The following is a 114,084-nucleotide window of genomic DNA, read 5'->3' on the forward strand; positions in this document are numbered from 1 at the left end:
CTGCTTCCCCTAATTTACCAAATCTTTAGACACCAAAGGGATCAGCCTCACTGATGGGGCCAATCATGTGCTTGCTTCCAGAGACCCTGATGCTGCTGCTGTTGAGCAGTGAAGATGGAAACCGGGAGCAAGGACTCCTCTGAAGCAGCTGGAGTAAGTGGCTGGTTCAACACCAACGCCAAGGAAAACAGTACCTGGGACAAGCTGCTGTCACTAAGGTGGCTGTCTCACACACACACACGCCTGTGTTTATGTCTCTCACACATCTCAGCTTGACAAGCACAAAGCTGGCTACATGCTGCTGTTTTGTATCTTTGCGGTGGTGGTTTAGTCCCTTCAGCTGTGTCCAACTCTTTGTGACCCCTTGGACTGTAGCCCACCAGGCTCCTCTCTCCATGGGATTCTCCAGAGAAGAATACTGGAGCGGGTTGCCATTCCCTTCTCCAGGGCATCTTCCTGACCCAAGGATTAAACCTGCATCTGTTGCGTTTCATGCATTGCAGGCAGATTCTTTATCAAGTGAGCCTTATGTCTTTGCTTTCATTTAAAAGGGCTTTAAATGTTCACTTAGCTTTAGTTGGCCCAGAGTCTTGAATGGGGGAGGGGATGGCCACCCACTGGTTGTCCTGGTCTCCCGCTGGGACAGACATAAGCCAACCCCCTTCTTGTAGAAACTGATCCTTCACATTCAGTAACATATATTTCAATACAATGATTTCCTTTATTATTCCAGTATACACAGTTTAACAAATTGCTGATTTAGATATGTGCAAATCCAATCCCATATACTTTCATCAATAGGTTTTCCTTGAAGAACCTATTGATACTAATTATTCTTAAGATACTTTTAAAGAGAGAAAAGAAAATATGATTCTATGATTTCATAGTAAGAGGCAAATTAATCACAACCTATATGTGGCGTGTCTGTGAAGATGACGGCATACTCCAGATTCTCCTTTGCACTTAGTAGTCATCTGCATCACCCGCACAGATGGCCAGCAGAGCCTTCTCATAGTGCCCTGATGCGAAATCCTGAAAAGCAGCACGTATAAGGTATTTGAAACACAATGTCATAAAAAGAAGCATAATTCCTCTGAACTATACAGTGAGACACCATGGGCCATTAGCATCTCAAAAATTATTTTTCCATCCTGATGTAACATGTCCTGGGGACTCTTCCCAGTGGAGGTTCATGAAAAGTAATGACATGGTCATAGTCAATAGAATGGGGTTTATATAAAGCTGATGAAACCCTAATGGTTTTTATTTATTTATTTTTGGCTGTGCTTGGTCTTCATCATTGCATGTGGGACTGAATATGTTTTTATAAAGAAGAATGCTTAGCAGTAGAATTAATTCTTCTCCTCACCTTTAGATAAAGAGGTGTCCTAATGTTCTTACAAATTAGTGTAGAGTCTAGAGGGCACACTGGACAATATGTCTCAAATGGTTTAAAGATATTTATACTCATTAAGGCAGTCATTCTACTTCAAGAAGTCTATCCTAAGGAAATAATGATCAATTGTTGATGAGCCCAATTTGTGCTCCAAAACATATTGTGTACAATAATGAAAAAGTAAAAGATAATATATAATAATATAGGGAAGTTTATGCTCTTTACAACATATACAATGGGATCCATGATTTCAAGAAATATTTCTTTAAGTAGTAAAACTTTGATGTTTACATATAGTTTTAAAAAGAAAACACATACAACAAAACTTTACTGTTGGTTATCTGTGGTGAATAATTTGGTGTTGCTCCGTCACTCAGTCATGTCCAGCTCGTTGCAACCCTATGGACTGCAGCACGCCAGGCTTCCCTATCCTTCACCATCTCTCAAGAGTTTGTTCAAACTCATGTCCATTGAGTCTGTGATGCCATCCAACCATCTCATCCTCTGTCATCCCCTTCTCCTGCCCTCAATCTTTCCCAGCATCAGGGTCTTTTCCAGTGAATCAGCTCTTTGCATCAGGTGGCCAAAGTATTGGCACTTCAGTTTCAGCATCAGTCCTTCCAGTGAAAATTCAGGACTGATTTCCTTTAGGATGGACTGGTTTGGTTTCCTTGCAGTCCAAGGGCCCCTTAAGAGTCTTCTCCAGCACCACATTAGGGCAATTTAAATCCTTTTATCATCTTCTATAGTTTCTACATTATTTTCAAAAATGATAGTAATTAAAGTATTATAAAACTTATCTTTGTTAAAAGGCAACTCTCATGTTCGTGTTCTCTTACACAGCTGTTACTTATAATTCACTGCTGTAAATGCACAAAGTTGCATTAATTATTTGTGAATATTAGTAGATTTTGAGGTGGCCATGGTTAACTGCTGTATAGTAACTATAGTTACTAGTTGAGCTAGTTTACTCACCGAGAAAATGAGTTACGCGTTTCTCAGTGAGAAACGTTCATCTTCACTAAAGGTTTTGGGCTTTGAAGGTGGATGCGAGAAGAGTTTTATCAGAGACAAAGGAGGAAGATGTCTCTTAAGTACTCCAATAATCCTTCCTCTGAAACCATCTCGACTTCCTGAGGCCTGCAGGGCCTCCTGGGTTATATGGTCTCTTGGTCCTCTGATTGTCAGGTCTCTCCTGGGTCTTTCAGTGAACTAAAAAGCTATTTTAGGCAATGGAAATTTTCAAGAAACAATGTGGACAAGACAACAGGGCTTGTTTAGTGGCTAAGTCATGTCCGACTCTTTCCAGCCCCATGGACTGTTGCCTGCAAGGCTCCTCTGTTCATGGGATTTCCCAGGGATGAATACTGGAGTGGATTGCCATTCCCTTCTCCAGGGGAATCTTCCGATCTCCTGCTTGGCAGGTGGATTCTGTGCCACTGAGCTGCCTGGGAAGCCCAGAGGACCCAGCTGTGCTCAAAATATACCTTAAGATACATTACAGGCCCCTATGCTTGGGTGCCATCTTGGAGTTCTTTATACTGTTTTGAACCACAGGTCAAACATTTTCATTTTCCACTGTGTCCCCAAGTTACATAGATGGGCCTACATATGCTGACATTTTTGGCTGGGCTTTATCAGGATCCAGGGTAGAGTCTACATGAGTCAGAGTGAGGACCCCAGGCTGCGGACTTCGGAGTCATCGCGTCAGCACCCTCCAGGGCTCATGGGTGCGCGTGCGCAGAACGTTACGGCCGCAGCACATGCGGGGACCCGACAGGCTGCCCTCCCCTCTGGCGGCACACAGGCGGCTGATCTCAGAAGGCGCTCTTCAATTAACGTGCTCCCGCTGCAGAATGCAGTCTTCTGGTGCTGGTGCTAAGGCCTCATCACACGATCAGGGGATGAATAGCGCTCATGACCAGACCACTGACTTGCTTAAAACACATCAAAGAGGGGTAAGTGAGGAGAAGGGGTTTTCTCACCTAGTGATGCTCTGAGGCTGCCTGACCCACTAATGTAGACGACCCCTTGACTGAACTTTTAGATTCCACCCTGAAGTTATCTAAAGTTAGGCTCTCGTTTCAGTTTCAAGAAGGATGAAGTACAGGTGCAAGTAGATGACGATGAGGAGACTTACCTTGATGTCGTGGAAAAGGGACTTCCCATATCTCTCTCTGTACCGCTTCCTTACGGTCATCAGGTCGATTTCACTTCTGGCAGTTAGAATCCTAATCACGGTTTTATTATGGAAGCCGAAGTCCTAAGAGACACAGCCAAGTAGGGTGACCACCATGAGGAAGCAGCACCTTAAAGACAGTCCGTCTGAATAAACAGCCCTTTTCTGTGACCGTGTCCTGTATTCCTCAGACCGTGGTGCTGGCACCCAAGAGCACTGACTCAGACTCCGCCTCAGCAATGTGACCACCCCTGGCCGCGGTGCACACCCAGTGAAGCGGTCCATCTCCTCCGCTTTTCCAGTGCCTTGTCATCTCTGTTTCCAGGGTCACAGCCTTGAGGCTGGCCCTTTTCATTTCACCAGGTTCTGCAATAATCTTCCCTTTTATTTTTATTTATTTTTAAAATTAATTCTTATTGGAGTATAGGTGATTGACAAGGTTAGTTTCAGGTCTACAGCAAAGTGAATCAGTTATACCAAAACCTAAGTTGCCCAGCATATCTGACTCTGTGACCTCGTGGACTGTAGCCACCAGGCTCCCCCGTCCCTGGGATTCTCCAGGCAAGAACACTGGAGTGGGTTGCCATTTCCTTCTCCAATGTATGAAAGTGAAAAGTGAAAGTGAAGTCGCCCAGTCGTGTCTGACTCCTAGCGACCCCATGGACTGCAGCCCACCAGGCTCCTCCATCCATGGGATTTTCCAGGCAAGAGTAGTGGGGGTGGGGTGCCATTGCCTTCTCCGATTATATATATAGTAGTGTGTATATGTTGATCTCAAATTCCTGTATTGATCCCTTTCTCCTCTTACCTGTTGGTGAGCATGAGTCTGTTTTCTACCTCTGTGACTCTATACTTCTCCCTTTAAACCTGGCCAGCCTCCTCATCGTCTCCCAGATGCTGCATTTTAGGATGCAGATGTGATCATTTGCTCTCTCTATGTAAACATTCTTCCTGGGTTGGGAGGTGGTCCCAGCTCTGATTGATGAACCATTGGTATGTCTCTAAGATTATGTTTTTTAAATTAATTAATTTATTTTAATTGGAGGCTAATTACTTTAAAATATTGTATTGATTTTGCCATACATTGACATGAATCAGCCATGGGTGTACATGTGTTCCCCATCCTGAAGCCCCTCCCACCTCCCTCCCCATCCCATCTCTCAGGGTCATCCCAGTGCACCAGCCCTGAGCACCCTGTCTCATACATCGAACCTGGACTGGCGATCTGTTTCACATATGATAATATACATGTTTAAATGCTATTCTCTCAAATCATCCCACCCTCACCTTCTCCCACAGAGTCTAAAAGATTGTTCTTTACATCCGTGTCCCTTTTGCTATCTCGCATATAGGGTCATCATTACCATCTTTCTAAATTCCATATATATGCATCAGTATACTGTATTGGTGTTTTTCTTTCTGAAGTAAGTCCGAAAGAAAGACGATTATGTTTTTATTTTATCATCTGCTTATTGTGGTAAACTGTGAAAATAAGAATTCCAGGTATTTGAAATACTTGCTGATTTAACCTCCAGTATTGAAAAATGCACAAAAATTAATTTCTGTGTACTAGCTTCAGAAAGAATACCTCTGCACAAAGCAAGTTCAAATTGCCTGTTCAAATGGAGTGATGGTGACACCTAGTGGCCAGGAAGGATCAGCTAATTTTTGAGGTATGAATGTTTTATGTAGTGTGTCAACTCAACAACTCAGTTGTGTCCGACTCTTTGTGACCCCGTGGACTGTGGCCCACCAGGCTCCTCTCTCCATGGGATTCTCCAGGCAAGATACTGGAGTGGATTGCCATTCCCTTCTCCAGAGGATCTTTACGACCCAGGGATCAAACCCGGGTCTCCTTCATTGCAGGCAGATTCTTTATGTCTGAGCTACAGGGAGATCCAGTTTTATGGATAGGTTCCAGTATTCTTGGGTTTCCCTGGTGGCTCAGCTGGTAAAGAAGCCGCCTGCAATGCAGTAGACTTGGATTTGATCCCTTGGTTGGGAAGATCACTTGGAGAAGGGAACAGCTACCCACTCCAGTATTCTGGCCTGGAGAATTCCATGAACTGTATAGTCCATGGGGTCACAAAGAGTCAGACATGACTGAGCAACTTTCGTTTTCTTCAGTGATCTGTCTGCCAATTCAGGAACCATGGGTTTGATTGCTGGGTTAGGAAGATCCCCTGGAGGAGGGCATGGCAACCCACTCTAGTATTCTTGCTTGGACAATGCCACGGACAGAGGAGCCTGGGGGGACTGCAGTCCATGGGGTTGAAAACAGTCGGACACGACTGAGCAGGCAGGCACACACATGCACTACTAACAAGCTCTACCATAAGTTGAAGTGATGAAAATGAATGGTTAACCAAGTTTCTGTATTTAAGTTGTGTGATTAGAGTGTGTTGGAGAAAATCAGAGATGCTTTCCTTGGTGAGGGCTGGTGAAAACAGCTTTCCCCTGAACTTGACACTGGAGGGCCCTGACTTGACGTGGTCCTGTGCATGAGATCTCTGATTGCTGGAACACAGGCCTCTCCTCCATACCTGCGACGCTGAGTACACACCCCTTCCTTTTTGCACTGACACACCTCAGCAAAGCAGTTTTTATTATTAGGGGGCTCTCACTTGGGGCATAATCGGAATCAGTAATGTGATTATTTTCCCAGGGTCATTCACGAGCAAAGCTTTTCTCTTGTTGGAGAAAGAAGAGTCGAAGTCATCCAATGTACATGCTAAGCCCTTTAGTCGTATCTGACTCCTTGCAAATCTATGGACTGGAGCCCACCAGGCTTCTGTGTCCCTGGGATTTTCACAGCAAGAATACTGGAGTGGATCGCCCTGCCCTCCTCCAGGGGATCTTCCTGACCCAGGGACTGAATCTGCATCTCCTTTGGCTCCTGCATGGTAGGCGGATTCTTTACTGCTGAGTCAAAGGGTAAATCCAGTCACCCAATTGTTCAGTTGCCCATTTGTTTCTGACTCTGCAATCCCGCGGACTGTAGCACGCCAGGCCTCCCTGTCCGTCATTATCTCCTGGAACTTGCCCAGGTTCATGTCCATTGAGTCAGTGATGCCATCCAGCCATCTCATCCACTGATGCCCTCTTCTCCTTCTGCCATCAATCCTTCCCAGCATCAGCGTCTTTTCCAATGAGTCATCTGGTTTCCATCAGATTACCAAAATACTGGAGCTTCACCATCAGTCCTTCCAAAGATTATTTGGGTTGATTTCTCTTAAGATTGACGAGTTTGATCTCCTCGCTGTCCAAGGGACTCTCAAGACTCTTCTCCAGCACCTCAGTTTGAAGGCATCAATTGTTTGGCATTCTGCCTTCTTTATTATCCAGCTCTCACAACCATATGTGACCACTGGGAAGACCGTAGCCTTGACTATACAGACCTTCGTTGGCAAAGTAATGTCTCTGCTTTTCGAAACACTGTCTAGGTTTGTCATAGCTTTCCTGCCAAGAAGCAATCGTCTTCTGATTTCATGGCTGCAGTCACCATCGGCAGTGATTTTAGAGCCGAAGAAGAGGAAATCTGTCACTACTTCCACCTTTTCCCATGCAGTAATGGGGCCGGATGCCATGATCTAAGTTGTTTTTTAATACTTTGTCTTAAGCCGGCTCTTTCACGCTCTTCCTTCACCTTCATCAAGAGGCTGTTTAGCTCTGCTTCACTTTCTCCCATCAGAATGGTATCATCTGCATATCTGAGGTTGTTGATGTTTCTCCCACCTTTCTTGATTCCAGCTTGTAACTCATCCAGCCTGGCATTTCTCATGATGTGCTCAGCGTATAGGTTAAACAAACAGGGTGACAGCAGACAGTGCTTCCTTTCTCAAGTCACTCAATAGCCTTGCCCATTACACTTTTAGACAGATATTTAATCCAATCAGGTTTTCTTCTTGGAAATAGAATAACAAAGAAGCAGGGGACTGTGAGCGTCAATCTTCCTCCTATGTTCCGAGGATACAGAGGTTCTTGTACATAATAAAAAATACTGTACATAACTATAAGTAAATTATTCTTGATGATTAGCATGTTATCCACACGTTCTGGCTACCTCTAAGAAGCTGGTCTCTAAAAATCACTTGGAGGATAAAACACTCTATTAAAACTACTCTACTGCTGAATTTTTAAAGTGATTTTCATTGAGTTTTCAGGGCTGTGATGTGTGTAACGACTTGCATCAGACCTGGTCAGTTTCTCAGTGTCTCATGCATGTTGTGGATGCAGTATGCATTGTCTCAGGCATGGAAGCACTTGTTTCTTTGAACACGAATGCACCAAAGGATGTGCAACTGACTATCACCTGAAAGTAAAAACATTTGTACTTAATTACAAATACAGGTTTAGAGTTTATCGTTGTCTGGCTGTTGCCTTTTAAGTGGTTTAAAGAAACCGCCATGCTGGAAAGTCTGTAGCGCTGCGACACTTTCTGCTTGACTCCATGTGCTGTGTGATTGCCTGAGTGTGAGGTGGCCGGGGAGGTGGGGGTGGCAGAGGGGGAGTTTCTTTGGAAGCTGTGAAAGCATTTGGCCTTTCAGTTTCTTCAGATGCTAAAAAAATGCTGAAGCACACCTCCTGGGGGGAAAGGCGCTAAGAAATACTTCTTAGGCACCTCCATTTGATATAGAAAGCAAAGCATTATTTTTACTTGATGGGTCTCATTTGGGTGTGTAAAATATCTTTTCACTTGAGCATATCTACTTTGAAGGTAATATATTTGCATACGAACTCAAAAATGGGAATCAATACTTAAATGATTGAAGTAAAACTAGTCCTTTGAGAAAGTATACATGACTTCTGGAGAAATATTAAAAATATGTGGCTCATACTTACATGGATTGCACTATACAATCTGTAAGCAAAATAGGCTGGTTTGTCTCGAATACAGAGAACTAGGAAAAAACAGAGAGAAAAGAAGAAAGTTTGAGAGTAACAGTACAAATTATTTTTTTTTCAAAATTTGGGAAATGATCAGAATGCTTTTTTTTTCCCTGTTATAATCCTGGAAAACTGATATTTTGTAGTTCTCTGTGGGATCGCTCATTGTACACTATATTACAATGTCAACATTTCAAATAGTGGTAAAACCATAACCTCTTTGCAAGGGAAGGAAATTAGCATGTATGTGATGAATTTAAAGATGTGAGATCCCAATGACCTGAGACGTCAAGGTTTCCTACTATGAACACTGACAGCTCTTAGGAAGAGTATAGGTTCATGAAAGACAGCTTGCCATTGTATCAGGAGCTGATGTATTTTTTCTCTACAGAGAATGTAGAGAAATGTCTTGTCTCAATAATTAAATTCAAGGGAAACTAACTCAGTCACTTTATTTTTTTTTTTTTTTTGCCTCTTCAATGTTAACTTTATTTTATTTTATTTTATTTTAAATTTTAAAATCTTTAATTCTTACATGCATTCCCAAACATGAACCCCCCACCCACCGCCCGCCCCATAACATCTTTCTGGGTCATCCCCATGCACCAGCCCCAAGCATGCTGCATCCTGCGTCAGACATAGACTGGCGATTCAATTCACATGATAGTATACATGTTAGAATGTCATTCTCCCAAATCATCCCACCCTCTCCCTCTCCCTCTGAGTCTCAGTCACTTTAATTCAATTGAATACATCTTTATGTCAGTCAGAGCTACTCGACCCTTGATGTATCAAGTAAATTATTACTTACCAACTGCTACTAGCAGCTCTCGAAAGTATCCATCGTAACATTCGTTAATGGCATCTATTATGTCTTGCCCAGAAATACTTTGAAATTCCTGGAAAACTTTAACAAATTGATTCAAAGATTATAATGAATATTATAAATTTTAAATGTAGGCATTGATTTGACTGCTTATACACAGGAAGGCAAATAAAGTGTAGATATGTGCAAATAAGTGTTGGGTTGGAGTGGGCCACCTTTTAAATTATTACAGACTTCTGTGTGTTATGGATAGTAGAAAAAAACACAAAAAAAGTATTGTAAAAAAATGAGAGAAACAGGGACTTTCCTGGTGGTCCAGTGGCTAGGACTCCAGCTTCCTCTCCATGGGATGCGGGTTTGATCCCTGGTCAGGGAAGTAAGATCCCTCATGCCACGTGGTGCAGCCAAAAAAAAAAAAAAAAAACCCAGTTGAAAAACAAGAGAAATAGAAAGGTATCCAGCAGTTTGGGGAAAGCCAAAGAAAGCACCTTTAAAACCAATACGGCAGCTTTGCGTGAATCACAGTTTCAGTAACAATGACCTTGGTTCCGTCCAGACTTATTAACCTATGTTCAGCATATTCTGTTTGAGACAACACGTGACGCACTGAACAGGACACAGCTGATACATGTAAATTCTTCACCAGAACCAGAGATGGCTTTCAAAGGTTTAGTACTGAAAGGTTGTTGCTGTTCAGTCGCTAAGTCCCGCCCGACTCTTTGCAACCCCAGGAACTGCTATAATTCAGTTACTGGAAGAATAAAATTCTACAGAAACTTCCTTCCTTAGCAGTGTTAATGGATGAGGCATGTCTGTACAAACATAATCTAAACTAGGTGCCTTGAGAGAACTGGCTTTCCTCTATTTGTAACACCCCCTTCCCCTCAATTACCTACTTGCTTCTTATACATAATCGGAGAGGAGCTATAAAACAGGAGGACGTTACCCAGGCACAGCTGCTGGTAGCTCTTGTTACACAGCATCAATTGCAGAAGTGTCTTGTGCTCCCCCGTCCTCTGCTGGCAGGCCTCCCACAGCACCTGAAACGCCGCAGGGCCGCCCGCTAGCACCACAGCCCCGGGCTGCCAGACAAAGCCCCCACAGCTGCCCCAGGTCCTAGTTACCATCGCGTCCTGAGTGGCCGTGGCTGGGTCTGTGTATCCTTCCTCCCTGGTTCCCTGGGAAGCAAGCACAGGTTTCCCTTGTAAGTGTCCTTTGTTTTTAAATTGGAACATGGCTGGCTTTTCATACTGTTCATGTTCATGGGGTTCTTGCAGCAAGAATCCTGCAGTGGTTTGCCATTCCCTCCTCCAGGGGACCGCATTTTGTCAGAACTCTCCACTGTCATCCGTCCATGAAGCTCCGATACTTTGGCCACCTGATGTGAAGAGCCGACTCATTTGAAAAGACCCTGAGGCTGGGAGGGATTGGGGGCAGGAGGAGAAGCGTATGACAGAGGATGAGATGTTTCGATGGCATCACCGACCCAATGGACATGGGCTTGAGCAAACTCTGGGAGATGCTGAAGGACAGGGGACCCTAGTGTGCTACAGTTGGTGGTGCTGCAAACAGTTGGATGTGACATGGCAACTGAACAACAGCAACAGTTGTTTAAATGTTGTGTTAGTCTCTGCTGTATAGCAGAGTGAACCAGCCACGTGTATACAGATATCGCTCCCTCTTGAACATACGATAACGGGGTGACAAGCCTTTGAACCACCAAACACACTGGAGATTCCTAAGAAAGTGCTCTCACTAGTTAGAGTTACTCTACATGTCTTGGATACTTTATAAGATGCTGGTCTTTTAAAAAAATGTGGGCACTTTTCTCTTTTTCTTTGCAGCCGAGGTAATCCTTCGGAGTTGATGAGCTTTTCACTTTGCCAGCCCTCTGTGCAGTATCTTCTCCTCCCTCCAAACAGCGTCTGCTGCCTGGCCGGCTGGTAGAGACAGGATTTAATGTTGTCAGGAGGAAAACGCACAAAGAAAGCATGAGTTAATAATGGACCTCTGGCGCAGAACATCACACATAGGCAGCAGGAAAATAATCATGAAATCCAGATTTTGTGCAGTGAGAAGAGAGTATTTTGTACATTTGTTTCACCCCTGCCTCTTTATCATATAAGGAAAGAACAAACACGGCCAAGCTGACCTAAGAGGAGGGAAGGAGGGCTCACCAGTGCAAGGTCCTCTGGTCCCTGAGGGTCATGACGACACAGAGGAAAGAGAGGTGGGAGAGACATGTGATGACCCAGTTTATCTCATGCTTCCTTTGGGAGACCTGAAGGAAACGTGCTTTTTGAACTTTGTGGGAATACTGAGTACCCTGTCTTTTGCTCTTATTGTTTTTTGGACTCTGCAAATGAACTCAGTGACACAGGACAGGGCAGAGGGCCCTGAAGACATCTCTGTGCATTATCTCCATCCGGGAGTCCCGTGAATGATCCCAAGTGTCTCACCTGCTCTCAATGGAGAACCCTGACTGCTGGCTGAGAAGCACACGGGGGACCCTGACAGGTGCAGTGGCTTACGGCCACAGCAGGCAGACCCTTTGGCAGCCCCGGGCCATGAGGCAGACCACAGTGGCTGGAACCGTGTGGGGGGCACAGCTGGACATGAGGGGATTCTTCAGTGAGAGCAGAGGTGAGGCCAGACCATCATCAGAGGTTACCTGGCTTCTGACCAAACTGAAACAGAAGAAGGGCTATACATTAACCAACTGAGGCTCATCTTCCCAGTGGAATTTGCTCTGACTGAGCTGTGGCACCTCTTAACTGACCCACCATCCCCTCCCCTGCTGTATTCTTCATCAGCTAACATGCTGGGAAATGCACCGATTTATTAGCTTTCTCCTGTTTGAATCTCCCCACTAAAATGCAAGCTTCTTAAGACTGGGGTCTTTGCCTTTTTTGATAATTCCCAGTTGTCCTTGGCACACTGAAGGCTTTTGATGAATACTCATTGAATCAATACTACATGAAGGAAGGAAAGATAAACACCTTCGATGTCACAGAAGTTAAACATCAGTTGGTAGAGATGGGAAGATTTTCTGGATCACTGAAGTGTTTTCAGTGATTTCCAATCACACGATGTAGCTAAGTTGTGAGAAATATTTAAGAATTTTCTGCAGTTCTGTGCATCTGATATTTTTTTTGAGAGGTAAGAATTTTGGACATTTACCTTGAAATGGGGCCCATATGTGTACTTCTTTGTGCAATTAATTGCCAAAAGCACTTAAAGCAGATGGGTAGATTAAGAAAATGTCAATCAGCTAATGTGTGATGTAGCTTTTCCCACCAAGCAGATTTGGTCACATAAAAAGCCCAAGTTAAGACGGTAGCCTGTTAGGGGATGCAAATGCCAGAGAAATGGCATAAACAGGCATTTGGGTTAGGAACAGAATAAACTCGTGACAGGAAGAAATTAAGGGGGTTCAAGTCTAGCAAGCACAGTGGCTGCAGCTGGTCCCGGGGGCTGCAGGTAGTGGGTCTCCGGAGGCCCCAGGGCAGCAGCCTGTGGAGCGGCAGAGGGGACTCCCGGCAGAGGACCCTCTTCCTCTCTGTGGAGACACTTGTCATCTGTGTGTGATCATGCATGCGGATTAAATAACCTCTAAGTGACTAATTCTTCATTATTTGACAGATAATTAGATCTCCTGTAAGTCTGGTTTAATAGAAGCAGAGCAAAGGAAGTGCTGTGAATTTAAGTTCAGTGATTGGCATTCATTTCAAGAAGAGCATGTTCTGGTCGAGTGGTTTTCTTATTAGAAATCGCCCTGTTGGAAAATTGTTTGTAGATTAGGTAAAAGCACTTCTTTCCCAGAAAATATGACAATAATTTAAACACTGCACGTTTCATGAATACCTTCAAGCTTCCAATCCCCACTCTCTATTAATTCGCAAAAAACCCAAGTGTGTCTGAATGTCCATGGACGGTCTTTCCTTTGATTCTCAAAGTGAAGATGCAGAGGGAGGAGGCGGATGTGATTATAACTGTTGGAGAATTTTAGAACATGGGCACAGGGAGGGAACAGAGAGAAGAATAGTTTCATGACCATTAATTTACGGAGTATGTCTCTGGAATCTCAAGAAAGCAAAATGATAAACCCAAGGAAACACACTGACTTATAGCAGAGTTGAGAGGCAAAGATACATAGATAATACCTGCTTGTTTTACAAACAGTATCTGTCATCTCTCTATCTACTTTCTACCTCTCTACCTTCTATCATCTTGTATCTAAGGAGTCTAATATATCTGTTTACCTATCATCTATATTTCTATTTTCTACCTATCATCATCTATTTTATTGGGCTCCAAAATCACTGCAATGGAGACTGCAACCAAGAAATTGAAAGATGCTTCCTCCTTGGAAGAAAAGCTATGACAAACCTAGATAGCATGTTAAACAGGGGAGACGTGACTTCACTGCCAAAGTCCATAGAGTCATGTATGCATGTGAGAGTTGGCCCATAAGGAAGGCTGAGGGCTGAAGAACTGATGCTTTTGTTTTTGTTTTTAAATAAATTTATTTATTTTAATTGGAAGCAAAAGAACTGATGCTTTTGAACTGTGATGTTGGAGAAGACTCTTGAGAGTCCCTTGGACTGCAAGGAGATCAAACCAGTCAATCCTAAAGGAAATCGGTCCTGAATATTCATTGGAAGGACTGATGCTGAAGCTGGAACTCCAATACTTTGACCACCTGATGTGAAGAACTGGCTCATTGAAAAAGACCCTGATGCTGGGAAAGATTGAAGGTGGGAGGAGAAGGGGATGACAGAGGATGAGATGGTTGGATGGCATCACCTACTCAGTGGACATGAGTTTGAGTAAACTCTGGGAGTTGGTGATGGACAGAGAGGTCCATGGGGTCCCAAAGAGTCAGACACGACTGAGCGGCTGAACTGAACTGAACTGATTTCACTGGAAGAACTGATGCTGAAGCTGAAGCTCCAACACTTTGGTCACCTGATGTGAAGATCTGAATCACTGGAAAAGACCCTGATGCTGGGAAAGATTGAAGGCAGGAGGAATAAGGGGACGACAGAGGATGAGGTGGCTGGATGGCATCTCCAACTCAATGGACATGGGTTTGAGCGTGAGTCTATTTTCTATGTATCATTTATCATCGGTCATCATCTATCTAAGGAATCTACCTAATCTACCTATTTGTCTATCATCTATCTATGGAGAGAGCTTGAGGCAGAGAACAAGGATCCCAACTGGGGGGAGAGAAGGGTCATGGTCCTGTGACAGCCTCTCCGTCAGCTGGCTGTTTCAGTTATTATCTACTCGAAGTTTCACAAACCTGTAGGATGCAACTCCATTTCCTTTCTGTGAATATCTAGACAGATTCTCTGGCATGGGATATACCAGAGTTCGTGGTCAGCGGACATGCTGGACTTCATCAGTTCCCTAACTCACTTTTCGCATTTTTCCAGTGCTCTAAGTTTATGGATTCAAATCCTAAACTAGGAGTTCCAAAATGAGTCATGAGTATAGAAATCAGAAGCCAGTGGTCAAATTTAAAAATTTATGAGAAATTGTACATTTTACTAAGCATTACAGAGGACTCCTGATCTTGAAAAAGACTATTAGTAAAGGATATTTTACTATGGCTTTTATAAGTTTCTTATATCCAGTTTCAATTGTGAGTTAAGTAACTTCTGTAAAATCTGTGTTATAAGGTATGTTTTACATTTTAAGAGAAATATACTGTGAAACCTCTTAAATATATAGTATTTAAGTACACATTATTAATTTTCCTTGGCTTCTCATAAAATGTAGAACTCTCCTCATTTTTGATATTCTATGTTGAAAGGACAATTTCAATGCTCTGAAAAGCTATTTTAAGGTTAAACACACACACTTAAGTTCCAACTGTAGAAATTGAACTTCAGAGGTAATACTTTATCCTGTAAAGTCATAATCAAAATCCGGTGAAAGCCAGTGATAAAACAAATTGTGTGTTATTTCGAAATATGTGTGTCTGTACAGATAATATTATTGCATGTACACGTGCACTCTATAAAAAATAAAGCACCATTGTTTAATTTCAAGAGAAAGGAACTGCAGTTTTGCTAAGGGAAAATATTGTGCACTGATTTTTTCCCTTTGTGACTTATTTTCTCTCATGTTTAATTTTCAGAACTGTTTGTTTTTCCTGAAATATAGAGCATTTGCTTTATAAAAATCCTCATTCTTGGGTATCAGTTACTTTTAGGTGTTTTGTAGCTCAGCCTTTGAAGAATGGCAGAGATTCTGAGAGGCAGCGCACTTGATCAGTGGAATTTCACCAAATAGAAACAGAAGTGGAGAGGACTCAGACAAGGTGGAAGCAATGCCGTTTACCATTGTGCTTCCCTGTTTTCAGGCTGGGCTCTTACTCAGCAGACGTGAAGTGTTGGCCCAGCCACAGGGCCCGTCTGAGCTTCCAGGGAGGAGGTGCCGTCAGCACGCTTCCCTCAGCTGGCTCTGAGATGCGGACCAGCAGTTATCTTTGTTTTTTTTGCCTTAAATTTTTTGTTGTTGGTGTTTAGTTGATTTATAACGTTGTGTTAATTTCAGGTGTATAGCAAAGTGATTCAGTTATACATGTATACATATCAAAAAGGTACACGCACCCCAATGTTCCCTGCAGCACTAGTCACAATAGCAGGACATGGAAACACCTGAAGTGTCCGTCAACAGATGAATGGATACAGAAGACGTGGTGCATACGCATGGCGGAACACTACTCAGCCGTAACGATGATGGAATAATGCCATCTGCAGCAGCGCGGAGGGAACTGGAGATTGTCCTACTGAGTGAAGGTGAGTCAGAGAAGGACAGATATCGCATGATACCACTTATATGTGGAATCTTAAGAAATGGTACAAATAAACTTATTTACAAAGCAGGCGCCATGTTACTGTGGGATCAACTGTGGACGAGAGAGAAAAGAAGCCCGACTTGGAAGGAGAGTCTGGACTGAGATATAGCCCTAGTGGAATACAAAATAGTCCTTACGGAATGCATTTTTACCCTACTTATATTTTTCTTTAACAAATTGAAATACATTTCTGTTTGGATACTAAGAAAATAAAGATATGTTTGCCCTTAGATGCAACTTGTGGATTTATAGCAGCACTGTTTTCTTTATTCTGTTGGGGCAGTACTAATGCCAATATGAATTTCTGACTGGAAACTGTTGCTTTAATTTACATTATGGAGTGTCAGTCCTAGAAAGCCAAGAAATGATGATCCTTCTAAGTTGAGAGAATCTTGTAACTAATCTTACAACATTTATAAGTTAGAAAATATTCAATTGACGCTTTGCCAAATGAGATTACTTTTACTATTAATAATGATTATTAAACACTTTTTTCACATAAAAAGACTCAACTTCTGCCACAAATTTAAATAGGCTTATAGCTCAGTTGGTAAAGAATCCACCTGCACGCAGGATACCACAGTTCAATTCTGGTGGGATGATCTGCTGGAGAATGGATAGGCTACCCACTCCAGTATTCCTGGGCTTCCCTGTGGCTCAGCTGGTAAAGAATCTGCTATCTGGTAAAGAATCTGGTAAATCTCCTACAATTCAGGAGATCTGGGTTCGATCCCTGGGTTGGGAAGATCCCCTGGAGAAAGGAAAGGCTACCCACTCCAGTATTCTGGCCTGGAGCATTCCATGGACTGCACGTCAATGGGGTCACAGAGTCAGACACACAGAAGCTCACGCAGAAGCCTCCTGTTGGGCAATGTAAAGCCAAGCTCTGTGTTCTCTATTGATGTTATCATCCTAGAGAGTAGAATCTCTGAAGGTGAAAAGACAGCCTTCAGAATGGGAGAGAATAATAGCAAATGAAGCAACTGACAAACAACTAATCTCAAAAATATACAAGCAACTCCTGCAGCTCAATTCCAGAAAAATAAACAACCCAATCAAAAAATGGGCCAAAGAACTAAACAGACATTTCTCCAAAGAAGACATACGGATGGCTAGCAAACACATGAAAAGATGCTCAACATCACTCATTATCAGAGAAATGCAAATCAAAACCATAATGAGGTACCACTTCACACCAGTCAGAATGGCTGTGACCCAAAAGTCTACAAGCAATAAATGCTGGAGAGGGTGTGGAGAAAAGGGAACCCTCCTACACTGTTGGTGGGAATGCAAACTAGTACAGCCACTATGGAGAACAGTGTGGAGATTCCTTAAAAAACTGGAAATAGAACTGCCTTATGACCCAGCAATCCCACTGCTAGGCATACACACTGAGGAAGCCAGAATTGAAAGAGACACGTGTACCCCAATGTTCATCGCAGCACTGTTTACAATAGCCAGGACATGGAAGCAACCTAGATGTCCATCAGCAGATGAATGGATAAGAAAGCTGTGGTACATATACACAATGGAATATTACCCAGCTATTAAAAAGAACACATTTGAATCAGTTCTAATGAGGTGGATGAAACTGGAGCCTATTATACAGAGTGAAGTAAGCCAGAAAGAAAAACACCAGTACAGTATACTAATGCATATATATGGAATTTAGAAAGATGGTAACGATAACCCTGTATGTGAGACAGCAAAAGAGACACAGATGTACAGAACAGGCTTTTGGACTCTGTGGGAGAGGGAGAGGGTGGGATGATTTGGGAGAATGGCATTGAAACATGTAAAATATCATATATGAAACAAATCGCCAGTCCAGGTTCGATGCATGATACTGGATGCTTGGGGCTGGTGTACTGGGATGACCCAGAGGGATGGTACGGGGAGGGAGGAGGGAGAGGGGTTCAGTATGGGGAACACATGTATACCTGTGGCGGATTCATGTTGATGTATGGCAAAACCAATACAATATTGTAAAGTAATTAATCTCCAATTAAAATAAATTTATATTAAAAAAATAAAAATGACAGCAACTTGGGCACAAAAAAAGTTTAAAAAAATTCTTGGTGCTTGGCAGTGAATGAAATTCTCAGTTGGTGTTAAAATCAGGCTGATGTATTTATTAATTTTTTAACTGAATGATACCAAATACTGTGAAGTACAATATGAAGCTTTTAATCACAATAAACACACATTTGATTGGATATGTGAAGCTACCCTGGATGAGAAAGATAACAAAATTGCAGTTTAAGAAGGAAAATAAAGTAGGTATTTAGATTTGCACACTGCCGTTGGTATTTTAAAGGAAAAAAATAATTGTCAATAGTTGTTTTCTCATTTTAACTCTTTGCTATACATGGACTAGTTCTAGCCAGGGTAGATATAATTCTTAATTTTTACCTTTCTCATGCAAAGTACTACATAAAACTGCCCATTTTTTAAAAACAAAGTTTTGTAGAATCAAAAAAAAAATCTCCCAAACTACAGATTTGAACCTTCAATTTCAGAAAGAAAAATTAGTATATGGCTGTGGGTCTGTCTACTATGGAATTTCCTGGTGGCTCAGACAGCAAGGAATATGCCTCCAATGTGGGAGACACAGGTTTGATACTGGAGGAGGAAATGGCAGCCCACTCCAGTATTTTTGCCTGGAGAATCCCATGGACAGAGGAGTCTGGTAGTCTATGGTCCATGGGGTTGCAAAAGAGTTGGACATGACTGGGCAACTAACACTGTCACTGTTTTCCAGAATGGTGGGAGATTTTCTGTAGTTTTCCCTGAGCCGATGTCCTCTTGTTCTCTTTCACTCGCTAAGTTCTATAACCTGGGCTGGAACATCAGGAATTCCATCCACTACTCCCTGCTAGAAGATGGCTGGTCAGCAATCTGACTAATGACACAGAGGGACAGTGGCAACTTTGCTTGTCTAAATTCAAGCCTCTGGCTTCCTGCGCCATGTCATCAGACACTGAGGCTGTGTCTGAACAATTCGCTCAATACAAACTCAAGCAGAAGATGGAATTACAGACATAAAGAGCTGCTACGGAGCGCCCCCTGGTGGCTCAGATGGTAAAGACTCCCCCTGCAATGCAGGAGACACAGGTTTGATCCCTGGGTGGGAAAGATGCCCTGGAGAGGGAAATGAAAGTTCACTGCAGTATTCTTGCCTGGTTAATTCCATGGACAGAGGAGTCAGACATGACTGAATGATTAACACTTGTACTAAGGAGGGAAAACTAGTTTTTGTTTTCAATAAACCAGAACCTCTTAAATTAAAGTCATATGGGAGGCTCCTGAATCCCAGTTTCTTGTATTTCGTCTGGTGGTTCTGACTGTTCACCAGCTGGGTGGGTCCTGGGCTCCTGATGCCTTAGGCGGTGTGCACATTCTAATTGTAACTGTAATACTGTCAGCCTGTTGGTTCCCTCGTAATATACAATCAGCCACGCATTTATCTAAAACTGTGATCATTTTGCTTAGCGTAGACTGTTTTGAGGACAGAGATGGTGTCTCATTCATACTGGTTTGTCTCTATATTCAACCCAAGTTTCCATTGTAGTGCCTTGAATTTACTGGCATTCAGTAACTGTTATTACTGGAGTTTCCTGTCCTATTTTTCGAAAATGAAACATTTCAGTAGTGCAAAGTGGAGCAAATCTAGGAATCTCCTACCTGGACCAAGCTCACGAGCATGTCTCTGAAGTGTCCTGAGGTCTCTGAGTAGATGTCCTCCTGCAGGTCACGGCTGTATTCTGGGGGAGAGCACACCCACGTGGAAGGGTTAGTCACGACGGAACCGTGCCTCCCTGTGTTCGCAGAGGTCAGTGCTGCTCCCATAGGGTGACATTTCTCCGTCTTCTACCACCTTCTACTCACGTGAGGCCCATGAACACTCCACCCAACAAAACTGATCCCAACGATAACACAGGCCCAAGTCTACTTTCTTATAAAAATACTATCTCTAGTAAGCCAGAAAGAAAAACACCAATACAGTATACTAACACATATATATGGAATTTAGAAAGATGGCAATGACGACCCTGTATGCAAGACAGGAAAAAAGACACAGCTGTGTATAACGGACTTTTGGACTCAGAGGGAGAGGGAGAGGGTGGGATGATTTGGGAGAATGGCATTCTAACGTGTATACTATCATGTAAGAATTGAATCACCAGTCTATGTCTGACGCAGGATGCAGCATGCTTGGGGCTGGTGCATGGGGATGACCCACAGAGATGTTATGGGGAGGGAGGTGGGAGGGGGGTTCATGTTTGGGAACATATGTAAGAATTAAAGATTTTAAAATTAAAAAAATTTAAAAAAAGATAAAAAAAAAGAAAAGAAACAACCCCTAGGTCTAATGTAAAATTGTAAATGTGATACACTGTGATTATTACTAGAATAAAGGTTTCAACAATTAAAAAAAAATACTATCTCTATCCCCAAATTGAAAACCAACACTGAGAATCATTTCACATTCTGTAACCCTTAAAATTCAGGGCTCTGTCTTCTCTTTCCTTAGCCCATTGCCTGGTCCAGTGGTCCACCAAGTCTTTGTCCAGTCTTAATATTTTCAGTGAAGGGTCTTAATTCTCTCCCCCGGGAAAGTCTTGTTTTTGTTTGAGTGCGATGGAGCTGATTGTCTGGAACATTTTGTTCACACTCAATGTCACAATGATGCAATGGAACTTAAGGTCTTAAAGCTTTTTTGAATATGAAAGTCGTTAACCTTTCCGCTTTTAAAATGCATAAAAATCAGATTCTGAGGTGGATTCAGTGATTATGAGGTTTATGAAAAGTGAAGTTGTTGCCTATATTTGTAGAATTCACTGAGTGATAATTACATTTTGCTTTGTTCTGTCTTCATAACTGTCCCTCTTGGGTGAGAGACAAGGTCTCCCTGAGCCACCGTCCTGAGTGCTCGCTGTCCTAAACTAAAGTCCACCTTGTAGAAACTCATCGTTATTTTCCTGGAAACTTTGCTTCACTAAATTATCTTGGGATTGCTTTGTTTTTAGTGCCCTAATCACCAACTCTACTTAGACAATTCATTAGTCTTGCGTAAGCGATATCTCACGTGTGACTGTCTTAGATAATTCTTTAAAATATATAAACTGGAATATTTTGCCTGTTATTTGAAAAATATAAGTTTATAACATAAAACATAGGTACAAATGTATATTTCCTTACGCAAATAGTAGGCTTCTCGCATCTGGAAAATTTCTCCATTTGTTCTCGAAGCTAATATGTCAATGAGGCAGCTCTCATCAGTGCCTGCTCCCTGCAAGGACAGAGCAAGAGACAGCTGAGGCGCCTGCAGGGGAGCAGCCCTGCAGTGAACGCAGGCGGCCCTGGTGCTCCGAGAGGAGCGGAGGGTGGGCGTGTGCACGGGGTGAAGGAGGGCCTGCTTCCGTTTGGCTTCGGGACCTACTAGGTGCGTGGTTTTCAAGAAGATAGTATCATCTGAAATGAGTTCCCTTATAAAATAAAACAGCACGGGCACCTCTAAATCATGTGGGAAAAGACGTTTAAACAGCACTCATGACACTCATTTTCTTTGCTGCTAGAATGTCAATTCTTGGGCAAACTGGTACTTGATTCTGGGTGCCTAATTCCCCAAGAATGGTTTCAGAGACCTCACCCCATCTCTTCCCAGGTGTGGAGTTTTGTATCATTTGCCTGAATATTTGGACTGAGTACTCTCTGCAGCCTCTTCCAGTCATAGGATATTCCTCCCTGATGGTGATTTGAAAGACAACACATCTTTTTCAGAGAGCTTCAGAAATCCATACCATTTTATGAGACACTGAAAAAATATAACAGTTTCATCTAAACATTGACATAGGACTTTCTCCTTAGGTTTTCAGTTACATGATTTTGCAGGAGGCATGGACTGACATACGCAACACTTAAAAAGACATTAGTTGAAATTCATATTTTATATAAGGCCTGTGATGACCTACTGGTCTTCCCTGGTGGTTTAGCGGTAAAGAAACCACGTGCCAAGTAAGAGACACTGGTTTGATCCCTGGGTTGGGAGGATCCCTTGGAGAAGGAAATAGCAGCCCATTACAGTATTCTTGCCTGGGAAATCACATGGACAGAGGAGCCTGGAGTGCTACAGTCCATGGGGTCACAAAGAACCAGACCTGAGTTAGCGACTGAAACAAACAACAGTGCTGGTTTGTGCATACGATAGCCATGACCCAGGTCCCCTGATTTCTCCCTTTCCCTTTTCGTGTTGTCCCCAGATGGGGGAAATCAGGTCATTGGCAGGCATCCCCCTGGAGTGATTGCACCCTCTCTACAGGTGTCTCATTCAGCATTTGGAAAGATCTGGAAAGATGTGAAAAGTCGTCTGTTCCCCTTCCATAGCCAACAAACCTCTGACAAATCTGTAGTCAGTTTCTTTCATGACCGGCCTGTAAGAAAGAATTGTTCTGATCCTTTAGAAGCAAGATTTTGCTACATTTGAGCAGTAGTTTTGGTAAAGGACTGATTTAGGGTCACAAAAATATAGATGTCCTCTATGTTTTTTCTCTGCTTCAGCATTACTGACTCATTACTTTATGAGCCCAATTTATACAATAGTTTAAAGAGATTCACAAGAATGCTAGCATTTCCATGTAACATAGGAAGACAAACCAGCTGATGCTGCTGTTTAGTCACTAAATTGTGTCCTACTTTTTGTGACCCCATGGACTGTAGCCTGCCAGGCTCCTCTGCCCATGGGATTCTCCAGGCAAGAATACTGGAGTGGATTGCCATGCCCTCCTCAAGTTCTTCCTGATCCAGAAATCGAACATGTGCCTGCTTCATTGGCAGGTGAATTCTTTACCACTGAGCCATCAGGGAAGCTGAAAGCCATACTCGGGAAGAGAAAAATGCAGACAGCCCCCAAAGAACCTCATTTCCTCATTCCTCTTGGCAGCTCTGCACAGGGCCGGGTCATGGGTCTGAGTTTGTTCAAAAGAAGAGTCAAGTGATCCTGCTGCTGGGCTATGGAGGCCTCCTCCTTTCATGACGACCCCATCTCCCCAGGCGTTTCTCTTGTGTCTTCCTTGCTGACCTGCCTCCTCCCCTCCTTGACCACACGTGGCAGTATCACAGGGTGGCCCGCTCTACCTTCATGGCATGCCACAGCTCGTGGGCATCATACGAGGGTGGGGGGTACATGAGGCTGACCATGACGTCCTTGAAGTGATTGGAAAGCTTCTCCTTCAAGTCCCCGACCAGGTCCTGTGCAGGGAAAGCAAATACTTGGATTACACCACTTCCCAAGTTTGTGGGGAAAACGGGATAATTGCAGAACGTCTTCTAGCAGGATTCCCTTCTCCTTGCCCCTTCCCATAACAGCTAGTTTGGTTTGGGTTCACATGTGTGTAGGTAGGTTACACGAGATGATGGGCTTGAGGGTTTCAAAATGAGTGATGTCACCGAGGAAACCAGAATCGAAAGAGACACGTGTACCCCAATGTTCATTGCAGCACTGTTTATAACATCCAGGACATGGAAACAACCTAGATGTCCATCAGCAGATGAATGGATAAGAAAGCTGTGGTACATATACACAATGGAGTATTATTCAGCCATTAAAAAGAATACATTTGAATCAGTTCTAATGAGATGGATGAAACTGGAGTCTATTATACAGAGTGAAGTAAGCCAGAAAGAAAAACACCAATACAGTATACTAACACATATATATGGAATTTAGAAAGATGGCAATGATGACCCTGTATGCGAGACAGCAAAAGAGACACAGATGTATAGAACAGTCTTTTGGACTCTGTGGGAGAGGGAGAGGGTGGGATGATTTGGGAGAATGGCATTGAAACGTGTATAATATCATATATGAAATAAATCACCAGTCCAGGTTCGATGCACGATACAGGATGCTTGGGGCTGGTGCACTGGGATGACCCAGAAGGATGGTACAGGGAGGGAGGTGGGAGGGGGGTACAGGATGGGGAACACGTGTATACTCGTGGTGGATTCATGTTGATGTATGGCAAAACAAATACAATATTGTAAAGTAATTAGCCTCCAATTAAAATAAATAAATTTATATTTTAAAAAAAGAAAAAAACGAAAATGAGTGTGTGGTCATATCTTCATACCAGACATCATCTGTATGGATATTCTAGTTACACAAACACAGAACCATGATACTTCTTTAATCCCAACACAAGCCCTCTTCTGAGCTCATAAATAAAAGTTAAAATCTGAAAAGTTTAAAATAAATAAAAGTTGAAACTGAAAGCATTTCAGTAGGGAGTGTAATAGTTTTGTGTGGAATTAATGAAATATTAGTCCTTAAAGAAAATATGCGTTTTGTTTTATCATTGTAGCAGTGTCTTTCAGTAAAGAGTTTCTGGTTATACTGTTGCCAAAAAGCTTGTGTAAATGAGTTAAGTAAGCAGTCTGGGAACTTTCTTCAAATAGTCACCTGAAAAAGAAAAACAAGCATGCTAGGTTTTTGTCCTTGAAATACAGCTCTAAAGGCATGAAACTGATGGTTTTAATTTAGTTTTCATTTTACTCATCTAGAGTAGATGTTTAAAAATATAAAATATGTGCAATTTATGTTTTCTAGGGTTATAAAGATATCTGAAAGGTTCGTTAAATGTACCATTTCTTGTTAAAACGTACAGTATATATTCAGTTTTATGTTAAAATATGCAACAGTTTAGTTATGAGATGAATTGTAAGATAATTATAAGATAATTCAATAAGGCACAATAAACTTTGTTACAGTAAAAAACAAAAGTGTCATAATTTTCATTTTATTTGGTACAATCTGGCAGTATATTTCCTGTGTTTCTTTTTCAGCAAAGAAAAGCATCACCCACGAGGTGGTGACTGATGACACAGAGAATCTATTGAATTTTTGCTCAGGTCAAGGCAGTCTGTTGAATGTCTGGAGCTGTGGCTGGTCTTGGAGTATATATAAGACTTATAAGATCGCCAGCATTCCAGTCAATTCCTTGTCTTTTGGGGTCAACTGTTTCTAATTTCTGTAACAGTCCTGTGTGCTATCAGGACGCAGGCCAAAGCAATGATAAAGCCGTCGTGAGCACACGAGCTTGTGAAGACTTTGCTCTCCTGCCCACATGAGCTCAGCACATCGTTCTGAAGGAAAGGCAGCAGTGGACTCAGTGGGTTTTTATTTCTGCTTTTTCTCAGACAAGATGGTAGGAGCTGGAGAAAAACAACACACAGTCTCTGTTTTCAAGAGGATCCACATCCGCAAACATCCCAGACATAATGTAAGTGGAAATGTGAGCTGATGCTTTGGAAGGCTCTGATCGTCATTTTTCACATCGTAAGATCCTAAACACTAGTTCAAGAGGGTTCTAAAAATTCAGATAAGAGGTCAGAATGGCCTTACAGGTTTAGGGACATGAGACAGACGAGAAGTTGCTTTGGGATGGGCGTTCAGAAGTCGCTTCTGATAGTTAACTTTATTCACTTTTGCTGGGCCATTAACATTGTTCTAGATGTTTCTGTGAAGGTGTTTTTAGATGAGTAGCATTGAAATCAGTGGACTTCAAGTCAAGTGGATTGCCCTCCACTATGTGGGCGCGACTCCTTCAGTCTGCTGAAGACGTTCCCTCAAGAGTTCTGCCAGCAGCTGGTCCTTGACCTCAGGCTCCTACCCTCTCTGAGCCTCCAGTTGGCCCGGGTCTCGGCTGGCCTGCCCTGTGGATTTTGGCCTGTCTGCCTCCACAGTCATGTAGCTAATCTCTCACTTCTCCCTGCCTCTAGGTGCCTGTGGGCATCCTTCCAATAGCGAGGACCTTGCATCGTCAGAACAGCATGAGGGTGACACGCTTTCTTCAGCATGGCTCACGACTTGTCTCTTGGTGAGTTTACTTTCCCCACTGCAGCAAAATCAACTGCGAACTAATAATAAAGATGTATCTGGAGAATCCCAGATACTTTATTTAATGAACCTGAAAATGTAACCGGTCAAAATTTGTGACATGCAGCTGAGACAGTGATTGAACAGACATTTTAGCTTTAAATATTTATATTTGAAAAGAAACAGGAAGTCAATGACCTAATCTTCCACCTCAAGAAAACTAGAAAGAAAAGAATACATTCAATTCAGTATAACAAGGCAGGAAATGACAGGATGGAATGCAGACTGTGATGGATTAATGTAACTGTATTACACATGTATGAAATACATATTCATATATTTTAAATTTTAAAAAAGGGAGGAAATGAGAATAAGATCATAATTCAATGAAACAGATAATTAATAAATGCTAAAACTGTCAATGAAATCAAAACCTAATTTTCTGAATGTTAATAAAATTCTAATTAGACTGACAAGAAAAAAGAAAATGCAAAAATATTGGCAATGTAAGAGTAACATACTCAAATACTACAGATATTAATGGGAAAAAGAGAATATTACGAACACATTTATACCACTATATATATTTTTAGTTGAAATATAATTTATTTACAATGTTGTGTTAGTTTCAGGTGATTAAGCTATATGTTTATATATGTTTATATATGTTTATATATGTTTATATGTTCTTCTTTCATAATCTTTTAGGTTATTACAAAATGTTGACTAAATTTCCCTCTGCTATACAGTAGGTCCTTGTTGTTTATCTATTTTACATATAGTGATGTGTATGTGTTAATCCCATCCTGCTAATTTATCCCTCCCCCACATTTACTCTTGGCCGCCCCAAGCCTGTTCTCGGCGCGTGTGAGTCTGTTTCTGGTTTGTAGATAAGTTCATTTGTGTCCTCTTTCAGATTCTACACATAAGTGATGTCATACAGTGTCTGTCCTCTCTCTCGGACTTGTTTCACTAAGGATAATGCTCTCTGGGTCTCTGTGTTGCTGCCAGTGGCATGATTTCATTGTTGTTTATGGCTGAGCAATATTCCATATACATACCACACACACATTCCACATCGGCTTTACCCGTTCCTCCGTCCATGGGCATCTAGGGTGCTCCCATGTCCTGGCTATTGTGAACCGTGCTGCTGTGAACACTGGGGTGCATGTGTCTTTTTGCCGTCATCACAAAGCCTACAATAATACCTGCTGGAGAGGCTGCACTCAGCACCTGGAGGTCATTCCTGTCACCTGGCTGCTGCGTCCCTAGAGACCGCCTGTGGAGGTGTCACGACAGGCGAGCAGAGCCAGGCTCAGTTTGCTGGGGGAGGGTGGGCAAGATAGCCCTTCTGCACTCCTGCTGGGAATAGGAATTGGTGCAGCCTCTATGGAGAACAGCATGGAAGCTCCTCAGAAAACTAAACATACAACTACCATATGATCTTGAAAGCCAAGTCCTAGGCATATATCTGGATAAAAACATAAAGATACACCACTATATTTTAAAATTTAGTTGAAAAGTATAAATTTGTTGACAGCCACAAATTACCAAAATAGTCAAGAAGAATTTCAAACTCAATCTAAATTTCCTTATATAAACAAAAACAAACAAACAACAACAACAACAACAAAAACCCCAAAACTGGATTCACAAGTAATCCACCCTCTTTAATCTCTAGACCCAAGTGGAGTCACTTCATAAAATCTATAACACATTTTAATGTAGAAGTAAAATCACTTCTACACAATATTTTGTAGAAAGCAGAGGGTGAAAGAAGACTTCTCAATTTATGCAACTAATATTGTCCTAATACCCCAGTTAAAAAAAAAAATTAAATTCAGTGCCGTGCCTCGAAGGTTCAAAGGGGGCCAGATGGAAACGGTAGAATCAGCAACTCTTTGCGAGCCTTCCTCTGGCCCTCAGGGAAGCTGATTGTTTCTCTGCCGGCAGCTCCACCCTTGAGTTTATTACACTAGATGAATGGCCATATTACATGAATTTATGGCCCCCCAAGTCTGTCTCAGGCTTCCCAGCTGGCTCAGCGGTACAGAATCTTTCTAGCAATGCAGGAGAGGTGGGGTTGATCCCTGGGTCGAGAAAATGCCCCCGGAGAAGGAAAGACCCACTCCAGTCTTGCCTGGGAAAGCCCATGGACAGAGGCGCCTGGCGGGCTACAGTCCACGGGGTAAAAAGAATCGGAGACGACTGAGCGACTAAACAACAAGAAATGGCTTTATCACAAATGTCCCCAAATCTGGCCGAGTGCTGAGTGGTCAGATGTGCAGAGTTTATGGTGTACACCCTGTATAAACGAACCTGTAACAAGTTGGAGAATGAAGGAATGAACGTGGGAGGAGAAAGCCCTCAATTTACTGATTAAACGTAAAACATACAGGCAATGGCTTGGGCATGGAAAAATCTTTCATCTGATCTTCAGTCATTTCTGGGGCCCCTATTCCTTCCGAAAATTCGTAACAGCATCTTCCCCTTACTTTCCCTGTGATCGCAGTGGGCTCTAACCTGAACACCTGCGCGGGTTCCACAGCCCGGTGAGGCTCGGCGCGGCCGCTAGATGGCGCGGAGGAGCTGTGCGCCGGCGCGCGCGTGTACACATGTGCGTGTGTGCGCATGGCTGTAGCACACGGATTTGATCAGGGACCTCGAGGAAGCCAGAGCACTTCGGTGAAACAGGCTGCGGGTGGCGCCCGGGCGGGAGGTGGCCTAGGTTCAGTCACGGCGGAGCATCAGCTGCGCTGCGGGTGGCTCGCCTAGCTGCCCGGGCCGGTCTGCATAGCGAGGACAGCTCCCACCTCAGCGTGGACCTTACTAGACAGTGTTTGCTCAGGTGAAGTCCTTAGCATGTTTTCTGGCTGGTATGAGGCACTCAAAAGGTCTTTTTTCCCCAAAAAATATTAGGTAATTTGCTGTAGGTTTAAAATGGCGGGTACTAGCTGTGTTCTCTCTCCCCCCTTTTTTCTTTCTCTCCGCCCCGGAGAAGGCAATGGCACCCCACTCCAGCACTCTTGCCTGGAGAACCCCATGGACGCAGGAGCCTGGGAGGCTCCAGTCCGTGGGGTCGCTAAGAGTCGGACACGACTGAGCGACTTCACTTTCACTTTTCACTTTCATGCATAGGAGGAAATGGCAACCCACTCCAGTGTTCTTGCCTGGAGAATCCCAGGGACGGGGGAGCCTGGTGGGCTGCCGTCTGTGGGATCGCACAGTCGGACACGACTGAAGCGACTTAGCAGCAGCAGCAGCAGCCACCTCATTAGTTGTCTGTTCCCTTGTATTTCTCACAGCCTTTACAGTATCCAGTTGTCAGTGATGCCATGGCCTCTACCTTACGAATGCATCCCCAAACTGACGATTTTATGCCCAGTGACCCCTGCAGCCTCGCCTCTCGTGGTCATCGCTCCTGCGGTCAGTGCCCAGGCCTCAGCAAGCGCCCCCTGGTGCCCTCCCGTTTGCCCTGCCAGCACACCTGACAGGTGACCCTGGAACGTGCACATCAGCTAGTCACTTCTCTGCAGAAAGGCCCTTACCCACGCCAAACTCCAGGACGAATTACAACTCCTGTTGTGCGGCTTAGCTCAGAATATAGCAAACGTGCAGGTGTTTTATGTGACGGTCTCCAGGGCGCTCAATGGGCCTGTGGTGGTCACATCCCTGCCCTCACCTCCTGCTGCTGCTGTCCCTGCTCCCCACCGGCTCCACCCAGCCGGCTTCCTGCAGCTCCTGGGTCTTCAGGCCCCCTCAGCGCCCGGCTTCCCAGTCCTGTCACCCGTGTGTGCCTTTGCTGTCTGTGCCGTCGGCCTCCTTCATAGAGCCTGCTGTCCCCGTTTACAATATGCCCTGTTTATCGCCAGGCTTCATCTTTTCTCCAGGGCACTAGTTCATTCTAACATGGTATGCGTGCATCTGTGTGTTGCTTCAGTCGTGTCTGACTCTTTGCGACCTATGGACTGTAGCCCGCCAGGCTCCTCTGTCCTTGGAATTTCCCGAGCAAGAATTCTGGAGGGGGTTGCCCTTTCCTTCCCCAGGGGATCTTCCTGACCCAGGGATCGAACCTGGATCTCTGAAGTCTCCTGCATTGGCACGTGTGTTCTTTGCCACTAGTACAACCTGGGAAGCTCGCTGTAGTGGTGGCTCGTTTTTCAGGACATCAGAAGACAGTGCTTTCATTAGGGAAAATAGGTATCGAGTCACATGTTCAAGCAGCCAAACTTCTCAAGCTCAGAGCGGAGCCTTCAACTGTGTCATCTAGTCAGCGTCTTAAATGCTCTCTGGAGGGGCAGACCCAGCTTTGCAGATGCAGTCTTCTCAGGGTGCCTCTCCCAGCCTGACTGCTGCTCTTTCCTGTTTGCCAAAGACTCGCCCCAAAGGGACTCCGTGGGCTTCACGGCCTGGGCCTAAACTAAGCCGGTGGGAGGGCGCTGTTCAGGCGGATCTGTTGGCTCTGCAGGTGGGCGGCGCCGCAGTGGCTCCGACAGCGCCACTTAAGCTAAAAGTGACGTGGCGGTTCCCTTTCTTTCTCCCTTTCTCCTTTACCTAAATGTGTGCACTCAGGGCAAGAGAAAGGAGGATGGCCCGCACTCTGCTTGTTGGAATATGTTTTTAACTTCTATCGCTTTTCCTGCTGTTGTGAAAAGATACTTGCTATTGAAGCCATGTTGTAGACCTGTATGAAGTGTGACTGAGAAGTTGTCTTCATTCTGCCGACCCCAGTAGTCATCCTGTAAACACTCGGGAAATTGTATATTACATTATAAAAACGCTTGTGCAAGCTGCTTTGTCACTGTGCACTGGTAAGTAAATTTTTAAAAAACGTATTTACTTATATTGACATATAGTTGACTTACAATGTTGTATTAGTTTCAAGTATACAGCAGAGTGATTCGTTATAGGTTGCTACAAGATATTAAGTAGAGTTCCCTGTGCTATACAGTAAACCGTTGTTGTTTATCTATTTTATTTACAGTGGTGTCTATCTGTTAATCCCCAACTCCTAATTTATCCCCCCCAACACCTTTCCCCTTTGATACCATATGTTTGTTTTCTATGTCTGTGAGTCTGTTTCTGTATTCTATGGAGATTCATCTGTATTATTTTAAGGATTCTATGTTTAAGTTTATGTTTCAGTTATGTTAAGGATTCTATGTTTAAGTATATTCTATGTTTAAGATATTATACTGTATTTATCTTTCTCTGTTACTTCATTTGGTATGATAATATCTCTAAGTCCATCCATGTTGCTCCAAATGGCATTATTCCATTTTTTATGGCTGAGCAATATTCCGTTGTACGAATATACATATCACATCTTCTTTATCCATCCTTCTGTCATTGGACATTTAGGTTGTCTTATATATAAAAGTCATGTCTTGGCTACTATATGCTGCTATGGACACTGGGATGCATGTATCTTTTGAAATTAGAATTTCTCCAGATATATGCCCAGGAGTGGGGTTATTGGATCACAGGCTAACTGTTTTTAAGGAATCTCCATACTGCTCTCCACAGTGGCTGCACCAGTTTGTATCCTGGAGTATCACTTCAGGTGACCTTGCCCCCTCTAGGAACCACTGTCAGATTGCCCAGCCCTTCAGCTGGGGCAGTCCCTCCCAGCCCAGGGGCATGTTAGGTCCCAGCTTTCACTGCCCTGGGGAGAACTGCTTTGGGTAAGGGTCTGGAGTGCCGCGTTCCTCACACTGACCAGTGTGTCGGCGGTGTTCCAAGGCTTCTCTGTGTGTCTCGAGACTAGTATCAGCAGCTCGTCTCTAATGTAAAGTATCAAATAGTAAGAAGTATTTAGGGAATGTGCCCAGAACTGTACCTTATTCAGCAGCTAAGAGAGTAATTTCCTCTCATCTTTGTTATTCACGTTAATAAAAATCAATGGTTAACATACAGGAAATCTATCAGCTCCCCCACAGGAAGGGAAAACTAGCCTTGTCCAGGTGGAAGAAGTCATTCTGAACGTGAGCAGTGGGGGCGGTCAGGAAGCCATCCCCAAGGTCTGGCAGGGTGATTGGGGGGCAGCCAGAGGAAGAAATGAAGGAAAAGGGACATTGAGGCAGTTTGTCAGTGTTTTTTTTAACTGTTAAGTGTACCCTAATGTGATTTTTTTCCCCTCCTTTTTATTTACAGGCAGAGTGGACTTCAGTGAATGCAGTTCCTGTTCTATATCAGACCCTGGCTGGACCCGATCCCTGACTCCAGGAGGTGAGGGCTGAGGGGTGGGAGGGAAGGTCAGTCCGCACACCTGGCGAGGAGGGAGAGGTGGGGAGCCAGGCCTGTGCCCCGGCAGGAGAGGATGTGGTGTGGCAGTCTTGGAGGGGGGGGTTGTCTGGGGCTGCCTGAGTGTGCAGGTCCTGGGGGAGCGCACGGAGTCCTGGCCCGGCAGTTTGCAGACCTGCAGGGCCTCCTCTTGTTGCAGTGGGCAGAGCAAGAGGTGGCCAGCCCAGTGTGAGGGTCAGAGTGCAGATGCTGGGCACTTGGTGAGAGGGGTGGGAGGACGGGTTGAATTCGGTGCACAGATGGGTACTTTGCGGGGGAATCGACAATAATGCTCCTGTATTAAAGCGAGACAGTGGAGTTTCAGGTTTGGACTCCTCCTGCCTTCAGTTTAGGGATACCCAGGGTAAGGTCTTGGGGCAGCAGCTTGAGGGGGGGACCATTTCCACATCCATTGGGTACCATGTGGGAATGCCCAAATCGGGACCATGTGAACCAGGGACCCACGGCAGTACAAGTGACTAGGTAACTGACCTGATGGGGTCTCTCTGAGCCAAGGGGCCCCAGCAGGCTCCTCTGAGGGTCCTCAAGTTCCCTGGAGGCCTGGGGCCCTAGCACAGGGCATCTGACCACTCTGAGACCTTGGGTGTGTGGTAAGGCCTCTTCCCTGGAGGATCCGGTGTCTGAGAAGGTGCAGATGCCTCGTTTCTTAGTTTTTTCTTGGTCTGTTTTAGGGCCATTTTGTAGAGAGTGATAAAGTATTGCTTTTACCTAAGTTAACCTTATCTATGAAAAGCACAGATGTATGTAAACTTTTGGGATAAGAAGTTACTGAAAATGACCTCTCTTACAGCAGTATGCATATTACAGCAATATTGGGTGACTGATGCTGCAACTTGTATAGCTTTTATATTTTCTTTCAAAGGAAAACTACTCCGGGTATCATAGGAACATAAGAAAAGGAATAGTTTTACCTAGAAAAAAAAAAAACCCAACTGATTTCCTACTATGGCTTAATTCAGCTAATTTCATGAGCAGTGGTAGTTTTTAGATGTCATTCATTCTAAAGCAGAGAACACCTTTGTTTTGTGTACTGTCGTTGTTCAGAGCCTGAGGTTTGAAGATGGACTAATTCCTTAAGAACTAGTCTTACAGAGGAAGAGTTATGATGGTATTTCATCGATAATGGTCAGTTGACAAAAAGTAATTGCTATTCCAGGTCCTTTTGGACCGAAGAATTTTCATTTTTATTCTGTGGTTTAACTGCACAAAAAAAGGAGAGAAATCCTTAACGGCACCTGCATCGAAACCAGTGCATGATTATGTAAAGTATTCTGGATGGTTCTATTGCCTGAAACTATTTTTGAGCACCATTCTTTTCGAATGGTCTCTAACTGTAGATTTGGGAGGAAAAGCTAGTGGGGAAGCCACTTGGATAGAGATGCGGGTGAGGATCTTGGGAGAACTGGAGGGAAAGATCTTCTTTCTGGGCCTGGATCATTAGTCCCTGTGTGCCTTCCCTGGAGCTGAACACGGGGTGTTCCCAGGCAGTGCCTAATTGGACCAGCTGGTGGTGTTGGGCTGTGAGAGGTTCTACGCTACAAAGTGAATGATTTCTCAGAAAGGGCTGGTGGGGTCACACATCACGCACAGGCACTTCTGTTGTGTCTCTTTCCCACATTCTGTGCCACGTGTTTGAGGCAGAGGAACTGTCTCTAGTGTTCAATGAAGTCAGACACCTTTGTGATCAGAGACTGGAGAGCATACCAGACCCTGTTTGGAGGTGTCTCAGAAGTTCGCATGGAAACGAGAGGGGTTGGGGGGCTCACCCGGCTGAAGGCACCCAGGTAAGCCTCGGCAATCAGCAGCCTCTGGGTGTTGCAGCGCTGGGTCAGGATGTCAATCAGCAGGTCCTTGTCACAGCCTGGAAGAGAGTTGTATCGGCGAGTGAGTGAGTGCTGTAAGTGCCACGCTGCAGGTAGGGAGGGCCCACGGTGCAGCGGTCAGGCCAGTGGGCCAGCTCATCCCCTGGTGTTCTCAGTGGAGGGAGAAGGCCCAGCTTGAGTGGAAGTTTCAGGGTACCCCTGCCGTGGCCGAGGTGCCTTCTGTCTCCCCCTTTCCTGGTGCTACAGACTTTTGTTTTTTAAAAGATTCAATAAAAGAGGGGAGGAGACAATGTGGCCTTTCTCCCCTCCCCTCCTACCCCACCAGCAAAAGGCTTCCCTGTACTCCACACTGATCTGGTTTGAACAGACCCCATGTCCTTCTCACCACACGTCTCTGAATGACTTACAACAGATGTGCATTGAGAGGAAAGTCACTGCTCTGGTCCTGCCGGCAGCAGGTGAGTCCACCCGGGCCCTTGGCTTTTTTGGAGAAAGAATTTCCCACAAAAATGGGGTGAAGCAGGCACAGAGTTTATTGGCAGCACAGTTCGTGCAAAGCAAACAAAGAAGCAGTTCATGTAGAGCAGGAGCAAAGCAGAGACACAGACCTAGAGAAGAGAGCAGCAGAGTCCCTCATGAGGCGTGTGCCAGAGACGTAATTTAAATCACTCATCTGGGGCACTTTTTCTAGGGCTCTGTTCCGCTCTGGCCAGTTATCTTGCCTCTTTCCCCACATCTGACCTGTCCCAGGGCCCTCCCCATATATATGCTCATCTTTTAGCCAAGATGGATTGTAGCACAGAAGACTGTGGGAGGTTTGACAGCACTTATTATGATGTGAGAGCTGGACCATAAAGAAGGCTGAGTACTGAAGAATTGATGCTTTCAAACTGTGGTGCTGGAGAAGACTCTTAAGAGTCCCTTAAAAAAAAAAAAGAAAAAAGAAGAGTCCCTTGGACAGCATGGAGATCAAATTAGTCAATCTAAAGGAAATCAGCCTTGAATATTCATTGGAAAGGCTGATGCTGGAGCTGAAGCTCCAATACTTTGGCCACCTGATACAGAGTCAACTCATTGAAAAAGACCCTGATGCTGGGAAAGATTGAAGGCAGGAGGAGAAGGGGACAATAGAGGATGAAATGGTTGGGTGCATCACTGACTCAATGGACGTCAGTTTGAGCAAGCTCCAGGAGTTGGTGAAGGACAAGGAAGCCTGGTGTACTGTAGTCCATGGGGTTGCAGAGTCTAACGTGACTGAGCGACTAAACAACAACATTATGGGATGGTGCCCCTCCCTTTCTGACCCCTGAGGAGCCTTCTTGCACACTTGTGCCTGGTGGGGCGGGGTCTAGTCTCCCTGACCTCAAGAGTGACAGATGTGCTCACCCTCTCTCCTACTCCTGCAGAGCTCAGCTCCTGCCACTAACTCTGTCTTTGGAGTATCAGGGAAGACACAGCTCCAGTTTAACCCACCTGACAAACTTCAGCTGCTCTGCTCAGGGGCCCATCTGCCCCTTACTCAGTGCAGACCCTCCAGAGAAGGAAGAGCCTTGGGGGAGGGAGCTGTGAGAGGAAAGAATCAGGCCCCTGCTTGTAACAGAGGCTCTGCTCCTAGGCTCTGAGGCCCGCGCTTCCTCCTCGACCAACCCATCGACCTGGTAAAATGCCGGGATGTACAATCGCTGCAGGGAGATTTAGCTACAATTGTGGTCCGCCTGCCAGTGCAGGAGACATAAAAGATGCAGGTTCGATCCCCGGGTTAGAAAGATCTCCTGGAGAAGGAAATGGCAAACCACTCCATTTTTCTTGCCTGGAGAATCCCATGGACAGAGGAGCCTGGCGGGCTGTAGTTCATGGGGTCGCAAAGAGTCGGACACGACTGGGCAGATTAGCATGCACACACGCAGTCACAGTAGTGACCAGGAAGACCCCAGCCAGCCCTCAGCTTGACCAATATTTAGATAGACTTCTTCCTATCATCAGCCTTTGATCTTTGCTTTCCTTTTTTCTGAGAGCATTTACTTTGGAAAACTTGTGGTTGTAAATACTTTCTTTACTCCTTTGAGATGTAAATCTTCTCCCAACCACTTGCTAGAAGGCTAGAAATGCCTTCCTCAGGGCTTAGGACCCACCCTTTTGAGCTGTAGTTGCAAGTATAACAGTTGCTGTCCCCGGGCTCTGTGGCAGGCGGCACCCTCAGCACCACTGGGCAGACTTAGCTGTCCTCATTGCATGACTGGGCCCCCATCCTATGTCTTCTGAACCACTCCCTAGCTCAGCCCAGGGCTCAGACCTCGCAGGCCTTTGTCCCAGAGGAGCTGGGGCTGGTCTCTGCTTGGTAAGGGCATCCTGGCCTGTTGAGTTGTGTGTGGTATAATTTTTCTCTGACAAATTATGGAGATGAGTAGAAAAGCGAGTTGAAGTGCTGGGATGTTAAGCAGATTGTGTTTTGGGGATTTAATGCCATCCTGGAAATGCTGGGCTCATAGGAAGGTAGTGAGTCGGCTATGGAAACGTGCAGTGAGCAAGGGTGAGGTTTGGGTAAAGGTGGATGGCGGGTCTCTGAAGACCCAGTGTGGGGCGGGGTGTCTGTTCATGTGAGAGAGAGGGTCTGGCAGTGGCAGAGTGGAGGTAGAGGGGCAGAAAATCTTCTCCAAAGACTGGAATTTCAGATTTGTGACAGAAAGGTAGCCTGCAGTGAAGTGGCACCGAGCAGCAGGGTGCCCAGGCTCCCGGGTTACATCCTGGACCCAAGGTATGTGAGATGGTTCCAGAGGAGTCTGTTGACCGCGTGATCCAAAATGAATGTAGCTTTAATAATAAGTAGAAGGTTTTTTGGTGTTAACCATCTGGGGATGTCCATGTGTAGAGTTGTCTCTAGTGTTGTTGGAAGAGGGCGTTTGCTGTGACCAGTGTGTTTTCTTGACAAAACTCTGTGAGTTTTACTCCTAGGCCAAACTTGCCTGTTACTCCAAGTATCTCTTGTCTTCTTACTTTTGTATTCTAGTGCCCTATGGTGAAAAGGACATCATTCTTATTTATTTTTTGGTGTTAGTTCTAGAAGGTCTTGTAGGTCTTCATAGGCTTCAATCTCTTTGGCATTAGTGTTTGGGGCATAGACTTGTATATCTGTGATACTGAATTGTTTACCTTGGAAATGAACAGAGATCATTCTGTAGTTTTTGAGACTATACCCAAGTACTCCATTTTGGACTCATTTGATGACTGTGAGGGCTACTCCATTTCTTCTAAGGAATTCTTATCCACAGTAGTAAAACGATCGTTATCTGAATTAAATTCACGCATTCCAATCTGTTTTAGTTCATTAATTCCTAAAATATCAACGTTGGGCCTTATGAAGCATTACTATGAACAAAGCTAGTGGAGGTGATGGAATTCCAGCTGAGCTATTTCAAATCCTAAAAGATGATGCTGTCAAAGTGTTGCACTAATATGTCAGCGAATTTGGAAAACCCAGCAGTGGCCACAGAAGTGGAAAAGGTCAGTTTTCATTCCAATCCCAAAGAAAGGCAATGCCAAAGAATGCTCAAACTACTGCACAATTGTACTTATTTCATGTACTAACAAGGTTATGCTCAAAACCCTTCAAGCTAGGCTTCACATAATGACCCTAGAACTCCCAGATGTTCCAGCTGGATTTAGAAAAGGCAGAGGAACTAGAGATCAAATTGCCAACATCCATTGGATTGCAGAAAAGCAAGAGAATTCCAGAAACACATCTACTTCTGCTTCATTAACTATGCTAAAGCCTTTGCTTGTGTGGATCACAGCAAACTGTGGAAAATTCTTAGAGAGATGAGAATACCAGATCTCCTGACCTGCCTCCTGAGAAACCTGTGTGCACGTCAGGAGGCAACAGTTAGAACTGGACATGAAACAGCAGACTGGTACCAAATTGGGAAAGGAGTACGTCAAGGCTGTATATTGTCACCCTGCTTATTTAACTTCTATGCAGAGTTCAGTTCAGTTCAGTACTCAGTCCTGTCCAACTCTTTGTGACCCCATGGACTGCAGCATGCCAGGCTTCTCTGTTCATCACCAGCTCCCGGATCTTGCTCAAATGCATGTCTGTCAAGTCGGTAATGTCATACAACCATCTCATCCTCTCTTGTCCCTTTCTCCACCTGTCTTCAATCTTTCCCAGCATCAGGGTCTTTGCCAATAAGTCAGTTCTTCGGATCTGGTGGCCAAAGTATTGGAGCTTCAGCTTCAGCATCAGTCCTTCCAATGAATATTCAGAACTGATTTCCTTTAGACAGAGTACATCATGCAAAATGCTAGGCTGGATGAAGCACAAGCTGAAATAGAGACTGCTGGGAGAAGTATCATTAACTGCAGATATGCAGATGATACCACCCTTATGGTGGAAATGGAAGAGGAACTAAAGAGCTTCTTGATGAAGGTGAAAGAGGAGAGTGAAAAGGCTGGCTTAAAACTCAACATTCAAAAAACTAAGATCATGTCATCTGGTCCCATCACTTCATGGCAAATAGATGGGGAAACCGTGGAAACAGTGTCAGACTTTATTTTTCTGGGCTCCAAAATCACTGCAGATGGTGATTGCAGCCATGAAATTAAAAGACGCTTGCTCTTTTTATGACAAACCTAGACAGCATGTTAAAAAGCAGAGACATTACTTTGCCAACAGAGGTCCATCTAGTCAAAGCTATGGTTTTTCCAGTAGTCACATATGGATGTGAGAGTTGGACTATAAAGAAGGCTGAGCATTGAAGAATAGATGCTTTTGAATTGTGGTGTTGGAGAAGACTCTTGAGAGTCCCTTGGACTGCAAAGAGATCAATCCAGTCAATCCTAAAGGAAATCAATCCTGAATATTCATTGGAAGGACTGATGCTAAAGCGCTAATACTTTGGCCACCTGATGTGAAGAGCAGACTCATTGGAAAAGATCCTGATACTGGGAAAGATTGAGAGCAGGAGCAGAGAGGAACAACAGAGAATGAGATGGTTGGATGACATCACCGATTCGATGGCTATGAGTTTGAGCAAGATCCAGGAGATGGTAATGGACAGTGAACTGGTGTGCTGTAGTCCATAGGGTGGCAAAGAGTCAGGCACAACTAAGCAACTGAACAACAACAAGTAAGGTTTTTTCAGTTATATATGCATATTGATTCTGCTATCATCACACATAATTATTATAATGTGATTTTTGTTTTTATCCTGTTGGGATATCCACAATACACCTCTCTGAATTACTCTCCATTTTTCAGAGTTCATAGCAATTCTGGCTCATTTATTCTTCTAGAAGTTTTTAAAATTATTTTCATATGGATCTCAAAAAATGTTATTCAAATATCAATTAAAATAACTGTAAGCTTAGGAACCAACTTAGAGAAGTCACTAACATATCTGTTGAATTATTTCTGTGTTTTTCTTTTCTAAAAGACTAAGTAAACATTTGTATAGTTTTTGCAAATTACAAGAAACTTTATTTGGTTAAAATTATTCATATTTGTATTTCTATCAATATTTCAAGTTATATTATTTTTATTTTGGTCTTAACAGAATAATTCCTTAATGAAATAGATGATATTGAACTTTATGTGGACCTTGTGTCCAGAAAAATTATTGAACTCTCATGCTGCTGCTGGTGCTGCTAAGTCACTCAGTCTGGTCCGACTCTGTGTGACCCTATGGACAGCAGCCCACAAGGCTCCTCTGTCATGAGATTCTCTAGGCAAGAATACTGGAGTGGGTGCCATTTCCTTCTCCTGACCTCTCATACTTCTAATAATTTTTTACTGGATTACCTTGGATTTTGAAATTTGCTGATAATGTCTGCTGCAGAAACAAAGAATTTTGACTTATTCTTTAGACAGTATGTCATTTTCTCTCTCTTGTCCTATTGCATTAGGGCCAGGAATTTCTAAATAATTCTTACTTGATGGTTTAACAGAAAAGCATAGTGTAATGATCCTTACCAATTTTATGGGCTTGTATGATGTATGGTTGATTCTTGTTATTCATGATGTGTTTCTACAAAGTCAGCATGAACATGAATTAGTAAATGCTGAATGGTTGCTTCCGGGGAGACACAGCAAAACTCAGCCACGAGGTGTAAAGGGACACTTCCTCCACTTGTATAGTGTCTACACACACCCTACAGCTCACACCATATTATTGCTGAGTAAGGGCAGGGGCAGGTGGTGGAGGATCTAATTTAAGTAGCACCGAGGGTCCCACAGAGATTCGTTTTGTCTTGCGGGCAGTTTTGCCGTGATTTAGGCATGTAGGTCAAAGATAGTTCCCGTTGTCCAGGATCTGACAGGGATGGTCTGGAAGTTACATGTGCTAACTGAGACAAAATAAACACAGGTGCTCCGTGCTCTAAGCGTGCACGGGCTGGGGAAACAGCTGATCACAGCTGGGGCTTGGCAAGTGCACTGTTAGAGACCATTACCTGGGAGGCACTGCTTCTCCTTGGTGAACTGTTATACACTGTAAGACACATTTTATTAAAACAACTCCCTTTCATTTGCATCGGACCATATTTTTGCTTTCTGATTTTTCTAAGTATCAATAAAACACAGAGCCAAGCCAAAAATTGTCAAGTAGGATTACATCAAACTCAAAAGCTTCTGCAAAGGAAAAGACTACAGTTAACAGTACTGCATTGCATCGTTGAAAGCTGCTGAGAGAGTAATCAGTGAATGTTCTCAGCATAGTAACAAAAATGGGAATTATGTGATGAGAAGGATGTGTAAGCTAACCTTACTGGGTTAACCATTTAGCGACAGGCATGTCAAATCATCATGTGTACATACACCTTGATTACACTGTTGTATGTCAGTTATGTCTCAGCAAAGCTGGAAAGAACCCACAGTAGCCAAGGAGAACACTTGCATTTGTCATTTTTGGTTGAACTTTGCCAGGAGCATCAAGATGGCTTGACTTTCCAAGCATGTTGACCTGTGTCCTTGCTCTGTCACCCTGAAGCATGCCTGCGCTGTTACATGCAGAACCTCCTGGAATCCTTCAGCTAAAACACTGACAAGCAAAAAGCTGCAAGGGTCAAAGTGAATCTGAATTCTGACCCTAAAATTGCAATGGCAAGAAAACTGAAACTGTTGCAAAGAAAAAAACTTTTTTTCAACGAGTAGATTGCTCTGATCTATAGTTTTAAAGCAAAATATTCTCCAGAAGGAAGAATCCATCCATAACTTTCTGTTACCCTGCCTTTAGATTTTTCTAGTGATGATTGATATTTCAAAGGGCATGGAAGCAGTGCAGAGTCTTAAAGTGGACTGCAGAGCATATTCAAGGTCTTTATTATTTTCCTCTGGGGTCCTGCTAGTGGACACACACACACACACAGACACACAGACACCCAGACACACACATACACATAGCATCGCTCTCATAAAAGCAACCTTGTCTTCCAAGCTGACAGTTTGCTTTCTCCTGAAAGGCTTTGTATGTTTGGTGCAAACGTTCTGATGTCAGTGTTTATCTCCCTGCTCACCAGCCGTCTCCTTAGCACAGGCTGACGTCTCAGAGCTCTGTGTTGAATCTTAAAGATTAAATCTCTTTTCAAAAAAGACTCAACAACTTCCCCCTTCTCTCTACATTTCTTTCCTAAACTCTTGCTCGTTCACTGGACATGCACTTCTAAGGCGGGAGACCCAACCTCCCCACCCTGGGAGCTCACAGACTGGTCTGCAGTTGACAGAGGCGGACAGGCTGGGTGGGGGGGTGGGGGCAGGGCCGTGGAGAGGAGGCATCTGGCCTGATGAGTTTGGAGGACAAGGAAGGGCTATAAAGAGGAAGGCTCACTTGAGGGGGTTCTTGAAAGACAATAATTTGAATGTCGAGTGGATTGGAGAAGAAAACAGCCTTCCAGGTGGGGTGAGGGAACAGTGGGGTGGGGTGGGGGGTGCTGGGCCAGTTTGCAGGATGTAGAGGAGCTGCCTCCGGGAAACAGCAGAAAGAGGGCTGGTTTAGCCGAATATGGAGGTCGCAAAGGTAGCAGGCTAGAAAACGACATAGTGAGAAAGGGCGCTTATCCCAGATAAAGCTTTTGACTTAAGAATTTCATTGAGTAGTAGTGGTGAGACGCTTAAGAATTTGAGGGAAAGATATATTGATCAGATGTGCAATGGTGAGAAGCAATTCTGGTCATCTTTTCTATTTTTTATTCTATTTCTTTGCCCAGCTTTTTGTTCGAAGCTGTGTTTGCCTTCTGTAGGGCTTCCCTGGGGGCTCAGATGGTAAAGAATCTGCCTGCAGTGCAGGAGAGCCGGGTTCAGTCCCTGAGTTGGGAAGATCCCCTGGAGAAGGAAATGGCAGCCCACTCCAGTATTCTTGCCTGGAGGATCCATGGGCAGAGGAGTCTGGTGGGCTACCGTCCATGGGGCTGCAGAGTCAGATACGACTAAGAGAGCATGCACACACAGTCATAAAATAAGGTCAAACCACAGAAAAAATGACCCCAAAGGAGCTAGACATCCCCAGACTCACCGAATCCCTGGAGCGCGCCTCCCAGCAACTCAGCATCCAGCACGGGGTTGAAATTCGGAGCTGGGAAGATGGTACCCTGAACCTGATGGGGAGGGTCAAAGAGAGAGAAGAGTTGGGTAATTCTCACCACAGACTTCAGCGTGTTTTTCATATAAATAAAAAGTACATTATATATGTTTGAATTACTCTAAGACACACACATGGGTATTTTAAACAGATGTGTTACTTGTATGTCAGTTGCGGTGACTTTGTGTTCTTTTCAGTTGTGTTCTTTTCAATCCCCTGTTCTCTCCCGTATTGGGATCTAGAAATTGAGCAACTAGAACTGATAGTATAAAAGTGTAAGAATCAAATGTCTTCTTAGTAAACAGTAAGCATTTTCTTAGGAATTGGAGACTACTTAGAAACTGAAAAGAGAACTCTATTATGGGGCTTCATTCCATTTAAATGCTGCTGCTGCTGCTGCTAAATCGCTTCAGTCGTGTCCGACTCTGTGCGACCCTATAGACGGCAGCCCACCAGGCTCCCCCATCCCTGGGATTCTCCAGGCAAGAACACTGGAGTGGGTTGCCCTTTCCTTCTCCAATGCATGAAAGTGAAAAGGGAAAGTGAAGTCGCTCAGTCATATCCGACTCTTAGCGACCTCATGGACTGCAGCCTACCAGCTCCTCCGTCCATGGGATTTTCCAGGCAGGAGCACTGGAGTGGGGTACTGTTGCCTTCTCTGCCATTTAAATGAGTTACAGATTAATCCTTTGTCTGTTGCTTCATTTGCAAATATTTTCTCCCATTCTGACTGATGTCTTTCCCTCTTGTTTATGATTTCCTTTGCTGTGCAAAAGCTTTTAAGTTTACCTAGGTCCCATTTGTTTATTTTTGCTTTTCTTTTCATTGCTCTAGGAGGTGGGTCAAAAAAGATCTTGCTGTGGTTTATGTCAGAGCATGTTTGTCTTAGGTTTTTCTCTAATAGTTTTATAGTGTCTGGTCTTATATTTAGGTCTGAGCCAGAAAGAGAAAAATAAATATTGTATATTAACACATATATGTGGAATCTAGAAAAATGATACAGATGAACGTATTTGCAGAGCAGAAATAGAGACACAGATGTAGGGGATAGACTTGTGGGCGTGGGGATGAGGGGAAGGGGGACAAGCTGAGAGTAGCGTTGACATGTATAAATGGTTGTTTGTTGTTCCCCACTAAGTCGTGGCTGCCTCTTTGTGACCCCAGTGGACTGTAGCACGTCAGGCCTCCTTGTCCACCGTCTTCTGGAGTTTGCCCAAGTTCATGTCCTTTGAATCGGTGATGCCATCCAACCATCTCATTCTCTGCTGCTCTCTTCTCCTTTTGCTTTCAATCTTTCCCAGCATCAGAGTCTTTTCCAATGAGCTGGCTGTTCACATCAGGTGGCCAGAGGATTGGAGCTTCAGGTACCATGTGTAAAACAGATAGCCAGAGGGAAGCTGCTGTAGAGCACATGGAGCTCAGCTCAGTGATGATCTAGAGGGGAGGGATGGGGGGGCAAGGGAGGTCCCAGAGGGAGGGGTATATGTACACACGTGGCTGCTTCACTTCACTCTATAGAAGAAACTAATGCTACTCTGCAAAGCAACTGTATCCCAATAAAAAATGAACAGTGGGTTAGAAGTGGCAGTTACCACCACAGCTTAAAAACAAAATTCAGGGGCCCTTAAGTCATATTATAGAAAACTGAAATATTGAATCTAGAATTGAAATTCACAAAAACCTAGATGATGCAGGTAGAGTGGAGGGTTTTTGGCAGAAACGTGCAGGTGCAGAAGAAGACCTGAGCTTCTGAAGGCCCTCCTTTCACACTCTGTCGTGTGCCAACAGTAGAGTGACTCTGCGTCTCTTGCTTGAGCCTGAGCCAGTAGCGCTGGGCTGGGTAGGATCACACGCCGAGCAGGAACCGCCAGTTCAGGTGTGCTGAGAAGGGGAGCTCCCCCTGTTTGTTGTGAGTTTGCCCAGAAATGATGGGGAAAGAGCCTTCCCATGGTGACGGGTCTCTGGGTCCTTGAGCAGGCAGCTTCGCAGAGCAACTCTGCTGAACACACAACATTCTGGGGCCCCCAGTGAAAGAGCAGAAAATTAATTAATTGATGAGCCTGGTTTCTAGTCTTAAGAAACATGCATATACCACCGCCAAAAGATTAATGAAAAGATTTCGGGAGGAGTAAGAGCACTGTTCACCTGTGTTAAAACTAAGAATTAAATTCAATTTGTGTTCTACTTGACTGATATTATTAATAAGTTTTTATACTCAGAGGCACAAACGTGTCTGTGAAACATTCTTTCTAAATCCTATATGGACAGATGTGTGATTGAAAAATACGGACATAGTTTAGGACCTTAGGATGCCCACGCGTGTGTCTGCACGCCAATGTCCAGTTCACTTCTGATACAGTGAAAGTGAAAGTCACTCAGTTGTGTCCGACTCTTTGCGACCCCGTGTACTATACAGTCCATGGGATTCTCCAGGCCAAAATACTGGAGTGGGTAGCCTTTCCCTTCTCCAGGGGATCTTCCCAACTCAGGGATTGAACCCAGGTCACCTGCATTGCAGGTGGATTCTTTACCAACTGAACCACAAGGGAAGCCCAAGGATATTGGAGTGGGTAGCCTATCCCTTCTCCAGTGGGTCTTTACGACCTAGGAATTGAACTGGGGTCTCCTGCATTGCAGGCAGATTCTTTACCAGCTGAGCTATGAGGGATATCTCAAGCTTATTGGCGATGACCCAGAGCTTAGTTTTCTTGAGCCAACTCTCATTTCTATACACTGTTGCATAGGAGATGATATGAGTTTTATTTCCCTGTTCACTATCATCCCTGTGAGTGAGACTCTACTAAGAAAATAGACTTTGATTCTTCTTTCAGTCACTAAAGTGAGTTCAGAAAGCAGACTCTAAGGTAAACTCCTAGACTGAATTATCTTCACCTCAGCTGTTTTCTTTTGAATCTTATAATCCTAGAGCAATGTAAGATTTAAACTTTTGAAAGACAAGCCCTGCCTTTAAATGTGAAATTTATTCTCTGATCTTTGTCACTGTCTTTTACTAAGTCCCTTTCGTCTGCATAGCTTTTTCTCAGTTTTTTTGTTGGGAAAACTAAAGGCTCGTTGAGGCATGTTCATTGTAGGAGTTAGAAGGCTGTTGCACAGGTCTTGGGTGATGGTGCCATTCATTGCCAGGTGACCTCGGTCTTGCTGCAAGCTCTCAGACAAAGGACTGTCTTACTTATTTATTTTTTAATTCATGGGAGTATAATTGCTTTACAGTGTTTTGTTAGTTTTTGTTGTACAATGAAGTAAATCAGCTACATATATATACATACAGCCTCTTGAACCTCCCTCCCAGCCCCCATCCCACCCCTCCTGGCCGTCACAAAGCACTGAGCGGAGCTCTCTGTGCTTCACAGACATTTCCCACTGGCCGTCTGCTTTACACGTGGTAGTGTTACATGTGTCAGCCCCAGTCTCCCAGTTTGTCCCTGTCTTAAAAGTGTAAAAGAGGAAATGTATTTGGGAAACAGTGAGACATATTGTCACATATGTGTAAGTAGCCTAGGCCATCTCATCTCTGAAGGTACAAATGTCCATCACAAAGCAGAGCATTTCATTCCTGGCTGGACTAGGGTCCTCCAGAATTCCGACTGGAGTGAGTGCTATAAAATGAAACTATTCATATATTTTGCAAAAGAAACAAAAGGCACACACACATACAGAGCTCTAAAAGTAATACATAAGGAAAGTTGCTGTTCAGTCGCTAAGTTGTGTCTGACTCTTTGTGATCCCACGGACTGCAGCAAGCCAGGCTTCCCTGTCCTCCACTATCTCCTGGATTTTGCTCAAACTCATGTCCATTGAGTCAGTGATGCCATTCAACCATCTCAACCTTTGTCGCCCCCTTCTCCTCTTGAACTGTCTATAGTGATTTGTTAGACAAAATTTGTATGAGAAATAAAAATCCACAGTTTTTTCTTCATAGTTTTTTTAAATCCTCACACAGACTACTAATACAACATATTTTTACCATATAATGCAAAAATTCTTTCTTTCTGTTTGCACTTCTCATCTCTTGCCACTTAAAGTACTCTCCTTATCTATTCGTCTTAGAAAACACTAAAAATGTTTTAGAAGTAAATTCAACACTAAAAGTAAAAAAGAAATTGTGAATGGTCAGTAATTCAAACGACAGTTTTCTAGTGAGCTCTTGTCATTCATGCCCATTTAGATAGCATATTAAATCGTTATATTCATTTCATATCAATTATTGTGTTTCAGTTAAGCTGGAGTCAGCAACATTGTTTCATGTAAGGTACCTACTTAGGGTTCTTTGGAATGCTGGCCTTGTCATTTAATGGTCATATTTCCTTGTTTCATTGAGAAGTAACTGACATGTGGCATTGTGCACAACATGGTGTGATGTCTGTGTGTGCTGTGAAGTGCTCCCCTCAGTGCAGTTAGTTGGCACATCTGCCACCGTTGTTTAGTTGCTTCAGTCGTGTCTGACTTTGGGACCCCATGAACTGTAGCCTGCCAGGCTCCTCTGTCCATGGGGTTCTCCAGTCAAGAATACTGGAGTGGGTTGCCATGCCCTTCTCCAGGGGATCTTCCCAACCCAGGAATCGAACCGGCATCTCTAATATCTTCTGCATTGGCAGGCAGGTTCTTTGCCACTTGCACCACCTGGGAAGCCCAATAGAGATTGTAGGGGTGTCTAATTCTGAGTCCCCTGGCAGGTATAATGCGCACCTGAACTGAAGCAGATGGCGTGTTCTTGATGAATACAGATCACTTATCTGACCAAGTGTAATTTTACTTACTGATTTTTGAGGTCTATTTTAAGTTAACCCAATCACTGTAATTTAACCTTCTGAAAGAGAGAGAGACCGTTATGTTAGGTATTTTTCAGCATGTATGCCTCTTAAAGTGAAGTCCCTTTTTATATATGTGTTCCTAATTTGTTCACATCTTAGAGCAAATTGGAAATTTTGAAAAAGTGGACACTTTCCAATGTGACATAAAAAATAATGCATCTATGATAAAATTTTTTTTGCCTTGAAAATGGACAGATTTAGACATAGTGTCACTTAAAAATAAGTCCTAATGCCTGTCATTTCCACTTGAATTCTTACCACAAGGTAAGCAGAATATGATCTTCATTTCTACTCATTTGTGAGTTTAGATTTTGACAAAGGAATGAAACATACTCCCTTTTAAAAAGACAGAACAAACTGCCTCAGCAATTCACTATGCAGAAGGTTATGAGTAATTTGTAAATTTAAAATTGTTTCCAGAACCTACTCCCCTGAGTGAATAATGAATGGATTTCTTCAACTGACAGAAGAATTTCAGAATTATTATCTGGAACTGAATACAGACTGGAAGACTCACAGATGGCTCATGAAGTTGATAAAAACATCTTAAGCCAATAGGTGCATGGATCAGTGCGTATTTCATCTCTTCACAGCTGACCTAGGGGCCAAGATCCGTAAACCCACGTTGCTCCTTATTCAGCACCCACTCTTAAGTCCTTTCTCTCCTCTGCCTTTTGCGTCAACCGCACACTAACCACCTGGGAGCCTCAAGAGTTTCGGCTCTGAAATGTCAGCTGGCCTGATTGGCGCCTGCCAGTAGGTGGGTTTCAGTGAATGACTCAGCGTAGTTTCAGTGTCATAGGGATCCCTAGATCTCCAGGGAACTGAGCATTTTTGGAGCCCTGTGGGAAACCCTTCAGGAGTCCTGGGTCTTCATTCATGGGCATATTGTCACCTTTGGGGCACTGGTCCCTGGTCTCCACTGACTCAGTTCTGAACACCCTGCACCCACTCACCTGTCACTCCTGTCTGCAAGAACGTTCTGAACAATTTCAGTGGCTTGGAGGCAAACCACACCATGGGGTGATTAACCCGCTGTCTCCCACCTTGCAGGAGCGTGTCCTTCAGCCCCTCTGCTCCTGGCAACACCTTCCTCAGGTCCCCTTATCTCAGCCTCTGCTCCTGCTTCCTTGATGCTCCTCCCTCCCCCAGCATCCCCCCCCCCCCCCCCCCCCCCCCCCCCCCCGCCCACACACACCCAGCGAGCTGTCCCCGCAGCCAGAGAGGTCCCTTGCGGGTCAGACACACCGTCTATCCTTCTGCCTCAAGTGCCCCCGCCCAGAGCCGGGTTTCCCATGCTAGTTTTCTGCTCTGGTGCACAGTGGGGATGCTGTTCACGTGAGAGAAACATCCCGGGACACTGGGATTTACGCACACAACCTCTGGGGCTGGCCTGAGCACGCTGCAGGGCGTCAGCAGAGCATGTCCTCACACCCCGGGGGCAGAGCAGAAGTGTGAGGGGTAGAGCAAGAGCCTGAACCTCGGTGCATCAGTCAGTGTCCACGGCGACTCTGCCCGTGACTGAGAATAGACCAAAGTCCAGAGGTTTCAACCGCGTGAGCAGAGCTCTGCGCACCATTCCAGGCTGTCTGTGGCGGTTCCTGCCTGACTTCCTCTCTCCTGAACCTCTCAGCTCCCGCACACAACAGCCCCACGCTGCAGCCCTAGGGCACTGCTGTCACCCACCCGTGCCCACCTCCGTACCCACTCCCATCCCCAGACTCCTCCGTGACTCTGGGGAGCGTCCACTCAGGATTTGACTGATGGCTTCAAGCCACGAGTAAAGGAGTCCCTCCTGACGTTCCCTTCCCCCCAGGAGTGTCTGCGCCCTTCGAGTACAGCCGTGTGCCATCCCTTGCCAGTGGTTGGTACCCCATCAGGAAACGATCCTAATTCCCTCCTTCCTTCAAAATACCAAGAGAAAGCCACCCCTGCAGCGCTGTGCAGGACCCTGGCTACATCCCAGATACTCAGAGTGACGGAAGCACACACCCAAGCTGGGATCAGTGGGCCGGAGCACTGCGGCACAGAGGGAAATGTTCCTCTCAACTCTCCCGGAGTTCCCAGAGCACCAAGTCTCCGTAACTGGACTCCCTGCATTTCGCTGAGGATGGACCTGAACTTGACTGGTCGTGCAAGGCTAGAGACTGAACATTCTCATGAATAAAGGAAGAATATTTGGATTTCCAGGCGTCAGTTTAGGAAGAGACACAACAAGTCACGAGAATGGAGGTGACCCAGAATTACACTCTTTCCTCCCAGACTCTGGAGTCAGCCCAGATTGCGCCTGTACTGTGGCGCTTTCCCTGATTTTATTGTATATTGCCTGTGGCTGACTTTTGTTATTAAACATGGCCTTGCTTTTTTTGCATTTACCTTTTCCTCCAAATTTTCAGTTTCTGCAGGGCAGTGACACTTCCTGCTTTTCAGAGCATTTAGGGCAGCACCTTATTCAGGAAGTGGGCCCTGAGGATGTTTGTAAAATGCTAATTAGAAAAGGGTATGGACCCAAAGGCATCTGCATGCATCTCCCAGCTTCAGAATCCGCTCTTCACACAAGCGGGCTGTGCTCCGCCCCCCTTCACCCGGGCTTCCTGGGTGACTGGGGTGTCAAGTGTTTCACAGGTGAGGAGGCGCTGGGGCCCAGTGAGTCGTGTGTCAGGAAGCCCACACTCAGCTCCAAATTTACCTTCCTGGCTGGTGCTGTTTCCATTAGAGCTGGAGTTGATGTAAAATAAAATAACATGTACTGTTGAGGCCCCTTATTCATTTCTTTTTGCCAGGGAAAATGTCCCTATTTGCAAAGGTTTCTGTGGGTAAAACCAAAACTCTAAAAGCATAAATTCTTACTCTTAAGCCAGTTCTAATAGAACAAGAAAGGGGTGTGTGTGTGTGTGTGTGTCTGTGTGTGTGTGAAGGAGGGGTTGAGGAAATTAGAGAAAGACAGCCAAAAATAGATCCAGTGGCTGGGCCAGTGACGTGCATTTAAGAACAGAACGTCTAACAGTGACCTCACAAACCGCGTTAGTCACTCAGTCGTTGTCTGACTCTTTTGCGACCTGACTGTAGCCCACGAGGCTCCTCTGTCCATGGGGCTCTCCAGGCAAGAATACTGGAGCGGGTTGCCATGCCCTCCTCCAGGGGATCTTCCGAACCCAGGGATTGAACCTGGGTCTCCTGTGTCTCCTGCATTGGCAGGTGGATTCTTTTTTTTTTTTTTTAAGGATAATTGCTTTACAGAATTTTGTTGTTTTCTGTCAAACCTCAACATGAATCAGCCACAGGTATATATATATATATATATCCCCTCTCTTTTGAACCTCCCTCCCATCTCCCACCCCATCCTACCCCTCTAGTTTGCTACAGAACCCCTGTTTGAGTTTCCGTAGCCATGCAGCGAATTCCTGTTGGCTGTCTATTTTACATAGTTTCCTTGTTTGTATGTTACTCTTTCCATACATCTCACCCTCTCCTCTCCTCTCCCCAAGTCTATAAGTCTATTCTCTATGTCTGTTTCTCCATTGCTGCCCTGTAAATAAATTCTTCAGTACCATTTTTCTGTACTCCCTGTATGTGTGTTAGAATACGGTGTTTATCTTTCTCTTTCTGACTTGCTTCACCCTGTACAATAGGTTCTAGGTTCATCCACCTCATCAGAACTGACCACTGAACTCACCTGGGAAGCCCAAGGAAATATGCATCTAGCATGTAATAAAAATAAAGCTTCGTGATCTGATGACTACCATAGCTCCTGATATTAAGATGTGCTAAGTCATTTCAGTTGTGTCTGACTCTATGTGACACTATGAACTGTAACCCGCCAGACTCCTCTGTTCGTGGGATTCTCCAGGCGAGAATACTGGAGTGGGTCACCATGCTCTCCTCGAAGGGATCTTCCCTGATATTAAGATCAGTTCAGTTCAGTTCAGTCACTCAGTCGTGTCCGACTCTTTGCATCCCCATGAATCGCAGCACACCTGGCCTCCCTGTCCATCACCAACTCCCCGAGTTCACTCAGACTCACGTCCATCGAGTCAGTGATGCTATCCAGCCATCTCATCCTCTGTCATCCCCTTCTCCTCCTGCCCCCAATCCCTCCCAGCATGAGTCTTTTCCAATGAGTTAACTCTTCGCATGAGGTGGCCAAAGTACTAGAGTTTCAGCTTTAGCATCATTCCTTCCAAAGAAATCCCAGGGCTGATCTCCTTCAGAATAGGCTGAGTTATATTCTGAAATTGATGCAGAAGTGTTTATGACTATGAACCGATTACTAAATTAGTTTCTGTAAGATCTGTACAACTAGTAGATGGATGTTAGGAGTTTAAGAAAAGGATGGAAGAACCTGGATTCAACCACACGGTCTCTGATGATTGTGGTCCAAGAGTGTCTCCCTTCACAGGACTTTATATTTTGAGGAAACAGTTATGAAAGAAGATGTAACTGAAGATAACTTTATCTGAATAACAGGTATTGTGAACATTATCTTAATAGTATGTAATAGAACATTATAAAACTTACCCTCTTCAGAATGAATTGATGGCATCAAGTGACTGCTTTCTCTTGAAGCCTCAAAATATTCAATTCTTAATCCCAGGAATCTAAGATGCTCCCATGTTTGTAGGTGTGATTAAGTGAAAGGGTTTGAAGTGGAGAGTATCCTGGATTATCTGGGGGCCCTGAATATAGCCCTACCTATTGAGGCAGAGGGAGATTTGACTACAGCAGATGACATGAAGCTGACAGCAAGCTGCCGCGATGCAGGCTGTGAGGATGAAGGAAGGGCACTTGTGCAGGGAGGTAGGTGACTTCTAGCTGCTGAAAGGGCAAAGAGACCCCGTTCCTAGAGGCTCCAGGAGGACCCAGCCCTGGGCACAGCAGCCTGGTGAGACTGATTTCAGGTTCCTGACTTCAGAGCTGTCAGAGGATACACTGGTATTTTCTCCAGCTTTCTGATACTTTGTTACAGAAGTAACACAAAATGAAGGCTTCACCTTGGAATCCTCCTGTGCCTGTGTCCTCCCAGCCTGAACTCTTATCTCACGAACTTGCTCAATCCATTAGGAACCCCAGCCGCTCGTCAAATGATACCCTGAAGCCAGCCCCCCGAATTCATAAATATCCAGCCTTCCCCTGCACCCCGAGATGCTGTTAAGACTGTCAGCGTAGAACTTCCCCTTCTATTCAATCTGCTTTATTGTTGGAGTGCTTTGGTGCCATTTCTAGGAAGCCCGCATTTGATATGATACAATGAGGAAATCTGAAATAACATTCTGTCTGGATGAATAAAAGGCAATGGGTTATTACTGTTTTGTAAGTAAATAAAGACTGTCATTGAAGTTACCAGAAAGACTAGGTTTCATAGTTTAAAAGATCTTGGAAGGATTTCATGTGACTGATGCCAATTAATGACGATTGTAAGAAGATTATTGCTATTTGGAAACTCTGTTCAGGGTCTTTCAGAATAAACAGAAAAAAGACATAGGGTTGAGATTATGAATTACAGAAGAAACAATAAGATATAGAGACATAATTTAGGACATTATATTTAATGTATACATCCCTAGGAGAGAGCATAACTATGGAAGAAAAACAATAATAAGAAATAACAAAATAAAACTAATAAATAATATAATCATAATAAATACATAACAATAGCAAAATAATATATCACTATATAAAATAAAAGTAAAATAAAATAATTAAAAATAGAGAGAAATGCATCATAAAAAATTCAAGCAGTGAAAGGATCACATCCTTGTGATAAAGAAGGACCATCTTGTCTCAGGGAATACTAATGAAAAATATCAAGGTCAGCACTTAAGGGACAACATTTATACATATTCCAGTTGCTTACAAGGGACATAATCAAATTGGAATCCGAATTCTCCCTCATAAAATTAAATTTTAGAAGGCATTTATTTGATCAGCCTTTCCAGACTTCAGAGGAAACAATTGAGGATTCAAAGTTTTAAACCCAGTGACCTATAAATTGAAAGAAAGGGCAAAAGAAGAAGTTACCACTTACATACCCTTTTCAAATCATAGTAAGAATGATTCAGCCCAGTAAAGCTGACAGTGGAAGGAAGGAAGTGATGTGAAGAACAGAAGTAATTCCATACTCTTAGCACCTCAATCCAGAAATAATGGCACCCTCTGAGTTTCCAGTATGTCTCAAGAGTCATGGTAATTTATGCCTTTTCTAACTCCCAGGAATGGAACAATCAGAGGTACACACAAGATGCGTGAAACTTAGGTCACTTTCTGTTCAAGATCACAAACTTCATGATGGGTGCAGACTGGCACCCACTCCAGTCTGAATCCACCCTTCCCCTCTGTGTGCTTTTAAAATTTAATTTATATTGGAATATGCTTCATACACAGTGTTGGGTTAGTTTTAGGAACAGCGAAGTGGTTCAGTTATACGTATGCATGTATTCATTCTCTCAGATTTTTTCTTCATTTGAGTATTAGGTAGAGTTCCCCTGTGCTGTACGATAGGTCCTTGTTGATTTTCTCTTTTATACATATCAGTGTGTATGTGTCAGTCCCAAGCTCCTAATTTACCACTATCCCCAATGTTTCCACTTTGGTCACCTTAAGTTTGTGGGTTTTAAAAAAAATTTATTGATTGATGGTATCTGGTCCCATCAGTTCATGGCAAATAGATGGGGAAATGGTGGAAACAGTGGCTGACTTTATTTTTTTGGCCTCCAAAATCACTGCAGGTGGTGACTGCAGCCTTGAAATTAAAAGATGCTTACTCCTTGGAAGGAAAGTTATGAGCAAATTAGACACCATATTAAAAAGCAGAGACATTACTTTGCCAACAAAGGTCCATCTAGTCAAGGCTATAGTTTTTAGTAGTCATGTATGGATGTGAGAGTTGGACTACAAAGAAAGCTGAGTGCTGAATAATTGATGCTTTTGAACTGTGGTGTTGGAGAAGACTCTTGAGAGTCCCTTGGACTGCAAGGAGATCCAACCAGTCCATCCTAAAGATCAGTCCTGAGTGTTCACTGGAAGGACTGATGTTGAAGCTGAAACTCCAATACTTTGGCCACCTGATGTGAAGAGCTGACTCATTTGAAAAGACCCTGATTTGGGGAAAGATTGAGGGCAGGAGGAGAAGGGGATGACAGAGGATGAGATGGTTGGATGGCATCAGCGACTCGATGGGTTTGGGTAGACTCATGTGATGGACAGGGAGGCCTGGCGTGCTGCAGTCCATGGGGTCACAATGAGTTGGACACGACTGAGTGACTGAACTGAACTGAACTGATTTATTTATTTTAACTGGAGGATAAGTATAATACTGTGATGGTTTTTGCCACATGTCAGTAGAAAACAGCCCCAGGTACACATGTGCCCCCCATCCTGAGCCCCCTCCCACCTTCCTCCCCACCCTCTCCCTCTAGGTTGTCCCAGAGCACTGCCTTCCGGCGTCCTGCGTCATTCGTTGAACTCACACTGGTCATGTATTTTACACACAGCAATGTACATGTTTCAGTGCTATTCTCTCAAATCATCCCTCCCTTGCCTTTTCCCACTGAGTCCAAAAGTCTGTTCTTTACGTCTATGTCTCCTTTGCTGCCCTGCACATAGGATGGTCCGTGCTGTCTTCCTAAACTCCGCATATGTGCATTAATATATAGTATTTGTCTTTCTCTTTCTAACTTACTTCAGAAAGAAATAGGCTTTGTTTTCTAAGATGTGGTACCTATACACAATGGAATATTGATAGATATTATGATATCTATATGATATTATGATATCTATATGATATTATGATAAGATAGAGATTACACCTAATGTGTGAATGGAATATTATATATATATATATAAAATATATACAGGCTTTGTTTTCTAACCCTACCCCTAGCCCTAGCCTTTGTTTTCTAAGATGTAGTACATATATACAGTTCAGGATGACTCAGCCATAAAAAAGGAATGAGAAAATGGCATTTTCTGCAACATGGTTGGAGTTAGACACTGTCCTGAGTGAAGTAAGTCAGAGAAAGACAAATGTTGTGTGATATCACTCATATGGAATCTGAAAAAATGATACAAATGAGCTTAAACTAAACACTGAGTCACAGACTTTGAAAACCATCCCCCCTACTTCCTTCCGTGCATGGAACAGATTCCAGTGGGAATATTTTATCATTAAATAATTAACCTACACTTAGTATAATCATGTTAGCAAATAAGAACATCTCTGACAAAAGTTAAAACATCATTTGTGATCTCATTGTCTACAAACTGTTGGTAAATATTTAGTGGCAACAACAAAAGGAAATATCTGCCAAGTCCTCTTCTTGTGCTTTTCGTATCTTTATATATAATTGTGTTTGTCCAAATGGAATCATGTTTTACATATTTGGCGATTTGCCTTTTCCTATGGGCTTCCCTGGTGGCTCAGATGGTAAAGAATCTGCCCGAAGTGCGGGAGACCTGGGTTCAATCCTTGTGTTGGGAGGATCCCCTGGCGGAGGGTGTGGCAACCTGCTGCGGTGTTCTTGCCTAGAGAACTCCTTTTCCTAGTGTACCAGTCTATAGGAAATAGCTCACAGTCTCTTCTGTTCTTTTATTTGAAGATAAAATTATGCAGTAGCTCTAAAAATACTACTCAACCTGACTTACAAATAATCTAATTAATAATAAGGTATCCTAACACTCTTAGTTCTCATCTGTATCATTTAAAGAGACCTGACTCATACATCAGCGACCTTCCTCAGCGATCAATGCAAAGAAATAGAGGAGAACAACAGAATGGGAAAGACTAGAGATTTCTTCAAAAAAATTCGAGACATCAAGGGAACATTTCATGCAAAGATGGGCTCAATAAAGGACAGAAATGGTCTGGACCTAACAGAAGCAGAAGATATTAAGAAGAGGTGGCAAGAATACACAGAAGAACTATACAAAAAAGATCTTCACGACCCAGATAATCACGATGGTGTGATCACTCACCTAGAGCCAGACATCCTGGAATGTGAAGTCAAGTGGGCCTTACTTGACTTCACTACGAACAAAGCTAGTGTAGGTGATGGAATACCAGTGGAGCTACTTCAAATCCTGAAAGATGATGCTGTGAAAGTGCTGCACTCATTATGCCAGCAAATTTGGAAAACTCAGCAGTGGCCACAGAATTGGAAAAGGTCAGTTTTCATTCCAATCCCAAAGAAAGGCAGTGGCAAAGAATGCTCAAACTATTGCACAATTGCACTCATCTCACATGCTGGTAAAGTGTCGGGGGCCAGCGTGAGGAACTCCGCCCATGGCGAAGGTCATGAGGAAGGAGGCTTGGCATACGCAAAGGCGTGATCAAGCCTCAGGAAACCCCCTGTTCCCGAGCATCTACCCCAAAACCAGAGTCTGTTTTATGCTCTCACCTACACCTCTGACTTTACGGGGGGCTCTCCCCCGTCACCATTTCTCTCAGAGAAGAAGTTAACTTGCAGCTCCAAGGCAATAAAAATTCCTGGGCGTGACAAGAATGTTTCAGCTTACGGACTCCTCTGAAGGTTATCTAGCCTGCCTGTATAGGTTCGTCCGGCCACATGTGATTGTTTACAACCTCCCAATCTGAGAGGCATGAGATGTTTTAGACTTAACTAAAGGCAAATTCTTTTGGGGAGTTGGAAATTATTAGTATAGTGGGTTGGTTAGGAATTATATTGGTGAAGGGTTTTTCATTTGTTGTGTCAATAATTGCTGCTAATTCCCTGCTCTGGGTGGGACAAGGATGTTTCAGGTCAAACCTCTCTGCTGACAGACTAGCTTGTGTGACAGGATTATCCATACCCCTGCCACTATGCACATGATTGTTTACTACCTCTTAACCATAAACAGCACAGAGAGTTTTGGAGTATTTTGAGAGTCTTAATTAGCATAGGGCTTCTTCTTCTTGTTGAGTCAATGATTGCCGTCAGGCCTCCATATCCTTAGGCACCTGGGAATATATTAATCAATGTATTTGGAATATAGAAAAGGAAATATAGTAGTTTTTGATGTTAGCAATACTAGACTTTTTGAGTTAATGAATTTTCTCTTTTGTAATAGATCACTGTGCTTTGTTATAAATCACTGTGTCCTTGCTATGTATAAATCACTGTGTCCTTGCTATGTAAAAAACTTTATCACTATCTTAAGACTAGATCTTAAGGGGAGCATTGGTGAAAGGATTTTCATTTGTTGAGCTGATGTTTGCTGCTAAGTCTCCATATTCCCTGCCCTTATAATGAATATAACGAACATATAGGAGAAATAAGTATTAACCTTTAAGCATACAGGAGAAATAAGTATTAACCTTGAAGATTAATCATGCTAACCTTGGGATAAATAAATTCCTTTCTTGATTGTAACTCACTACACCCTCATCCTATAGGAATGTAACTTTATTTGGAGGGTGGTGCCTGGTTTAAGAAAAAACACCCTTGGAGAAAATAAGTTTTCGGTTATCAGAAAGAAAGGATCATAAAATCCCTAAGACCTTTTTATGTGAAGCACCTGATTTTGATAAAGGTCAGCACTGCTGACCCCCGCATGACTCTGTATTCATCCCTATGTGTAACAAAAGGTATATAAGCAAACCCCAAAATAAAGAAATCGGATCAGTTTCTGGAAAGAGTGATTCCCCCATGTCATTTCTTTCTTGCTACCTGTTTTTCAGGCTGAATTCCTATCTGGAGCATGGATACTATTCCACGTAGACCAAGTTATTCAGCCTCTTTTTCTCCACTAATCTTCCTACCACACTATCCGTTTCTAATCTCTCTATATATCTGTAATTAAATATGTATTTTTCCAAGGACGCTGATGCCGTCTCCACCTTTGAATTCCCTGGATCCACCGGGGCTGGACCCTGGCAGTAAAGTAATGCTCAAAATTCTCCAAGCCAGGCTTCAGCAATACGTGAACCGTGAACTTCCAGATGTTCAAGCTGGTTTTAGAAAAGGCAGAGGAACCAGAGATCAAATGACCAACATCTGCTGGATCATGGAAAAAGCAAGAGAGTTCCAGAAAAACATCTATCTCTGCTTTATTGACTATGCCAAAGCCTTTGACTGTGTGGATCACAATAAACTGTGGAAAATTCTGGAAGAGATGGGAATACCAGACCACCTGACCTGTCTCTTGAGAAGCCTGTATGCAGGTCAGGAAGCAACAGTTAGAACTGGACATGGAACAACAGACTGGTTCCAAATAGGAAAAGGACTACATCAAGGCTGTATATTATCACCCTGCTTATTGAACTTATATGCAGAGTACATCATGAGAAACGCTGGGCTGGAAGAAGCACAAGCTGGAATCAAGATTGCTGGGAGAAATATCAATAACATCAGATATGCAGCTGACACCACCCTTATGGCAGAAAGTGAAGAGGAACTAAAAAGCCTCTTGATGAAAGTGAAAGAGGAGAGTGGAAAAGTTGGCTTAAAGCTCAACATTCAGAAAACGAAAATCATGGCATCCGGTCCCATCACTTCATGGCAAATAGATGGGGAAACATTGGAAACAGTGTCAGATTTTATTTTGGGGGGCTCGAAAATCACTGCAGATGGTGACTGCAGCCATGAAATTAAAAGATGCTTACTCCTTGGAAGAAAAGTTATGACTAACCTAGATAGTATATTCAAAAGCAGAGACATTACTTTGCCACCAAAGTCCATCTAGTCAAGGCTATGGTTTTTCCAGTAGTCATGTATGGATGTGAGAGTTGGACTGTGAAGAAGGCTGAGCGCCAAAGAATTGATGCTTTTGAACTGTGGTGTTGGAGAAGACTCTTGAGAGTCCCTTGGACTGCAAGGAAATCCAACCAGTCCATTCTGAAGATCAGCTCTGGGATTTCTTTGGAGGGAATGATGCTGAATCTGAAACTCCAGTACTTTGGCCACCTCATGTAAAGAGTTGACTCATTGGAAAAGACTCTGATGCTGGGAGGGATTGGGGGCAGGAGGAGAAGTGGGAGACAGAGGATGAGATGGCTGGATGGCATCACTGACTCGATGGACGTGAGTCTGAGTGAACTTCAGGAGTTGGTGATGGACAAGGAGGCCTGGCGTGCTGCGATTCATGGGGTTGCAAAGAGTCAGACACGACTGAGAGACTGAACTGAACTGAACTGACTCATACATGTGTGCTGAGTCATGTCCACCTCTGTGATCCTATGGGCTGTAGCCCACCAGGTTCTTCTCTCCATGGGATTTCCCAGGCAAGTATACTCGAGTGGGTTGCCATTTCCTTCTTCATAGAATTTTTCTGACCTGGGGATCGAATCTACATCTCTTGTGTCTCCTGCATTGGCAGGCAGGTTCTTTACCACTAGCGCCACCTGGGAAGCCCAAAGAGACCTGAAATCCACATCCCAAACAGAACAAAGTATGGGTTTGCAGATCCTGGTGTTCTGAGGTGAAGGAGGCCTCTGTACCTCTTGCTCTCTGCCTGCCTACTCTGCAGTTTAAACAGTGTCTTTATGGTCTCTATTTGCTTTGAGGTTATCAACAAGGCTGTAGCAGGCAAGGCAAGTGTTCCTTGTTCTACATTACATATGAAAATGCTGACTCAATATTTGTATTACATCCTTGGCTTAATAATTGGCAAACAAGAATAATAGTGTTCTGACGTTAAACCCAGATCTTTCAGTGTATATCTTACTTCTCATTCCTCTTCTCTCTTTTTCTTTAAACTCTTTGTTCTTATATTAAAAAAATTAATGCTGCTTTCATATTTGTTTGTGTCTCTTTTAAAAAGATTAAAAAAACCCTAGTGCCCATTACATAGTATAGAGGGAATAAAAGATATCATAACTTCAAATTTTTAAAGGTTAATTGGGAAGCAAATTCAATATAGCATCCATAGCTCAAACTAAAGGAACATGTGGAGTCCTGAATTTCAATCTTAAGATAGAGATTATGTTGCAGTTAATGAGTGAAGAATTGAATTTCATGGATTTATTATAACAGTTTCTACAAAACGAGGCTACTCCTAGATGAATGGTGATTTCAGCCACTCTACACTAATTTTATATTTTTAGAGGTTGGTAACCAGCAGTCTCGGGAGCAACCCTACGTCCAAGGAGTAGTGGCTGCATGGGTGCAGGAGGGCTGAGAGGAGCTACTCCACTTTCAAGGTCAGGAGGGGTAGCGGTGAGGAGATACCCCTCGTCCAAAGTAAGGAGCAGCGGCTGCACTATGCTGGAGCAGCCGTGAAGAGATACCCCATGTCCAAGGTAAGAGAAACCCAAGTAAGACGGCAGGTGTTTCAAGAGGGAATCAGAGGGCAGACACACTGAAACCATAATCACAGAAAGCTAGTCAATCTAATCACACTAGGACCACAGCCTTGTCTAACTCAATGAAACTAAGCCATGCCCGCGGGGCCACCCAAGACTGGCGAGTCATGGTGGAGAGGCCTGACAGAATGTGGTCCACTGGAGAAGGGAATAGCAAACCACTTTAGTATTCTTGCCTTGAGAACCCCATGAACAGTAGGAAAACGCAAAATGATAGGATACCAAAAGAGGAACTCCCCAGGTCAGTAGGTGCCCAATATGCTACTGGAGATCAGTGGAGAAATAACTCCAGAAAGAATGAAGGGTTGGAGCCAAAGCAAAAACAATACCCAGCTGTGGATGTGACTGGTGATAGAAGCAAGATCCAATGCTGTAAAGAGCAATATTGCATAGGAACCTGGAATGTCAGGTCCATGAATCAAGGCAAATTGAAAGTGGTCAAACAAGACATGGCAAGAGTGAATGTCAACATTCTAGGAATCAGTGAACTAAAGTGGATTGGAATGGGTGGATTTAACTCAGATGACCATTATATCTACTACTGTGGGCAGGAATCCCTTAGAAGAATTGGAATAGCCATCATGGTCAACAAAAGAGTCCAAAATGCAGTACTTGGATGCAATCTCAAAAACGACAAAATGATCTCTGTTCGTTTCCAAGGCAAACCATTCAATACCACGGTAATCCAAGCCTATGCCCCAACCAGTAATGCTGAAGAAGCTGAAGTTGAATGGTTCTGTGAAGACCTACAAGACCTTATAGAACTAACACCCTAAAAATATGTCCTTTTCATTATAGGGGACAAGAATGCAAAAGAAGGAAGTCAAGAAACACCTGGAATAACAGGCAAATTTGGCCTTGGAGTACGAATGAAGCAGGACAAAGGCTAATAGAGTTTTGCCAAGAGAATGCACTGGTCATAGCAAACACTCTCTTGCAACAACACAAGAGAAGGCTCTACACATGGGCATCACCAGATGGTCAACACCAAAATCAGATTGATTATATTCTTTGCAGCCAAAGATGGAGAAGCTCTATACAGTCAACAAAAACAAGACCAGGAGCTGACTGTTGCTCAGGTCATGAACTCCTTATTGCTAAATTCGGACTTAAATTGAAGAAAGTAGGGAAAACCACTAGACCATTCAAGTATGACCTAAATCAAATCCGTTATGATTATACAGTGGAAGTGAGAAATAGATTTAAGGGACTAGATCTGATAGACAGAGTGCCTGATGAACTATGGAATGAGGTTCATGACACTGTACAGAGACAGGGATGAAGACCATCCCCAAGAAAAAAAAAGCAAAAAAGTAAAATGGCTGTCTGGGGAGACCTTCAAATAGCTGTGAAAAGAAGAGAAGTGAAAAGCAAAGGAGAAAAGGAAAGATATAAGCATCTGAATGCAGAGTTTCAAAGAATAACAAGAAGAGATAAGAAAGCCTTCCTCAGCGATCAATGCAAATAAATAGAGGCAAACAACAGAATGAGAAAGACTAGAGATTTCTTCAAGAAAATTCAAGACACCAAGGGAACATTTCATGCAAAGATGGGCTCCATAAAGGACAAAAATGGTATGGACCTAATAGAAGCAGAAGATATTAAGAGGTAGCAAGAATACACAGGAGAACTGTACAAAAAAATCTTCACGACCCAGATAATCATGGTGGTGTGATCACTCACCTAGAGCCAGACATCCTGGAATGTGAAGTCAAATGGGCCTTACTTGACTTCACTATGAACAAAGCTAGAGGAGGTGATGGAATTCCAGTGGAGCTATTTCAAATCCGGAAAGATGAGGCTGTGAAAGTGCTGCACTCAATATGCCAGCAAATTTGGAAAATTCAGCAGTGGCCACAGGATTGGAAAAGGTCAGTTTTCATTCCAATGCCAAAGAGAGGCAATGCCAAAGAATGCTCAGACTATCACACCATTGCACTCATCTCACATGCTAGTGAAGTAATGCTCAAAATTCTCTAAGCCAGGCTTCAGCAATATGTGAACTGTGAACTTCCAGATTTTCAAGCTGGTTTTAGAAAAAGCAGAGGAACCAGAGATCAAATTGCCAACATCCGCTGGATCATGGAAAAAGCAAGAGAATTCCAGAAAAACATCTATCTCTGCTTTCTTGACTATGCCAAAGCCTTTGACTGTATGGATCACAATAAGCTGTGGAAAATTCTGAGAGAGATGGGAATACCAGACCACCTGACCTGCTTCTTGAGAAACCTATATGCAGGTCAGGAAGCAACTGTTAGAATTGGATATGGAACTACAGACTGGTTCCAAATAGGAAAAGGAGTACGTCAAGGCTGTATATTGTCACCCTGCTCATTTAACTTATATGCAGAGTACATCACGAGAAACGCTGGGCTGGAAGAAGCACAAGCCGGAATCAAGATTGCCAGGAGAAATATCAATAACCTCAGATATGCAGATGACTCCAGCCTTATGGCAGAAAGTGAAGAGGAACTAAAAAGCCTCTTGATGAAAGTGAAAGAGGAGAGTGAAAAAGTTGGCTTAAAGCTCAACATTCAGAAAATGAAGATCATGGCATCTGGTCCCATCACTTCATGGCAAATAGATGGGGAAACAGTGGAAACAGTGTCAGACTTTATATTTTTGGTCTCCAAAATCACTGCAGATGGTGATTGCAGCCATGAAATTAAAAGATGCTTACTCCTTGGAAAGAAAGTTATGACCAACCTAGATAGCATATTCTGAAGCAGAGACATTACTTTGCTGACTAAGGTCTGTCTAGTCAAGGCTATGTTTTTTCCAGTAGTCATTTATGGATGTGAGAGTTGGACTGTGAAGAAAGCTGAGCGCCGAAGAATTGATGCTTTTGAACCGTGGTGTTGGAGAAGACTGTTGAGAGTCCCTCGGACTGCAAGGAGATCCAACCAGTCCATCCTAAAGGAGATCAGTCCTAGGTGTTCTTTGAAGGAATGATGCTAAAGCTGAAACTCTAATACTTGGCCATCTCATGCGAAGAGCTGACTCATTGGAAAAGACTCTGATGCTGGGAGGGATTGGGGGCAGGAGTAGAAGGGGATGACAGAGGATGAGATCGCTTGATGGAATCACCAACCCGATGGACATGGGTTTGGGTGGACTCGGGAGTTGTTGATGTACAGGGAGGCCTGGCGTGCTGCGATTCATGGAGTTGCAGAGAGTTGGACACGACTGAGTGACTGAATTGAAATGAACTGTACCAGCAGTCTCAAAGCACAGTAATCTGTTTCACAAATAGAAACAGGCTCCTGGTGATTAGAAATTTTTTACCTTTGTAACAGAGATCAGTGATAACTTTATCTGGTTAACTGCCTGTTCTTGACACGTTAATGAGAAAAAGAGTGGCTTTTCTGGGATACCATTTTACTTCCTTTTAAACCCTGAAAGACTGTTGTGGAAAAAGAATCATGATACTCTTTTCCCACCAGATTTTACCTTTATATTAATGCTTGATTCTAGCTTGGTTGACATTTTTTTTAATTTTTTCTTAGTTAATATTAACTAAAGCAAGAGAATATGGTTTGTAAAGAATTCTCAGCTAAATAAAATACTGGATGGATAATCTGTAAATAAGTTGTTTAGCTATAAAATAAAGGAAATTTATATTTCTTTATTAAGGAAAATTTGAGGCAAAGATTTTAGGATTTCATAATAATTTCGATAGATACAACATATGACTAACACATTTTACACAGTTAAAGTAATGGCCAGTTTAGGGCAATTTTTGCTTTGAATTATTTTTAATAAATATCCTGCAAAGCAGTTCTGCTTCATTCTGTGAATGAAGATGTATACATCTAAAACAAAGGAAAACAAACAAACCCACAAAACACAAAAGCAGAGAATATTAGTGAAGATAAAGTATGGAGTCATAGTAAAGGTGGAAGCCATTCATTACTACAAGATTTCTTTATAGACATTAGCTGTGCCTCTGCCGTCATTGCACCGAAGATGAAGAAGACAAAAGGACCGCTTGGTACCTCTCTGGTTTCATATCAGTTGGTTCACAGGTCTCTACTTCCTTAACGAAAGGCATGATGATGTCATAGTAAGGGATCAGGAAGACATTAGTTAACTCTACGGTTAGATAAAGTACTTTTAAATTGTGTAAAAAAGTAAGAGCATTCCAGAAAAACATCTACTTCTGCTTTATTGATTACACCAAAGCCTTTGACTGTGTTGATCACAACAAACTGTGGAAAATTGTTCAAGAGATGGAAATACCAGACCACCTTACCTGCATCCTGAAAAATCTGTATGTAGGTCAAGAAGCAACAGTTAGAACTGTACTTGGAACAACAGACTAGTTCCAAATCAGGAAAGGAGTATGTCAAGGCTGTATATTGTCACACTGCTTATTTAACTTATATGAGAAATGCTGGGCTGGATGAAGCAAAACTGGAATCAAGATTGCCAGGAAAAATATCGATAACCTCAGATACACAAATGACACCACCCTTGTGGCAGAAAGCAAAAAAGAACTAAAGAGCCTCTTGATGAAAGTGGAAGATGAGAGTGAAAAGATTGGCTTAAAACTTAACATTCAGAAAACTAAGCTCATGGCATCTGGTCCCATCACTTCATAGCAAATAGATGGGAAAACAATGGAAACAGTGAGCGATTTTATTTTGGGGGGCTCCAAAATCACTGCAGATGGTGACTTCAGCCATGAAATTAAAAGACGACTGCTCCTTGGAAGAAAAGCTTTGACAAACCTAGATAGCATATTGAAAAGCAGAGACATTTCTTTGCTGACAAAGGTCCATCTAGTCAAAGCTATGGTTTTTCCAGTAGTCATGTATGCATGTGAGAGTTGGACTACAAAGAAAGCTGAGTGCTGAAGAATTGATGCTTTTGAACTGTGGTGTTGAAGAAGACTCTTGAGAGTCCCTTGGACTGCAAGGAGATCCAACCAGTCCATCCTAAAGGAAATTAGTCTTGAATATTTATTGGAAAGACTGATGCTGAAGCTGAAAACTCTAATACTTTGGCCATCTGATGCAATGAACTGACAGTGGAAAAGACTTTGATCCTGGGAAAGATTGAAGATAGGAGGAGAAAGGGATGACAGAGGATGAGATGGTTGGATGGCATCACTGACTTGACGGACATGAGTTTGAGCAAGCTCCGGGAGTTGGTGATGGACAGGGAAGTCTGGTATGCTGCAGTCCATGAGGTCACAAAGAGTTGGACATAACTGAGCAACTGAATTGAACTGAACTGAACTAAATTGTTTTAAGTATTTAAAGGTAATTTTTAATTTCTCAAGAATACCTGGTTTAATTGGATTAAAATAGTGTTATGCTTTTAATTGAAAAAATTGATCAATGTTCTGATAAATAGCAATCAATATAATGATCTCATTGTGAAGAAAAGATCTCAGAACTCTCAAATGTTTAGGAAGGAAAAGATAATTCAGAATCTAATTTTATGGTAAATTTGCTCCTATTTTTAATCTTCATAGTAACCTGTCAGCCAAGTGTCAAACCCCACAGTGATACTAGGATCTATTCAGAAAACGACAGCCACCTGCTCCAATGGGGGATCCAGTTTTATTTTATTTTTCAAAATAATACTCAATTGGTCACTTTTACACTTTAAAGTGTTGGTAATGCACCTACAGTTTTCCTAATAGATACTTAAGTACAGTGTTCTTTTTTGCTATAAATTGCATTTAGCATGTTTTTATGTTACTTTTCTTACTTTAAAAATGTAAAAGCTACAGAAATGTAAGTGTTAGAGCAGTACTAGTATTAAGGTAATTTGAAAAACTTGAGAACATGTGTTGAGGAGACTAAAATCCATTAACAATCATGTGATGTCTTATATTACAGGAAAGATTTCTGCCACATAAATATGGGTGTGCTGGATAGGAGTCTGTGGTGTGGGCTGCACCACAGAAGGCATACATTAATCTTTCTGGAAAGTGAAATTTGGTAGAGATAGATACTCATTTGATAGACAAACCATAGGGAAAATGTGGCAAACAGTCAAGATGTTTGTATAACACTAATAGTGGGATTTGGGGCTTCTCTGGTGGCTCATTGGTAAAGGACCTGCCTGTCATTGTAGGAGATTAAAGTACAATGCCTGGGTCTGAAAGATCCCTTGGAGAAGGAGCTGGAAATCCACTCCAGTATTCTTGTCTGGGGAATCCCATGGACAGAGGAGCCTGGCGGGCTATAGTCCACAGGCTCACAAAGAGTCAGACACAACTTAGCAATTAAAGAACAGCAACATAATAGCAGGATTTTAACACTGGTCGCTTCATTGTGCCCTTTTCACTGAGGCTGTGATTTTCTGGCAATGCAGTGGCCACCATTAGCATCCACACTGCAGAGTGAAGTGGAGCACCTGTCTGGGGTGGCAGAGAAGGTTCTAGATGCCCATTTTGTAACTCAGCCACTCAGCAACCTAGGAGAGGGGAAGAGTGAGAACATGTGTTGAGGAGACTAACACATTTAGAGATGGGATTAGAGGTGGGATTACTTGGTTGGAGGTGACAGTGTCCTGAGACCCTCTGCGTTGCCATGGGAACCAAGGTGAAGGGTTCCAGGGTTGGGGTGTCTTTACCAAGGGAGCCACTACAGAACTTGAACGTGATCATGGAGTCCTGACTACACAGCGACTCACACTGGACAAAGCCTAAAGCTGAGACTGCCCAGCTGCCCGAGGTGGGGAGGGCGGCTTTCCTGGGACTGCCAGCCTCAAGTGTTTATTCCATCCGGAGTTGGAGGGGAGGTAGGCGTGAGTGCGTTTACCACCAGCCAAGTGAGGGCCACAAAGCAGGTGCGTTAATTCCGAGTTAATCTGAAGGGCTCTGGCGCCATGTCTTCCTTCAGGGGGTAACAGGAACTTTGAAAGCAGACAGATACACAAACCTACCACAGTGGCCCCAGAGGCATCCTCCGTGGCCACAGGGCATCTTGACTGCACGTTACTTCAACACCCTTGATCCACACACTATGGAGCTTATATAGACGCCGTGTTCACCTGAGTTATTTTGAAGAATGAGGTATCATGTCAATCAGAGGTAGTTGCTTTTTTATTGAAGTATATAGTTGATTTACAATGTTGTGTTTCAGTTGTATAGCAAAGTAATTCATTTATACGTACACATATATCTTTTTCTTTTTTTAAGATTCCTTCCCCTTATCAGTGCAGTTCAGTTCAGTCACTCAGTCATGTCTGACTCTTTGCAACCCCATGAATTGCAGCACGCCAGGCCTCCCTGTTCATCACCAACTCCCAGAGTTTACTCAAACTCATGTCCACTGAGTTGGTGATGCCATCTAACCATCTCATCTCGGCCGTCTCCGTCTCCACCCACCTTCAATCTTTCCCAGCATCAGAGTCTTTTCCAATGAGTCAACTCTTCACATGAGGTGGCCAAGCATTAGAGTTTCAGCTTTAGCATCATTCCTTCCAAAGAACCCCCAGGACTGATCTCTTTTAGGATGGACTGGTTGGATCTCCTTGCAGTCCAAGGGACTCTCAAGAGTCTTGTCCCAACACCACAATTCAAAAGCATCAATTCTTCAGTGCTCAGCTTTCTTCACAGTCCAACTCTCGCATCCATACATGACTACTATGGAAAAACCATAGCCTTGACTAGACGAACCTTTGTTGACAATGTAATGTCTCTGCTTTTTAATATGCTATCTAGGTTGGTCATAACTTTTCTTCCAAGGAGCAATTGTCTTTTAATTTCATGGCTGCAGTCACCATCTGCAGTGATTTTGGAGCCCCCCAAAATAAAGTCTCTCACTGTTTCCACTGTTTCCCCATCCATTTGCCATGAAGTGATGGGACGAGATGCCATGATCTTCATTTCCTGAATGTTGAGCTTTAAGCCAACTTTTTCACTCTCCTCTTTCACTTTCATCAAGAGGCTCTTTAATTCTTCTTTGCTCTCTGCCATAAGGGTATTGTTATCTGCATATCTGAGGTTATTGATATTTCTCCCAGCAATCTTGATTCCAGCTTGTGCTTCATCCAGCCCAGCATTTCTCATGATGTACTCTGCCTCATAGGTTAACATCATCATAAGTTAAATAAGCAGGGTGACAATATGCAGCCTTGATAAACTCCTTTCCCAATTTGGAAGCAGTCTGTTGTTCCATGTCCAATTCTAACTATTGCTTCCTGACTTTCATGTAGATTTCTCAAGAGGCAGGTCATGTGGTCTGGCATTCCCATCTCTTGAAGAATTTTCCATGGTTTGTTGTGATCCACACAGTCAAAGGCTTTGGCATAGCCAATAAAGCATAAGTAGATGTTTTTCTGAAACTCTCTTGCATTTTTGATGATCCAAAGAATTTGCCAATTTGATCTCTGATTCCTCTGCCTTTTCTAAAACCAGCTTAAACATCTGGAAGTTCACAGTTCACATACTGTTGAAGCCTGGCTTGGAGAATTTTAAGCATTACTTTACTAGCTTGTGAGATGAGTGCATTTGTGCAATAGTTTGAGCATTCTTTGGCATTGTCTTTCCTTGGGATTGGAATGAAAACTCACCTTTTCCAGTGCTGTGGCCACTGCTGAGTTTTCCAAATTTGCTGGCATATTGAGTGCAGCACTTTCACAGCATCATCTTTCAGGATTTGAAATAGCTCCACTGAAATTCCATCACCTCCACTAGCTTTGTTCGTAATGCTTCCCAAGGCCCACTTGACTTCACATTCCAGGATGTCTGGCTCTAGGTGAGTTATCACATCATCGTGATAATCTAGGTTGTGAAGATGTTTTTTGTACAGTGCTTCTGTGTATTCTTGCCACCTCTTCTTCATATCTTCTTCTGTTAGGTCCATACCATTTCTGTCCTTTATTGAGCCCATCTTTTCATGAAATGTTCCCTTGGTATCTCTAATTTTCTTGAAGAGATCTCTAGTCTTTCCCATTCTATTGTTTTCCTCTAATTCTTTGTATTGATCACTGAGAAGGCTTTCTTATCTCTCCTTGATATTCTTGGAACTCTGCTTTCAAATGGGTGTATCTTTCCTTTTCTCCTTTCCTTTATAGGTTATTACAAATTATTGAGTGTAGTTGCTTGTGCTATACAGTAGCTTCTTGTTGGTTACATATTTTATATGTAGTAGTGTCTGTATTTTAATCCCAATCTCCTAATTTATCCCTCCTTCCCCCTTTGCCCCCAGTAACCATAAGTTAGTTTTTATGTCTGTAAGTCTGTTTCTGTTTTGTCAATAAATTCATTTGTGTCTTTTTTTTTTTCTCTTTATTTTTTACTTTACAATACTGTATTGGTTTTGCCATACATTGACATGAATCTGTCACAGGTGTACATGAGTTCCCAATCCTGAACCCCCCTCCCACTATCCTCCCCATATCATCTCTCTGGGTCATCCCAGTGCACCAGCCCCAAGCATCCTGTATCCTGTATCGAACCTAGACTGGTGATTCGTTTCTTTCTTTTTTTTTTTTTTAATTGGTATATTTATTTATTTATTTATTTTGGGGGGGATGTTTGACATTTCTTTTTTTAAATTTTACTTGATTTTACTTTACAATACTGTATTGGTTTTGCCATACATTGACATGAATCCGCCACGGGTGTACATGTGTTCCCCATGCTGAACCCCACTCCCTCCTCCCTCCCCGAACCATCCCTCTGGGTTGTCTCAGTGCACCAGCCCCAAGCATCCAGTATCATGCATCGAACCTGGACTGGTGATTTGTTTCTTACATGATAGTATACATGTTTCAATGCCATTCTCCCAAATCATCCCACCCTCTCCCTCTCCCACAGAGTCCAAAAGTCTGTTCTATACACCTGTGTCTCTTTTGCTGTCTCGGATACAGGGTTATCATTACCATCTTTCTAAATTCCATATATATGTGTTAGTATACTGTATTGGTGTTTTTCTTTCTGGCTTACTTCACTCTGTATAATCAGCTCCAGTTTCATCCATCTCATTAGAACTGATTCAAATGTATTCCTTTTAATGGCTGGATAATACTCCATTGTGTATATGTACCACAGCTTTCTTATCCATTTATCTGCTGATGGACATCTAGGTTGTTTCCATGTCCTGGCTATTATAAACAGTGCCACGATGAACATTGGGGTACATGTGTCTCTTTCAATTCTGGTTTCCTTGGTGTGTATGCCCAGGAGTGGGATTGCTGGATCATAAGGCAGTTCTACTTGCAATTTTTAAAGGAATCTCCACACTTTTCTCCATACTGGCTGTACTAGTTTGCATTCCCACCAACAGTATAAGAGGGTTCCCTTTTCTCCACACCCTCTCCAGCATTTATTGCTTGTAGACTTTTGGATCGCAGCCATTGTGACTGATGTGAAATGGTACCTCACTGTGGTCTTGATTTGCATTTCTCTGATAATGAGTGATGTTGAGCATCTTTTCATGTGTTTGTTAGCCATCCGTATGTCTTCTTTGGAGAAATGTCTATTTAGTTCTTTGGCCCATTTTTTGATTGGGTCATTTATTTTTCTGGAATTGAGCTGCATAAATTGCTTGTGTATTTTTGAGATTAGTTGTTTGTCAGCTGCTTCATTTGCTGTTATTTTCTCCCACTCAGAAGGCTGTCTTTTCAGCTTGCTTATATTTTCCTTTGTTGTGCAGAAGCTTTTAATTTTAATTAGATCCCATTCATTTATTTTTGCTTTTATTTCCAGTATTCTGGGAGGTGGATCATAGAGGATCCTGCTGTGATGTGTGTCGGAGAGTGTTTTGCCTATGTTCTCCCCTAGGAGTTTTAGAGTTTCTGGTCTTACATTTAGATCTTTAATCCATTTTGAGTTTATTTTTGTGTATGGTGTTATAAAGTGTTCTAGTTTCACTCTTTTACAAGTGGTTGACCAGTTTTCCCAGCACCACTTGTTAAAGAGATTGTTTTAGATTACACATATTTGTGATACCATATATTATTTGTCTTTCTCTGTCTGACTTAGTGTGATAATCTCTGGGTCCACCCATGTTTCAGCAAATAGCATTACTTTATTCTTTTTACAGCTGAGTAATATTCCATTGTTTATATGTACCATATCCCATTTATCCATTCATCTGTTGATGAACGCTTAGGTTGTTTCCATGTCTTTTCTGTTGCAAATAGTGCTGCTCTGAACACTGGGGGTGTATCCTATTCCTCATTATAACCATTAGCTTCAACCTGTAACTCCACTTAGGTTTTCATTATTCTTCTGAGAGTTTCATGGGACTCTACCATTTTCAAGAATCAACTTTACATAAAATTAGAAATGTTAACTTTGTTGAGATGTAAAATGAAAACTGTAAGTCTTATAGGTAACCACAGATAAATTTGTAGTACATTCCATTTTTATCTCAGAAATTAATAATAAAAGCTTTAAAATATTGTTGATCTGTAATTGTTTCTAATGTGTAACATTAACAAGTTTATCACTGAGCCTAACAGTTTTCAAGACTTCATGGAATTTTTCTGATCAAAATTAGGCAGGAAGAACAAAGTTGACTATCTCCTCAGTTTCTTTCTGTTATTAAAGGAACACTTATAGCATTAAATGCAGATGTTAGAAAAAATATCAAATTAAAAATTTAAGATTTCATGATAAAAAACAGGAAAGATAGTGGAAGATTACACTAAAATTAACAGAAGGTAGGAAATGATAAAGACAAAGTAGAAATCAATAACAGAGAAGGCAATGGCACCCCACTCCAGTACTCTTGCCTGGAAAATCCATGGACAGAGGAGCCTGGTAGGCTGCAGTTCATGGGGTCGCTAAGAGTCAGACATGACTGAGCGACTTCATTTTCACTTTTTACTTTCATGCATTAGAGAAGGAAATGGCAATCCCCTCCAGTGTTCTTGCATGGAGAATCCCAGGGGCGGGGAAGCCTGGTGGGCTGCAGTCTATGGGGTCGCACAGAGTCAGACACGACTGAAGCGACTTAGCAGCAGCAGCAGCAGAAATCAATAAAACTGAAGAGAAAAATACATGAAAAAAATGAAATGCAAGAAAGGAATCATAAGCTTGTATTCTGAACAACAGTAGAATTGCTAAAACTCCAGCCAGGCTGACAAAAACAGAAAAAAATTCAAACTATAAATATAAATATAGCTGAGACATCATCATGAAAAATGAATATTAAGAACAATTCCATGCCCATAAATATGATAATTTAAATTCCTTTTCCTTAGTAGACAAAAACTATCAAGCTTTACTCAAGAAAAACAAATAAGATGAATAGCCAGATCCTATACACTTTCCCAGATTCATAGTTAGCATTGCATCCAGAGGAAAAACTTCAGGCACATAGTTTCACTGGAGATTTTAATCAATCATTCAAGGAATAAATAATAGCCAATTTCACAAATTCTCTTATAAGAAATAGAAGAGAACACTTTCTACCTCATTCTGTGGAGCCAGAATTGCACTAACCCCAAACCTAACCATTACAAGAAAAGAAAATTACAGAACAGTAACTTAGTAGGTGGTTGCAGCCGTGAAATTAAAAGACAATTGCTCCTCGGAAGAAAAGCTATGACAAACCTAGACAGTGTGTTAAAAAGAAGAGACATCATTTTGCCTACCAAGGTCAGTCTAGCCAAAGCTATAGTTTTTCCAGTAGTATGTGAGAGTTGGCCCATAAAGAAGGCTGAGTGCTGAAGAATTGATGCTTTTGAACTGTGGTGTTGGAGGAGACTCTTGGGAATCCCTTGTACTGCAAGGAGATCCAACCAGTCAATCCTAAAGGAAGTCAACCTTGAATATTCATTGGAAGGACTGATGCGGAAGCTGAAGCTCCAATACTTTGACCACCTGATGTGAAGAACTGACACATTGGAAAAGACCCTGATGCTGGGAAAGATTGAAGGCAGGAGAAGGGGGTGGCAGAGGATTAAATGGTTGGATGGCATCACCAACTCAATGGACATGAGTTTAAGCAAACACTGGAGATAGTGAAGGACAAGGAAGCCTGGCATGCTGCAGAACATAGGGTCACAAAGAGTCAAACACGACTTAATGAGTGAACAACAACAACTCTTAGTAACATAGATGCAAAAGTGCCCAATCTAAGAAAATCCAGTGCAGCAATATGTAAAAACAATAAGTAGCATGACCAAATAAGGATTATTCCAAGGATGCAAGACTGATTTGATGTTCAAAAATCAATCAGTTTATTTTATTACACCAGAAATCAAAGAAACTAAAACAGCTGAAACAGATTTGAAAAAGAAAAACATAATTAGAGGAATAATGCTGATTTTAAGAATTATTATGAAGTCACAGTATGAATGAGATTGTGATATTGGCTAATGTTCTAGAAAATAAGATGAATGAAACAGAAGAGAGAATGAAATAACAGATAAATAATCTTGAGTAAGATGTAAAAGCAGTTCAATGGAGAAAGAATAGTTTTCCCAAGAAATGGGCCTATAGAACGTGAACATCAATATGCTGAAAATTTAAGCTTGACTTATACCTCCCGCCTTACACAAAAATTAATCCCCACTTTATCTTAGGCCTAAATAGACATGTTAAGTGTGTGAAATATCTGGAAGGAAATATAGAAGAAAATCTGCATGACTTTGGGTTAGTCAAGTTTTTAGTCACGACAACAAAAATGTAATCTATAAAGACAAAAAGATAAATTGAATTTTGTCAAAACTGAAAATTTTGCTCTGTGAAAAATGTTAAAAAATGAAGACAGGGAATTCCTTGGTTGTTCAGTGGTTAGGACTGCATGCTTCCATTGCTGGGAGCATGGGTTTGAAACCTGGTTGGGAACCTAAGATTCCACAAGCCATGTGGTTTGGTGAGGGGTTGGGGGGAAGGACAAGTAACAGAATGGGAGAAAATATTTGTAAATCATTCTCTCATGGGTCAGTGGTAAAGAAACTGCCAGCAATACAGGAGCCCTGGGTTCAATCCCTGGGTTGGCAAGATCCCCTGGAGAAGGGAATGGCAACCCAACTCCAGTGTTCTTGCCTGGAGAATCCCATGGACAGAGGAGCCTGGCAAGCTACAATCCATGGGGTCACAAGAGTCAACACAACTGAGTGACTAACACTTAAAGATACTAAGAGATAAGCAGACACATTTTCAATGACGGTATGGTAAATAAGTATATGAAAAACTATTGACATCATTTACGTTAAAAAGTTTGACATAAAGCTACAGTGAGATATTGCTGCATACATTGCTGGGTGGAAGGCAAAACTGTGGGCTGCTGAGGAATAACAACTGGGCAGTTTCTTATAAAGTTTAAACACAGTCTTATCATACAGCCTGATGATCTCAGTCCTAGATATTTGTCTAAAAGCAATGGAACCCCATGTTTATTCAAAAACCTTAATTTAAGTGTTCTTAGAAGCTTTATTGTAATTGCTAAAAGTTGAAAACAAGCCAGATGTCCTTCAAACTGAATAGATAACCAGACTGCAGAACACCCATTCAATACTGCTTTTCAGCCATAAAACGACAACCTCTGAGTCATTCAACAAATTGGATATATGTTAAATGCATTCTACTAAGTGAAAGAAGCAAAATCTAAAAGATTTTATAGTCTGTGATTCCATTTATGTGAAAATCTGGAAACTCTAGTTAGAGTAATGGTAGCTAGGTCAATGTTTGCCAGGGTTTGAGGGCTGGGGTCTTTGTTGACTCCTGACAGAAAGTGTGTATGGTGTTTGGGGTGATGGAAGTGTCTATAAGGAAATATATTGGATCAATAACTCGAATCTCTTACAACTGTATACTGCAAAGAACATATTTTACCACACATGAATTTAACAAAATGAGCTATGATGGAAAGGAACCTGACGGGGAACACAGATTGTAGCAAAGCTGTTTAAATTGCATGTGAACCTTGTAACCACAGTGAAGTGGATTGGGAGAAAGAAAGAGCCCTAAGTCACTTGGGAAAACAGTGTTTGACCAGAAACTGACATTCAGGGTGAAAGGAACCCAGATAGTGTCCTCTTCCTGGCAGCTTACCATGTGTTAAATGTCATGGACATGTGTTTGCATGGGTGTGTGCTCAGCTGCTCAGTCGTGTCCAACTCTTTGCAACCCATGGACTGTAGCCCTCCAAGCTTCTCTGTCCATGGCATCCTCCAGGCAAGAATACTAGAATGGGTTGCCATTTCCTTCTCCAGGGGACCTTCCTGACCCAGCGCTCGAACCTGCATCTCCTGAATTGGCTGGCAGATTGTCCTCCTCTGAGCCACCAGGGAAGTCTTCATGTACATATGTGATAGAGCTAAAGAAATGAGCAGGTGCCTTTTAGGTAGTTTCAGTTATAAATATGGAGGAGGTTGACATGTGGAGCCTGAATTAGATTGAATGTATCAATATGAAAACAGATGATGGATAGCTAGAGAGAGAAACCAGTCACCATAGGTAACTGTACTGTGAACCAGCTGTGTGGACAGGGAGGTGTCTGCAAAGCCTATTAGCATTCCTTCTGTTCCACTGTCTCTGCTGGCCCAGCTAACACATGTTTACAAAACATGTGCTTTTCCATCTCCACGTGAATTGCCTTTCCTTCTCTGAGGTCCCAACCCCCTACCCCCAACATCCTCTTTATCTTTAGCTGAGATGTTGTTTAAGCTGAGGGTCTCAGCCATTTTGGCTAGTGACTCAATTTTCTTGGTTCTTTCCCAGGTATACATGCTTTTCTGTCAGAGAACGTTTAACAGGAGGACTCCTGTGTGCTGTTTTCTGTCTCTCATAAATCCTCTGTTCCTTATCAGTTTTTGGTAACTAGTGGAGCGGCACACTGCTCCTAGGACTGAGGTCATGAGATAAAATGCGTGCATGGATTACCTTCAGTAAACATTCTCCTTACGACAAAACTGCTTAGTCACGACCCTCTTTCATGAGATATGGGTTGTCTTCTGATATTATGACCATTGTTAATTCCTAGTTTTCTTGATAACAGTTGCTATACATCTGGTTTTCTGATCTTTATTGTAAAAAGAAATTCCTTATACAACAGCCTATATATACTAACAGAAAGATCATTAAAGCATCCTTGCTCCACCAGAGGCTTGGGTCCCCGTGTCTTTCTTTCTCTCTCTCTCTCTCTCCCTCCCTCCCTCCCTCTGGCTAATTCTCTGGAGTGTGGAAACCCACCGAGGTCACTCTCCTGCCCAGGCTTTCAAGACCTATTCGAGAGGACACCCTGTGCCTTCGTGAGCAGTGCAAGCCTTGTTCAAGGGTTTTATTGGTTCTCTATGTAAACCAGGGAATATTAGCTTCTTTCTCTTTTTCACTTTTTTATTGTTGATCTTGAACACCAGGTTCCAGTCCATTAAAGGACCAGAACACTTTTCAACTTCTGTGTGATTTTCTCCTGTTCATCTGTCTCATGCCCATTTAATTCTAGACCAGCCAGAAGAACATAGACAGACGGAAAATTCTTCCTCCCTGGCAGGGCTATTTGTACTTATTTTGGCCTGTAAAAACTAAAATAACATTTTCTGAAACCATTTCCAATCTCTGAAGCATTCAAATTACTCCAAATCAGTCTTATATGTGAGAGAAAGACCAAGTTCACTAAGGGAGGCAATCAGAAGTCACTGACCTCCTCTTGAAGGAGAACTTGACACATCCCTGTTCGGTTACCCTATGGTGTTTGGAATGTGTCAAATGAAACAGAGAAGAAGTGCAGGGACTGAGGTCTCCAGGAGCTTTTGTAGGTCATTAAATCATCGTAGGTTCAGGTGTGACCTTGGCTGCACCAAGAATTCTCACTTCAAAACCAGTAATTTGTGTGTCATTGAGGGTTCATAAATCTGACCCAACTTTGCTTTGAAGGGACTACTGTACTCACTATGAATATTTGCCTTTATAAAATATGAGTTACATGCTTGATTAAACACACAGCAGTCGGTACAAAGGTGATGAAAGGTACACAGAAGGTGTGTGGCCCTATGTACAGTGCCTCTATCTTTATGCACCCTATTGGTTTTTTAAATTTACCCTTTAAAACAATGACATTTTGAGACTGGCAACTAAATGAAAGCTTCAGTTCAGTTCAGAACTCAGTCATGTCCGACTCTTTGCAACCCCAAGAATCGCAGTGTGCCAGGCCTCCCTGTCCATCACCAACTCCCAGAGTTCACTCAAAATCACGTCCATCGAGTCCGTGATGCCATCCAGCCATCTCATCCTCTGTCGTCCCCTTCTCCTCCTGCCCCCAATCCCTCCCAGCATCAGAGTCTTTTCCAATGAGTCAACTCTTCAAATGAGGTGGCCAAGTATTGGAGTTTCAGCTTTAGCATCAGTCCTTCCAATGAACATCCAGGACTAGTCTCCTTCAGGATGGACTGGTGGGACCTCCTTGCAGTCCAAGGGACTCTAAAGAGACTTCTTCAACACAACAGTTCAAAAGCATCAATTCTTTGACGCTCAGCTTTCTTTACAGTCCAAATCTCACATCCATACATGACTACTGGAAAAACTATAGCCTTGACTAAATGGACCTTTGTTGCCAAAGTAATAACTCTGCTTTTTAATATGCTGTCTATGTTGGTCATAACTTTCGTTTCACGGAGTAAGCATCTTTTAATTTCATGGCTGCAATCACCATCTGCAGTGATTTTGGAGCCCCCCAAAATAAAGTCTGACACTGTTTCCACTGTTTTCCCATCTATTTCCCATGACGTGATGGGATCAGATGCCATGATCTTCGTTTTCTGAATGTTGAGCTTTAAGCCAACTTTTTCACTCTCCTCTTTCACTTTCATCAAGAGGCTGTTTAGTTCCTTTTCACTTTCTGCCATAACCGTGGTGTCATCTGCATATCTGAGGTTATTGATATTTCTTCCAGCAATCTTGATTCCAGCTTGTGCTTCTTCCAGCCCAGCGTTTCTCATGATGTACTCAGCATATAAGTTCAATAAGCAGGGTGATAATATACAGCCTTGACGTACTCCTTTTCCTATTTGGAACCAGTCTGTTGTTCCATGTCCAGTTCTAACTGTTGCTTCCTGACCCACATATAGGTTTCTCAAGAAGCAGGTCAAGTGGTCTGGTATTCCCATATCTCTTTCAGAATTTCCCACAGTATATTGTGATCCACACAGTCAGTCAAAGGCTTTGGCATAGTCAAGAAAGCAGAGATAGATGTTTTTCTGGAACTCTCTTGCTTTTTCCATGATCCAGCGGATGTTGGCCATTTGATCTCTGGTTCCTCTGCCTTTTCTAAAACCAGCTGGAACATCTGGAAGTTCATGGTTCATGTATTGCTGAAGCCTGGCTTGGGGAATTTTGAGCATTCCTTTACTAGCATGTGAGATGAGTGCAATTGTGCGGTAGTTTGATCATTCTTTGGCATTGCCTCTCTTTGGCATTGGAATGAAAACTGACCTTTTCCAGTCCTGTGGCCACTGCTGAATTTTCCAAATTTGCTGGCATATTGAGTGCAGCACTTTCACAGCCTCATCTTTTAGGATTTGAAATAGCTCCACTGGAATTCCATCACCTCCACTAGCTTTGTTCATAGTGATGCTTTCTAAGGCCCACTTGACTTCCCATTCCAGGATGTCTGGCTCTAGATGAGTGATCACACCATCATGATTATCTGGATCATGAAGCTCTCTTTTTGTACAGTTCTCCTGTGTATTCTTACCACCTCTTCTTAATATCTTCTGCTTTTGTTAAGTGCATACCATTTCTGTCCTTTATCGAGCCCATCTTTGCATGAAATGTTCCCTTGGTATCTTGAATTTTCTTGAAGAGATCTCTAGTCTTTCCCATTCTGTTGTTTTCCTCTATTTCTTTGCATTGATCGCTGAGGAAGGCTGTTCTTATCTCTCCTTGCTATTCTTTGCAATTCTGCATTCATATGCTTATATCTTTGCTTTTCTCCTTTGCTTTTCACTTCTCTTCTTTTCACAGCTATTTGAAAGGCCTCCCCAGACAGCCATTTTTGCATTTCTTTCCCATGGAGATGGTCTTGATCCCTGTCTCCTGTACAATGTCATGAACCTCAGTCTATAGTTCATCAGGCACTCTGTCTATCAGATCTAGTCCCTTAAATCTATTTCTCACTTCCACTGTATAATCATAAGGATTTTGATTTAGGTCATACCTGAATGGTCTAGTGGTTTTCCCTACTTTCTTCAATTTAAGTCTGAATTTGGCAATAAGGAGTTCATGATCTGAGCCACAGTCAGCTCCCAGTCTTGTTTTTGCTGACTGTATAGAGCTCCTCCATCTTTGGCTGCAAAGAATATAGTCAGTCTGATTTTGATGTTGACCATCTGGTTATGCCCATGTGTAGAGTCATCTCCCATGTTGTTGGAAGAGGGTGTTTGCTGTGACCAGTGCGTTCTCTTGGCAAAACTCTATTAGCCTTTGCCCTGCTTTATTCTGTACTCCAAGGCCAAATTTGCCTGTTACTCCAGGTGTTTCTTGACTTCCTACTTTTGCATTCTAGTCCCCTATAATGAAAAGGACATCTTTTTTGGGTGTTAGTTCTAAAAGGTCTTGTAGGTCTTCATAGAAGCGCTCAACTTCAGCTTCTTCAGCATTACTGGTTGGGGCATAGGCTTGGATTACCATGATATTGAATGTTTTGCCTTGGAAACGAACAGAGATCATTCTGTCATTTTTGAGATTGCATCCAAGTATTGCATTTCGGACTCTTTTGTTGACCATGATGGCTACTCCATTTCTTCTGAGGGATTCCTGCCCACAGTAGTAGATATAATGGTCCTCTGAGTTCAATTCACCCATTCCAGTCTATTTTAGTTCACTGATTTCTAGAATGTCGATGTTCACTCTTGCCATCTTCTGTTTGACCACTTCCAATTTGCCTTGATTCATGGACCTAGCATTCCAGGTTCCTCTGCAATATTGCTCTTTACAGCATCAGACCTTGCTTCTATCACCAGTCACATCCACAACTGAGTATTGTTTTTGCTTTGGCTCCATCCCTTCATTCTTTCTGGAGTTATTTCTCCACTGATCTCCAGTAGCATATTGGGCACCTACTGACCTGGGAGTTCCTCTTTCAGTATCCTATCATTTTGCCTTTTCATACATGCCCGAGGTCAGGGGAGGTGGCTGAGAGGAGCAACCCCACATCCAAGGAGCAGTGGCTGCTCGGGCGCAGGAGGGCTGAGAGTAGCTACTCCATGTTCAAGGTCAAGAGGGATGGCAGTGAGGAGATACCCCTTGCCTAAGGTAAGGAGCAGCAGCTGCGCTTTGCTGGAGCCACTGTGAAGAGATACCCCACATCCAAAGTAAGAGAAACCCAAGTAAGTTGGTAGGTGTTGCGAGAGGGCATCAGAGGGCAGACACACTGAAACCATAATCACAGAAAACTAGCCATTCTGATCACATGGACCACAGCCTTGTCTAACTCAATGAAACTGAGCCATGCTGTGTGGGGCCACCCAAGACGGGCGGGTCATGGTGGAGAGGTCTGACAGAATGTGGTCCACTGGAGAAGGGAATGGGAAACCACTTCAGTATTCTTGCCTTGAGAACCCCATGAGCAGTATGAACAGTATGAAATGAAAGCTTAGTAGAATGTACATGTATGTTCAGTACCTCTAAAGAATCGAACAATAATTCAAGCAGATTACTTTTATAGTGATGACGAGAACAGGAGTCATCCAACTCTAAAATACAATAAGATTCATATATTTTTTAAACCATAACTAATACATATTTCTTAGAACAATATGTCTGCTGGGGTTAATGTGTTTTTCTTTATAACTTGAAAAAATATTTCTTCCATGTTTTTAATCCTTCTCACTTAAAAATTAAACAGCACTAAGGTTGTAATTGATAAATAGGATAATAAAATACACTCATATCTTGTTACTTAATTACAAATTGCCACAAAATAAACTGAAAAGATAATCCAGAGTGGCCTATGAGTGAAACTGATTCCCACTTTCTCTCTAACAGGACCATGTAACACACAGTATCGTATGCACAAATAGCCTAGAATCACTCTTTTGTACATCATACATGTCATGGTCTGTTAGCATCTTATTTTCCTGGTTCCTTCAAGTGTAGTGACCAGGATGTCTGAAGGTTACATAAATCAAAGCATAATTTAGAAAGACTGTATTCACAACTCTGTACAGTGATAATGAGCCAGGAGGGTGCAGGGCTCAACCTTTGAAGGGATGACAGAGCCCAAATACATGACATAAACCGGCTAGACCCAAATAGGCACACAGTGGTGGATGGGTTGACCTCCACTCGACCTGGAGCCTCGGTACACACTCACTGGAATACAACAGCAAGCTGGGTGACACACCCCTGGCACCATGACCACAAGGTCAGAAAGTGGGCAGGGCCCAATTCCTGGAAATCACAGCCCCTTCCCCCAAATAACTGGAATACTCCTCCAACTCATTAGCCTATGAAATTTCCCACTGCTATAAAAACTGACTCCCCCCAAGGCAAGGCCTGCTCTTGCCTTCTGAGATGACCCACATGCTGTCTGTGGAGTGTGTATCTCCCTGGGTAAAACTTTACACGACTGAACACAGACACATGCACACACACACATACACACACACTTTACCATGGCTCACTCTTGAATTCTCTCCTGCTCTAAGCCAGGAAGCCACACTTGGCAGCCATCCCAGGGCCTCAGATGTGACCCACTCTCTTTCCTGTGTCAGTAAGACGGGATGCTGACAAAGAAGATGAGTCTTAAAAAGCAGTCTTTACTACGCCTTGGATGAGAAAGGCATGTCCACAGGCTATAAGCAGAGTGTTATGAATTCTTGAAGACAATTCCAAAGAGGCTCAAGGAGGGAGATTGACAATGTGAACTCTGAAATACATTTTTAAAATTCCCATAATCTTTTTGCTTTTGATCAATGATTACAAGAAGTTTGCACTGATAGCAGAAATTAGTGGTAGATAGAGGGCTGGGTATTGGTCTAAAGGTAGTGCTGCAGCAATGAAGTATCAGCCAGTAACGCCCTCTAAACCATCTCTCTATCTGCTTTCTCCACTTCCTGTTATCTTCGGAATGCATGACTCATTAGAGTAACCATGAGTCTCATTGCTCAGTCATCATTGCTTCAGTCTTTAATCTCAAGACTTAACAAAAGAAGTATAGTTTTTGAAAGTGATTTTTGATAATCTGATGACGTTCTTGTACTGTTTGTTAAGTGGGCTGATTAATTCGAAAGCATAAAATAAAGATGTCATCAACCATACTCTTCTTGTTCCTAGGGTTTTACAAGTCCTAGTGCTATTTATATTTGCAGTTGGTTCTGGCTTTGCCCTAATGCTGGGAGAATGAGCACCATGTATTAATGAGAGTAGACGTATAATGCCAAAATATCTTCCCTGATAATTTGCAATCACCTGGAAACCTGGACATTTTCAAGAAGTCAGCATGTCCAGAGAGGTATGTGAGAAAGGTATCTTATCTTCCATAGACCCTGTAGTCTGTACACTGTAAGCACTCTGGAAACTGAAAATGATGCTACAACATGAAACTGTTATCACAGTGAATAATAACTTGTAAACCAAGACCAGAAGCTTGTTTCCATGCTCCTCTTTAATGTTTCTACCTTCTCCTCTGTAACTCACTCCAGAATGATGGTGGTCCCTACACCATTATCAATGGAATTCGTCGTTAGTGAAATTCATGTTTTTGACAGTTGTACTCACTGTTGCGTCCACAAGACCCAGAAGTTTGAGCAGAGATAGAAGCAGGAGTCCAGGTAGGAGGCGGCTTCAGGAAGCCATCAGGTAATGATGATGGTGGTGTGGATGGCTGGCTGTAGAGGATGGTGAGAGGTGTCGCGTAGTGAATGCTGTGACTGTAGAGCCTACAGGTTCTGCTGGTGGACCACTGTGAGGTGTGAGGGAGACAGAGGGGCTTCCCAGGTGGCTCAGTGGTAGCAAATCTGCCTGCAGTGCAGGAGACTCGGTTTGATCCCTGGTCGGGAAGATTCCCTGGTTGGGAAGATCCCCTGGAGAAGGAAATGGCAACCCACTCCAGTATTCTTGGCTGGATAATTCCATGGACAGAGCAGCCTGGCAGGCAACAATCCATGGTGTCACAGTGATCCGGACATGACTGAGCACACACAAACTCATGAGAGTCAGAGGAGTCAGGAGTAACTCTGATTTCCAAGTTTTCACCTTTCTTTTCCTCTGACCTAAACAAAGGACGGAGTGAGTTTTCACTTCCTGAGTAGACACCCGCTTGTATGAATCTGGGATTCAGGCACAGGTGATGAGATGTACATTCCAAGAAGGCTCTGTGTGTAGATTGTAATTAAAGCCAGTAGATTGGATGCAATGACCGAAGGAGTGGCTATAAATAAGTTCGAGGGCTTAGCCCTGGGGCTTTCCCTGGCAGAGCCTAAGCTAGACCTCACCCATATGTCTGCAAGGGAAGGCAGAGAATGGGGTATAGGTCAGGTCATGGAAGTCACTGCCAACCTCTACGGGACCCTGCAGGTAGAGGGGGTGGGTGACAGCCCAAGTAGGATGGAGCCAGGGAGATTCAGAGGCGAGGAGCTGGGTAACACAAGTACAATACACTTTGGAGGACATAAAAAAGAGTTTGCAATAACTGGCGAAGGAAGTGGGATTGTGAAAACCTTTTTAGCATGGTAGAAGCTATTTACAGTAAAGATAATTTATTCATGTAAGAGAATATATTTCTGTTTCCACCCTTGGAACTTTTGCTGCTACTGCTAAGTCGCTTCAGTCGTGTCTGACTGCGCGAGCCCATAGACGGCAGCCCACCAGGCTCCCCCGTCCCTGGGATTCTGCAGGCAAGAACACTGGAGTGGGTTGCCATTTCCTTCTCCAATGCATGAAAGTGAAAAGTGAGAGTGAAGTCGCTCAGTTGTGTCCGACCCTTAGTGACCCCATGGACTGCAGCCCACCAGCTCCTCTGTCCATGGGATTTTCCAGGCAAGAGTACTGGAATGGAGTTTTTCTGGTATTCAAATTTGCTCATGAATGTTATGAATACTTACACACATATATACGAATATACATATGTGTGTGTGTGTGTCTATGTGTATGAGCGTGTTAGTAATGGTGCAGACTTAACCTTCTCTCTAGAAGCTGTGTGTGCTGGGATGTTGAGAGCCAGGGCTTCTGCATCAGTTGGGTACAAATGCTGGCACAGCTACTTAATAAAACTGCTAATAATAGTTTCCAGGCGTGTTTGTGCTCCAGGTCTTCTCAGAGCATTACCTGCCAAGTAATCCTCGAAAGACTCATATAATACAGGTGCTATTTTACCACCTATTTTGCTGTGCTGTGTGCTGTGCTAAGTTGCTTAGTCATGTCCAGCTCTTTGTGATCCCACTGACCGCAGCCACGGGATTCTGTCCTCTGTCCATGGGATTCTCCAGGCAAGAATACCGAAGGCGGTTGCCATAGCATCCTCCAGGAGATCTTCCTGACCCAAGGAAGGAATCCACGTCTCTTATGCCAAATCTGCATTAGCAGGTGGGTTCTTTACCACTTGCACCACCTGAGAAGCCCATGTCACCCATCTCACAGGTAGAAAAATTGAGATGCAGACAGCTTAAGAAAGGGCTTCCCAGGTGGTGCTCAGTGGTAAAGAACCCGCCTGCCAAAACAGGAGATGCAGGTTCAATCCCTGGGTGGGGAAGATCCCCTGGAGGTGAAAAATGGCAACCCACTCTAGTATTCTTGCCTGGGAAATCCCATGGACAGAGAATCCTGGCGGGTGACAGTCCATGGGGTCGGAAAGAGTCAGACACAACTGAGTGACCAAACAACAAAGCTTGAGTAAATGGTCCTCAGCATAGAGCCTTGGGGGTGAAGCCGGCCCTGAGCGCTTGTTCAGCAGTGATCCTACACTTCTGTTTGCCCTGCTCTTACAGTAAAGCAACCCGTAACTGCTAGAGTTTTGAAATATTATTAGCAATAATAATAATACTTATTAGCAACATGCTGATATAGGACTACAAGGAAAACGTGACTGCATAGACTTTTCCAGTCCAGTATGTATGAGTTGAACAGAAGCTTGAGTTGCAGTGGAGGCCCTCACCCACATGAGTCATAAGTCTTGTTAAAGCCTAGCATGGCAAGTTCAGACAACACAGTCCTGTGATAGTAAAATGCAATCGCGATACGAGTAACCTTTTCTTATTATTTGTTCAGTAAGTCATACTGTAGATAAGCAGTCAAAATCACATTTCTAGCTTGGAATGTTTCTCTCAGGAATTCCTTTCTATAGGAAAAATCTGCTTTTAAAATGCTCTTGTCTTTGAATCAACTGTACTCCAATAAAATTTTTTTTAAAAAGATCTTCCTCCTCCCAGCTTCTGCCTGCAAGAGAGGGAGGCCTTCTCAGCCTGAAGGCCCTCCTGGACTGAAAGCCCAGACTTGCTTCTGATTTACTGCCCATTCTGCCTTCCCCACCTGCCATTCACACCTGAGCAGCCGTGCATTTAATTCATGTTGCTGTTATTCACTCCTCAGTCATGTCTGACTGTTTTCGACCCCATGGACTGTCACCTGCCAGGCTTCCCTGTCCATGGGATTTCCCAGGCAAGAATACTGGAGTCGACTGCCATTTCCTCCTCCAGGGGATCTTCTCCACCCAGGGATCAAACCCAAGTCTGTGCCTCCCGCATTGGCAGGTGGATTCTTTAATACTGAGCCTTGTTTCATGTTAGTTGGGCTGAAATGCAGACCGCCTGGTTGCCCGTTCTAGACGTTAGCTCAGCTGCTGTTGTCAGACTGTTCTCAGGCCATTCTGGAAGCAAATCTATGAGAAACAGCATCTCTGTGAAAATACTGCTGCTAATTTCCTCTCTCAATTGGACTGACAAAGGGTCTGCTCTTTCGTTTATAATGTAACCTATAATTATGTAGGATAATCACACTTAGGGGCTTCCCTGGTAACTCAGCTGGTAAAGAATCCAAATAATCCACCTGCAGTGTAGGAGACCTGGGTTGGGAAGATCCCCTGGAGGAGGGCATGGCAACCCACTCCAGTATTCTTGCCTGGAGAATCCCCATGGACAGAGGAGCCTGGAGGGTGACAGTCCATGGGGTTGCAAAGAGTCAGACACGACTGAGTGACTAACACACAGCAGTCACACTTAGATGTTTTAATTTCTAGCTGTGTATGTGTGATGGATACGGTTTTGGAGTTATATTCTGTTTCGCCACTTCCTGCCTTTTCACTCCTGGAAAAATTATTTAATTTCTCTAAGCCTCAGTATATTCATATGGAAACTGATAGATAAAATTTTCCTTGAAGGTTGTGAAACCTAAAAACAATATGTTTAAAACCAGTGAGCAGAATGTCTGGAGCCTCCAGGAAGAATGGAAGGACCTTTGCCTGTCCAGGAGTATTCTTGTAAAAAGATTCACAGTGACTGTCCCATCAGACAAGGCACGCAAAGCTCCTGCTGTTTGTCATAGACTCGGGAAATTTTAATAGTGATAACTTCTCTCTGTGTAAAATTAAATGTAAATTCAAGTATGGAATGTGTGCTCAACATATTATATTGCTTGTGGTCTTCTATGATTAACTTTTTTCAGAGTCAATAAATGTGGTAGAAATAGGAAAGTTGTCAAAAGGAAAGGAAAAGGACTAAAATTTCCTTTGAGGCAAAAAGGAAGAGTGTTACCAAATAAAGGAGTCTATAATAAATAAAATGCTACTGTACAAAATGATGGAGGAGGAAGTGATAACCCAGTCCACTGTTCTTGCCTTGGAAAGCTCGTGGACAGAGGAGCCTGGTGGGCTACCATCCATGGAGTCAGAGAAGAGTCAGGTATGGCTAACTGACTGAGCACACGTACAAAAAGGGGAAATCAGTCAATGACAAAACCGGACAAAAACAGCCAACAGTTTTGGTAGAAGAATCAGGGCGATGTATGTGGAAGAGACAGTGTTTTTCTGTGGATAAGAGCTTGAGTTACAGCGACAGAGAGACCTGGTTTAGATACTGATTTGGGCATGTTTTTGGTAACGCTCTGCAGTGAAATTTCTTCCACTCCAAGACATACCACCTTCCTGACGGGTGATTTATATCTGGCTAAGTAGTAAATCAAAACAATTCCAGGCTTGCCAACATCATTTCATTAAATCTTGCTTTTAACAGTTTTATAGTCAAGCACACCTGTAAAATACTCACAGGAAGGTGAATTTACCTTCTTGATGTAACTAACCCACTTGAATTACTTTAATCCCTGAGGGTCATCTAACTCCAAAATTCTGGAAAGTAATTTTCAAGGAGTGAATATGCTTCTTTCCTATAGAAATATAACTGCTTTTCTCTAATTCTTGCCTCTTGCTTGATTTCTGTTTAAATTTTCTATGTTTTGTAACTGGCATAATGCATTATTTTGGTGTTTATACCAAGGGGGTGAATTCAGGTGTCATTCAATCAGAGCTGCTGAGAAGAAGGCTCAGTCGATAATTTAACTTTAGTTAAAACTTAATAGTTTAATAAGCAACCCAGTCAGTAACTATCTCCCCTATGACTTGAGGACTTTTACTTATTGTGCAAAAGCCTGCCTTTTGCTGAAGGACACACACCCAGAATGGAGATTAAACAGGTGAACTTGACCTCATATATTGGCCTCTTTAATATCCAATTCTTCCCAGTTAGTCCATAAATCTTAAGGATATATATATAACTGGATTTATAAATGTATATCCTAAAGAATATAAATATGAAAATATAACATGATTATGTAAAACCCTTTATCATCAAAATTTTCTGAGATAACTCATAAAACCTAATATTTATCTCTGAAATAGATGATCAGAACACTTAAAATGAAAGTTTAGGTCTGCTGAAATCCAACTCTTTAATCTCTGATTATCTACAGAAGCATGGCAAACCACTGCATTTCTTTAAAAGCTTGTTATCATTGGTAACTTTTAGTAGTCTCTGAAATGTAATTTAAATATTTTATGAATATATCTTTTGATAGATTGGCATAAAATATTAATATAAAACCATATGTACCACACAGAATATAGTTTTAATTACTTCCGAATAATTGTACTTGAATGAAAAAAAAGGGAGAAAATTTCTAGTCATCCACATACAATTATTTGAAAGTAATAATTGGGAGAAAATAACTTCTTTTACAAATTAAATCATTTACTGTGCTGGCCTAAATTATGTAACAACTTCTGTTTCTATAGTAGAATGTAACTGCCTTACAATTAATAAGATGATAAAGGAAGTTTCACCTGCAAATAAGATCCTGAAATCTCAAGATAAAATTAAGATTCATGAACCAACAGTGATGGAAAGTAGCTACTTTTTCGGTTCCATTCAATACTTAATTTGAAAAGCAATATAAGTAAATAAAAATTTCTAGGGATTAATATTTTGTAAATAGGTAAATAACATCATATTTGTGCCAAAGTTTAACCAAATAATTGTTTTCTTTTCTTGCATAAAATTTTTGCACTAAAATAAAAGGCTTCTGGAAAGAATTTTTAATGATACACATTTTTAGAAAATCCTCAACAAAAGTATATATAATTTCCAAGGCTGTGTGAAGTGGATATCTTTTCAAATGATGTATATTTAAATAACTCAGTGTCTCTATAGGCTCTTCCAAAGTTCATGGACTGTTAGAGTAATTGGATCAAAGTGACCCAGACAAGGAAAAAAATAAAATGACTAAACTAAGTCTTACATTTGTTTAAATTATGTATACTATCATGTAAGAAACGAATCGCCAGTCTATGTTCGATGCAGGATACAGGATGCTTGGGGCTGGTGCATGGGGATGATCCAGAGAGATGATATGGGGTGGGAGGTGGGAGGGGAGTTCATGTCTGGGGACTCATGTACACTCGTGGTGGATTCATGTCAATGTATGGCAAAACCAATACAGTATTGTAAAGTAAAATAAAGTAAAAATTAAAATTAAAAAAACACAACAACTATATTTTCTGAACATACCATAGATTTTAAATAAAAATTAGCAATCAGGCTTACTTTTAGTTTCTTATAGAGAGAAATAAGTATGGAGACAAAAATAGCTTATTACTACTTCAGTTAGAATTCTGAGTCAGGTAACTTTAGAAAGTAGGGATCACTGAATTGCCTCTAGAGAACAATACATTATTTCAAAATTAGCACGAATTTGATATTTAATAACACAGACTTTGTTTAATAGTTACATTGGACACCTACTCATTAACACTTTAATGAAGATAAATCAAAACACCAATATTTCTTGTTGAAAATGTCAAGAACCACAAATGAAATTTTGTAAACAAGGTTTACACATCTCAAAAAACTATAAAGTTTTATGGAAATCGCCATTATACTCACATAGTCTCCGCAAAACATTTTGATGATAATGTTTAACTTCAGGGCAGATCAAAAGGTGTTTAGTGTGTGGTCAGTTGAATAGACTTGTTTCACCGTGTCCTTAGAAAGAACTCAAGTTCACCGTTCAATCCAACTTAAGTGTGTCCACTGTCCACTTTGGTTTCTCAAGCAAGAAAACAGAGGGTCAGTTATGGACAAGGATTTATTAATATACTGAGCCACCAGTCACAGGCAGAATTAATGCACAAAACAAACAGAATCGGTAGCTTAGCCCCTGGCTCTGTGTTGATTTAAGAAACATTAATTATCAAACCAATCAAAGCAGTGTAATCTTTTGAGAAAGCTGGTGACTTATGGAAAGTGGGTTGATTAACCACGTAGTTAATGATTTATTTTCTGCTCTGTTGTTTTTAACACTCAGACTTTTTCAGTTCCTCCAGCCTCTAGCTTCATGCTTCACATGGCTAGGTTTTATATGCATCTATACCATTCACTTGGAGAAGGAAATGGCAACCCGCTCCAGCATTCTTCCCTGGAAAATCCCATGGATGGAGGAGCCTGGCAGGGCTACGGTCAATGGGGTCGCGAAGAGTTCCACACGACTGAGTGACTAACACACATACCATTCACTAAATATGTTAAACTGTTATGTGTCTTATGTTAAAAAATAGTTTATTTAGGAAAGAAATGATTACCCATCAGGAGAAGTTTTGGATAAGTCATATACGTGCACCATCATTTGTACACTTGTGCTTCCCTCAGAGCTCAGTTTGTAAAGAATCTACCTGCAATGCAGGAGTCCCCGGTTTGATTCCTGGGTCAGGAAGATCTGATGGAGAAGGGATAGGCTACCCAATCTGGTATTCTTGGGCTTCCTTTGTGGCTCAGCTGGTAAAGAATCTGCCTGCAATTTGGGAGAACTGGGCTCAATCCCTGGAGAAGAGAAAGGCTACCCACTACAGTATTCTGGCCTGGAAAATTCCATGTATAATCCATGGGGTCACAAAGAGTCACACGTGACTGAGTGACTTTCACTTTCACTTATACACTTTCATATGTATATGCATTATTTTAGGATTTAGCCTTATTACATTTTGAGGAAACATTTTAAAAACAGCTTCAAAGTCCAACATATTGCTAGGAAATATCTGTAAGCATATGTTTCATACATGATTTCCCCCAAATCACAAAATAAATGTTTATTACAGCATTTTACTGCTACTTGCCACTTAGTGAACAACCCAGTGTTCATTTGTTGTTGTTGTGAGTCAGTCACCAAGTCCTGTCTGGCTCTTCGAGACCCCATGGACTGCAGCATGCCAGGCTTCCCTGTCCCCTGCCATCTCCTGGAGTTTACCCAAGTTCATGTATATTGCATCAGAGATGCCAGCCAACCATCTCATTCTCTGTCACCCCCTTCTCCTTCTGCCTTCAACCTTTCCTAGCATCAGGATCTTTTCCAACGAGTCGGCTCTTCCCATCAGGTGGCACAGGTGTTGGAGCTTCAGTATCAGTCCTTCCAATGAATATTCAGGGTTGATTTCCTTTAGGATTGACTGGTTTGATCTCCTTGCTGTCAAAGGGACTCTCAAGAGTCTTCTCCAGCACCACAGTTCAAAAGCATCAATTTTCCACTGCTCAACTTCCTTTATGATCCAACTCTCACATCTGTACATGACTACTGGAAAGACCATAGCTTTGACTAGTTGGACCTTTGTTGGCAAAGTGATGTCTTTGCTTTTTAAGACACTCTTTAGGTTTGTTACAGCTTTCCTGCCAAGAAGCAATTGTCTTCTAATTTCTTGGCTGCAGTCACCAGTGGCAGTGATTTTAAAGCCTAAGAAGAGAAAATCTGTCATTGTTTCCACCTTTCCCCCTTCTATTTGCTATTAAGTGATGGGACTAGATTCCATGATCTTAGTTTTTTAAATAATGATTTTTAAGCTGACTTTTCACTCTCCTCCACCCTCATCAATAGGCTTTTTAGTTCCTCTTCACTTTCTACCATTAGAGTGGTATCATCCACATAGCTGAGGTTGTTGATGTTTCTCCCAGCAATCTTGATTCCAGCTTGTAACTCATCCAGCCTGGCATTTCACATGATGTGCTTAACATCTCAGTTAAGTAAACAGGGTGACAATAAACATCTTTGGTATACTTCTTTCTCAATCCTGAACCAGTCAGTTGTTCCGTACAAGGTTCTAATTGTTTCTTGACTTGCATACAGGTTTCTCAGGAGACAGGTAAGATGGTCTGGTATTCCCATCTCTTGAAGAATTTTCCACAGTTTGTTGTGATCCATGCAGTGAAAGGCTTTAGTGTAGTCAGTGAAGCAGAGGTAGATGTTTTTCTGGAATTCCCTTGCTGTCCCTTGATACCATAGTTTTCTTCTGCTGATTTGCATCATTGTAGCTATGGGGGTAGAGAAGGCAATGGCACCCCACTCCAGTACTCTTGCCTGGAAAATCCAATGGACAGAGGAGCCTGGTGGGCTGCAGTCCATGGGGTCACTAAGAGTCGGACACAACTCAGCAACTTCACTTTTCACTTTCATGTATTGGAGAAGGAAATGGCAACCCACTCTGGTTCTTGCCTGGAGAATCCCAGGGATGGGGGAGCCTGGTGGGCTGCCATCTATGGGGTTGCACAGAGTCAGACATGACTGAAGCAGCTTAGCAGCAGCAGCAGCAGCTATGGGGGTTGAGAAGACCAAGAATCAAAAATTCCACAAATTGAGGTCTGAAAGCTTCAAATTCACACTTCTCTTATTGAGACCTCTGCTTGAACATTGCTTCCTGATAATATCTAAACCTGGCCAACCTGTTCTTTTTTTTTTTTTTTAAGTTGATTTTTTTAAACTGAAGTAGTATAATAATGAGTACAACTCAGACAGTAAAGACTCTACCTGCAATTGCAGGAGACCTAGGTTCGATCCCTAGGTTGGGCAGATACCCTGGAGAAAGAAACGGCAACCCACTCCAGTACTCTCATCTGAAAAATCCCATGGAACGGTGGAGCCTGGCAGGCTATAGTCCATGAGATCCCAAAGAGTCGGCCGTGACTGAACGACTAACACTTTCACTTTTCAGAGTTGATTTATAGTGTTGTGTTAATTACTTCTGTACAGAAAAGTGATTGTTATATATACATATGTGTATACGTATATATATATATACACACATACATATACCTTTTATTTATATTCTTTTCCATTTTGGCTTATCACAGGATATTAAATGTAATTCCCCCTGCTGTATGTAGGACTTTGTTGTTTATCCATCCTCTGTATAAAGCTTGTGCTGTGCTGTGCTTAGTCTCTCCATCATGTCTGACTCTTTGTGAGCACATGAGTTGTAGCCCTCCAGGCTCCTCTGTCCGTGGAGATTCTCCAGGTGAGAATGCTGGAGTAGGTTGCCATGCCCTCCTCCAGGGAATCTTCCCAACTCAGGGATCAAATCCTGGTCTCCTGCATTGCAAGCAGACTCTTTACCATCTGAGCCACAAGGAAAGCTCATATATATTTATATATGATATACATAAAGCACCCAAAATATTTTTGAATATATTTTGAATGAATGAATTTGGTTTTCTAAGGATTTGGAACCGAGGGCAAGGCAGTTGGTCCTGTTGGTGGCCGCTGGATGCCCCCGTGTGGCCGTGCTCTCACCAGGTATGGTACATTCGGGTCACCTGTTAGTGTAAAGACCAAAGTTACAGGCCATCCAAATTCATCTACTTTTCAGGAATACTCTTTTCCAGGACTTTAAAAATGTTATCATTGGTCATCCTAGCTAGCAATCCCTGAAACCTCCATCTTTGTAAACCTCAAGACTCTCTCTGAAGCAAAACAGGAAATGTTAGCTTTCCTGAATTGTGTTGCTTATCAGTTATAATAATAGATTTTCCTTGTATAAACTGCACTTGTCCAACTCTAAATGTCACTGTCAATTTCATATATGGACAGAGTATTGCTCTTCAATCTAAAGCAATTTTTTGAGTGAATTCACATAGAATATACAATAGATATCTATGTCATGCATAAATGAAAAAATATGATTTTAAAAATCATCTTTATCTCTGCACTTTGGACATAGACTGATATTCAAAAGTCCATTTAAGGCTGCCTCTAATTGGAAATTTACATTCACCCTTTCCATTTTATAGCAACAGAATTCATGAATAAAAATAACCTGTTTTAAATTATTTTTCAAATCAGAGACTCAAAACCTTATAAGAAATTTAGTTAAAACTCAAAGAAAAAAGTAACATACTACAAAACTATTTTTACCACTTTGAAAACTAGATTCTAGCACATTAGTTCAGAGAATGAAATGGCACCCCACTCCAGGACTCTTGCCTGGAAAATCCCATGGACGGAGGAGCCTGGTGGGCTGCAGTCCATGGGGTCGCTGAGAGTTGGACACGACTGAGTGACTTCACTTTCACTTTTCACTTTCACGCATTGGAGAAGGAAATGGCAACCCACTCCAGTGTTCTTGCCTGGAGAACCCCAGGGACGGCAGAGCCTGGTGGGCTGCCGTCTGTGAGGTCGCACAGAGTTGGACACGACTGAAGCGACTTAGCAGCAGCAGCAGCAGCAGCAACACATTTGTTATATATATTAATTTGGAACAAAGTTCAAATTTCTGAAATAGTAATTTTCATATATTTCACAGAGATTATAGGTCAGAGAATCATTTTCATTAAAGAAGGAGAAATATTATGATGGTAAATGGGTCTCATGTGAAATTAATATTAAAAGCAATGCATATTGAAAAGCGGTATCAGGTGTTTCTGGAGGATATTTTCCTTTTGATTTATCAATACCTTTTTGAAACACTGTTATTTGGCTGTGCTGGGTCTCGTTGCTGCACAGGCTTTTCTTGAGCTGCAGAGAGTGGGGGCCCCGCTCTGTTGCAGAGTGCAGGCTTCGCTTTTTAGGGGCTTCTCTTGCTACGGCACCGAGCTCTGGAGCACAGGCTCAGTAGTTGTGGCACACGGGCTTAGTTGTTCTGCAGCTTGTGGGATCTTCCCAGACCAGGGACTGAACCCTCGTCTTCTGCATTGGTAGGCGGATTCTTTTCCAGTGAGCCACCAGGGAAGCCCCAGTACCTTTTTTGGTTGTTTGGAAATGGAAACACAAGATGCGTCTGACTCCCATGTGAACGCTGGAGCTGGTCCTAGGGACGAGTATCAGTTCTCAAGGAGCAGATGTGGACAAAGCAGAGCCATAACCATGACTTAACTTTTCTTGAAATCAGTAAATAAAGTTCATGGCATCATATAGAGATCCTTCCCTGCTGGCTCAAGCAGTAAAGAATCCACCCGCAATGCAGGAGACATTGGTTTGATTCCTAGGTCAAGAAGATCCCCTGGAGTAGGAAATGGCAACCCACTCCTGCATCTTACCTGGGAAATCCCATGGACAAAGGAGCCTGGTGGGTACAGTCCATGGGGTTGCAAAGAGTCGGACATGACTGAGCAACTGAGCACACACACTAGTCTTATCCATTGAAATAGCAGATATGTTTTTTGCAAAATGATATTTCATTTTGATGTGTGACTGTGAAGTATTTAAGAAATAGACAAGCTGGAATTTACATATCTAGGCATGTATTGTTGTTTGCCTTAGGAGATTATTAATGATGGCAGTGATGCCCTTGTTTCAGTGATAAAAGTGAATATTTTTCAGCACCAAATGTGCCAGCTTTGTTCTAAACACTTTAAATAGTTTAATTTGTTCCTATAAACAACCCTATGAAGTAGGCTTTATTATTTCTCCATAATACAGTTGGGGTTGAATAGATGGAAAATGAGATTCAGATGGTTGATGCTCTGTGGAGCATCCTTGTATGAGGTTTTAGTGAAGATAACGACCTGGAGTGTCAGGCAGGAGAGTCCAGGCAAACTATGGGCTTCCATCGAGGCCCCCCACATGGGAGGATGCGACACCCACAGATGGGACCATCACCTGTGGATGTGTGTTGCTTTGGGAGACTTTGCTAGAAGTTTCTGGTGAGATCTGTCTGTCTCTGGTTATGGAGGCGAGCCAGGCTGACTCACCTGCACCAGCAGCTCCTGGTTGTTGTGGGCGTTGTCTGGGGTTAGTTTGGAAGTTCTGCAGCGTGACTCCCACCCGCGATGCAGTAAGGAGTTTCATAATGCAGCCCCTGCTTCGGGCTTCTTTTCCTTTCAGGTGTCCCAGGCCCATTTTCTAGACAGCATCACAACCTCATGGCTCCTCCCCAACAAGTGGCAAAAGCCGCTTCTGCTGTTGGCGATTTCCTCTGATGGTGCAAGGAACACTGCTTAATTTTGCCCACACAGCGGGTTTCTCTTTTACCCCTTCAGTTAGTGTAATGCCATCAGCACGTCAGCAGAGCACTGTTTTCTAGATGGAGCACAGGTTTGTCATCTTGATCAGTGGTTCCCAACCTTTCTGGCACCAGAGACCAATTTTCTGGAAGACAGTTTTTCCACCAGCTGGGGATGAGGGGTGTTTTCAGGATGATTCAAGCTTTACATTTACTGTGCACCTTATTTTTAATCTAATCCCACTACTGATGATGACAGGAAGTGCCAACCACAGCCTGGAAATTGGGGACTCCCCCTCTAGATGGTCAATGACTGTCCACCATCCATGCCACGTGGATAGTGTCTCTGCTGGTGTCACAGGAAAGGGACCACTCGGTGACATTCTTTCAACAGTCCACAGGGAAATGGAAGACCTGGAGGAACACCAGCCTCCTGAACATCCACGTGATGAGGTCCCCTAATATGCTCCCCTCCAATCCCCATGATGCTGTGAAAGTGCTGCACTCAATATGCCAGCAAGTTTGGAAAACTCAGCAGTGGCCACAGGACTGGAAAAGGTCAGTTTTCATTCGAATCCCAAAGAAAGGCAATGCCAAAGAATGCTCAGACTAGCACACAATTGCACTCATCTCGCACACTAGTAAAGTAATGCTCAAAATTCTCCAAGCCAGGCTTCCGCAATACGTGAACTGTGAACTTCCAGATGTTCAAGCTGGTTTTAGAAAAGGCAGAGGAAACAGAGATCAAATTGCCAACATCCACTGGATCATGGAAAAAGCAAGAGAGTTCCAGAAAAACATCTATTTCTGCTTTATTGACTATGCCAAAGCCTTTGACTGTGTGGATCACAATAAACTGTGGAAAATTCTGAAAGAGATAGGAATACCAGGCCACCTGACCTGCTTCTTGAGAAACCTGCATGCAGGTTAGGAAGCAACAGTTAGAACTGGACATGGAACAACAGACTGGTTCCAAATAGGAAAAGGAGTACATCAAGGCTGTATATTCTCACCCTGCTTATTTAACTTATACACAGAGTGCTGTTGCTGCTAAGTCACTTCAGTCGTGTCCAACTCTGTGCGACCGCATAAACAGCAGCCCAGCAGGCTCCACCGTTCCTGGGATTCTCCAGGCAAGAACACTGGAGTGGGTTGCCATTTCCTTCTCCCATGCACGAAAGTGAAAGGTGAAAGTGAAGTCACTCAGTCGTGTCCGACTGTTGGCGACTTCATGGACTGCAGCCCACCAGGCTCCTCCGCCCATGGGATTTTCCAGGCGAGAGTACTGGAGTGGGTTGCCATTGCTTTTTCCGATGCTCTGATACTCTGTGCAGAGTACATCATAAGAAACGCTGGGCTGGAAGAAGCATGAGCTGGAATCAAGATTGCCAGGAGAAATATCAATAACCTCAGATATGCACATGACACCACCCTTATGGCAGATAGTGAAGAAGAACTAAAGAGTCTCTTGATGAAAGTGAAAGAGGAGAGTGAAAAAGTTGGCTTAAAGCTCAACATTCAGAAAACGAAGATCATGGCATCTGGTAAGTGCCATGGCACTTCATGGCAAATAGATGGGGCAACAGTGGAAACAGTGTCAGACTTTAAATTTTTGGGCTCCAAAATCACTGCATATGGTGACTTCAGTCACAAAATTAAAAGACGCTTACTCCTTGGAAGGAAATTTATAACCAACCTAGATAGCATATTAAAAAGCAGAGACGTTACTTTGCCAACAAAGGTCTGTCTAGTCAAGCCTATGGTTTTTCCAGTGGTCATGTATGGATGTGAGAGTTTGACGATAAAGAAAGCTGAGTGCTGAAGAATTGATGCTTTTGAACTATGGTGTTGGAGAAGACTCTTGAGAGAGTCCCTTGGACTGCAAGGAGAACCAACCAATCCATCCTAAAGGAATTCATTGGCAGGACTGATGCTGAAGCTGAAACTCCAATACTTTAGCCACCTGATGTGGAGAGGTGACTCATTTGAAAAGATGTTAATGCTGGGAGGGATTGGGGGCAGGAAGAGAAGGGGACGACAGAGGATGAGATGGTTTGATGGCATCACAGACACAATGGACATGGGTTTGTGTGGACTCCAGGAGTTGGTGATGGACAGGGAGGAGGCCTGGCATGCTGTAGTGCAGGGAGTCACAGAGTCGGACACGACTAAGCGACTGAACTGAACTGAACCCCGTTGTATGTTCTTGAATGTACCTTTTCTTTCAAAGACAATGAATTTCATTAAATCCTTCTCTCCCTTTCCCTCCCTGTAGGATGACGATGTGACATAACCCACAGTGATGGACACCTCAAGTCTCCTAATGCATGTATGTCCTTTGTAGTGGGCCCTGGTAACAGAAGCAAGTCCAGGGGTTGTCACAGTTTCTGGGGAATTACATCAGGTTACTGTCTAGTGCAAGTACCGGTGGATACCACTGGGTGGCAGTGTCAAGCTTTTGCCAAGTGCTTGAGTCAGCTTTGATTTTTAGGTAATATCCATGTTACCAGATTTATCTGGGCTTCCCAGGTGGTGCTAGTGGTAAATAATTGGCCTGCCACTGCTGGAGACTAAGAGATGTGTGTTCGATCCCTGGGTCAGGAAGATCCCCTGGAGGAGGGCATGGCAACCCACTCCTGTATTCTTGTATCTCATGATGCAGAAAAGCCTGGCAGGTTACAGCCCCTGGGGTTGCAAAGAGTTGGATACGACTGAGCGACTAAGCACAGCTCAGTGTTCATAACATTAATTCCCCAGTGGTTCACTGGTAAAGAATCTGTCTGCCAAGCAGGAGACACAGGTTCAATCCCTGGGTTGGGAAAATCCCCTGAGGAATAAAATAGCAACCCACTCCAGTATTCTTGCCTGGAGAATCCCATAGACAGAGGAGGCTGGCGGGCTACAGTCCCATGGGGTCGCAAAGAGCTGGACATGACTGAAGCAACTTAGCACATAACACAGATTTTTTTTTTAAATTTATATACAGTAATACTTGCTCCTTTTGGTGTGTAGGCCAGCGAATATTGAACTATACTTGACAGGTGCAGTGTCAGGTAACCATAACCACAAATGAGATACAATCTGTCACCTCAAAAGTCTCCCTCCTTCCCAGCATCCTCTGACGATCACTAACCTGTTAGCCATCACTGGAGTGCTGCCTTTCCCAGAACGCTATGTAAGTGGGATAATGAACGCAGTGTGTAGCCTTCTGGGATGCTCTTGCACGTATCAATAGTTCACTCCTTTCTGGCTGAGTGTTCTGTCATTGATGTGCCAGGCTTTGCTGGCCCTTTCACCTAGTGAGGGCTATATGTCTTCTTTACAGCTTTGGCTAGTATGATGGTGCTGAAACACTGATGGGACTCCCCGGCAGTCCAGCAGTGAAGACTGAGCTCCCAGTGCGGGGCCTGGGGTCAGGCCCTGGCTGGCAATCCAAGGTCCTGTGTGCTGCATGGCACGGCCCCCCCAAAAAACACTGATATATGGGATTTTGTGAAAACATCAGTTTTCATTTCTCCTGAGTAAAATCTTAGAGTAAAACCTAAGTAGTTGCTTATAAGAGTCCGACAGACTGTCGTCCCAAGCAGTGCCATGAGGTATTTCCACCAAGAGCGTAAGAGTTCTAGTTGTTCTGCGTCATCTCTGTTCCAGCCAGCTTTCAGGGGACAGTGGGAGAGCAGAGTTACAGAGGGCTTGATTGTGCGGTGGTTCTTTGGGGGCCTAAGAAAGAGCAAAACGTCTTGTTTCTCAAAGCCTCACTCAAATCTAATTTTTTTCCCTTGGTAATTTTATGAATGTGTGCATGCGTACTCAGTCATTAAGCCATGTCTGACTCTTTGTGACCCTGTGGACTGTAGCCCGCCAGGCTCCTCTGTCCATGGGGATTCTCCAGGCAAGAACACTGGAGGGGGTTGCCATGCCCTTCTCCAGGGGATCATCCCAACCCAGGGATTGAACCCGTGTCTCCTGAATCTCCTGCTTGGCAGATGGATCCTTTACCATTGAGCCACCAGGGATGTTATATCCAGGATATTATGAATGCTGTGCTGTGCTTAGTTGCTCAATTGTGTCTGACTCTTTGTGACCCCATGGACTGTAGCCTGCCAGGCTCCTCTGTTCATTGGATTCTCCACGCAAAAATAATGGAGTGAGTTGCCATGCCCTCCTCCAGGGGATTTTCCTCACCCAGGAATCGAACCCAGGTCTCCTGCACTGCAGCCAGATTCTTTACCAGCTGAACTCCTAGGGAAGTCCCAGTGTTATGAATAGGGGCTGATAAATCTCTCAGATGTTATTATGTGGTTTTTCTAGAAACCACACAATCAATTTTCGTGGCCTTCACTTTGATTTTGCAGTTGGCAGGACCAATAACTTATTTCTGGTTGTCTGAGGCATGCCCTAGTCACCCCCGTCTTAGAGATGTTTGAGCATTTCATGGGTTTTGCTGAGCCCTGTTCTTTAGTTGGTTTACCCAGCCTCTTCTGGTACTGTATGGCTAACCAGTACTTCTAATTTAGTTTTAGTGTAGGGTTCAGGAGATGTGATCAGATTGAGAAATACACATAGCAATAATGTAATAAATAACTGTACTTTCAGTTGAATCAAGTTTATCTTTAATGGCAAAAATATGTAAAGAATTCATACAACTCAGCAGGAAAAAAGCAAACAATTTGATTAAAAACTGGAAAGAGGAACTGAATAGACATTTTCTTGAAAGAGTTAATTATACAAATGGCCAAGCTGTTGCTGCTACTAAGTCGCTTCAGTCGTGTCCAACTCTGTGTGACCCCATAGACGGCAACGCACTAGGCTCCTCTGTCTCTGGGATTCTCCAGGCAAGAATGCTGGAGTGGGTTGCCATTTCCTTCTCCAATGCATGAAAGTGAAAAGCAAAAGTGAAGTCGCTCAGTCATGCCCGACTCTTAGTGACCCCATGGACTGCAGCCTACCAGGCTCCTCCATTCATGAGATTTTCCAGGCAAGAGTAGTGGAGTGAGGTGCCATTGCCTTCTTTGAAATGGTCAAGAGGTGCATGAAAAAGTGTCCAACATTGTTAATCATCAGGTGAGTACAAACCCAAATCACAATGAGCTATCACCTCACACCTGTCAGAATGGCCATCATCAAAAGACCAGAGGTAATGAATACTGACAAGGGTGTGGAGAAAGGGAGCCCTCCTGCACTGGTGGTGGGAACGTAGACTGGTGCAGGCACCATGGAGAACAGTGTGGAGGCTTCTCAAAAGACTGAAACAGAGCTACCGTATGACCTGGCAATCCCACTCCTGGGTGCACATATAAAGAAATGAAAATAGGATAGATATCGAGGCGATATCTGCCTACCGGGGTCCAGCCCTGGTGGATCCAGGGTGATTCAAAGGGGAGATGGAGTAGGCGAGGAAAAATTTATTTAATTAGAAATATAAGATTAGATTAGGAAAGAATAGTGTAGTAGGAAAATTAGTGGAGAAAAGAGGCTGAATAACTTGGTTTATGTGGAAAGCCAATAAAGTTCCAGACAAGGAACTTGCACCATCTATGTTAGGCCACCGGCATCCTCTTGAATAGCGGGGGGTGCCCCACCTTGGGCTCCCTCTCATGTGGATCTTAGAAGCCGGGGCAAGTAAGTAGACATAGCGAGCCTCCACACCCCAGATGGGAATTCAGCCTGAAATTAGAGTAAAGAGGAGACACGGGGGAAACCAGTCCTTCCAATGACTTGCCTGGCCTCTATTGTCTAGAAAGGCCTTTTATACCTTTTTGACTGTACTTAGAGATCAATCGATAATACAAAATTATGCTGCGTTAGCAGCCCAGACTTTTATCAAAACCAGGCTTTTCTCTCCGCACACCTAGTTGTATACACAAGTCTTAGGTGATTTACATCATCTTCCGGCCAAAAGGGCCAATTAACATTTTACAGCCTTTTTTCTGATAAGGATTTGTTAACCAGAAGACTTATTTGTGTTGATCTTCCCAAAGTTTGGTGCCACTCTCATTAAACACTAAATAAAGTTACATTCTTACATAGCAAAGATACAGCAATTTATAACACGTGAAAGGAGTACAGTGATTTATAACAAAAGAAAAGTAATTAACTCAAAAGTCTAGTGTTGCTAACATCAAAACTACTATATACCTTTTTCTATATCCCATTTACATTGATTAATATCCTCCCAGGTGCCTAAAAGATAAAGAATGTGGAGGCCTGGCAGCAATCATTGAGTCAACAGTGAAATCCGTCACCAATATGATTTTTAGCTCTTTAGAAAATGCTCTGTATCTTTAAGATGCTTTAAGCTTTGTGCCTCTCGCGGTTGGGGGGCTGTAAGCAATTCACAAGCTGTAAGAAGTCCAGGGGAACCTGTTAGGCAAACTAGAGAGTTATCAGAGGGGGTTTGAACTGAAACATCCCTTTCAAATGCAGAAGACTAAAGCCCTAAGTTAACTTTTTCCAGAATGTGTCAGAAGAGTGGAAAAGTACAGTACAATAAGGCAGGCAGATTCTTATTTTGGGGGGGGGTACGTGCTCAGGAAATACCAGGGGGAAACCCTGAGGCTTGACTCGCCTTGCCCATCAGGCCTCTGCTGCATGACCTTATCACGGGTGGGATTCCTCACGCTGGCTCCCGGCACCTGCCCCCATGTTCACTGCAGCTTTATTCACAGTGATCAAAATAAAAAATTGCCTGAGTCTGTCAATGGATGAGTGGGTAAAGAAGATGTGATATGTAATATTATCATTCAGCCACGAGGAAGAGGGAGACTCTGCCATTTTGGCAAAAGGGCATTTGCTGAGTGGAGTAAGTCAGAGAGAGGCCCACACTGCACGATCTCGTGCGTGGACTCAGAGATCCAGAGAGTGGGATGGTGATTGCAGGGCTGAGAGCGGGAAATAGGGGATGTCACTCAAGGGTACAGACTTCCAGCTTTAAGATGAGTAAGTTCTGGAAACAGGACAATTTAAATACCCTCACGGAAACACAGTGCAAGTGTATTTTCCCATCCATCTCACATGAATGCAGCTTGTCTTTGAATTTCTCTGTGAGTAGAAATGGAGAGAAAGCATTGACCAACCTCCTCACAGAACCACAGTCTCCTTTAGCACGTCCCCCAGTTTGAATATTCATTGTCACACTCTGCACTGTTGTGGCCCACGGGCCAGTATTTATTAAGATTTGTGTCGTCTTCAGTGATGACACATCCAGGGTTCTTCAGCTTTTCTCACAGAACATTAAATGAGGAATTTTTGGGTATTGATGTACCTGCCTCTAGAAGAACTTTAATTAAAATAAAAATTTCTGTATGCCCCTCAGGTGTCCAACCCTGGTCTCTCCTAAATGTTTTAAATTAGCCACTTGAGTGGGCTGAGAGAATTGTCAGAGTTACCATTACCCAGCCCTGTTAAATGAGAATGAAGACCAGATTGGCAGGATACCATTCCCCCCAGTCATTCAGGTGAGATAAGACCTTCCATTCCAGCATCACGTCTGTTCCAACAATACAGTCTGGTGGATGAAACAGCCAGACATACACACACACACTCACACACCCCTTTGATTCATACATCACTGCGTTTAAGCCACACTCTTATCTGTAACAGGAAATGAGCAAGACCCTGGGAGCTCTTGTGCACAGAAGCCTTTCTGGGTCCCCCCGTTTCTTGTTTGTAGGGAACAGACTCCAGCCTCCATGACCTTCCCTGAGTCCCACAGGGAAGATACAATCAGATGCTGTTCAGGGAAGGGGGTGGATGTAGAGACAAGGGAGGAGCAGCCGAGAAACAAAGGAGCAGCTTTGGAGCAGGTCTTGGTTTCCCCTCAAGGGATACAGATAACAATCTTTGAACTCTTCTGCAGAACATTTTTTGTTCAGTCACTCAGTTCTGTCCGACCCTTTGTGACCCCATGGACTGCAACATGCCAGGCTTCCCTATCCTTCACCATCTCCCAGAGTTTGCTCGAACTCTTGTCCATTGAGTCAGTGATGCCATCCAACCATCTCGTCCTCAGTTGCCCCTTCTACTCCTGCCTTCAATCTTCCCTAGCACTCCCAATAGACATAATATGTTAGCATTCTTCACTTCAGAGAACATCACAGATTGATGACCTTGAGAAGCTCTTAAGGAGGCCACTTGAGGCCAGATTAAAGGACTGCAGTCCTTGTACACACTCTGATTCTTGTCAGCACTCCCCCACCTTGAACTGTCACTATAAAACTCCTCTCCAGATCTGCCCAGGTTGAGACAGTTTTTCAAGGCAGGGCCTCACTGCGGCCCCCTTTGCCTGTTGCTGTTGTTCAGTAGCTCAGTCATGTCTGACTCTTTGTGACCCCATGGACTGCAGCATGCCAAGCTTCCCTGTCCTTCACTATCTTCTGGAGTTTGCTCAAATTCAATCCATTGTTAAAGGGCTGCACTCAATATGCCAGCAAATTTGAAAACTCAGCAGTGGCCACAAGACTGGAAAAAATCACCCATCATTCCAATCCCAAATAAGGGCAATGCCAAAGAATGTTCAAACTACCGCACAATTGCACTCATCTCAGATGCTAGCAAATTAATGCTCAAAATTCTCCAAGCTAGGCTTCAACAGTATGTGAACTGAGAACTTCCAGATGTTCAAACTGGATTTAGAAAAGGCAGAGGAAACAGAGATCAAACTGCCAACATCTGTTGGATCATCGAAAAAGCAAGAGAGTTCCAGAAAAACATCTATTTCTGCTTCATTGACTACACTAACGGCTTTGACTGTGTGGATCACAACAAACTGTGGAAAATTCTTTAAGAATTTTCTGGAATACCAGACCACCTTACCCACCTCCTGAGAAATCTGTATGCAGGTCAGGAAGCAACAGTTAGAATGGGATATGGAACAGCAGACTGGTTCCAAATTGGGAAAACAGTACATCAAGGCTGTATATTGTCACCCTGCTTATTTAATGTCTATGTAGAGTACATCATGCAAAATGCCAGGCTGGATGAAGCACAAACTGGAATCAAGATTGCCAGGAGAAATATCAATGACCTCAGATATGCAGATGACACCACCCTTATGGCAGAAAATGAAGAGGAACTAAAGAGCCTATTAATGAGGGTGGAGGACAGTGAACAAGCTGGCTGAAAATTTAGCATTCAAAAAACTAAGATCATGGCATCCAGTCCCATCTCTTCATGCCAAATAGATGGGGAAAAAAGTGGAAACAGTGACAGACTATTTTCTTGGGCTCCAGAATTACTGCAGATGATGACTGCAGCCATGAAATTAAAATACACTTGCTCCTTGGAAGAAAAGCTATGACAAATCTAGACAGTGTATTAAAAACCAGACATTACTTTTCTGACAAAGTTTGGTCTAGTCAAAGCTATGGTTTTTCCAGTAGTCATATATGGATGTGAGAGTTGGACCTTAAAGAAGGCTGAGCACCAAAGAATTGATGCTTTTGAACTGTGGTTTTGGAGAAGATTCTTGAGAGTCCCTTGGACTGCAAAGAGCTCAAACCAGTCATATTCATTGGGAGGACAAATGTGGAAGCTGAAGCTCCAATACTTTGACCATCTGATGCGAGGAACTGACTTGTTGGAAAAGACCCTGATGCTGGGAAAGATTGAAGGCGGGAAGAGAAAGGGATGACAGAGAACAACATGGTTGGATGGCATCACTGACTCAATGGCCATGAGTTTCAGCAAGCTGTGGGAGATGGTAAAAGACAGGGAAGCCTGGCATGCTGCAGTTCACAGGGTCACAAAGAGTCGGACACAACTGAATGACTAAACAACAACTCACCTTTATTAACACCTGTTTCTGTTTCAAGTATGGTTCACAAACAGGAACTGACTCACAGACAGAAAACAGGCTGGTGGCCGCCAAGAGGTGGGGGGTGAGGAGGGATGGACTGAGAGTTTGGGATTGGCGGATGCATACTGTTGTATACAAGATAGATAAACAATAAGGTCCTACTGTACAGCACAGGGAACTATACTCAATATCCTGGGGTAAACCATAACGGAAAAGAATATGAAAAAGAACATATGTGTGTGTGTATATATATATATATATATATATATATATATATATATATATATACACATATATATATACACATATATATATATCTGAATCACTTTGCTCTACAGCAGAAACTAACACAGCATTGCAAATCAACTATATTTCAAATTAAAAACTTTAAAGCAAAATAAAAAATAAAACCTATGGGGGGGTGTGTGTGTTCTGTGGCCTCTTTTGAATCCTCTCAGTTATGTAACCAGTTGCAACGTGTGCAGCTGGCAAACTCCACTCTAGAGCTTAATTAACAGAGACGTCTGTTTTTGGGGAAATAAGCAGCGAAGAAGAGAGGGCCAGGAACCCAATGCCCTCTCTCCACATCCCTGGCAGGAACTGGCACCAACGTGGCACCCACTGTGGGGAGGATGCCTATCAGTGACCAGGGGGGCAGATCCCAGCCCCGGCGAACAGCTGGATGGGTCTGAGTCGCCCCCGTGGCTGCTTTGTCTCTTGGGGAGAAAACAACACTGAAGAGAAGCAGCTTGTTGCTTTCGGGGCCACAGACTGTGACACATAGCTCAGCTTGCGATGCCAGAGTGGGCTGGGGGAATACTTGTTTTGTCAAAATAACCTCACTAGCAGAAGTCAGTCTCTGCTCACCTGGGGGAAGGGTAACTACAGAAACCCAGGGACAGCCAGCTGCACAGTTACAGTGCTGCACAGACGGGCACACGCTCACTTCTGAGCCACCCTGGGGACCACGTGCTGTGCATGGACACTGTCCAAGCAGAAGCCTGTGCATCTGTGCCCACGGCCCCCACTTCCTGCAGTTTCTGCCGTGATGCAGAGGGCACACCCCTGTATGAATCTCTGCTAAGGGAAGGGAGAATTGTCCTGACCCACCCTCAGAGAGTGCAGCACTTCTGAGGCCACCAAAGTGTGTAGAACACATGTAACTCTGAGTAGTCATAACAGACCTGAAGTCTTTCCTAACTCCGTGCTGTCAATTGAGACATGGTCGGTGCTGTAATAGGCACCCCACACCCTCAAGATATTAAACTGTATGGAAAGTCTTTATGAACAAATACTGTGTTTATTTTTCTTGTGGATTTTGAAGTAGCAACATAATGTTTATCCTTTTTAAAAAAATATTTTTAAATTTTATTATTTTCAATATAAATTTATTTATTTTAATTGGAGGTTAATTACTTTACAATGTATGGCTTTTACAATGTATGGCTTTGCCATACATCAACATGAATCCGTCACAGGTATACACGTGTTCCCCATCTTGAACCCCCCTCCCTCCTTCCTCCCCGTACCATCCCTCTGGGTCGTCCCAGTGCACCAGCCGCGAGCATCCAGTATCATGCATCGAACCTGGACTGGCGATTCATTTTATATATGATATTATACATGTTTCAATGTCATTCTCCCAAATCATCCCACCCTCTCCCTCTCCCTCAGAGTCCAAAAGACTGTTCTATACATCTGTGTCTCTTTTGCTGTCTCACATACAGGGTTATTGTTACCATCTTTCTAAATTCCACATATATGTGTTATTATACTATATTGGTGTTTTTCTTTCTGGCTTACTTCACTCTGTATAATAGGCTCCAGTTTCATTAGAACTGATTCAAATATATTCTTTTTAATGGCTGAGTAATACTCCATTGTGTATATGTACCACAGCTTTCTTATCCATTCATCTGCTGATGGACATCTAGGTTGCTTCCATGTCCTTTTTTCTAATCACATCTTAGTATATTTTGTTCCCTGTTTTGTTCTTGGATACATATTATTCTCTATAGAGGTAATTAGGGAAACATTTACTTTTTTACTTAACGTATGACACACATACTTTTCATGCTCCAAAATGAGTCTTATATTTATTATTTTAATAGTTGAGTAATATTCTATCATATACTTTATAATATTTAGACTACTCTTTTTTTCCAGCACATTTTCTATTATAAATATTGTTTGACTAAACTTTCTTTTTATATTATTTTCTTAGGTTAAGTTCTTACAAGCATGATGCTAAGTCATAGGGTACATTATTTTATTTGTTTGTATAAGAGAAACAATTTTTATATTTTTTTTGAAATTTTTGCCATCTGACAATTAGTGAACTGAATCTATCTTCCTTCAAGACACTCTTGCTATTATGGGTGTTTTCCTTCTAATTAAATTTGAGTCAAACTGTATATCATTGCACTTTTTATTTGCATTTTGAAATTGTGTGTATCAATTTTCCACTTTCACATTAATTGATTTTTACTCTTGTATGAATTGGAGGAGGAAATGGCAATCCACTCCTGTATTCTTGCCAGTATAATTCCATGGAGAGAGGATCTTGGCAGGCTACAGTCCGTGGGGCTGCAAAGAGTCAGACATGATTGAGATACTGAGCACGCACATGCACTTATATGAATAGTTCATATGATTAGCCCATTTTTCTTACCATATTTCTTGTAGCTCTGAAGAGATTTTTTTTTTAAAAATTTAATGTGCTACTGCTGCTGCTGCTGCTGCTAAGTCACTTCAGTCGTGTCCTACTCTATGTGACCCCATAGACAGCAGCCCACCAGGCTCCTGCATCCCTGGGATTCTCCAGGCAAGAACACTGGAGTGGGGTGCCATTTCCTTCTCCAAAGCATGAAAGTGAGAAGTAAAAGTGAAATCGCTCAGTCATGCCCGACTCTTAGCAACCCCATGGACTGTGGCCCACCAGGCTCCTCCATCCATGGGATTTTCCAGGCGAGTACTGGAGTGGGGTGCCATTGCCTCCTCCAGTTTAATGTGCACCATAATGTAGTTTATGTCACTGCCTCAACAGTCTGTTGTAACACGGTTGCTGGTGAACAAGATACTCACTTTTGCCATTAGGCAGTCCTGCTTGCAGCTGAGGTCTTTCTTGTTCTTCCATTCTGTGGAGGCTGGTATGGGACTGTGGGCATGAGAGAGCCCTATTTAGAATATTCCTGATCACCACATGTAACCCTGTTAGAAAGTGTCTCTTTTCCATTTATGACAACAAACACAGAATCTTGGTGGGGTGGATTTATGTTGATCTACATGTGAATCTGAGATGGTGAGAAGGTGTATTAAAGCATGATTAACAGATGCTGCTGCTGCCTGGAGGTGGTTGAGGACAAGTTTTCAAGACCAGGCCGTGGAGTGGGGAGTGGAAGGCATGGGACAAGTCCATCATTACACAAAGCATGCTCCCGGCTCCTACCTTGGGAGTCATGGAGAATGTGGTGTGTTCAGCTGACCAATGTCCATTCATGAGCATTGTGACTGGCATGTGTGTTTTCACTTCTACACAAGATGGAAAGGTAGAGGTTTAAATATCCTGTTAATCTTCATGCAATCCAGTGAGATGGGAATGGTCATGTCTCAGACTAGGAAACCAAGGCACCAAGAACTAGATCACAGTCACCACATTTATTAAGGATGATATTTATTTCAGTCTGTTCACTAGACTGCTGCTTTGGAGTCTAATGGAGTTATTATAATGCATGGAACAAAGTTTAAAGTGTTATTGAATTGCTGTATATGACTGTTGAATTATTACAAGTACACTAAACGCTGGGCTGGAAGAAGCACAAGCTGGAATCAAGATTGTCGGGAGAAATATCAATAACCTCAGATATGCAGATGACATCACCCTTATGGCAGAAAGTGAAGAGGAACTAAAAAGCCTCTTGATGACAGTGAAAGAGGAGAGTGAAAAAGTTGGCTTAAAGCTCAACATTCAGAAAACGAAGATCATGGCATCTGGTAAGTGTCATGGCACTTCATGGCAAATAGATGGGGCAACAGTGGAAACAGTGTCAGACTTTATATTTTTGGGCTCCAAAATCACTGCAGATGGTGATTGCAGCCATGAAATTAAAAGACGCTTACTCCTTGGAAGGAAAGTTAGGACCAACCTAGATAGCATATTTAAAAGCAGAGACATAACTTTGCCAGCAAAGGTCCATCTAGTCAAGGCTATGGTTTTCCTGTGGTCATGTATGGATGCGAGAGTTGGACTGTGAAGAAAGCTGAGCACCGAAGAATTGATGCTTTTGAACTGTGGTGTTGGAGAAGACTCTTGAGAGTCCCTTGGACTGCAAGGAGATCCAACCAGTTCATTCTAAAGGAGATCAGTCCTGGGTGTTCTTTGGAAGGAATGATGCTAAAGCTGAAACTCCAATACTTTGGCCACCTCATGTGAAGAGTTTACTCATTGAAAGACTCTGATGCTGGGAGGGATTGGGAGGAGGAGGATAAGGGCCGAAAGGATGAGATGGCTGAATGGCATCACTGACTCGATGGACATGAGTCTGAGTGAACTCCGGGAGATGGTGATGAACAGGGAGGCCTGGCGTGCTGCGATTCATGGGGTTGCAAAGAGTTGGACACGACTAAGCGACTGAACTGACTGAGTGATGTATACGTATAACTGATTCACTTTGCTATATGGTAGAAATGAACACACCATTGTAAGACAGCTATACCACATTAAAAAAAAAAAGACTGCATATAAGGCACTTGTGTAGGCTCTAGGTTTGCAAGCATTGGATAAGCAATCAAAACCTGCCCTCATGGAGCTCAAGGTCCAGTGGGGAGAACGAGAAAATGGGGGATTAATAAATCCATAAACAAAGGAAACTGCAGAGATATACGTCGTTAAGTACTGTGAACAAAACAAGCAGGGAAGCGATTTGGGGAATTTCTGGTGATAATACAGTGTAAAGATGGCTAAGGGTATCTCTCTAAGAAGGTAACATTTGAACAACAGCCTGAGAATGTAGGAGCTCCGTGTATGCCAGAGACAAAGGGACACTTGTGGAAGCGTGTTCTCAGAGAGGGAACAGGACCTGCTAAGACTTGGAGGCAGGGGCCCAGCAAGGAAGCCTGTCCGTCTGGGGCCAGTGAGAGGAAGCAGGATCGAGGAGACACAGGCTTGCAGGTTATTTATTGTGACGACTGTGGGTCCTGCTCCAAGTGACAGGAAGGCTTTGGAGGGGGTGGTAAAGAGAGACTTCGTCGACGTATAAACAGCTGGTCGGTTTACATTTGGCCTCCACTTCTGTCACACAGGGGATTTGTGTTAAGCTTCTAACAGAATGCTATGGCTTCTTAGGTGATGCAGTGGTAAAGAATCCGTTTGCCAGTACAGGAGATGCAAGACACCCAGGTTTGATTCCTGGGTCAAGAAGATTCCCTGGAGAAGGAAATAGCTGCTGCTGCTGCTGCTGCTGCTAAGTCGCTTCAGTCGTGTCCAACTCTGTGCGACCCCAGAGATGGCAGCCCACCAGGCTCCCCCGTCCCTGGGATTCTCCAGGCAAGAACACTGGAGTGGAGTGTTGCCATTTCCTTCTCCAATGCATGAAAGTGTAAAGTGAAAGTGAAGTCGTTCAGTCATGTCCGACTCTTAGCGACCCCATGGACTGTAGCCCACCAGGCTCCTCCGTCCATGGGATTTTCCAGGCAAGAGCACTGGAGTGGGGTGCCATTGCCTTGAAGGCAATGGCACCTCCTTCCAGTATTCTTGCCTAGGAAATCCCATGGACAGAGGAGCCTGGCCAGGTACAGTCTATGGGGTTACAAAGAGTTGGACATGACTGAGCGACTGAGCACATTGTCAAATGGAGAAAAACATTAGCGATGCCCAGGGGTCTGGGGGCTGCTGGAGAACATGTGGACTGTATCTCGTGGATGTGAAACCACCTTAGGAGATGATGCACACTTCCTCTAGTATACAAACCCTTCTGTTACCACAGAACTCTAAAGATACTTTCCCATTTTCATAAATTTCATGTGAATGTATTTTTTCTGTTGTAAAGAATGTAATTTAGTAATAGCACACTTTATTGATCAATAGAAAATATTTGCTGAACAGAAAGTTAATTTTTAAAAGCAGATAAACACTTAGCAAAGATCATTAAACTGATTTATTTTTAAACTCCCTTCTTAGAGTAGGTTCTGTTTAGTTTAGTTCAGTCGCTCAGTCGTGTCTGCCTCTTTGCAACTCTATGAATTGCAGTACGCCAGGCCTCCCTGTCCATCACCAACTCCCAGAGTTGACTCAGAATCATGTCCATCGAGTCAGTGATGCCATCCAGCCATCTCATCCTCTGTCATCCCCTTCTCCTCCTGCCCCCAATCCCTCCCAGCATCAGAGTCTTTGCCAGTGAGTCAACTCTTCGCATAAGGTGGCCAAAGTACTGGAGTTTCAGCTTTAGCATCATTCCTTCCAAAGAACACCCAGGACTGATCTCCTTCAGAATGGACTGGTTGGATCTCCCTGCAGTCCAAGGGACTCTCAAGAGTCTTCTCCAACACCACAGTTCAAAAGCATCAATTCTTCGGTGCTCAGCTTTCTTCACAGTCCAACTCTCGCATCCATACATGACCACAGGAAAAACCATAGCCTTGACTAGACGGACCTTTGCTGGCAAAGTTATGTCTCTGCTTTTGTTTTTGTTTTTTTTTTTTTATTTTTAGTTTTTTATTTTTTACATTTTAAAATCTTTAATTCTTACATGCATTCCCAAACATGAACCCCCCTCCCACCTCCCTCCCCATAACATCTTTCTGGGTCATCCCCATGCACCAGCCCCAAGCATGCTGCATCCTGCGTCAGACATAGACTGGCGATTCAATTCACATGATAGTATACATGTTAGAATGTCATTCTCCCAAATCATCCCACCCTCTCCCTCTCCCTCTGAGTCCAAAAGTCCGTTATACACATCTGTGTCTCTTTCCCTGTCTTGCATACAGGGTCGTCATTGCCATCTTCCTAAATTCCATATATATGTGTTAGTATACTGTATTGGTGTTTTTCTTTCTGGCTTACTTCACTCTGTATAATCGGCTCCAGTTTCATCCATCTCATCAGAACTGATTCAAATGAATTCTTTTTAACCGCTGAGTAATACTCCATTGTGTATATGTACCACAGCTTTCTTATCCATTCATCTGCTGATGGACATCTAGGTTGTTTCCATGTCCTGGCTATTATAAACAGTGCTGCGATGAACATTGGGGTACATGTGTCTCTTTCAATTCTGGTTTCCTCGGTGTGTATGCCCAGAAGTGGGATTGCTGGGTCATAAGGTAGTTCTATTTGCAATTTTTTAAGGAATCTCCACACTGTTCTCCATAGTGGCTGTACTAGTTTGCATTCCCACCAACAGTGTAGGAGGGTTCCCTTTTCTCCACACCCTCTCCAGCATTTATTGCTTGCAGATTTTTGGATCGCAGCCATTCTGACTGGTGTGAAGTGGTACCTCATTGTGGTTTTGATTTGCATTTCTCTAATAATGAGTGATGTTGAGCATCTTTTCATGTGTTTGTTAGCCATCCGTGTGTCTTCTTTGGAGAAATGTCTATTTAGTTCTTTGGCCCATTTTTGATAGGGTCGTTTATTTTTCTGGAGTTGAGCTGCAGAAGTTGCTTGTATATTTTTGAGATTAGTTGTTTGTCAGTTGCTTCATTAGCTATTATTTTCTCCCATTCAGAAGGCTGTCTTTTCACCTTGCTTATATTTTCCTTTGTTGTGCAGAAGCTTTTAATTTTAATTAGATCCCATTTGTTTATTTTTGCTTTTATTTCCAGCATTCTGGG

The 114,084-nt window shown here is 43.0% G+C and overlaps 1 protein-coding gene across 1 annotated transcript; it reads right to left on the minus strand.

Moving 5' to 3' along the window:
• Positions 1–697: 697 nt before the first annotated feature.
• ANXA10 (annexin A10) lies at positions 698–90,483 on the minus strand. The gene is made up of 12 exons (XM_069576804.1): positions 90,142–90,483; positions 42,664–42,745; positions 34,106–34,200; positions 23,297–23,410; positions 21,362–21,452; positions 19,844–19,923; positions 10,413–10,466; positions 10,235–10,328; positions 9,274–9,369; positions 8,418–8,476; positions 3,537–3,659; positions 698–1,032 (listed from the first exon to the last, which is right to left on the minus strand). The coding sequence occupies exons 1-12, from the start codon at positions 90,157–90,159 to the stop codon at positions 964–966; spliced, it is 975 nt and encodes a 324-aa protein (XP_069432905.1). The 5' UTR covers positions 90,160–90,483; the 3' UTR covers positions 698–963.
• Positions 90,484–114,084: the final 23,601 nt, after the last annotated feature.

This window comes from Ovis canadensis, chromosome 2 (genome assembly GCF_042477335.2).
Source record: "Ovis canadensis isolate MfBH-ARS-UI-01 breed Bighorn chromosome 2, ARS-UI_OviCan_v2, whole genome shotgun sequence".
Lineage (NCBI taxonomy): Eukaryota > Metazoa > Chordata > Mammalia > Artiodactyla > Bovidae > Ovis > Ovis canadensis.

What these genes read in the sequence shown, in the direction of transcription:
- ANXA10 (XM_069576804.1), bottom strand. An exon ending in CTACCAGCAGCTGTGCCTGG is followed by an intron (nt 9,370 to 10,234) that starts GTAACGTCCTCC and finishes AATTTGTTAAAG; the next exon opens with TTTTCCAGGAATTTCAAAGT. An exon ending in AGAGCTGCTAGTAGCAGTTG is followed by an intron (nt 8,477 to 9,273) that starts GTAAGTAATAAT and finishes GTTTTTTCCTAG; the next exon opens with TTCTCTGTATTCGAGACAAA.